The following is a 144179-nucleotide window of genomic DNA, read 5'->3' on the forward strand; positions in this document are numbered from 1 at the left end:
AAACCCAATAGGGGCTCCATATTAGCAGGCACTGAGTGAAACAGTCAACAGCAGTGTTTCAGGGAAGCAGTGGAGCTTTAACACCTACTGTAACGCCCTGTACTGCTTCCTGCTCTGGATTACATCTAGGCTTAGGACACGCACACATAGATGCTGAGACTGTCTCTGTGTTGGCCTCTCTTTACCCTGATTTTTTTCACCTTTCCCACCTACTCACATTCATGCAGGGGTTACCAAAACTGCGGGACTGCACCTACTCAAGCTCACATAAGCGCACGCACAAGCTATGACATCTAAGCTATTTCCCATCCCACTTAATACCTACTTGTTATAATCTGTTTGCAAGTGTTGTTAATGGACAACCAGCAAAACACCCAAAGTACTGAGCATTAGCAACATAAAACACACCATTCAGAACAGCCATGATAGGTTTTCACATACATGCATACACACACACTCACACGCATGGCACATGCACCCTGATGGAAAGCCCCTTCTGTAAGTGCTGGCCTCATTTTAGTAATTACCGTGTGGAAGGTGTAATGGAAGCCTAACCCCTTAAGCAACACACGAATGCAGACAAGCACACACATTCAAACACTTATCAGCATATAGAGCTACATATAAGTGTCTTCTCTACTTTTCCCCTGTTAATTCTCACTGTTACACACACTCACAGCATGAATTGTTCCTCTAGTCAGTCTGCCTATCAAAAATACACACATACACATACACACAAACATATGTGCCATCTGTCAAATGGCCAGTCGTATCTGTTATCAGCATGTCTTGGCCTGTCATACCTGCCTGTCGTCTGCAGCCTGTGTCCCAGAATGCTGACAAGATAAGCCTGTGCTTGTGTGTGCGTGCATGTGCGTGTGTGCTAGCGTCAGCGAACATTTCACGCATCCCACACTCACCCACTTTTAAGAGTTTCCCACGTTCTCAGGGTTAATCTTAGTCCCACTAGGCCCAACTGAAATGGCCAATTTACAGAGACAGCACATTTTTTTAACCCACATAGACATCCACACTACTCTAAGGACATGGATACAACAACACGCTTATGAATACAAGTGAAAGGACACACTGTATGATGTCACGCTGTAGAAACTGTTGTAGCAGAAATACACAGCGCTCACGAAACCATAACATCAGTTTAGCGCTGCGTTTAATGGCATAACTGAGCATAAAATAAAGCCTGGCAATTTAAACTGATACTTGTTATAAGGGTGAAGTTAGAGAAAACAAGTCATACACTGATACTGACTTGGAACATGGCCTTTCTCAAACACACAAGCTCTTAGGAGCTCAAGAGGCCACAACTCCAGAGCTTCACTCATTGAAAAAAGAAGATAAAAAGTGGAAGAGCTGTCTCTAGAGTTTTTTTTTTAAGTGTGACTTAAAACCGCGTAAGAGCAGATAACGTTCTGTTTTAGTTATGTGTCTTCTTCTCTATGTTGGCCACTCTTTTTCATCTTACTCTTGTTTGGCTAGTTAGGGTGGCTGTAGCTCAGGAGGTAGAGCTGGTCACCTACTGATCGGAAGGTTGGTGGTTCAATCCCTGGCTCCTCCAGTCTGCATGTTAAGTATCCTTGGGCAAGATACTAACCCCAACTTGCTCTCCAATGCATCCATCGGAGTATGAATGTGTGTGAATGTACTTAGAAAGCACTACGTAGAGATAAAGTGCTTGTGAGAATGGGTGTGATTGGGTGAATGAGGCATGTTGTATAGAGCGCTTTGAGTACTCCGGGAGAGTAGAAAAGCGCTATATAAGAATCAGTCCATTTACCATACAGTGGCCCTGAGAGGCCAAACGGACTGCAACTTAAGAAAACACCAGCAATAAGAAAAACGCTGCAAAAGCACAAAAAACACAACGGAAATAGGAAAAAAACAAAACAGAAAGAGGAAAAACAGAAATAGGAAAAAACTAATTTCCAAAAGCACAGGGGAAGTGTTTCTGGAGAGACAATAACCTGACAGACCAGTTGCAGGAACCAAAATATGCTGAAAATTGCACCGGGAGACATTTAAAAGAAGTGGAGGATCTATCGGTTTTGTAAGGAAAGAAAAGATGAAAGGTAAGTGTGTTATTAGCCTAAAAACTAAACTATTAGCCTAAAAATCCGTCATCAGTATTATATGAATCATGATAAAACACGCCTACCATGTTTTGGGTTCCTGCAACTGGTCCGTCGGGTTATTGTCTCCCCAGAAACATTTCTGTTGTGGTTTTTCCTATTTCTGTTTTCTTTTTTTCCTATTTCCATTGTGTTTTGTGTGCTTTTGCAGCGTTTTTCTTATTGCTGGTGTTTTCTTAAGTTGCAGTCCGTTTGGCCTCTCAGGGCCACCGTAAGTCCATATTAAGTGGTTACAGTTTGAAAAAAAATTGCAGCCGTTTGACTAGTGATGTCTTCAGATTGCTTACATTACCTCTGTAAGAGTTTCATTTGAGCTAATTCAATTGAATTAATTTTTATTTAAATAGAGCTAAATCATAACAAGGGTCGCCTCAAGGCACTTTATATTGTAAGGTAAAGACCCTACAATAATACAGAGAAAATCACAACAATCAAACGATCCCTATGAGCAAGCACTTGGAGACAGTGGGAAGGAAAAACTCCCTGTGAACAGGAAAAGCAGAAGAAGGCTCAGGGAGGGCCATCTGCTGTGACTGGTTTGAGAAACAGAACAAAGACACTGCAAAAGAGATCCAGAGATCAATAATAACTAATAAATTAATGCAGAGTGATGTATAAACACACACAGAGTGAAAAAGGTGAGTGAAGAAGAAACACTGTATTATGGGAAGCCCACAGCGGCCTGTTGCAGCATAACTAAGGGAGGATTCAGGGTTACCTGATCCGGCCCTAACTATAAGCTTTATCAAAGACGAAAGTTTTAAGCCTAATCTTAAAAGCAGAGAGGGTGTCTGTCTCCTGGGCCTGAAAGCTGAAGACTCCGCTTCCCATTCTACTTTTAAATATCCTGGGAACCACAAGTAAACCAGCAGACTGAGAGTAAAGTGCTCTATTAGGGTGATACGGTATTAGAGGGTCTTTACAGATAAGATGGGGCCTGATTATTCAAGGTCTTGTATGTGAGGAGAAGGATTTTTAATTTGATTCTAGATTTAACAGGGAGCCAATGATCCTAACAAGGCAAATTTTCAAAAACTAGGAATTACTATTGAGTTATGTCTCATACAATTTGGCATTAGTTTTCAGCTTCTACATTTGAATCTTTAACCTTTGAAAAGACGGTTGACATTAACCAGTCTGAAACTCTACCCTTAACCTAAACCCTAAATCTAGCTCTAGATGGGTCATCAGTGACCTGGTGAATGTTAGAAGATCAATACTGAACAAGATGCAGCATTGTGCATATTTTATCCTTTAATAACAACTGCAAACTTGATGTGGTCCTTATATGTAACAAGCCTGTCTTTTTCACTCCCCAATAACCTGTTCTTGCACAACAGCGGTTTTCGCAAATGCACTCTGCAACCCTGATTTGTTTTTCTGTATAACTTTGTGATGCTAGAGATGAGAAAGTAAATATCAGATCCGACATTAAGTGGCATTTGACCTGTCAGCACCTTAAGTACAAAGTCCATGTGAATGGTCCAGAGCATTCACAGCAAGCCAGTGGCTATCCTATGTCCCACCTCCTACACATTATACCCAGGCAGAAATAAGAGTATTTCCATTGATGCTGACTATCTCATGCTGTTTCCTACATGCAAGGGCAGACTTTCCTCACACTGTCTGGAGGTGACATTTGAAAAACCCTTAGTTACATAACATGCTTTCAGCAAGCACAATCTCCCAAGAGCAGTTTGAGACACTCTACATCAACATCAACAACATCACAAACCACTAACCATGAATTTTTGGCTAGCAATAAGAACAAATAACTGAACAAGATCTTGGTTTCTCTAAATCTGGAACCTGCTTTAATTAGTTGGAGCGAGAGCTTCATTAAATAACATGTAATAACACTGCTGCACTTTCAAAGCTGACTACTTGCTTGCTTCTGATTATAAACTAAATCATCCTTTTCATCTCTTGAGACGATGTTAGCAGCCTGACAATATCACACCCTTGGACACTGTTACTGGTAGTAAAATATCATCCCTGCCTCTTCCAAATCCTTGACAGTGCCAGCAAATGCATGTAAACAGCTGTCCATTTGGATGATGGGTGTGGTGGTCAAAGCACGGTTTGTATTTACAACAGTGGTGTAAACATGAATTGCACATATGGGGCGGTCAGCTGCAAAAAGATGACTTGCACATTCCTGCAATACATAGCCTCGATTTACTATTGTGCATCCCAATCATACGAGTGGTTAGCATCACTATGTTTTAAACAAACTATCTTTTATACAGAAACATTTAGACAAATAGTTGTTGCAATCAACGGCATGAAACACGCTGTCTTTTTATACACTTCAAGTAATGCCAATGAAAAAAAGACAAACCCAGGATTATTACATTGTATTACATTGGAGACACACACACATACGCAGGGAGACCAAACAGTGGACTGGAAGACACAGTGGTGCTTGGAGGTGGGTGGCACTCCTCAGCGACTCTCAGTAATAAAAGTCGAGCGTGATTTGAAAAGGCCCTATTGTGGCTTCATTCTGTTTTTCCACGAGGGTAGCATTCCTCCCAAATTGGACAAAAGAATTTTAATGGGGCGGCTAATGGACTGTGATTAGATAGGAGTAGAGGGAGAGAGAGAGAGAAGGACAGAGAAAGAGAGAAATAGGTGGGCCTTACTGGGAGCTGGCAGGGTGGGGGTCTAAATGCTGTGATGGGGGGGGGGCTTGAGTTTCATCAATCCAGAGAGAGGGGGTGATGGGGCAGCAGATTATCCCATTTACCTGCAACCTGTGAGGGGGAACTGGAGAGGAGGACAGAGAGTTTTTTTGCGGAGGTTAGGTTGCTACGGGACACAGGGGACTCCACTCCAAAGGTATATCTGTACATATAGTGGTGGGATGGATGGAAGCCTACCTGCTTTTAGTTGTAAGTGGATTCAGTGCTGTTGAAGTGGTTTAATGCAGGGCTTACTTACTGCTGCACCTTGTAGGGCTGTGCAGCAGTATATATACGAGCACAAAGATGCTACAAACAGTTTCATGTTTGGATAAACACCATGGTCACCTTTACGTGAAAGTTACCAGTAACATTTCCACTATCAACAGAGAACATGTCTGAACAGAGGCAACGGGACTGATGGATAGAAATGCACAAAATTACAACTTACAGAGGCAGGATATTTCATGTTTAATCACAGTGGCTTAAGAGGTGAGGAAATGGCAGGTTTGACTACAAAGAGTTGTTGCGGTTTTTATTTGGAGAATAACAACATAAGCAAGAACGGTTGGTGATCTGGTCTGATTCTCCTTTACGCTGGGAGCAAGAAAAACAGTCATACATGTACAGAATGAAATACACGGTGTAGTCTCATGAGTCAAGTGCCAAATACTGTGTGCCTACCTGGACACCTGGACTGGTCAGAACATACTGTATGAGTAGACATTACGGAGTAGAAGTTGCCAATTATTATTACACCCCCCCTTTTTTTTTTTTTAGGAATAAATCTTTAAAGCTGAGGAAACACTTCATCTTTATAATAGGAGCCATGATGAGCTCTTCTAGAGTCCTACCATGAGAATTTGAATAGTGCGCCAATGTTCTTTACACTTTATTAACAGCTGTAGAAATAATGTACTACTACCACCACTGTTCTCTGTGTGCTGCTGCTAAATCTCATGGCCTTCTCTGTGTGTTTTCTTTTTCCACTATTCTGTTATAGATTTGCTGCAGTGCTTGGGATTATTATTATTATTATAGTCCTGTTGCATGACCCAGTTTGGACCAAGCTTTAGCTGTTGGACAGATGGCCTCTAGAATACTTTGATATACAGGGGAGTTTGTGGTCGACTCAGTGACCGGAAAGTCCCCGGGTCCTAAAGCTGTGAAACAAGCTCATATCATTACCCCTCTATCATCGCGCTTGCCAGCTCACGTGAGGTGTTTGTGCTGATATGCTGCATTTGTTTTTCTCCAACCCTCCCTAGATAGATGGGCAGCAGCAGTTGCTTCTCTAAGATCATTGTTGATATCTTTCCTACTTGGCACACCTGAATGCTCCAAACCAAAGTGCCAAAACCTCTGCTTTTACTTCTGGGCCTTAGTTAATCAAGTGCATTTAATTAGCAGCACCTGGCTGCTACTTAACGTCTTAACTCCTAAGGTAGCAGTAAGTACTCCCAGACTGATTCCATAACAGTTAAGATTTATTTATTTTTTTTACCAGACTGCATAGATTCAACTGAAATCTTTTCTAATAACAGAAAATTATCCGTATTGAAAAAGGATGTAGTTTCCACTTAAAGCCAGGACTCCATGAAAATAGATTTAATTTGCTGAACTTTTGTTTTTGTCATGTGAGCTCATGTTATGTCAACTTAATATGTTGAGTTAAGTTAAAGTTGTTACAAATAAGTAACAATATCAGATTTAAAGATTTTCTGAGCAGAACTAGGGTCATTTTGATTTCTAGACTTATAGACTAGACTGATGAGGATAATGGAAGCATGTGCAGAGAGTATTGATTTTACAATAGATCAGTTAGTCTGCCAGCAGAGACTCATGATCTGAAGAATGGAACGCTCCCCTGACAGACTAGCCATCAGAAGTGGGGTGATCTCTTCTATTTTCATATTCAGATCTAAAGATTCTTCTGTGTTCAACAGAAGAAATGGATGGCAACATGTAAAAAAGTGTATAAAAGTGTAACTATGCCATAGGATGAAGGATAACAACCAAGAATGTACCTTTTTATTCATGTTATAAATTTCATTTATTTAACTTTATAATTTAGTATTTGATCAAGTGGACTATTTTATAAATCAAAGTAAATTTAATGATGGGTACATATTTGCTGTTACTGTGGACAAATTTCTTTCTTCAGACTTGTCACAAACATTTTAGAGCTGAGACATTTGTCCCCCCTGTAATATCCCACCAGTATCACTATTCCATATTGAATTTTTGTCTTTCATTTATGGTGTTTTCTGAATTAAATTTCAACTGAAAGTGTGGCATTAGTTATGATTTTCACATACAATAATCTCTGACTTACATAATATTATAGCTACTAATTATTGGGTTAGCTGTCACCACTGTACATGCAGCTTTTCGAAGAATTATGACAATAAAATAAGCTTTAATTATACCAATCACAGCCACTATTCAGATCTCAAGAGAACTGCCTTTGTTTTAACCACAGTGAATAAACATTACATTTCCTGTAGAAATAGAGCAGCTGGTTGATGCATAAAATGTGTGTTTAGCTTTGTGGTTGTAAGAAAGGTGAGAGAGGTTGCTGGGTCAAGGCTGGTCAAAGAGGAGGTGGGTCATAACACTTTATCATCTCCCTGTCTAAGCTAAGACAAACAGGATGTCAGTGATTAACCAGCTACTGGTTACTTGTTATCATTTGACAGTAACTATGAAGATTGCTGAAAGTAAAGTGCTGTGATTGATAAAAAGGTGAAGCTGAACTCTGACAACAGGATTACACAGGCCTGAAAAACATACGCTACACTGCTAGCTTTTAAGTAAATCTAATTATTTCATGTAATTAAGGCACTTTGACCATTCAACTAGTCACACTCACGCCTTGCAAATTCATCAGATTTTATTGCCACACTTTCACAGTAAGTAATGTAATTGGCGTTAATAATAAATAATTAGAAATGTAACAAAATCATTTTACATCTTTGTACTTGTATACTAGTGTGATTGGTTCTAACATAATTTCTATACAGGCTTTACTTATATTGTACAAGTCTTCATACGAAATCCACATGAGATTCACAACATCTTGTGAGTGGTTATTTCTGGACAAATGAATAGGCAGTTATCTGAATGGAGATTGAACCACAACTGACATTGTTGGAAACAAAACCCGTCTTCTATGACTGAACAGGGTTTCAGGAAAGTACAGCTTCATCTATGGCTCAATCTACAACTGCACCCGAGAAAATGTCATGCTGATTCATGTTGGGGATAAAAATCATAAGTAAAATTACCAGCATCTTTAGCACAGTAAACACATGCCTGTCACCTCACAATTGAAAATGTCATGAAGCTTAATTGTATACAACAATGTGATTAGCTTACATGTTTGGCAGTTATAAACAGAGGTGCCAAAAGTACACACATGTTGTACTTAAGTAAAAGTGCAGTAAAAGCTGAGTAAAAGTAAAAGTACTGACTCAACGTCTTTACTCATATAAGTGTAAAAGTACAGAAATTAAAAAGTAGCTCCTTGAAGGAAAATTCTACCATCTAATTCTATGCAATGCTAACTGAAACCTGTCCTATATTAATATCATAATAATAAAATAATAGTAGTATGTGAGAATACAAATCTAAATTCTAATTCTAATAAATGTACTCAGTTTGAATCTGCTGTGTAGGACACAAGCAGTGAAAGATCATTTAAAAAGTAAGACTTTTTGTTGCCTACATTATAGGTGGTGACTTTAGCTTCACACATAAACAGGATATGAATACAGTCAGGGATTACAGTGAGATATGCCATATAACCCCAAGATTGTAGTGTAGTGGTTCAGCATGGGAAAAAGAATCACAACTCACAATAATTTCTGTTGAGAGCTCCAGTAGGCTCTGATCAGCAGACCTGCAGTTTTTGTGGAGTTACAACACTGAATTTGAGCATTTTCATGAGCCATCTTGGCTGATTTCCATTTCCTACACTAAAAGTATAGTGTCATTATACTATACAGTATAAAACTGGTATAGAGATGGAATGAATGAATCTAAACATTGTCACCTTAAATACAAATTAGTCTGCAACACTTGATGTAACCTTACACTGACCATAAGGACCACAACCATCGACAAAATAAATAAATTGACAATAAATTTAACATAGTATGGCAAGCTAAGCTCTTTATCCCATACAAGCCCAGTATTTTCATGCCACTTTTGAATAACACAAAGTTACCATACTTAGTTTACGTTTCACAATATGATACTTACATAATACATAATTATACATAATAATCTCAGAACCACATCCTAATAATAAAAAATAATACACAAATAAAGAATTTATCAAAACAGATCCTTACAGGTGATGGCTCTTACCTTTAAATCTAACCTCGCTTCTTCCTCTCCTGGCCTGTCTTTCTTATCTTTCTCCAGTTATCTCTCACTCTTCTCTCCCTGTGAAGAACAAGTATACCTATAGCTAGTAACACACTGTGCTACAGACTGCACACAACCAGTTTGTGTGTTTGCTGTTGGTGAGTTGATAGAAACATTGAATTTGTAATTCCCTGACAGTTAAAAAAAGTTTAGACATTTAAAGTTTCAAAAGTTTAAAACTTATTTCATGATCACTGCTGTTCTGTAGCTAGCTAGTAAATGCTACAAAGTAGCAAGGCCACAGCTTCCAGACACCTGCAGTCGCTGCTGCCCACTTTAATGCCCGCTTATGAGCCTGTTTTGAAAATGTAAGCAGTAAAAAGTACAGGTATTTGTGTAAGCATGTAGGGAGTCAAAATGAAAAGTTTTCAGAAAAAAAAATATTCAAGTAAAGTGCAGATACCTAAAAACTTTACTTAAGAACAGTAACGAAGTATTTGTACTTCATTATTTCCCACCTCTCTTCGTTTTAACCTCCTAGGACCTGGCGTCCACATATGTGGACATCACATTTTGGCTTATGTACACCAAAATATTCAATTTTGCTCTACAAGGGCCTGATATCCACTTACGAGGACATTATATTGCTACTGTTCTATCAAAATTTTAAAGAAATATCCTCATATTTCCTCATTTTACTTAGAAACAAAAATCAGGTTAAAAAAAATCTGGTAATTCGTTGTTTTTACATTCATCAGGTCCCAATCAGCCCAAATATCAAAGAGAAATTAAAAATGCATGCCGTGGAAGAGTTCGGGTCTTAGGAGGTTAAGTAAAAACCTGCCCAAGGTCTAAATTTTTTTGTCTGGTTTTTGATTTCATTGGCATTAAATCATAGTTTTAGTTTATGTGATTTTGAATCTTAGTTCTCAAAGTGATTTCCGAATTTTGGTTTTTCTTTGTTATTCTAGCCTCCCCAGCGTTTGCTTGTGTTTCTTCTGTCTCTTTTGCATTACACGTATGTTATCATGCTTAGGGTAGGCTCCAGATACAGTTATCTGTTGTTTATTCTCTGCTTTAAATCTCTGTGCCCTGCATTCTACTTAGTCCACAGCTCTACCCTCTACACACCCACTGTGGCAAAAAGCCATGTCGATAAGATACCCAAGTACTTTTTGACCAAAGTGCAGAATAAACAAGTTGATGCAAACATTTGATAAATTCAAAAATTTCTACAAAATGATTTGGGATTTTGAAACTGATTGTGAAACCTTTTAGGCTTAAAGTATGGAATTCCTGCTTTATCTTCCTAAAATGTTGCAATCAATGGGCACAGTATTGCAAAGTATTTTTTATTATGTATCTATCTAGGCTAACGGGCCTCCAGTAAGAAAATAAAAAAGATTTTCACCTGTCTTAAAACTTACATACATTTCAATTAATAATATATTAATTAATTAAGTTATTTATAATATAGTATGTGGAACCAGCCACTTCAGTTGACTAGTCAGAACTGTTCAGACGCTTGTTAATACAAATATCTAAGCAGTAAATCACATGGCATCAACTTTTACATAACTAAATACATTTAGGTATGTAGACGTGGCCTAGATGACCTGCTGACAACACTGCTGATCTGATAGGATTTTCCCACACAAGCATCTTTAGGGCTTACCAAAAATGGTCATAAAAAACAGGCAGTTCTCTGGATGAAAATGCCTTGTTGATGTCAGAGGTCAGAGGAGAAAAGCCAGACTGCTTTCAACTGATATGAAGGCAACAGTAAAACAAATAACTACCCATGACAACCAAGGTTTGTAGAAGAGCATCTCTGAATGTGCAGAACAATGGCCTACAGAAGCAGAAGATCACACTGGGTGCTGAGAACAGGAAACTGAGGCTATGATTCACACAGACTTTCCAAAATTGAACAACAGAAAATAGAAAAATGTTGCGTGGTCTGATGAGTTTTGATTTTTGCTACAAAATTGTAGGGTCCACGTGAAAACATGGATTCATACTGCCTCGTGTCAGTGGTTCAGGCTGCTTGTAATGGTGTAATGGTGTGGGGGATATTTGGTACACTTTAGGCCCCTTAGTAGCCCTTAGTGAAATACCACAGCCTACCTGAGTGTTGTTGATGGCCATGTTCATCCTTTTATGACCTCAGTGTGCACATCTTCAGACGGATAATACATCATGTCAAATTCATCTCAAACTGGTTTCTTGAACATGACAGAGTTTGCTGTAGTCATGGCCTCCACAGTCACCAGATCTCAACCCAGTAAAGCACCTTTGGGATGTAGTGGAACGGGAGATTCATTCATAGAGGGTAGCTGACAAATCTTCAGCTACTACGTGACGCCGTCATGTCAATATGGATCAGAATATCGGAGGATTGTTTCCAGCAATGGCGAGTTTGATTCTTGTGAAGGAGTTGCTCACCTCACTCATCCAGTGACATCCCTCCCTAGCCAATCAGTGACGTGCAGTCTGTTGATGTCACGTTTTCATTTTGACTCAGCTCACTTGGAACCCTGGGCAAGTAGGTACCAAAAAGAGTACCTGGTACCAGGCACTATCACCTAATGGAAAACCCTAAAAAGTCGAGTTGAATTGAGCCAACCAGAATAGGTACTTGTGGAAAAGAGGCTATAATGACTTGGCCAGTGAGTGAGTATATATAGTTGTTGCTGTTGCTAAAGAACCTCTGACTTGATGTCTCTTGTTTTTATCTACAAAAAGGTTTTATTTGTGGTGTTTCTTCAGTGTACCCACTGAAAGTCTGAGGATTGAAAAAAAAACATAAAGTAATGATCAGTTTGAGATTGTTTTGGTTCTTTTATGTATCTTCAAAAGAATTCTCCTTTCATTTTCTCTTTTTTAAGCTATATATTGTGATGTGATTGTGAGGATTTTTTTTGTTTCAGACTCTGTTATTTACTCAATAACAAAGCTATCACTATTCTAAATATATGGATCTCTTTTTCCAATCCCACCAGACTGCAACGACTTGAAATCTCTGTTTTCTCAACTGCGTGCAGTGAACACCCAAACACACACTTCGCTCCTACCCTCATCCCTATGCAGATAAACCATTCTGACACACACAAACACACACACATTCACACACTGTCATTCTTTTTCAAATTGGATAGAGACACAGCCATGCGATATTTACATAAGTAATAACAGCGGCTGCTCCGGGGGCCAGAGGCTCCTATCTCACAGCACAGGATGGGTAATTGCTATTTTGGCATGGAGGTGCTACCTGTGTGTGCGCTTAAGCATGACTCTGTGTGTGTGTGTGTGTGTGTGTGTGTGTGTGTGTGTGTGTGGGTGTAAGGAAGCAGCATCTGAATAAGAATCAAAGTAAGAGTAGTGAATTTGTAAGGGATTTGTGTGTGTGTCTGTATTTGCATGCTCGGCTTCTGACAGAATAAAGCTCTTCCTCTTCCTCTTCTTCTCTCTTTTTTTCATTTGCAGCACATGTCTAGATGACTGTTTGTGTTAGTTTGGGTCCAGTGGGAAACAGCAGGCTGCCTCTGTAGCCCACAGCTACACAGCTTCTCCGCTTGATATTTAGTGTTGGGCTGGTGCATGTGTTATCAGCACATATTGTCCCATTCTGCAAGTGTGCTGCTGTGTGTTTTAGATGGTTGGTGTGCGTGGATCTCGCTGCTGCCCTCCCTCGCTTTACTTTGTGTGTGTGTGTGTCTGAATATGCTTTTTTCAAGCAAATATGTGGGCAGCTGTCAGTTGCTCTGGACGACTGCGCTTCTGTGTGTTTTGAATGAGTTTGTTTTTGTGTTAGGATGTGGTTGCGAGATGGGACTCTGAGCCGCATGTGTCTGTTTTGCCAAGTGTGTGTGTGTCTGTGCGTGCATATGTGTGCTCCATCCTTACGAGAACCTTTTACATTTGCACACTAGCAGGTTTATTTTGCAGGAAAACATGCACCCTTTTTTTCTCAGAGGAAATAATTCAGTGGTAGTGCAAGATTAGTTTTAGGCTCTATTTAGAGTCTAAAGTTGTGTCGGAGGATAAATGATACCAATAGAGGGTCTTCACTGGTATGGCAAGCCAAACTGTGTTGTGTGTGTAATCCTCAGTGCTCTCGACACTTCTCCCCTCCTCTGTGCAACTCAGTATGCTGCTGTCACTGTGCAGTGGCGGGACGCCATAGCAACCAGCCCACCTTTAGGTGATTACCATGCTCAGCCCAACCTCATCCACCTCCATCAACACCCATGGTGCAAATACATCCCACCCCCGGGAGGAGAAGGAAGAGAGGAGGAGGAGGTGGTTGGGCAGGAAAGGGAAAGAATTGCTGGTCTAAACAAAATATTTCACCTCTGCATTTGTACAAAATTAGCTTTTCAAGATATTTGTTTTTTGTCATTCTCACCAGCTGTGATGATAAGATCAAAAACGGACAATAATTAGGCTACTAACAATCCTTTGCAGCGAAAGCCTAATGCAAAGATCTGTGTATTATGTAAAATAATATATATGGTTGCTCAGCAGCACACCAGATTTATCCATTTTCTTCCACTGAGTTTGGGTGGGAGGTTAAACCAGTCATCATAGGGGGTATTTTTGGATTTTATAGTTAGTCCTTTGTTTTTACTTCATGTTTTTAATTGAGTTTGGTTTCCAGAGTGGGCTTGTGCATTTTAGTTGAGTTTTTATTTGCTTCAGTGTGGGTTTTAGTTTTCTTTACTATTATTGGATGGAGGGTGTATGCCAGTGAAACTTAGTCCAACTAATACAATAAAAAAGCCTAATTGGGCAAGTTGTGGTAAGAAATTTTACTAAATGAACAGGGACTAAGACTAAGGGTATTTGCTCTATAATTTGCATATTTTAGTTATTTTTCCAACTTCACAAACTCATTTCAGTGAGTTTTGTTGTTTTTAGGAAGTCTAGATTTAATTTTTATTTTAGTTAGTTGAGTGAGTTTATTTTAGTTTAGTTATAACATTGAGAGAGACAACCATTCACACTTACATTTATAATCATGCCTAACCTGTCTTTGGACTGTGGACTTTGGACTACCTGCACATGGGGAAAATATACACAGTTCTGCAAACTTTATCAGCAAAAAAAGCACAAAATGCTTAATGGTAATGCACAAATGACTTGTTGTGTTATTCATACACTGTTCTGTGATGCCAGGCTGAAATGGTTCAAGGCATAGAACCCTTGAACTAAAGTGATAAAAACAATAAGAAGTCAGTCATTAGTTAAAGTAGACACTGTACCTTTTAGTTAAAGATTAAAGTCGGCTTATTTTAAAGGCATTACCTGAAATGCAAAATTCTTCCAAGAATTACCCCACCTAGTACGATGTGATATGACTTGACTTAAGCTTTAATTTGCTGTGCTGCAATACAGACATGGCATGAAATTCAATATCTGTAAAATGCGCCAGCCCTTTTCTTTACTGTCAAACAAGACAGGATGATGTACTTATCTTACTGCAAAACCCAAGGAGGTTTGTGTTCTCTAGTGAAACACCTCACCTATTTTTCATACTGTTACTGGTTTGCTGTAACACAAAACACTGCCGGGTACACAAGCAGCTGCAATTAAAACATTCTGAAGAAGAAGACAGAAACTTTAAGAGTTCCTCAACACAGTAGCTAATGTCGTCTCACAACACACTGTGAGATAGACATAACCTTTAAAAAAAAGCAAAAAATACCCCACTAGGGTTACAGCACATATTTTTACAGAGCATTTGTATAGTTTTTTTTAATACATAATTGATTGTAAATATGATATTTGGTCAGATGTATTGTATTAGCTTGGTTAAGGTTTGGCATTACAAACTACTGAGTTGAGTTTAGAAAATGACATGGATTGGTTTAAAATACTCTAAAGGCCTTACATTACTGGTTTCCATGGTGATGCTTTGTCTGGATAAAATATGTTCCTCTGACACAAAATATGCTTCCTATTAAAATAATTTTAATAGATTTATGTTACTCATGTGACCATTTCTGTTCATGGAAATAAATAGATCAACAGATTGGCTTATTTGTGTCAGCAAATCACAAATATACATGTTAAAAGAAGTAAAAATAAAGGTTTCAATACAGAAACAATACAGTTGGCTTACAATGTACCTCCAGTTCTGACTGATCTGGAGAAAACATCTCCATTAAAATACACACATACCTTGTGTTTTTGAATGCTTTTCTCTCTTTTTTCTCTCCATCCCCAGCTGCCCCTCCCTGAGCCTGGTTCAGCCCAGGTTTCTTCCTGTTGAACACGAGTTCTTCCTTCCCACTGTCGCTAATTGCTTGCATATAGGGGACTGTCTGATTGTTGGGGTTTTCCCTTTAATGTTGCATTGCTTTGAATTTATAAGTGTTGAAGTCGGCATGTATTTGGTTTTCATGAGAGACCATTGTTGTTTTTGTTGTGGACATTGTGTCCCATGTTGTATATGCTGCTCTTAATGTTGCATTTTAACATTTTGTTAGTCGGTACTTCTGCAATCTTGGCTCTTCTAGAGATTTTGATTTCAGCTGGACTTCCTGTTAAAATCATGTTTATAGATAGCATTTACTGTAACTGACGAGGCCAGACTACTGCTCACATGTCCGTCATCGTAAATACGTGATTTATTTTTTATGCCATCAGCGATGCCAATCCATGTAATGAATATGCAGATTTATGAATTCAGTCAATTAAATGCAGTGAAGTATGTGTCACCATTTAACATTAGTAAATCACTTATTCATTTGCTGCCTTGTTCTGCTGGTTTTGCAGCTTGCTCGTCTTGAGGCTGAGGTGGATTTGGCAGTAAAATGTGATTGTTTTATGGCTGGAAGCAGGAAGAAGGGGCTGTCCTTACGCCACATGATGATCTGAGGCTTTGCTTGGTTAGCAAAAATCACTGTGGCTGGGGAACCACTGGAAAATACAGTGTCAATTTTTTAAACCCCTTCTTTTGTAACATCAGTAACGCCAAGAGCACACCATAAAGGCTGTCAACTCACTTGTTATGAAGGCACCACAATTCTTCACATAGCACCTTCCATTTGTCCCAATTTGTCTGAGAGTAACAGCTGAAGGGCCAAATGTTCATTGTGTGCTCGTAAACTCCCACCGCCTTCTGTGCCGCCTCTTGATTCTCACTAAGTTGGGAGACGACGCGAGATGGAACGTGAACTCCATCACCAAATCACGCCACCAGCTCCGACGGTCAGCCAAGTGTCAGTTCATTTGTTACCGCGACGATGGTGTCTGCACATGTGCATCTGCGAATTGTTAACTATGCAATTAAAACAATGCATCAGACTGAGGGAGAGAAAGTCTGTACATGGCTTTTATGGATGCAATGTGACTGACACATGTGCGCCTGAAAAGAAATCCATGTGAAGAGCTATACGTGTGCATTTGTACAGCTTATCTTCCACATGCATAAACTCACCAATCCACCTCCTTGTCTTTGAGGCTCCAAAGCAGCTGACACCATGCCATAAAATAACTTAGAGACACCTTAAATCATCTCCCCTTCAGTGCTTATTCCCTTTTGCGGCTGCCAAATGTATTTCGCGTGTAATCTTTCACATACAAATTCGAAAGCTGCTTAGAATCGGAGGTGATTTGTAGCTTGTGTTGACGCTTTAAGCACTGAGCGATTGCACTGCCACAGACATCTAAATGTATCTAACGGCAGCGGTTTAATCTGGCAGCCAGTTGAGTATGCGCTGGATCGTTACCCAGCCCCCTAACAACCAAAAATGATGCCTCTACAACAAAAAAGTAGCATAAGTAGGTTTTCATGGGGTTACAAAGAATAATTTGTGACTTTGATATGACTTCGCAGGCTTAACGCCTCATAAAACAAGACACAGCAACTTGTAAATCACACATTTTAGTCACAGCTTCAGAATAAAGGTATCCATAAAAGATTCTGTTATACTTTGTATGTATTTATATCAGACTTTCCAGAAAATGCCATGCGACTTCGATATGTCTTGATCAGAGAGGTTATATCAGAGCGTGGAGAAACGCTCTGTGTGAGCACATACCACCTGCTGTTCACTCTCAAACCAGTGGCATTTCCCACAACAACAACTCAGGACTGCAACATGAAGGGTGGTAAACAACAGTAGACACAATAACGGCCCAGCTCTGAAAACCCCCAGGTAAATCTGAAATGACACAAAGGATCTCTAACTGGTCGCTTGCTTTTCCACAACAGCAGAGAGAGCTCGCGCCTGCTGGGCTCGACTGCCAAACCTGCCGTGATGCTTATTGATTGACACACTGCCGTCGGGGGGTAGAGAGCTGGGTGGCAGGGGCGTGAATAGGTCAGAGAACAGCCGGTCAACATTTCGTGGAGCACACGGATGGATGCTGCACGGTGAAGTGCTTGTGGAGGGAGTTAACATGGCAAGGCAGAAGTGTGGCTTTCTCTGTGAACTGTTTACCCAGTTGTGACACTAGCAGGACTTTACCAGTATGGACTACACATGTAAAACCTTAACCCTTTAACACCTAGTGTATCATAAACATACAGGTTTTTATGTAATATAGAAGGTTTTGAGTCTTCTACATTTACAATACATTTTTAAGCAATAAGTAAACAACAAATTGTTTGGTGCAATTGTGATACTAACTAATACGACTATATTCAAATTAATAGATATATTTTTTGCAAATTTGTCAGAAGGTTGAATTGACACACATGCTAATGCTACAACTGTTAGCATATCCTGCTGCCTACAGTAGTAAAGCAGTATTTTTCAAAGGCGAGGGTCTGCTGTTAACTGAGAGACTGTTTGCAGGTCGAGATTACAGGTGTCATTAGAAACATAAAATTTCATCAGTCTATTAATATTTATAGCCATATTGGGATCACGTATAATGAAAGGTTTTTTTACATGCAGAGTTACCTGGTGTAACTTTGCACAGCAAAAAGTAACTTTAATTTCTTGTAATGAGGGAGACAAATTTGAAGCTAATTCTAGCTAAACTTGACCACCGTGTCAGGGTTGTGTTTACTTTACATGTTCTCTTGTAAAAGTAAGGCAGAATGCAAAATTTTTTAAATATTATATAAAAGTAAAACACTTATAAACCAGTACAAAAATGTGAGAAAAGCTTGGCAGACAGCTAGTATCCCACTTGGTGCAGGTTACTTTTTAAGCCCCTCCTTTAAAATTTATATGAGCTGTTAAAATCATCAAAAATATTTTGCCATTTAGAACAGGTCTGCAAGTTGCTTCAGGTAACAGCATCTTCAAATGTAAGTAAAACAACTAGGAAGATGACTGTTTGAGCATCTGTTTGGAAGATAAACATGGGCATGAAGTGGGGCATACAATATGTTTTAAGAGCTTTGCTTGATGGGGATAACGAGTGTCCATTGAAAAGAAATACTGGATGATAAAAACGGTTAATGTAAGGAATGTCTTAATGTGGAGCCCAGTAAATCATAGTGACATGAGCTTAGAATTAATGGAGTTTTCAGAGTAATTGCCTTAGGACATGTGGATGATCACAGGCAAAGATGTGTTGAACTGAACCCAAAACAAATGTGCTTAGAGAGTATAGAGCTTGTAAGAGTGTATCCATGTGTTTGTGTGAGCAATGTTTCCAGTCCAGTGGATTTTATCTCATCTTTGACATTCTGGTTCAGAGCTTCTCTCCCGCTGCTTCTTTGATCTCCTCTCCCCTTTTTCTCTTCTTGTCTTCTCCGACTCCCACTCGCTCTGACCTCCGGGGACTGTCTTCCTGACTGTGGTCTCGAGGAACACGGCATGAAGCTGGGGATCCGAAGGCGGTGGGCTGCGCCTTTAGCCTGAGGGGGGGTCGCAGGCCAGCAGGAGGGACTTTAGATGGAACAATGAACCAAACTGTAGTGGGGAGAGTGGGAGAAGAGGACAAAAGGAAGGGGAAGGGGGGCCAATAAATATGTGGTAAACCTCCTGTAAAGGTGGAAGATTGGGCAAGTTTGTTGGCTCAGTGTGTGATGGGTTTGTTTGGAGACTTTCTGAAGGTTAGCTTTGGTAATTTTTATTTAACATTTTCCTGCTATAATGAACTCAAGACTAAAACATAATGTCTCTGCCATCATGCGCTGTGTTATGAAATATATGCTTCCCTAATCTGAAATTAAAGCTGAAGGTACAAGCTTCTGGACATAAAATGCTGAAGGAAGACGTTGACTTGGACTTCCAAAGTGGACTTGGTGAGAAACATCCAAACAGCAGGCAGGGAAATGAAGATTCAGTAATCTACAGCACAGTTCAGTTCACTTTTGTCTCTGGTTTTCAAGGCTTCAAAGCTGACTTCAGCATCCTCTGATATCATTTTACATTTCATAAAAACAGAAATGTCAAATGGACTGCAGTTATACAGTGATTTTACATTTTTTTTCTACCAGTCAAAACACTACAAGGCGCATTTATCCATTCACACACGCAAATACACATGTGATGCTTTGTGAGCAATACAGAGGTTTGATATCTTGCACTAAGGCAGGTAAAGCTTTAAGGCTGAAAATGAGGCTAAAAGCAAAGTGACAAAAGCTGCAGTTCCCGGAGTGGCCACTTGAGGCTGCTTCCAAACAGGAGTAAACAGTATATATGGTATAGTACAGGGGTCAGCAGCCTTTCACATCCCAAGAGCCATTTGGACCCGGTTTCCACGCAAACAACACACTGGGAGCCGCAAATACATTTTGACATGTAAAATGAAGATAACACTGTATATATTGTTTGTTTTTTTTTACCTTTATGCTTTGTGTGAACAACTAAAGTGTGTTGCTTATGAAATCCATGAAGTGCTACAGAGAAAATTACATTTTATTTATGTAATTAACACATTTTGAACTCTTAAAGAAATATAGCAAAAGGAAAGACGCTGAACTAAAATGATCCATGTAGCAAACAAAAACTGTTGTGAGCCGCCACCCTTATATCGCCTTTGGGCTTTTGGAGCCTTGACCTGACTTTTAAAAAATAATTGGGAAAAAAAAAAGCATTATGCTGCTGAAAAATGAAAAATAGATATTTGCAAAATTCTGCCTAAATATGTATTTTACCTGGTTAATGTGTGTGGCGGGGCGTGGTCTGCAGCGTCGCTGCAGGGGAGGGGACGCACCTGAGCGGCACCCGCAATCACGCCTCACCGCCTTAACGTCTGTGCCATCTATGCTGTTGTGTTGGTGTGCGTCGGGCTGTGAGCTGAAAAGCTACAGCCGGCTGTATACGTACAGCAACCGTGTGTGAAAAGTGGTCAATAAAGACATGCTGAAAAGCCTGCTCATGCAAACATCGTCAGGTCTGCCGTGATATGTTTACAATGGAACTTCTGCTCCTGAACCTCTGCGCACAGCGTCTGCAAATCGGGGCATCTTTACGCAGGACTGTAAGCTGTCGTCTGTGAGGCGTGAGCGGTGTTTGTTTTTAACATAGTTCACGGTGGAGAATCGCTGCTGACATAATGTGGATCCGAAGGTCCATAATTGGCCTACCTGGGGTTGAAAGTCTCGATAAATTCACGGCGTTTCAGCGGGTACACCGGCTTCCGCGAGTGGGACGCTTATTTTGAGCGATGAAAAAATAAAAGAATATAATTGTATTTTTATATTTCAATATCACAATCATCTTCCAATTTAAACTACAAGTTAAAAAAGAACTAACATAAATAAAACACACTTCAGCGGAATACTTCCCGAGCCACACTGTAACGACTAAAAAACCGCATGCGGCTCCGGAGCCACATGCGGTTGCCGACCCCTGGTATAGTATATACCACAGGCTCAGCTTGTGGAATTAAACAGCATTAAAAAGCAGGTTTACAACCTACTACAAAGACCTGGTTTGGATTAAAAACAAACAAACAAAAAAACAACAACAACAAATTCCTCCATCTGGATGCTGTTGAGACTTAAAGGTAGGAGTGTGGCTGCTTGGACTTTTTGCTTCTTAATTCAGATAAAACTGAGGTTATTGTACTCGGCCCTGAAAAGCTTAGAAATATGGTATCTAACCAGATTCTTACCCTGGATGGCATTACCTTGGCCTCCAGTAACGCTGTGAGGAACCTTGGAGTCATTTTTGACCAGGACATGTCCTTCAACGCACATATTAAACAAATATGTAAGACTGCGTTCTTCCATTTGCGCAACATCTCTAAAATTAGAAATATCCTGTCTCAGAGTGACGCTGAAAAACTAGTTCATGCTTTTATTACTTCCAGGCTGGACGACTGTAATTCATTATTATCAGGGTGGTAAATGGTAAATGGCCTGCATTTGTATAGCGCTTTTCTAGTCCCTAAGGACCCCAAAGCGCTTCACACTACATTCAGTCATTCACCCATTCACACACTGGTGATGGCAAGCTACATTGTAGCCACAGCCACCCTGGGGCGCACTGACAGAGGCGAGGCTGCCGGACACTGGCGCCACCGGGCCCTCTGACCACCACCAGGATGTCCAAAAAACTCACTGAAAAGCCTTCAGCTAATCCAAAATGCTGCAGCAAGAGTACTGACAAGGACTAGAAAGAGAGAGCATATTTCTCCTGTTTTGGCTTCCCTTCATTGGCTTCCTGTTAAATCCAGAATTGAATTCAAAATCCTGCTCCTCACATACAAGGTCTTAAATAATCAGGCCCCATCTTATCTTAATGACCTTGTAGTACCATATCACCCTATTAGAGGACTTCGCTCTCGCTCTGCAGGCCTACTTGTTGTTCCTAGAGTATTTAAAAGTAGAATGGGAGGCAGAGCCTTCAGTTTTCAGGCCCCTCTTCTGTGGAACCAGCTTCCAGTTTGGATTCAGGAGACAGACACTATCTCTACTTTTAAGATTAGGCTTAAAACTTTCCTTTTTGCTAAAGCATATAGTTAGGGCTGGACCAGGTGGCCCTGAATCGTCCCTTAGTTATGCTGCAATAGACGTAGGCTGCTGGGGGATTCCCATGATGCATTGAGTTTTTCCCTTTCCAGTCACCTTTCTCACTCACTATGTGTTAATAGACCTCTCTGCATTGAATCATATCTGTTATTAACCTCTGTCTCTCTTCCACAGCATGTATTTTATCCTGTCTTCCTTCTCTCACCCCAACCGGTTGCAGCAGATGGCCACCCCTCCCTGAGCCTGGTTCTGCCGGAGGTTTCTTCCTGTTAAAAGGGAGTTTTTCCTTCCCACTGTCACCAAAGTGCTTGCTCATAGGGGGTCATATGATTGTGGGGTTTTTCTCTGTATCTATGAAGCGCCTTGAGGCGACTTTTGTTGTGATTTGGCGCTATATAAATAAAATTGAATTGAATTGAATTGAATTGAATTGAATTGAATTGAATTGGACTGACAAGTGTTCTGACAGCTGTAGCTGATAGCGGTCTGCTAGGCCTCATCTCTGCTGGAATCACTGAATTGGACCTCTGAGCTGTATTTGTACTTCAGTTTTGTTCAGTGAGGTTCCAGTGTTTTATACGTCTGTTACACATCACTCATTAACACATATTTGCGTCTATTGCATTGTAGTGCAGTTTATGGATGGATGAATGTCGCTTGCTAACCAACGTTGCTAGCATTAGCTAACAGCTCAGCACTTTACCCATTAAACCAAATATGACCACTTCTGACTTCCTAAAAAGTCACACTAGTGGTGTCCATAACGCTGACTTTGAGGGTTCAAAACACAACTCATTTTACCTCCAGTCTTTCTAGTACTCACTACCCTTACACAGAGTTTGTAGGACTGTTAAAACTCTCTGTGGCCCATATGGTGGTCCTCGAGGTGACGATAGACATATCGTGTATAATGGAGAGACACACACACAGGGATCTGACAAAACTGCGGTATGTGTCACATCAGGATGAGGTATAGATAGAGATGAGATATGATATAGCCACTATTGGAAGATAGCTTCATTGTCCTCGAGCTGTATAAGTCCTGTGGACTAAATCATGAAATATTGTCTGTCAGGATGGTTTTTAGTTACTGCATGAGGTATGATGTTCACTTAATTTAATTACTGTTGTGTGCTATGAATTCTGTACACCTTAACTTAAAAATCAAAACTTACACAATGTTAAAGCTGGACTTTGTAGCATATCAGTGTGTTTGTGTGTGTGTGCAAACTCAAGCAAAAGATTTGGAGTCGGTGTGCATGATTGGCACACAATGCAGATGTGTGGGCAGCAGATGCCATCTGGAGAAAGCGGAGTTTGCTGGTGGAGGGAAGAAAGAGGGGTGGTGGTGGTAGTGTGTGTGTGGGGGGGGGGAGTTACCCCCCCCCCCCCCCCCTTCACCACCACCACCACCCACCCTCCCTCAACTCCAGAAAAGAAAACCACCAGTCTGACAGGAGCATAAAGGAAACGATGGGAGTGTAATCAATCAAAAACACAGCCGCTCAAATAAAGGGAGACAAGAGACACCACCCGCCCACTAGCAGCCTGTCCCGACCACCACTGCTGCCCCTCGTCATTGCTTCAAACCTTTGCCACCGTTGGTCTACGAAGATCAAAAGCACCACTCCAGTCACCGATCAGGCTCCACATCTGACTGACGAACAAGAGGTATAATGTATATTTTGGGTTGTTTGACCAATTTCAGTGGACACCAGATGCTTTGTCTGCATCATTACACTGGACAAACTAGGAAGACCATAAAGCCACAATGAGACAGAGTCTCCAGGGCCGACGAGAACAACATAAACCCACACACTCATCTCTCCATCTTTTTCTTAAATCAGCCTCATTTTTTGCAATCCAAGATCAGGACTCAAGAGCTGCCCTTTCAGAGCATGTGAGACACAAAAACACTCTATATGTCTTTCTTTTTTTTTATTGGCATCTATGAGGGGGGAAACAAAGCCACAGTATGTCTGTTGAATCACTCAAGACAAAGGCAAGTCTATTTGCCATGAGATCACCACTGTGAGGGAACTCCTGGATGTTTCCTTGTATGGGCACATATAAACATATCATAGCCACGGTTTGGAAGCTTCAGTTTGGTGTGACAGCTACAAAAGCAGATAAGAGCTGGTGCGCTTGGCAATATATCCACACAGACACATTCATATATGTATGAAACGAGAAAAAACTAACAACCAGAAAAAAAGGCATTCACACACCTGCTGAGAGTGAGGAAAGTTTCTAATGGCTCTCGCCCTTGCTGGCTCGCCTTTGCAACCTGGGCTGTGAATGAAGCAGTCTAAATCCAAAATGCATGCAGGTGCATTTTGGATTTTTAAAACAGCAGTTTGCACACAGCGCTGGAATACTTTTCTGATCTTCGTGAAAAATTCTGTTTTGACTTTCCAACCCCCAGAAAGAACAGGCAGCCATACAGCTGATAGGGATACAATGACAAGCCCAAGGACAATGAAGGCAGAGGGCATGCTGAATCACTGCCTTCGTAATCTGTGAAAAGGCCACATTTCACTCCAAAGGAGACACAACATTCAAAGGGTGCCGGTCGTGGTTTGCGGAAGCCTGGCTGCAGTCACCGGCCGCAGTGTGTGGTGATGCAGAAAGCCCTAATCTGCCCACACAGTGACAGTCTTCTCTGCAGATCGTTGAGAGGCCGCCTGTCAGCCACAGCAATGGGCGCATCTCACGGGAGCAGTAGAAAGACCTGTGTAGGAGGACAAAGATGAGTGAGAGCACCCTGGGCAAAATCTTAAACGTGGACACAGCTGGCTTTTCTCAGATGTGAACAATGCCGCCTTTGTTTCAAGAAAAACTGCAGGGGTAACAACCATTTGCTTTTTGCTTTTTTGCAGCAGCAGCAGGAGCTCAACAGACAACCAGGTCTGCCTCTCTCACGCTGCACTGTGCCTATAGGTTTCATCGTAAATACCCATAAAGCCGTGATAATATCAGAATAACAGCAAGTGACAATAATCCAATACAAGCTCGCCACCCATCCTGAAACGTGCATTGTCAATTTTACAAAGTGCAATTCTGTGTAATGTTAGGGGAGGTCATGCTCACACTTGCTCTTTAATCCAATTTTTCCCCCTTTCATTCTTTTGGAGAACAGGCGTCGAGTTGTCCGCTAGGTGGCGACCTTGGTCCGGTGCGGCTCGCTCACCTCGGACTCACCTGGAGCCGAACTATCAGCACAGTGAGAGTGCTGCGAGCGCGAAGGACTGAGACTGACGCAGTGCATTTCACTCCCATACTGGAGAGTTCAGGAGCGCTTTCTACAGTTAGTTAAGGTGTTGCTTTTTCTAAACCCCAAACACACACACACACACACACCAGGCAGATTGTATCTTGTAGCTCACAGTCAGTGTGAGTTGGACAAATGTGCGCTATGATTCCCAGTCTCATGCGTCTGAACTGTAGTGACCACTGTTTGGTGTGTGCAGAGGTGTGTGCCTATTTGTGTGAGTGTGTGTGTGTTGGGGGGTAGTTAATGATTATTTCCCCCCGTCTCTTCTCTTCCCACCCCCAGTTCTTCTCGTTTCCTATATGGATTGACGGAGTCCGCGTCAGAGCGCACGGAGTGGACCCGCCTCCTGGCTGTGGAGCGCTCAGTGCGTTTCTCTTCCCCCTCTGTCCGCTTCAGACCCATATTCCACTGGGAGAGAGAGAGGAGAGAGCGAGGGAGTGAGTGAGAGTGTGTGTGTGAGAGAGTGAGAGAGAGAGACAGCAGGACCTGGGAGAAGAGCACCGAAAGAAAAAGAGGAGAGGGGAAAAAACGCAGCACCGACACAAATGGCACTCATGGCAGGGATTTTGTTCACGGCCACTTTTCTTATTTCTGGGATTTCTACATCTCTTTCTTCGTCACGGATATATCCCCCAAATGAAGGTAAGGTCGCTGGGAGGAAAATTAACTGCGGCGGGACTTCATCCCCGCTCCCCCGCGTCTGTGCGGCTTTTGCGCCGCGGAGGCTCACTTCGCCGAGCCCCAGTAGTTGCGAGTGCGTGGAGCCGCGACGAGTTGGGTCACCTTTACGCACTCAGCGGCTTCTGCGGAGCTTTTATGCGAGCGAAACTGGAGTGAGAAGTGCCTGACCGAGCGCGCATCCGTTGTTTTGGGTCGGACTTGGATCGTGCCAGCTGCGGAAAGCCTGGGAGTACTGATACTTTTGCCCCCTCTCCCCTCCAGCAGTACGTGCTGTTTTCTGTAGGACAGTGAAGGAGACATCTGCTCCCCCCCCCCCCAAAAAAAATAAAATAAAATAAATACAATTTAAAAAAGCACTTCGCACAAACATGTGTCGAAAAAGAGAAACCAAATGAATATACGAGTCAGTTTGGAGACTCGCAAACCACACATCCGACTGACAAAGCAGCTCTTAATCCATCATTTTCAGAAGCATCCGCAGCGATGTCTCCTGCTGTCACTTCGTCATTTAGGGGAAAAAATCCGAATAAATTCTAAAAGTTTAGCTTTCCTGCCTGGCGCATTACATTGACGCCGACACAACAAAATATTTGTCGTCGATTCATTCAAGATTTTTTGCCGATGATGTGTCAGATACACGTTTACTTAAAAAGGATCAAGTGTTAAAATGAGAACTATTTAAATGAAGTGTGGTGTATCTCATTCAAAACATGCGCTCGGAGGTCTTCGGGGCTGCAGTCGCCTGCTCGAGTCCCGGAGCGCCGCGTGTTAGGTCCGCTACAGATGAGGCTCAAACCCACTTTCTACTGTAAACACTAATAAAATCAATACTTTATTTTATTAAAGACGAGCCCATTAGTTGCACGTCTGTTCTCTGACGGACTCTTTGGTGTGCGTCTGTTCTGCTCGGCACAGCAAAGCTGTCCGACACAACAAGTCCACAGTTAGAAACCCCGAGCGCCGTTTAGTTGGGACTCAAAAGATTCAAATTTAAAATGAGTCTTCATTGTGCACGATGATGTATTTCATGTGCTTACGTGCTCGGTTTTTTATTTAATTATTTATTTATTTACAACACATGCAGCTGATTAAGCTTTTTTCCTTTCAGTGGGAATTTAAAAGAAAATTTAAAGGACCGCAAATATAAAATAAATTTGATCCCTTTTTAAATTATAAATATATGCGTGAATTTTTCTTGTGCGTGATGTTTTACTTTTTTGGAGAAAGTATTGTGTTCGGTTTTCTGTCTGTCACTGTGTTTTTTCCCCTTTTATAAAATGCTTTTTCTTTTTTTTAAATTTTTATTTTAAGTTTACGCACGAGGATTCAGTCAAACGCGTAAAGCCGACGGTGAGCAACCGATAAAATCACGATGTGAAAGGCTCCGGGGGAAAAGCGTTTGTCGTTGATAGAAGATCCCTTTGCTTAACGAAAATCAATCAAACCACATCTCTTAGGCACAGCAAGGAATTACGCAGAACAAAGCCTTCACATGTACATCTTTGTAACACTTGCTGGCCCACAGTTTTTACTCCTGAACCATCATCATGAGAAGATTTCCTCAACTACATAAATCGCTTTAAAGCTTTGTGTGTGTGTGTGTGTGTGTGTTTGCTTTAATCATTTTAAAAAAAGGAAGCCATTTCTCCTCCTCAGAGTGTAAGGCCTAATTGGATTATATGCCAGTGCTGATGTTGTGTGGACGGTCTGAGACTGCATGCTCACTTCTCTCATTCTTGTTTTCCAGTCACGTTATTGGACTCCAGAGCTGTACAGGGGGAGCTGGGATGGGTCTCCAACCCGACAGAAGGAGGGGTAAGTGCTGCAAAGAAGTGTCCCCTTGTTAGGACGCATGGTCCCCTATTGGGAAAAAATAGAGAGATGATATCCATTGTTGGCAGGAGCTGTAGAGTGATCCGCCAAATAGATACACAGCCCCCTTTGATAAGATTCTGTCCTGGAGAGCATTTTATGGGAATATCTTTGTTGTTGTATTGCGTGTGTGTTGGTGTGTGTGTGTGTTTGTGTGCATCTGGGCTCAGGATTAGATCATTTCACAAAAAAATGAATAAATTCATTTTTTATCTTATATAGAGGCCACCTGTAACCCACCTCGAGACCCACATCGGGTTCAGGAAGCTGCTTTGAGAACCATGGGGTGTGTAAGCACCCCAGTAACCTCACAAGCCCTGTTCCTCTTTCTCTTCTGCTCCCCTCCTCTCCAACCACTCTGTAATGGTCAGATGCGGGGACCGATACTCCAGCGGGCGTCGGGTTTCCTGAATAGACCGTGGATTGAATCGGCCTTTGTGGAGAAACTTTATATCCCTTTCCACCATTGAGTCGAAGCGAAAGCGAGAGGGAGAGGGAGAGGAACTTGGCAGCTGAGAGAGGGTCCTCTGGAATGGATGAATGAGGGGGGGAAAGTGCAGTGGGGTTCAGCTCTTGCCTGCAGTATGACCAGCTACAAAGCAACGGGGAATAGGATCGACAGAATGTGTGATCTCTGGTGGTTCTAATTGGGCTACAGTGGATCTGGTACGAGAAAGAACAGGGGCCGCAGAGGGCCCCACGATGGCCACAAGTGTTAGATTTTAGTTAAACGTAAGGCACATGCAATGCCTTAACATAGCCTAAACGTGACTGTATAGAAACAGGTAAATATGTATTCAGATGCATGCTGGGAACTAACCCTCACCCTAACTAGCCTTTTATAAATAAAAAAGTAGGTTTTGATGTTTTAGATAAAATATTCATTTTTTGTCCTCTGATTGTCCAAACCTGGGGGGAAAAAACAAATTTCAAAGGCCAATAAATAAATAAATAAATTTTAAAATCACAAATCGTCAAAGCTTAGAGGTCAGGGTCACTCAAACGACAGAAGGTTAGTGATCGTCAGTCAGAAGTCACTTCTTCCAGTTGTCCTGCTTGCACAAATGTGATGAAAACCACAATTAAGCCTTTTAATGTTTTATGAAAATGAATACAAATTAGCAACCGCCATGTCAGCTAATGAATATGAACCCAGGGGAGCAGGATCTCATCTTGTGCATCTGTTGCGAGCTCTGTTGTCGGCCTCTCTAAATGAACTTGATCGGTGCTGCGCTCCGGTCCTCCCCTCAGCCATTTTATCACAAGCAAGTGATTGACAGGGTCCCGGCAGCCGCGCAAAGCCTGCATTCACCCTCTCATTATGACCAATTGGCCTTATTCTCCCTCTTTCTTGCTATCGGCGGGGGGAAAGGTGCAGCGTTATCTCAGCGGTGCTTGATTTCCACAACAAAAGCGGGGCTGAAGCCAGAGAGCAGGAGGGAAATGATAGACATTTTTCTAAATCCTACAGCCACAGCTATGTTTAGCATTATCGTACCACTCTGCTTTGGGGAAATAAGGCTTAAATCCAGATTGTTTATGATAAGGCGTCAAGTAAAATCTGGCAGCCTGACTCACATGTTTCAATTTTTTTTTCTTTTTTGTGCAGTTTTCTAAATGGCTGAAACGACAACGGCCAAAAGCTTGTCTGCTCTTGTTTACAGCCCAGCTCAGTCAAAGGCTCTATTTAAAACACACGGTAAAAAAAAAAATCAGAGGCAGCGGGCTGCTCCGAGGCTCTCGAGAAATACTTGCGTTTCCTCAATGGTGCCGTGTAGAGAGAGAAACTTTATTACGAGTTGAACAAACATTCTCCCTGGGTAAAAAATAAGTCAGACCACACCGGGTAATCTGTGCACCCCCCGCGCAAGCTCATACTGACATCAGTGCCAATCATGTATGCAGATGTAGAGCAGGCGCACATTAGATCATTAGCAATCTTCTAATGCCTAGGTGTGTGTTTGTGTGTGTGAGACGAAGATTTTGTGTACAGCTCACCAAGTAATTGAACTGTAGGCATTGCTGAGCCAGAGACCTAATCACATATTTCCTTCATAGTGGAGGAGAAGCAATAAATATTAATATCTTTGCACAACTCTATTAGGTGTCATTCATAAAATATGCATTAATTTAAGCCATCGATGAACTGCTCTGCTTGGCTAAACCAACAAAATGCTCTTTTGCGCTGTATTGCTTGGCGCAAACTGGCACCGTGTAATATGTACTTGGTGCTTAATTGGTTACATATTACACATTGGCAGTTAGGAGAGCTTTTATGTCTGGCATTTTCTAGATGTTCTTAATGTTGAACAAATTTTCTTTACAGGTTCCTTTTAGCTGCTGTTTGGAAAATACCATTTTCACAAGCAGATTTAAAGTTTAAACTCTCGTCATCCACCCAGTCATTAGGGAACCACTTAGGGTTAGGTTGCTGAACAAGCACAGTTTAAACTGGAAGATCTAACTTTTCCAATTAGCTCTTCTATGCATTTGGCCCTCTGTTGAACACTTTTAATTTGGGAAAGCTACATACAGGAAAATTCCATATAAAGGGGTAGATTTGAAACTAACTCTAAACCAGTCACTGGTGACCTGGTGGAGATGAATAAAGTTTAAGAATTTCCCTCTGGGATTAATAAAGTCTCTCTGATTCTGATTTTAACATTTTATTATTTGTTTCCTTTCCCCAGTGGGAGGAAGTGAGTATTATGGATGAAAAGAACATCCCCATTCGGACGTACCAGGTGTGCAATGTCATGGAACCCAATCAAAACAACTGGCTCCGCACTGACTGGATCCCCAGAGGAGGTGCCCAGCGAGTCTACATTGAGATTAAGTTCACTCTCCGAGACTGCAATAGTCTCCCGGGTGTCATGGGAACCTGCAAGGAAACCTTCAACCTTTACTACTACGAGTCCAACAACGACAAAGAGCGCTACATCCGAGAGAACCAGTTCGGCAAGATCGATACCATCGCTGCAGATGAGAGCTTCACTCAGGTGGACATTGGCGATCGTATCATGAAGTTGAACACAGAAGTCCGGGATGTGGGAGCCCTGAACCGCAAGGGTTTCTATTTGGCTTTCCAGGATGTTGGGGCGTGCATTGCACTTGTTTCTGTCAGGGTCTTCTATAAGAAATGTCCTTTAGCCGTGCGTAATTTGGCCCAGTTTCCAGATACTATCACTGGAGCTGATACTTCTTCACTTGTGGAAGTTCGTGGTTCATGCGTGGATAACTCAGAGGAGAAGGAGGTGCCCAAGATGTACTGCGGGGCAGACGGCGAGTGGTTGGTGCCCATTGGGAACTGTCTGTGCAACCCTGGATACGAGGAGCGCAATTCAGAATGTCAAGGTAAGGAACTGATATTTGTCTATGGCATTTTTTTGGCTCCTTTCTCGATTTATAGACCACCGTCCCCCCTCTCCTCCAGTCCATCCCACCCTTACAATATCCTGTCTCTGTCTTTTTGTCTTTATCTCGTGTGTTTTGTTCTCTTTGTTCTTCCCTCTCCGTTGGATGTTTTTATCTCCTTGCTCCCTAGCTCTCTACAGCCTTCTCTCCAGTGTTTAGTTGGGTGATAGAAGCGGAGATGACTGTAAATGGAGTAATTAGTGGGCCCACTGGGAGGTGTTGTGCAGTGGGATGCATCCCAGGAGAATTGGTGACACGGAGAGAGGAGACTAGTGCTCCAACTGGTTTGCACTAACGCTGTGTCTTTCACCCCCCCTAACTGTTCTTTCTCTTATTCCCAATAGAGCCCCAAGCTGTGGAAAAGAGATAGACAGCTTTAGAGGAAGAGAAGGAGAGAGAGAAAAGGGTTTATAATTCCAAGCAGGTATGAGAGGAGTAAAAATACACAGCTGGGAGATGGGGCTGAAATAGTTCTATTTGGTAGGAGAGGAATAGCCCTTTGTGGACAATTATTCTACTCTTGGCTTGCCGTGATCCTATACCAGGCAGTTTGATGAGGTTTTAAGGTCAGCACAGAGTGCTTCCCCCTTCAGACTTTTTAAAATCACAATCATGATAGAGCTTGAAGCCTGTTGGTGAATTTAAAATGATCCTAGGAATGCCAATCAAAAACCCACCAATGGATCATTTCAAATTTCTGTCAGTTTCCAAGCTCTTCATAAATGGCATTTTTGATTGCCTCTGACCCACTTTAACTCCCTTGTTTCATTGCACCCAGTGGTCTGTGGCTTATGGTATACAGTACTGTGATGTTAATAACATCTAGTAGGATTCAGCAGCTGTTTTGTTGATCAGTCTTTTGCCAAGCTGGGGGCACAGTTGTAAGCTGGCCAGATGAGCGGATGCCAGTTCTGCCAGGAAAGTTTATTGGTAAACCCCGGTCGTCACCACCCACCAACATCACACAGAAAGCAGTGGGCCGCAGCAGTGAGGGGTCAGAGGCTGGGCACGGGTGATTAACAGGGGGGCGGACTACTACACCTCTCCTAATTTACGAGGCAGCCTTTATCTCGGAGGACTAATTGCATGACAAACAGGTCTGGTGATTTAGGGCTACCACTGGCTGCTCGGGGGTGGGGGAAAGGCAAAGGGGTTCAAGTAGTCACAGATGGAGGTTTGTGTGTATAGTTCAGAGTTTATTTGTTGAGCGCACTGTACGATCAGTAAGAATTCTCCTGGAGTGTTGCCACCTCCTCGGGGTTCAGATGGCTCCAGCCAGGTTTCTATATCCAGAGTCAGTTTTAGAGAAGCAGAGAGAGAGAAATCTGCAATCAGTTTACCACAACAACCTCTTATGACTCAGTATGAGAACCCTGATCTCATATTGTATACCATAACTTCCATTTTGTTGCATCATTGGAAATGACTTCTTATCTCTTCCCTTTAATTCTCGTTGAGGTAAATAGCTGTTATAGTCATCATAGAAGGCAATAAAGGACTTGGAAGCTTTGATTTTATGTGACTAATGCAGTATTGTAGTGTTTGCCAGCTTGGCACCAGCACTGTTGCTCAAGCCAATATATCCATTTAGTCCCCATATCACTGCATCTGCTTGAGTTTGTTTAAGTTTACAGTGCCAGTACGCCCACTCTATTCACTTTTACCTACAGTTCTACTCTCTTTCTAAATTTCACTTTCAGCTGGATAACATGTGTTGGCTTTATTTTGATTGTGGGTCAGGGACTTGTGGGTTAAAAGGTGCTGGTCCTCAAGTGCACAGATGAGCTGGTTAATATTTCCCCATGTGACAGGCTCTGGGGGGGAGGGCCTCCGCTTTTCTATGCCCGTGTTGACAAACAGACTTACGCAGAGGTTTGGGGTTTCTTTGTGGTGAGGGTGAAATTAAAGGAAACATGAGTTAAGGTGTGATTTTTTTTTTCAGTATTGTTTTGCTGTTTTGAAAATGTGTATGAGAGTGTCAGCCTATGAGGTGGTTTGATAAAGTTCAAACTGTTTTTGTTTAAAAGGTTTTCTTTGGTGCAGTTGTGTGAGTGGTGTGTGTGTGTGCTTGTCCTGTGTACGTGCAGGGTTACAAGGGCACCCTGGCCCCTGGTTCCCAGCCCAGGATGAATGGGCTCCCCTCCATCATTGTTTGGGGCAGCAGCGGAGCCGTCTGAGACTGGTGATGTTTGAGGGGGAGAAGGATTTAGAGGGGGAGCTGACAGGGGATGTAGGACTTGTATTCTCTACCCCTGGCAGAGGTCAGGGGTCATCCCCTTCCGCATCCATCTTACTGCAGTGTATGACAGGGTTGGGGATCCAGGATTGATTAAGATGTCAGGGTTTTGACAGCTGTGGTAGGGGGAGTGTGTATGGGTGTCTGTGCCTTAGGTGGACCTAGGGTGACTAGGGTGTATAGCCAGGGCCAAGGCAAGAGGGACAACCGGGGCACTGTGGGCCAAGGGGCCCCCTGATCTAAGGAGAGGGGACTGTCTGTTTGTGTTTGGGATCTCGTTCCCTGTTAACCACCTCGCCCACTCTGTGGGGAGGGCGCGGGGGTCAGCTTGTTGTCTCACTCCTCATCTGGTGAGGGAGTCCCTGCTGTTGGAAGTGCGGGAGTGTCTCTGAGGTAATGCAAAGAAGAGATTGGTGGGCACTTTGGCCCATCATGTGTATCATCATGGAGAAATGATAATTGCCCGCTTTTTTCTTGATTAGAAGATTGATCGAAATAACGTTTTTGGCAGTTGTTTTTTCATGAATCAGATTTTAAGTTGTTTCCCTCGAAGCTGCTTCTGTTGTCATGTGTGTTTGTTGGGGATGAGTAGCTTGTTTAAGGTGTGAAGTTGACAGATGCTTCTGACACTGCAGAATGCTTGCACATAGTTGAGCTGTGAAGCTTTCACTCATAACTGCCTCTCATCACAACACAAACAAGTTTCTACTTCTTTGTGAGCTTTCTCTAGAGCCTTATCCTAATCCTAACTATCAAAACTAAATGTTCAACCTTTAGTCTAATTCTGTTGTAAACCCAGTTTTAACGTGATTCCGATTCATCAGCTGTGTGGTCTGTCCCACAGATCAGACAGAAGGCCCTGCCTTGCATGTTTTAAACTGTCAAAGTGTATGAGAGGACATTATATGAACTGAGGCTTACTCTGACCATAATCACTACTTTCCAAAGACCCTAACCCCTTATTTTTTTGTATTTAGGTTTAAATACAAACATGTAATATCAATTGGATCAAATTGAATAATCAAAACTTGTACCATGTTTAATATGAGCATCCACTAATGTAACAGCATATAAAAGACAGAAAATAAGCAAATGCATGGTAAAATCCACTTTAAATTCCATCTGTGCATTTGTGTCCTCTTTAAATCCTGCTTGTGCACGTGTGTGTGTTCAGGACCCGATTGTGATGTCGGTGTGCGATCGGAGCATTTTTGCTTCAGCAGTCTTTGCTGAGCTGGAAACTCTCATTGGTATTGGATTAAGAGGTTTTACGGATGAAGTTTCTCTCCTGTGCTCCGTTCATTATATGTGTGTGTGTGTGTGTGTGTGTGTGTGTGTGTGTGTGTGTGTGTGTGTGTGTGTGCGTGTGCGTGTGTGTGCGTGTGTATGTGTGTGTGTGTGTGTGTGTGTGTGTGTGTATCTAGGTCTCCCATTCTATCCCTCCCTCTGTTGACAGTGTTAAATATGCGCTTGGGAGCATCATTCTAAATTCACCACGTAATTCTATTTAGCCCGCCGGTCCCGGGTGACTTTAAATCCACAAACTCAGTCCCTTGTTCTCTCCCCCCACCACCACTCCTCCAACCCCTGTTTTGCTCCCTTTCTTCCTTCTCTTCTACATATACACAAATTAAGCATTTGCATCTTCCTTTTGGTTGTCTTTTTTTTTTCTTTCTGTTCCATGTCTTCTGTCTCTTCAGATTTCCTGTTGCTTCAGCGGCTATTCACAGGCGTTCCTCCTCTTTTCATATGTCTCTTTCTCCTTTCATAGCCCTCCATTTTTACTGCCGAGTTTCTGTAAGCAATTTTCACCCATTCACGCTGTCTTTTTTTTCCTCCTTTTCTCTTCTTCTTTTAACCCCCCTTTTCTTCTCTCTGCTCCGGCCGTCGAGGTGGTTAGTGTTTGTCAGCCTGTCTCTGGTGGCAGCAGCAGGAAGTGGGCTGAATAATGAGATTACCTTCGCTGTGGGGAGGGAGGCGGCACACCAAACATCATCACCCGTCACTCTCCCAGCGAACACACATGCGCGAGTGACACCCGAGAGCGTGCGCACAAACCCCAGTCATCTACATCTTGGGATAAACATTTGCCACACGTATGCTCGTGCAAACAAACTCTATATATCCAGGCAAATGCATGGAAATAGACGAAGCAGTGAGACGCATGCACGCGCGCACTCACAATCTTTAGTTTTAATTTCGTGCGCACACAGACCCGCACTCCGAGCAGAGTGCAGCAGAATGGAGGTGAATGTACTCATCACTCTCGCTGCCACCAGAGAGGCTCATTTTGTGCCGCTGAATAGAGACGAGGAACGGAGGCTATTACCAACGGAGAGCAGCAAAGAACAACAGATGCAGAAAGAGAGGACAAAATGTCTCACGAGGAATCCTTCAACTCCTCCTCCCTTCTTCCTCGTTCCTGCTAAAATAATTGCTTAAGGGATTTTTAAATATTCTGCTGTTGTTTTCTTCTGATTAAAAAAAAAGAAGCAGTCCTCTCAGCTCACACAAATCTTCCCTCTACTTGAATGGTAAAGAAGGGGAGGAGGGAGGTGGGGCGGGGATGCTGGTGGTAATACAGCCATCATTAGTCGAGGTGCTGAAATGCTTTTCCTGCTCAGGCGGCCGTCCTGCCTCTGTGTTTGTTCCCTTCATGGCTCGACACTCATCACCCTTCTCTGTTTCTTCTCGTCGTGCCCTGTTTAAGGCGGGAAGCCACCGGTGATCAAGCATGACCCGGGTTGATAGCTGCAGTACTCCCACAGTGCCAGCTACACCTCAGGGTGTATGACTATGCTGCTACAAGTATCCATGTTTATCCATGTTTTTCCTTCTTTCTTTTTTTTCTTTTTCTATGCAACTTAAGCTCCTCTGTCACAATTTACAGTTGGGCCTCATTTCTGTTTCTAACACCAGCTGGAAGAGAGATCTAGTAACTATATTTAAAATGAGCTAAAGGATTCAATAAATCACCAGGACTGTTTTCTGAAAAAATTATTTAAAGGCGCACTAAATGTTGTTGTCATTGGAATCAGATTGATATAAGTGTTTTGAATAGATTTAAATCGAGCGCAGCACTAGGTCAAGCAATTCAAACTCCATTCAGTTTTTATTTATACAGTACCAAATCAAAACAACACTTACCTCAAGGGCTTTATACTGTAAGTAAAGACCCTACAATTATACAGAGAAAACCCCAACAATCAGTTGAGTCCCTTAGGGCAAGCACTTGGTGACAGTGGGAAGGAAAAACTCCCTTCCCACTGTCACCAAGAAATCTCCCGGAAAGTGGTGGACTTCTGCTGCGACAGGACAAAGACACACTGTGGAAGAGAGCCAGAGATTAATAATAATTAATGATCAAATGCAGAGTGGTGTATATTACACTAAGGTGAAAAAAGTTGAGAGAAGAAGAAACACTCAGTGCATTATGGGAAGCCCTCAGAAGTCTATTACTAAGGGAGGATTCAGGGTCACCTGATCCAGCCCCAACTATAAGCTTTATGAAAAGGAAAGTAGCTACCAGGGGGGCAGATCAGCTGATCTCAGTGCTAACCCACATCAGCTGACTGCTCAATACATTCTACACATATCTTCGGCCAGACTCTCTATGAGCCCACTCTTTATCCTGCTTTAGCCTCCTGCTGCACATCTGCAAGCAGATTCACAATCCACTTCCTCCTGTCATGCTGCTTCAATCTGTGTCATATCTGTTATCGTCAGGGCTTGCTCTGTTCTGTGCTTTTTGTCTTGCTGCCGCTCTCCCATGACAGAGCACTCCTGCCAAAGACAAGTTACTGCAGACGGAAATCTTTCTTTGATTACAGTGGGTCTGACTGAAAAAGCAACAAGTGTCAAATCGGCTCCATTCGATGCTTTGTTTAGGTTTTTCATTAGGTAGTTTAGCCACACTGGAAAAAATGACAGGTGTTGTTTTAGCTAAATTAATTAGGGAAATTTGGGGACTTCTGTTTTTGGTTGGACACTGTGGTACACAGTGGGAACGAATGATCCACAGAGTACAGAATATACCGTTGCTTCCCTATTAAGGCCACAAATCTCTAACACTGTACAGCAACTGTTGATGAACTTGGACCTGCTTTAAACTTTTGAATAATCCGTTTTTTGTAATGATCTGCTTTTTCAACCTATAATGGAGCATTTAAGCCTTCAGCTCATTTTAATTTCATTGAAATACACTCGATATTGTGAAGACACACTACTTTTCTTAAGTACACTATGTTTGTAACAGTGCAGCTTACATGGTTGTCAGCTGGCATTAACAACATATGGGCCATGAGGATGATAACATTTCTCCTCTCCTCTCCTCTCCTCTCCTCTCCTCTCCTCTCCTCTCCTCTCCTCTCCTCTCCTCTTTGAAAAGCATCCTCTCTTTGAAGCCCGCGATGGGAAGAGGGAGCGATTAAAGCAGTCAGCAAGCAAATTAGCATGTCAAAAGGCCCTGAATCAATACCCCAGCTCTCTACCAACACAACCCTGCAGTCCTTTCACCCCCACCCCTCCACCCCCCATGCATCTCTGCCATTCCCCCATTCCTCAGGCTGTTCCCCTTCTTCTCCCTCCTTTTTTCCTGCACACTCTCCCTCTTGCTCCTTTGCCCTTTTCTTTCTCCTTCGCTCACTTTTCAGATTTTCCTTACCCCCCCCCCCTAAAAAAAGCCCTGTTTTCTCCCCGAGCTGGCAGGCAGACGGAGAGAAGAGGTGGCGTTTGTGGAGGGAGATGGATGGATGTATAGGCAGAGAAAGGCCGACGGAGAGGGAGAAGTGGACAGCCATCAAGTGGGCATGGGTGAACTGTTTTGGAGATGGAGAGAGAGAGAGTGGTTATGAAAGAGAACGAGGGCCTCTGCCACCTTCTTTGTGCTGAAAGAGAGGCAGAGCGGACCTCACTCGCCAAGAACAGCAGAGGAGATCCGAGATGAGGAGACAGGGAGGGAGAAAAGGAGGCAAAAAACACGGGAGGGAGTGAAGTGGAAAGAGATTTAGTTCCAGTCTGGCAACCTTGCCTTTCTTTTTTTTTTTGCACTTCATCTGTCGGTTCACCATCGCACGGAAATCCCTTCGATCTGGGGCAGTGTGTTAGTGATCACCAGCGCAGACGGACGCGGAGTAAATGTGTGTGTGTCTGAACCGTTATCTGGCCCGTGTTTATTCAGTGCATCTGTCTCAGCAGGCGTATCACATGCTGTATCAGAAACTTCTATTAACATCCCGAATCGCAGTGCGCGATCTCTGCCTGCAGACAAAGCAGCTCAGCAGCCCCTCAGATGAACGGCCGGCTCTCCTTCAGTATCTGACAATGGGAGGCTGATTGCAAACACCTTGAAATGTTTTATCTCTCCCTCTCTCTTTCTCCTGCTGATTTCCAACTTAAGATCCCCCCCACCCCCCCTTCCCACCACACACACAATCCAGCACCATCCAATAGTATCTAGGTGGTCTTTTTCTTCTCTTTCGTCATCATCCTTTTTTTTCCTCAGAGGGCAAAGAGTTCAGTGGCCAAATCAAAGGCAGCTCCGTAGCAATCAGTTAGGGGTTATGACAAAAAGCCTTGCAATAAAGGGCGGCTGTGTAATCTGATGGGCCCTGAGACTGGATGCAGTGCCCATTCTAATGAGCCGAGATCCCCCTTTTCTAATCACAGCATAGGAGGAAGTGGCACAGTGCTTCATTCTCCCTGGAAAAACACACACACACACACACACACTTAGAATGTGTGATTAGAATAAAAGACTACATGCAGATTGTTGCAAGGAAAACAGATTAAAGATGTGAAGTGGGAGGAAGTATTCTGGGCATCCAAAGCCTCCTTCATCTTAGACAATGGAAGATGAGTTTGGAGAGCCTAAACTGACATTACGCTCGCCTGCGTGTGAATCGGTGCTTCAGCGGAGGAGTCGGTGCATTAGGTTATGGCTTGTTTTTTGGTAATGAGAAAGCTTAAACAGAGAAGCTGGTTACAACTTACAGGTTGCCTTTACAACACAGGCTTAAGTGCAGAAATTAAGACATGTAGGGCCAACAATAAATAGTAAAGTTTATTTTTTTTAAACTTAAAACATATGTTTGACTGCTTAAATTGACACTTCTAACAGAATTCAGCTCTAGCATGTTGATTTCCTGCCTGTTGGAACCATGAAGTAAATGTAAAACTGCTCTGACGAGTACCGCCTCTGTTCTAATAATGGTTGAAGCTCATATGTAGTGCCATATTTAGAGCTATCCACATTGCCACACCAATGGACCGTAGCTACATCTGTACTGTAGATGATGAACAAGGAGAGTATTCTCTTTGCCTTTACACTGCAGTCAGTCCCTGCAAGGTCTGCGGCTGAAAAATGAAGAAATACACAAGTGTCAAATGCTTGTAATGACACTCAAGGCTGGCTAAAAATGCAAGTCATTGTTGGAAGCTTCCCATGTTAGAATTCCCATCTTTACACTGCAAATGAACGTGTTTTCAACTCAGTACAAAAAACAAGAAGTCTTAAAGTTATGCCAGATTAATGGTGACGTAAGTAGCTGTGGCTGTGAGCTCTCTGCTAGACCTCACGTTCACTAGCTTGAATAACTGAACAGAATTGTTTTGCTGTTGGTGCTTTTTGGTGCATGTGTTGTAATAGTTATTATATGGGATATGGGATGATAACCAAAAACCATGTGGTTATTTGTGTAAACAGGCTGTCAGTGAAGTCAGATTTTTTTTTTTTTTGTTAATGTGAGAAAATTTGGAATTTATATGTTTCAGTTAGCCGGTATCTGTGTCTGTCTGCCATCTTGTTGGGGTTTTCTCTGCATTTCTCTGTAGGTCTTTACCTTACAATATAGACCAAATATAGACCATTGACCAAATACAAAACTTTCAGATTGTTAGTCCACAAACCAGTCGGTCATGTCTACGTCTGTTATTTTTGTACAGTTGATGATTCCGGTGAAAAAACAGCCTACAACTACATTAGCCCATGTGCTGTATCCTCAAGGTCTGCAAAGCTCACTGTCTGTTAGCTGTAGCTTTATATGTCTATTCAATGTGTGACACCAGTTTCTCCAAGAAAAGCAAAGCTTTCTTTCTTACCTTTGTTAACACGTTTTTTGCCGTCTACAGTTTTGATTTCACCCCAGAATTTTGAGAACAGGTGGCTGACACATTGCTGAGATGGGTATGCACACAAATATGGCAACGTACATGTGTATCAAACACACCGTGGGCTTGCCTCTGAGGTGTAACCTCTGTGCAGGAGAGCTGAAATGTAATTTGGGGATGTGGAGCTCTTGCTGCGCCGGTCAGCAACCCAAAGTTGCTGATCTCCAGCCAGAGGCTGAGGTATGTCCGTGGCAGGGCACATCTCTGGGATTAGAAACCTTGATCCTTCCTGATATCTAGTGAGTTTTCAAATACTGCTAGAAGGGGAAAGAAAAAAAAAGTAACGTGTTCCCTTGAAGACTTGTATCGCTGGAAGAAAAAAAGAGGAGGGGAGAGAAAGCGAGGCAGACAGATAGGATCAAGCTTAAGAGAAAAGACAGCGATTGAAATCAAACAAGGGCACCAAAAAGTGACTTTGTTTGACAGAAGGAATGTGTGTGTGTGTGTGTGTGTGTGTGTGTGTGTGTGTGTGTGTGTGTGTGTGTGTGTGTGTGTGTGTGTGTGTGTGTGTGTGTGAGACAATAAAAGAAAAAGCAAGATGAATTGATTCCTAGTGGCCTGATAAATGGCTGGAGATGTGAAAGGTGAAGTGGGGAGGGGGTATGGGTGGTGATCCCTCTTTGAACAAGCGTAGTGTAGTCATGTCATGACCTCTGGCAGCTGCGGTAGATATTACAGTCAATATCAGCTGTGTGTATTGTAGACTTGATTCACCTGATCTTGAACCGTTTTCATTGGGCCTACAGGGAGCATGAGTGAACTGACCCTTTAAAGAGTGCATTGAGTTGGAAAGACACCAGAGCTAACCTCCTCAATAAAAGCAGCTTCTGCTGTGTTTTTTTTTTTAAAAAGGAAAAAAATTTCAAACCAAAGCTATATGTCCTGATATGTTGTGTTTACATTAGTATTGGGTTTTAGTGTGCTGAAATCATAGACTGTATATAGTAACAGACAGACCAAGCCACCAGGGCATTTCTTCATTTTTGGATTCTGCTTTTTGAAACCTCAGCTTAAGCATTTCGGCTGCCACCATGTTGGGATTTTCTTTTAGAGCATTCTTCCATTGGCATCTATGGGCATTGGTTCAGCCTCAAGTGGCCACATTAGGAATTGCAGGTTTTGGCTTTACTCTTCTTGGCTTTACTTTTCAGGCCTGGAGGTTGGAGCTTGATTATTGACGGCATTAAGCGGGAGAATAAAGGAAGTTATGAGCGCTTTTCTTTGCTTTCACAATCAGCAAAGCTGATAAGTGCAGAACGTCAACTTAAGAGGTGATAAATCGCAACGATAAGAAGAGATAAGGAAAGGCAGAGAGAGCTGTAGATATGCTTGTGTTGGAAGAATGTAAAGAGTTAGAGGAATGTGAAAAACACGACACAGAAACTCGACCGCGGTGGTGCCCACACACTTACTTCAAAGCACGCTGTGCATTTTACCTCATATCCCTTTGTTTGCCCCCTCCAATATCATCCTTGTGCATGTGTGTCTGCTGTCACATCAAAGCTAAAGGCTAAAACACATTAGCAGAGTAACCTTGTCAGAGCAGCAGCCATTAACCCGAGGCTCCTGTTACAAACCCTGCACGCCCTTCACCCCACACACACCCTCTCCACTCTGCCCACAAGGCTAGGTTTAACTATTCTGGGGGTTAGGCAAGGTAGCGTATGCATCCAGCTGTTGGACACACATATACGCTGCCAGCTTAGGAGTGTACACACATCATGTCAAGGCATGCAGCATGAGCAGGAGTCAACACAGTTTCAAACTGGGGGGAGGCTCAGGATGGGAGGTGTCATTTCTATGATGGCAGTGACCTCGTTTCTGTTTCAAGAGGAGAGAGAGACAGAGAGAGGGGGAAAGTGGTCTGATGAGGCCTGAGTGACACCAGGTGAGGTCAAAGGGCAGGGCAGGGACAGTCGCGGTGGAGACCAGCAGGCCGTCACTGGGCTGACATGAGCTGTTGAAGAGCCAGTGACCCGGGACAGTTTTTATGTAACCTGTGTGTGTGTGTGTGTGTGTATGTGTGCACTCACACACACACACATCCAGAGCATCAAAAACGTGTCCCCCAGTGCAGAGACACAATGGCAGCGCAGCATTCCCAGGGCTACACACACACCTCATGTGCACACACATGCACAATAGAAGGTGTTTTGAGGCCCCAGACAGCCTGTCGTCTGGGAGCTACAAGTAGATTACCTAAACAAACAACCTAAAAATACCTCCCTTTTTCACCCATAAGTCGACCCTTTGCAACCTCTGCACCGAGCTGCTTCTGAGAAACCGTCAAGGTTGATGTTAAACTCGCCCCCGAGACCGCAGACAACGAAGCAATTTAAGTTTTTGCATGTGCGAGCTTAAGCGCTGACAGATGTGCGCGCACTTTCATTTGACAAACTGTACGTCCCGTGTGCGTGTGGTGGAGCGTGTTTGATTTACGACGGGGTCGTGGTGGAGTCATCTAAACTTACATGTAAGCTCGGTGTAAATATTTTACGTGGTGAATTTGTCACTGTGGAGTCGTTTTTAATGATCCAAGTGTAAGTCGGAGCCCTTTTTCTTCCGCTGTAACTAAAGATTAAATAAACCATGTGTTCCGTTTGAAAAGACAACTGAAATTAATGTTGAAAATCCACAGCTACAGGCAGTGGTTTAGCCATTCTGCTTTCATGTTTATCTGGATATCAGAATACATGTGATGGAGGTTAAGGTTTATTTTTGCTTTGAGCTATCTGCAGAAATGTAGCAATTACATTATATTTGAACAATTTTCCAGCTGCAATGTTTCCACCTGAGGTCACACACCTGTGGCAACCAGGCCAGAGAGGGCGGATTTATGGGCTTTTTTGGAAAAAAAACTTTAATTAATTTAATTTACGCTTTGTTTAATCTGGACATAAGATGTTTGAGTTTCCCAGCAAAAATGGACATGAGAGTGAACAGTGGTTCCAGAACAACACCCACAAGAAGACATATTAGTCTTACACACATACATAAAACAAACAGTGCTCATCCAAATCCACATCACCTTAAATTTATTTATTGAGACCAGCTGCTTAGAGTTAGTTTCTTTTGCAGCTGGTTCCACGCCGAGTTTGCAGATAGAAGGAACATTTAGAGATTATTATGTTAGTTAAAAACTACTCATATCTAGATCTTGAAGCACCTTTTAATAATTATTGAGGCTCTTCTTTCTGCAACAGAACAACAGAAATAGAAAAAAACACACGAAAGTTGACCCAACACAACAAAAGTGTTTTTAGGGTGACAAACCAACCAGAATGTAAGAAGCTAACAGGAAAAGGTTAATAGCAAACATGTAACTACAGTATTAGATGAATGATGCAATTAAAAAACACATTACCTTACATCTCCCTCACAGCGCCGGTGAATCCTCCAGCAGTTCGTCACATGTTTTGGTCTCTGTCGCTTCTGTCACAGCTGGTCTGTCACATTAATGTGTCCCCAGAAACACTTCTGTTTTTTTCTTTTTCTTTTGTTTATTATTTATTTTGTGCTTTTGCAACCTTTTTTCTATATGTTGGTGTTTTCTTATGTGTCATGGGCCACACTACTACCAAGAAGTTGTCATAGTTTTGTATTTTGTAATTAGTTTTTGGTTGTTTCATTTTGACTTTTTGCTTTTAATTTAGGCTAGTTTCAGTGAGTTACCAGAGTATTTTGGGGTTGTTGTTTTTTTTGGTTTATTGTTTGAAAATGTTTAGTTTTAGTTTAGTTTTTATTAGTTTCAGTCTTAGCTTTAGTCTTTATTAATTAATAATGTATGGGAGGGCATGTGTCAGAGGCAAGATTTAGGAAAATGATTCCAGGTATTAGAATAAAAACACTGAACCTTTTGAAAATAGCAGATTCACAGTCTTATAGTAATCCAAAGTCTCAATAAACACCACCATAAAGGCCTCAGCAGGCGGCTTTTAATATTGACTTATTTTTTTGGCAAAGTAGCAAACACTAGAAATCAGGATATTTTGTCTATGCTTTCATTTTATTTTAATAATTTTTTTTTAATTCACAAAATTGTTTCAGTTAGTTTTCCTGTTTTGGTGAAAGTCAAATTTTTCTTATTATTTTAAATAACCAGCTAACTAACAAAAATGATTTTTTCACATCTAGTTTTAGTTTTTAGTTTAGCTTTTGTTAATCGTGCTTCCCAGCCTCAGTGGTAATCAGCAGCAAGCAGTCAGTGCTACCCTGCAAGAGAAATAGCAACATCATCATACACATGCATTAATCACAAAGGCACATTTTTTGTTTGTTACTTGCATTAATCTTACCAAGTTCGCTTTGTAGTGTGTGATGTATATATTCAGCTGACGCATAGCTAGATTGTCCTTTGTTTAGCTGTCGTGATATTTTCTCCCATTTTGCGCAGAAAGCTCATGATGTTGATGTATTTCCCAGTTTCAGAACGTATGTGTGACGTATTATGCACTGTGCAAGAAAAAATGGATATGCGAGTGAACAAGCTGTGCATTGAGCATGTGTCACCTTGAGTCTGTGCAGTGATTTGTTGTGTATTTGTACTGCAATGTCACAAGTGGTTTACACTTGTTTACAGAATTGGCTACGAGGCCCCATTGAGACCGCTTCCCTATCACTTCCTCTTCACCTATTCTTAGTGTGTGTTCTCCTCACACATACTCCCCTTTCCTGCCTCATTGTCCTTGACTCACCGCGAGCAGAATAGTTAAACTCCCCCAATTGTTTAGCAGCGTGTGCGCCCCTGCGAGTGTCCCCTCACACAACAACATTAGCATACCACCCCACCTCCCACACCTATCTACCTATTATTTATTTTTTTTGTCATAACTGAATTGAAATGTGGCTCTTTTCATTGTAAACAATGTCAGGAAAGTATGCTAAACACACACACATGCAGACACACACATATCCAACATGAGACACTAACCCCCCCCCAGAGAACCTGAGGAAATTGGACCAAGACAATGCCATGATTGTGTTTGTTTACCTCCCCTGGTCCCTGCTGTGCTGCCTGTGCTTAACCTCCTTACACAAAGCCTGTTCAGCTGATATGTGCATCTTTGTGTGTATTTGCATGCATGCATGGCTCTGCAAAGTGAATCTGCATAGTCCAGAGGACGTTTGAAGGGCTTTTGTGTTCATACCTGAGGGTCTGCAGGTGCACAGAAGTTTGCATGCCTCTGTTTGTGTATGTTTCACTTGTCTTGTTTGCCTTGAATTATAGCCCATTACCCACCTGCTGTGTGAATCTCAGGTCACAAAAGGTCCTTAGTCAGTTGGCACGATGCCCGGCTTTGGGTGGTGCCACCCTTGCCGACCTGGCATGGGCGCAAATGTGGAATCTGAGTGGCTCCCACCTAACGCAGCCAAGTCAAATAGTGTTTCACCAGACAAAGATGGATCTGTTTGCCTGCACCTCTTCCTCATCTTTCCATCCTGTTGCTGTAGCTCTTCTCCATTCGTTTCAAAGTCCTAACAATTTCTGCTCTCTACCCTCCTCTCTTGAAGTCTTTTTTTTTTTTTTTGAAGTGCCTCATTCTTTTCCTTACATTTACTTTCAGGACTCTCATTCTTTAAGCAATTGTATTGTATGTTGTGAAGTTGGCTGGGTGGAATACTTTAGATTTCTGCGATATGACCATTGTACTAATATTCCTTCTTAAGGTGAACTTAGAGGAATTAGGGAGGAAGTTGGGGCCTACGTGTCAATAAGAACGCCGAGACCTTGGTCTACAGGAAGTCCTCAGAACAATATTGCAATTTCTTTTTACAATATGGCACCACACTGTGCTCTTAGCAAAAACGGCTTCATAATGAAGCAGGAAACTGTTCGTTAGTCTCTTGTATTATTTGAGCAGCAACCCCTTGGGATGAAAAATGAAGACAACATGTCACCACTTGAGCTTGGCTTCAAAAGTACCTCTGTTCACAACTGGTTTAGTTTCTTCGTTCATATCCACTATACATCGGGTTAACTGATGGATACCTCATTCAGTTAAATGCTACGAAAACCCTTCCTGTCTGACATATGCACACAGTGAGCTGCTGTTGGTTGCTAGGCCTAACCTGTGTGGTACAGTGTGGTACACGACCATCCAAGTGGTTTGTGCTTCAGTTCTAATAAACTTAATCGTATTTTATTAGTCTGTTATTTAGCAGACAAAAGCTAGCAGGAATTGGTAACTGAGCACTCCATGTGCTCCAAATTTCATCGCTTTTGGCTCCAAAAAAACCAAACTCACCAAGGCTTCACTGGTTTTGCGGAGTCCAAAACCAATAGGTGGCGTCACTGTGGCTGCGTCCATATTTCATATCCAGTCTGCGGTATAGTCTATATTTGGGTGAACAGTGCTGTCAAAGGTCTTTTACAGTGTCTGCAAAAATTCAGTACTGACTTGTGGAAACGCTGCAGGTTAGAACATTTCAGATCTGATGTTGAATTTGGATGAAAGGCCAAGGCATCAGCACGAGGGAACAGTTTGTTTTACGGGCGTAACCTCGGTTCTCGGAGCCTTCTTTTGTTATAATTCTCCTTTTTTACAACACGCTTTGCTCATCTGGTTCATTGGCCGGTGCTCCTATATGTCAGGTACAGACATTTTAATTAGGGCAGCGTCTTGGGTGGTTCTCGGGTGATGGATTGGTGTGGCTGAAAATACAGTTATAAATCATCTGGCCTTCGACAGACAAACTGCTGGCAACCCTCGCGCTTGCTGGCACCGGCCGCCGGTAGCGAAGCATCGGTGATTGTCAGCAAGGTTGGCTTGGGTCTTATTAACGTTGTTAGCCTTGATGGCTTTTGTTTGAAGCCTTCATTAACACCAGTGAGGATGTCGGCCCAGATGTCGCTCCCAGACTTTTTCACTTTTGCATCTTAAAGGATGCTACAGCTAATATAGGACCTTTTCCCCTGCCAGGTCAAGGTCAAGATGTGTGTCGAGTGTATGTCATCAATCATGGTGATCAGTTTCGGTGGCCGTGTGTCCCTCATCCATCACGCTGATGTGTTTCGCTGGCCGTGTGGCTCTGCGTCGCTGTCAGGGCTGGAGGTAATTAATAACCAGAGTGACAGAATTAATGAGTTAACCTGCTCCACTCTCCTGCTGTCCCAGTGACAGACGCTAACGGTCAGCAGCTAGTTAGCCCCGATAATATGCCACTGGCTCAGGTGTGTCGATATGGAGGCTATTTTGTTTTATACATTCATGTTCGTGTGGGGAATATACGTTCAGCTTGTGAGTGTATATTCCATAGCTAGGGGATAAAGAGAAACATTATTGGAATCGTAATCTTTTTTAGCAGGAGTCTCACCTGAGCAACTTGCCTTCCACAGAGAGGGTAAAAAAAGAGATTGAAAACACACAAAGGCAGGGGGATAAGGCAGAAAGGCAGTTTGAATAGAGATCGTTGGCTCCTCAAGGTGCAGGAGAAGGCGAGACTCTCCTTGCCCTCAGGTCCTGAAAGCCGATCGCTTGGTTTTTTGAAAGAGCGGCTTTGTGAGGATGCCTCCGACCGCTCCTCTGAAGAGCGCTCACTGTCTGTTATGACTAAAAAAGAGTGACCGAGTTTTCATCACCTATAGAAGATAAAGCACGGCTTTGAAAGCGGGGGGAAAGGCAGCAGTTTGAACTTAATTCTCCCTTTTTTTGATTACAAGAGAGGCAATTGTTCTGCCTGGGCAGGCCTGGTTATTGTGCGCCGTGCGCTGGGTGTTACATTCCCGGGGTTTTCGGATGCTTATTGTAGTGCAAGTTCGCTCTCATGCTTTCATTCCCTAGTGTATTGGTTACTTTGTTGTGTAGGCTGCAGAATAGCTTGCCTATCAGGCTTAGCATGCGGGTCACTCAAGGTGGGCTGCAGTAGGTGGGTGTGTGGGTAGATGTGGATTTATTTGGCGGCATCTATCGCTGTTCAAAGCCTGGTGTGTGGGTTGCTGCCACTCGGAGGAAAACTTAGCTGTGTTTTTTTGTAGTTGGCTCGCCTGTGGGTAGCTATCATTGTATCGTTAGCTTTTTCTGTGCTCCTATTTTTTACAGATGGACGCATCGATGGTCCCATTTCCCCCCCTCTCCATTAAACTAAATCAGCCAGCAGAGTCCCCGACTGCACAGACAAAACTACTCATTAACTCTTGCAACTCACTCCAGTCTCCTTTTCTCCAAACGGGCTTTAGCTCAGAGACAACAGGGATGGGGCAGGGGAAGGAGTGACAAAGAGGGAAAAAGACTAAAGCTAGAGAGGAGGATTGAATGAGTGAAAGAGCTGCTGGGGTAGAAAAGGGGAAGAATGTGATGTCCCCGGTCTATGAGGGATTCCATTTTTGCCTTTCTAGAATAGAACAGTAAGTCACCAGTCTCTTTGTCTGTCTTTGATCTCTCAGCTCAGGGATTTGGCACCTGACAAACCCCTCTCTGTCTCTGAAAGGAGGCTTGCTGAGAGAAAGCCTCTGAGAGCGGGAGACAGAAAGAGTAAAACAAATTAAGGAAAAAAAGAGTTAGAGAGCATCGGGAGCGAAAAAAGAGACGTATAAAAAAGATGGTGTGGGGGGAAAAATTGGGTTAGACTTTTGAGGGCTGCATGAGAGGATATGACGAGGGCGTCTCAGCTCAGATCCCATTAAAACTCAATACACATGTGTTCCTGTGCGCCTCTATTTGCGTCTGTATAGGTTTGCCACGGCTGGTCCGGACAGTGATAAATCCAGCAAGTCTTAAGGGAGATTCCTCTCTGAAGCCACGGTCTCTTGGACCACCCACTATTGTGGTCTCTTTCCTCTCACACACACACACGAAGGCTCCTAATAGGAAGCAAATTCCCCCAGCTTTACTTGGATATCAACCTCTCTTTTCTTCCAGTTATTCCCTTTGCAGGGCAGTCGCTGCTATAAACAAGCCCTGATATGTTGACATCACATTTTCAAACACAAGTTCTGAAATCCTGAGTTTCAAACCACAGATGAAGATGCCAGAGCCTGTCTATGGCAAAACGGGGGGATTTGGAGTTCTGCAAAGAATTCTGGGACAGCCTGTGAGGGTCAGCTTGGGACAGCTTAATAATTGACGGGCAAAAAAAAAAAAAAAAACCTCATCAACCGTGCACAGTTTGAGGTAGGCTGCTCTTAGACTGTCTTTAGACTTTTAAGAGGCTCAGACCCAAAGGCTGTGAAGCATGGGACTCAATTAACTCTCCCACCAGCTTTTAGGATTCGGGGGTTGGGTGGGGGGCACCTTCTCAAACAGCTGCTTGACCCCGCTCTCAGCTCCGGACACTTTCCTGGTCAGCGCACATGTACAAACCCTGACTTTGTGTTTTGTCGACTGAAGCGGTCACAACCTCTCGAACAAAACCCACAAACCCTAGTGTCCTCCTGTTTCTAATGATGACACCGGGCGCTGAAAGATTCCTTTAGAGACAGGGAGATAAGACAAAGTACCCCCTTACTAATCTCCTCACTTTTTTTTTTTTGCTACTGTGAAGAAAAAGAAATGGAGGCTTCACGCACCCCTGCGGGCTACAGTCAATGAGGCCCTTAGCTTAGTGCTAGCGAGCAAAGCGACAGGGATTTAGAGCTGATTGAGGGAATGGGACTGGGCAAAGAATGGCTCAGCAGGTAGCAGCTAGCTTTGGCTCTGTTAACGCCACGCTATGCTAATCCAGCAGCTAGGGAGGAGAGTCTGCAGGCTAAATAGCCTGACTTTATTGCGCCTCCAAGACAGGGATTTCCCAGTATTTTAGAGGGTTTGTGGATTTCCTCTGCTGTTTGTGTGTGCAAGTGTGTCAGCCGGGTGGCGGAATATGTGTTTTTGTTGGAAGACCCGGCTTCCCTCTTGGTGCGGTGAACGTGGACAGGCTCTGATTTGATTTCTGGTGTGGGTAACTCATGCAAAAGTTTGTTTATTCGACTATATGCAGGTTTCCTTGATGTATTTATGACTGTGGTGTTGAAATCCATATGCCTTTCAAAACGTACTTTGAGATCCGGGTTGTGCGTGAGCTTTTGAAGAAAAGGGGAGATTGCTTTACCCCTGCAGACTGTGAGTGTGTAATTATCTGACTTATATTGGGTATGAGTTTACCCATCTGTCTTCATTGGAGTTCTTTTTTTTAACACCATAACAATATAGACAGACACTCAAGTATTTCATTCTAACAAAACCCAAACCACAGCCCTCTGGCCTCCATACCATTTGTTGACCCACTGCCAAGCACACGGCTGCCTCACTGACTGACAGGTTATTCGGTCCAATCGGTGTTGCGACTGTCTGCGCCGCACCTTTCGGAGAATTGTTCTATTGTCCTCGTCTTTCTGGTTCAGCGCTCAGGGGCTGAAACGTAACCCTGCTAGGTTTCTCCGACCATTACAGAAATGGATAGAGGAAGGAGAAACTCCTTGAAAGACGAGCCCTCCAATCAAACTGTCACTCAAAGGAAAGGCGAGCAATGTCGCCAAAAGTAGGAAAAGTGTCACTTAGGTTACCATTTCAGGCTGTGAGGTGTGTGTGTGTGTGTGTGTTAGGCCCGGGCTCACAGCCTTGTGAGAGTGACAGAGCTCCCGGTGTGCCAAGTGTGGTGGCATTTGTTTGTTAAATGGTCTGAAATGCCATCGGCTCTGGTTTCATTGCAGCTCCACATCTTGCCAACAGAGCATAGCCTAAATTTGTGAGAGAGACAAGAGGTAGTTATTTGATCTTCTCCTTTTTTTTGGTCAGAGGAAATAGCACCCTTTCCTCCAGTTCTGTTGTTTCTGGTAATGGAACGCAGGCTGGTGAGAAAGGTGAAAAGAGAGAAAGCGCTGAAGTAGAAAAACGAAGACAAAGAGAGAGAGGAAGGGGGGGGGGGGGGGGGACTGGTGAAAGGAACAGGGGCCTCTCTGCAACATGTTGTTCTCTGTTGCTAATTGGGGGGAATTGGTCAAGCCCACACTGCTCTCTTCTTCTCTTCAGGGATAAAATACAGGTAAATTTCAAGTTCAGTCAGTAGGTAATAATCCTTATTACTGAAACTAGTGTTGAGGGACACGCTGGCGAGTCTACTGATTTAGCCTTTGGGAACAAGAGGCGATTTCTATGGGCTTTAAATGTATCCAAGTGATATCTAATAGTCCATTCGTCGTTTATGAATATATATTTAAATCTGACATAATTTTTAAAAAGCTACACAGAGAGATGTTGCTGATGCTTTTAAGATTGCATTTCAGCAAATTCAATTCCTTTTTGGCACACACACTAAAAAAAAAGATTCTTCATCCTCAATAAATGTGATGCAATAATTTTGAGTAAATTCCAACTAATATCTAAAATCAAATAATTAATCACTAAGGAAGATGTGCTTGGTGTAGACAAATCAAGGCCATTTCATTTGACTAGATTCCATTAGATGTTAGTTAAAATTTTACACTGTACTTATGTAACAAAATTACATGGAAAAGTGGCACGTAATTAAATTAGTTAAAGTCAGCATTTCATTATTCATCCAAAGCCTTTTCAAGTGTGATCAAAAACTACAAAGTAGCTACACAACCAGAAACCTTCCAGTTCTAAAAATCGTGACCACTGCCTTCAGATTCTCCACATTTGTTTCCAGTTTGCAGAGAGTACAAACCCCAGGCGACTGCATATATTAACTGTGGGTGTTTCTGCTGTGTTCACCCTCTTTGGTTTGGACTAAAATATCTCAGTAACTATTGGATGTCTTGCCATAGCATTTGCTGCAGTGTAATTGGTCCATTGCAGTCCATACAGTGGGTAAAGATTTTGTGGACTGTTGTAATAACTTTGGTGTTTCGCTGACTTTTAATCTTAATCTATATAATCAGATCTAAATTTTTGTTCCATACTTTGATTTGTGAGCAAAAACCCTTCAATGACATTCCAATGAATTTTAGCTGCAAATGCTGTGTCGAAGGACAGAAGCATACAGCTAAAACCACCACTAATTTATTAGTGGGCTGCTTGGGAACTACAGCCTCCCAGCTTCTTCCAGAACTTTCCCCTCTAGTACAAAAGCATTTGAGTCATAAACATGTATTTCATATTGTCCAGATTTGCAACCCTAACCCGACTTCCTCTCTGTGTTTTTGCTATCTTTCAGCTTGTAAGATTGGTTACTACCGTGCTCTGGCCACCGATGGCGCCTGTTCCAAGTGTCCTCTTCACAGTTACTCTGTCAGAGAAGGCTCCACCTCCTGTGCCTGCGACAAGGGATACTTCCGCTCCGAAACGGACCCGGCATCCATGCCCTGCACCCGTAAGTACACCCACATGTAGCATAACGATACACAGCACGCAGTTATGTTACCAGTAGGCCGTGACAGGCTGTGGCAGTGATTTTCTAAACAGCCAAAGATAGCTGTAACCAAACACTGTTTTGGAAAGGAACCCCGACACACACACTGAGATAGACCGCCTCCACCGAAACACGGGCATTGATTCTAAAACATGCATTGCCAGGCCCTCACACCCACACACACATGTACACGTACACGTATACACACACTGACAGATAATCATGCAAATTGTGCAAACATAAAAAAGGCGCATGTTGGTTTAATAGGCGTCTTTTGATCTCAGGTGGTACTTAGTCATCGGTCACAGTGACATAGAACTAATGAGGGTAAAAACCGCTGCATCCCAGATTCAGTCTTCCAGATGGTGAACAGGAATGAAACTGTTTGGGGGAGGTGATGAAAAAGGAAAACAAGGGCAAGACATATGTAAAATAAAGCAATGGGGACCAGGGGGATAAAGGGAAGAAAGCTAGAAGACAGCAATGAATCAAGCTAGAGGAAGGTGTTCAGTGGTAAATTCATCTGTGTGTGTCTTCACTTTCCTCCTTCCGGTTGTATGAGTGAACTGCTAGTGAATCTGGTCCTTCCAAGCCTACCCCACTAACTCACCACGTCTGTGATAACAAATATTGCCAACAATCCTGCTGCCTAATTATGGAACGCCAGGACTGCCATAATGAATTAATTAAATACACCATTAAATAATTAATTAAATGTGGCAATAATTAATTAAAATTGGAATTAATTAATTAAATAAATAGTTATGACACATGTAATTAATTAATTATTGACACATTTAATTAATTATTTATGTATTTCACATTTTAATTAATTATTGACACATGTAATTAATTAATTATTGACACATTTAATTAATTATTTATGTATTTCACATTTTAATTAATTATTGACACATTTAATTAATTATTGACACATTTAATTAATTATTTAATGATATATTTATTTATTTCATTTTGGCAGTCCTGACGCCTGGCTCTCGTCATGAAATAATTTTATCTGTCAGCCTCACCCATCAAACTCAGGGGGCGGGGTTAACGCTGCCCATGCAGCTTCTCTAACATTTGATTGGTTGCCGTGCAAAGTAAGTCAAAACAGGTCGATCCTAGAAAATCGATTGCTTGTGTAGACTTGGGGCAGCCAGTTATCCCAGAATGCAGATCAAATCACAAGCAGCAATGGTGGTGGTGTAGTTTTAAAATACCCCGTTTTTCTGTCACCAGCTACACTTTTAACAGTGTTTTAGCCGCGAATGTCGCGACGTATGTCTGGTCAGGTTGTCAACATAGAACATGTTTGCAAAAGTGCTCAGATGTTTTCAGAGATTTCACTAGCTCTGCTAACAGTTAGCATGCAGAGTGCACCGAGGGGGTTACGTTAACCGGTTTGTTTACATATTCCACTCTCCGTGTTCCACATGTTGCATTCGCAGATTCTCATTTTCACCGAACGATCGTCTCTTTCCGCCTGGTCTTGTGTCTCTGTGCTTCTGTAACATAAAGAACGAGCTGACATTTTTCTCACGAAACCAGCGATCAGCTCAACAGACCCTCAGTTTACCTGCATGCATCCTCCTCCTCATCTGTCAGCTGTTTAACACCTGCTGCTAATTCAAGAAACACGCCTAGTTACCTGGTGATAGTCACAGTTTAACTGGGCAGCCGGTGCTCGATATAACGCAATGTCAGCGCATTTTTCTGCACAAGATAAGTAAATATAGTGTTTTCCCCGAGCGCAGAGCTGCTGGAGCTCGTTTCCTTACAGAGCACTTTATAGGCGAACAGCTTTATCAGCGGCTGATGTCCAATCACCGGCACACAGCTTTCAAACCTCAGCTGAGTTTTAGCTCTCAGTGGTTAAACGCTGGACTTCATTCACTCAGGTTCTGTCTGTCGGGTCACGTTTACTTCGCTGTTTTATTTACAACTGAGCAAATCGGTTTGGCTGAGGTTAAAGTTACGTTTCATAACTGCATAGTTTCACAGACGTTTAATGGTTCACTGGCACATGTGTTAGACTGAACTATCATCTAAATATCATCTGTTTTTTAATAGTTATTCAACTGTATTCTAAGCACCAGCTGTCTGTTAGAATGTGATTTTTTTTCTCTCTCTGTTGGCAGAGGTATAAAAATGCGCAGGAAAATCTGACATGCATGGCGAACTTCACCGACGATATTTAGGGAGGAATAAACACACATCAAACATAAATGAACCATTTGTCTGTCTCCATAATTGAGAGAATTTTCTCTTCTTATGTCAACACTCTCTCTCTTTTTTTTTTCTTTTTTTTTGCTTTTTCGGTCATGTTATGTTTACCTGTCAAAGGCTTGTTACAAACTATGAAACACATTGTGCAGACTTCTGGATGTTAGAAGAAAACTAATACTGCTCATGAATGAGACTAAAGGCAGGAAGGTGTCCTTTAAAACTAAACATGTTAATAGGACCTCCCTGTTTATATCATAGTTTATGATATAGCACGTGTATTTCAGTAATAGCCTGCTGAGGCCACTATACGTGCTGGCCTCATATCAAATGTGAAGGCAGACTGAGTCTATGTTTGACGTTTTTTATATCTAATCTTCCTTTTCAAACATTTAAACAGCAGCGAGTCTGCAGCTGAGGGAATACAAATTCAAATTGTCGGAACAGGTTTGCTCGTTTCTTGGATTCATTTGGTGATTTATTAAATGTATAACTGTTATTCTAATCTGCTGCTGAGTCTCTTACACTTTTCTTTATGCTGTATATTTTCACGTCTCTGGAATAGTTGGCAGTTAGATAGTCAGCTGGGAAACTTTGTGTTAACTCATGGAGCTGAGGATATCGTGGACATGCTGACCTCGCTGCGTGGTGTACAGAGCGAGGTCAGCATGATTAATATTCACAATAAAAATATTAGCCGAACATCATGAAGTCTGTATGTGTTTCATAGTGTCGAACAACCTTTGTACAGTTAAAGCCAGCAGTTACTACATGACGGAAACACCAACGTTATCTCTTTTATGTGTTTATACACAGGTCACGCTGATTACTGAACAAAAACCCAAAGATCAGATGTTAAACAGATTTATTTGCTCTCTCTCCTCCTTAAACATGTTTTTAATGTTAGTTATAATTCAGAATTGGCGACTGAAACACGTAGGACACATAAGAACATCAGGAAATAAAACATCGATAAATATAACCTCAGTAAAAGAAGTCAGCGGGGGTTACTACAGCTGTGTACCGGGGCCTGCGCTTTGTCGGTGGGATTGCTTGCGAGGCGAGCGGGTCTATCCCACGCTTTGCCGTGAGACTGGGCAGACATCTCCGAAATCATCGAAACACTTTTGCAAAGAGGCTGTATCTTGACAAACCGACCAGACACATGAAGATTAAACCACTACATTCTCGGCTAAAAAAATATTAAAACGGTATTTGGTAACACACAAACAGGGTTTTTCAAAGCTCAGTTCTGTTAGCTTCCACATGCCGGTTGTTGTGTGCTAGAAACAATGGCCACCAGGCCAAAGCAATGGTTTTGACTCGATCAGCGTTAACCCCGCCCCCTGAGTTTGATGGGTGAGGCTGACAGATAAAATTATTTCATGATGAGAGCCAGGCGTCAGGACTGCCAAAATGAAATAAATAAATATATCATTAAATAATTAATTAAATGTGTCAATAATTAATGAAATGTGTCAATAATTAATTAAAATGTGAAATACATAAATAATTAATTAAATGTGTCAATAATTAATTAATTAAATGTGTCAATAATTAATTAAAATGTGAAATACATAAATAATTAATTAAATGTGTCAATAATTAATTAATTACATGTGTCATAACTATTTATTTAATTAATTAATTCCAATTTTAATTAATTATTGACACATTTAATTAATTATTTAATGGTGTATTTAATTAATTCATTATGGCAGTCCTGGCGTTCCATACCTAATGATACCTCTTGCCTTTTTTTAGACCTCGTTCCCACTCTGAGTCACAGAACTGGGAGTTCATAGTGGCAGAAATGCACACAAACACGAAGAGAACAGGAAAAGCCACATAACACCCGAATCCCTGCACTCCCATCTTACGGGAAAATAATAAGATTGATACATTCGTTTGAGAGCCGTTTGTGTTATGAATGAGTAATTTTAGTGTCATGAAGTAATTTTAACAACGAAAACATCTGTTAAGGTGCTTAGCTCATAGTTGGCTCGCCTTTCTGTCAAGTTCCTGAGGAGTCATCACTCAGCAAATCAGCTCACTGAATCAGAGTGGATGAAGTACCCCCCCCCAGCCCTAATTATTTCCCTCTAGCATAGTATCTATACAGGATCCAAAGCAATACACCACTGTGAGCAATTTGTAAAATTGGAAATGTTCGACTTTGCTACAAAGTACTACAGAGTTTACACGTATTTTCCAACTGTCATTAAACATGAAAGTAGGAAAGTATTTACTCAGAGCAGCGAGTACAAAAGCTTTTATGCAGTGGCTGGATGTGTCACATAAAGTGGCAATAGAAAGGAGTGAAATGGGTATTTTATTTGAAGGACAGACAACAATGTAGAGCTTTAACAAAAAACTCCATTAAAGGGGACCTATTATGCATTTCCTCTTTTTCTGAAGTACACGTACTGTTATAATGGTGGATGCTCATTAAACATGACCGAGGTTTCAAATAATCGGCTCGCCGTGTAAACACATAAATCCCTTGAGCCAAACCTCAGGCTTCAGACTGCTCCAAAAGGGTCAGTTTCTACTCTGGGCTCTGTATGACGTCACATGAGCAGATATCCCTAATATGGCTGTCAGCACAGAAGCTCCGCCCACCTGCCATGCTAATTTTTGATTCTGAGAAGCAGCCAATCAGAAGAAAGACATCTTAATACACACATTAAGGATAGGTGTCCAAATTCTGACTTGTAGTACAAACATATGGAGTTACAAGCATTTGCAAGTGCACCAAAGCCCCCAGTATAAGAGAAATGACGGTTATTTTGAACTGTGAATGATAGAAGGCTGTTCTAGTAAAGTCTAAATATCTACTGGACATGTAAAATCTGTGCAAATATTTCATGTGGTAAAAATATTTTTCAGACTCATCTACTGTTAGTGACGTCATACCCCCCCCCCCCCCCCTTCTTTTTCTTGGGCAAAAACATCAGTACCAGCTCGTTGTCGCATGTCGACTTAATTTTTTTTCGTAGTGAGGATAAATTACTTGCAAAAAACATAACACCTACAGTGTGTATATACGTTACATGAGAAATTGGCATTAAAAAAAATCGGAATTTTGTTTCATTTTTTTTTGGCAATGAGCTTGATGCATAAAGGCCTGAGGCAAAATAAATAAATGTTTTAAATCTTGTGCTGTAGGCTGTTTGAGAGCTTGATATTCTAGCAGGAATTCTGCTTGGATGCTTTTCATGCTGCATAAGGACATGTAATGTTTTCAGCAAACAATCTCCACCTGGGCGTTCAGCTTCCTGTAATAGAAATTAAAGTTGAAAACAAGAAGAAGAAAAATAAGTGCAGTGCTGCTGATTATGAATCACTGAAAAAAACAAGATAGTTCAAAAACAAAGGATCTGTGCTGCAAAACATATTTTTGAAAAAAAAACCAAAAAACAGGATTCCCTGCTGTTTATTCTTTAATACACTTACACCTGATTTGAATTGTTTTTCAATTGCAGTGCAAATATTGCTAAATCCCCAAGTATTCATAAATGAAAGTAACAGACTGCTAATCCACCCTCCTGCCTCACTGTTCAGCAACATCTCATATAAACTGGATTACTAGCCGTCTTTTAATGGACGAGCAGGGAGGTCATCCCCATTGTCTCGTTAGTCAGTACGGCATTTCACAACGGCGGCTGCAAGTAACAGCTGTCGAAGCTCATTACTCGACTGATTTTATAGGACCCTGCTTTGTCATTCCAGCTACATTCCTAACTTGGCGGTTAGGAACTGAACATTAGCCCGACTCTCTCAGCGACCTTTGCCCTGCCTCGTCAGCCGGTCAACATTTGATCTTTGAACTCTCACCCTGTCTGTCGACTGCTGTTTTCCTTCCCCGTACATTTCTTTTTTTGTTTTTTGCACATCTCATCCACATGTTAGAGCTCTGTAATTACAGCTGTCACTCTTACATCCCTACTCATCCACATTTTGTTTTCACTCTCTCCCTCTCTCTGTTTCTCTAAAAACCCACTCAGAGTCACGAACAGAGCAGATGAAGAAAAAAAGCCTCTTAAATTCATTTCCCAGTTTGCTTTGCTGAAGGTCAGGCTGGGAACGAGCCAGCATCTCTGATAATTGGGGAGCATGTCTTTGTGTGTGTGTGCGCGTGTATGGGTTATTGAAAACACTTTTCCTCTCTCTTAGTTTGCAGTCTAGCAAAGTAACATTATGATTAAAACTGGATGTTGTAGTTTCATCATTTGCACGACTCCAGCTGTATTCTAGCTCTCAGTGCCCGCACCTTTTTCATTGGGATGTTCTTTTGGCCAGCCATTAATGCACGCTGCATGTGAATGGAAACGTTGGTTACTAGTCAGATAGTCATCTTAGGAGATTTTATGTACTATAACAATTTTTTTTGAGAATTCTGGGGTTTCATTTTTCTTTCTTTTTTTTGTTCCATCAACCTTGAGCTCTAGTCTTTTTCACAGTTGGGATACAGGTTTTAGCTGTGGTTACTTTTGTTTTCATTTTTAGGAAAGATTTTTATGTTCTCAGCAGGGGTGCAACCAAGGTTTTGCCAGAGGGGGGGCACTGGCCACTACTATGGCCACCCTAATTGCCAGAATTTTCTGGCAATTATTTCATGCTTCAGGCTTTACAGCCGTAAACAAGAATAATTATTTAAGGACTTTATATTACATAATAATATATAGAGATATGTAGCACTCATGCCTTCATAAGTAAATGACAAAAGAGATCAAAGTGACCAAAAAATTGGTTATTTGGACCTCAGTTTCTGTACCACCCCAGTCTATGTAATAGTGTCTAATAGTCTCAGCCTGGCCACCTCTATAGAAATGATCTTGCTCTGCAGCTGGAGCACTGAGATCCATACACGCATACACTTCATTTTTTTTTTTAATAAAGTAATCAGGTAGAAGATATCACCGAACACAATTTAGTGTACAATATTAAAACTAGGTAAAATACCCATGTGAGTGGGTATAAATACACCCACACACAAAGCAGTAATGAGGACCAGCGACAGACACCCGTGGGAGCTGCTTGCTCTGCTTGTGTTCAGGTTATAAGGAGGGGTTGTTCTCCATTTTGGGGTTTCTGTTGGCCCTTGATGTGTTTTTCAGATTTTTCCCCAGTTTTCTTAGCGGTGGTTTTGTGGAGGAAGGAGGTACGGAGTAAGGAATGAACGCAGACTGTGGAGGACTCAAGGGGGGCATTGAATGAATCCCAGCCGGATGGTAATAGCAGGGTCGTAGCTCTGGCCAATTTAGCCCGGCTCTTTAACTTGGTCCTGCGCTGCACTAGGCTAACAATTACTGATAGAAAGAGACAGACAGACAGAGATAGGGGTGGAGAGGGTGGGAGCTTGCTGTGGGGAAAGATGGAGAATGGGAGTGGAGTAAAAATGAGAAACACAGATTAAGGTGGGGAGGGGGGGGAGTATGGAAGTGAAAGAGCAGCAGGAAATAAAGAAGTAATGCTCTGAGCAAATTGCTAGGCCATAAACGAACAGAAAGGGAGGGAAAAGAAATCACCAACTTTCTTTAGGAGAAACTTTCCAAGTGTCCCCCTGGATACCTCCCATAAGGAGCGTGAATTTTGAGGCCATGTTGAGCTAACGTTGTATGAAGGTTGTGCGAGCATGAGCTCCCGTCTCCCCCTGCCATTCTTTCTCCCAGGATTAATTACCGGGTGTCAGTCACAGCCGACGGCTCTCCCACGCTCCCTTGTTCCCAATGGTGCCTTCTGGGAGAGCGACAGGTACAGGCAAATGTAGTTTGCGTGTGTGTGTGTGTGTGTTTGCAAGGAAGAATACTGATATGGTATTTAAGATTTAGATTTTATTTTTATTTGTTTATAAAAGCAAAGCTACATAGTGCAGTTGTTAGGTTTGTATTAGCAGAACAAAAAATTCTTTATGGGATGATTATACACATTCTCCTGTCAATGGACATCCTGCCCCCTAAAGACCTTTACACACCAAAAAATTGCTACTTTTCAAAAAATTGAAATTCCAAACTTTTTGGATGCAAGCTTGTTTTATAACGTACACACCAAGAACTGAATTTTTTCGAAACATTTGTCCTACGAAAATGCACTACGAAAAAAATTGAATTGACGTCAAGCAATGATGAGCTGGTACTGATGTTTCTACAAAAGAAAAGGAAAAAAACGATTCTCGCAAGCAGCAGCAGGGAGAATTTTATTGTTTGATCCAGGAGTTGAAACTGTATCCCGACTGCTTTTGTACACATATTGGGAAGTCAGTGGGACAGTTTGAGCTCTTGCTGGCAGAGTTGGGACCACATCTGAGGAGACCGAGTAATCATTTCAGAGAGTCGATTGAACCGGAACAGCGTCTAATTGTGTTTCTGAGGTAAACCGGATTATTTTAATATTTGGATATTCAATGCTGCGAGTGCGCTTGTTCCTAAATGCAGTGGTCTGATTGGTCAGATCTGTTTGTTTCTTTCAAAAATCTGAAAAATCCAGCTTGGATAGAAAAAGATGAATGCCACAAATTTGTTTAAAAAAGCAAAGCAAATACAAATGAGTTTGGATAATAATATGATCTATATTTCTCAGTTTGTACATTTTTACCAGGGAGCTGATTTTGGGGTTTGAATCATGTTTGATGGATTAGTTCTGTCTAACACCCTTTCATCAGCACAGTATATGTAATTGTTCAATACATACACAAGGGAAAATTTTTCCTTGTGAGTTGTTTTTTTTTAGCTGTCTCTTATATGAAAAGCTAAAGAAAACTCAGCTAACATAAGGATGTCTAGTTTTATAGATTTGAGGTAATGGAACTGCGTCTGTGTTTCCATAACATTTCAATTATTAATTTAACAGCGTAGCACTGCTGTGCAAATGATCAGCCACCTTTGTCCTGTTACGTTTATGACACCTGAAGTCCAGATAAGAGCCCAGTATCTCAGATAGTGTGTCAAGAATTGGTGTAAAGGTAGTAGGTGTGAGTTAAACCTAGCTCACTGACAAAGCCGCTATTGTGATAACGCTTTGAGTGGGCACCTTAAATTAGAAATCCCATCTGTAACTTGTTCCCATTGTCTGGGCAGCAGATGTGGGGAATAAGGTGAAAGAGCAAATGAGGAAAAGTGGGCGAGGAGATGAAAAGGCAGGGGCAAAGGATGGTGGATGAGTCCTTTATCATGATTTTTAATGGGAATGTATTAATAGATTTTCATGGAGGGCTACACTTGGTAAGGGGAGGCTGAGCGGTGGTGCTATTAGCGCAGTCCATTCTGCATCCTTTCATCTCAACGCTCATGTACTGGGCAGTTAAACCGATACCTCTCCTTACCAGCCACGCTCATTATTTGCTCTCCCTCCTTGTATCCAACCCTCCAGACCTGCTCCTTACATACTAATCAGGTTTTTTTTCTTTTGCTTTCTGGGTGAACAGACGGTGTTTGTCTTCTCCATCTCCTTCCTCTCAGCCTCTGCCTCCCCTCAGCATTTGCGAATTTACCGCTATCTGCCAGAATAACGCTGGAGTCGTGTCCATACACGCACAGCCAAGCGCCTTCCTAGCGCACAGTTACTCGTCTCCATTAATACGCTGACACTCAGAGCGCGCTTCTTCCTCCTCGGGCGACCGTGCGTGCACAGCCCCACACGCGGTCCTCCCTCTGCTGCTCTTGGTGTCTCTGTGAAATCATTCATTGCCATTCTCCTTCTCCAAAAATAACACTGATAATTAATTTCCGTTGTGAAATGATTCGTCTGCGGACTGACTAGCTTTCATATTTCACCCTGCATCGATCCCCCCAGCCAGCTCGCGTGCGCTTCATTAGTCAGAGGGAGAGAGAGAGTGGAGAGCAGTGAGACAGGGAAAACAGAGACATGGGGAGAGAGAAAGTGAGAGTTAAGTCAATTACCGCCGCTTATGTTTGAAAACAACGCAAAAAAACACACTAATTACAACGGAGCTGACATGTAAATTGGGATTGATGTGCCAGGAAGTTTGTCACATAGCTGCAGAGCTGCTTCCATATAAAACTACAGCATGTGGCTTTTTATATCAAAGCAGGGACTAAATAACAGGCTCCAAAGCAAACTTTGTTTAAAGTTATTCACTGACTGCCATAAAGTCCCACTGTTAGCAGTGGGCTCAGGCATCCCACCACTTTCCAGCTGATTCGACAGGAATCTGAAAGAAAGTCTGTTGGCCTATTGGATTTCTGTTAGCATTCTGAATTAACTGAGGTGAAACTGGATCCTCCCATTCTGTAATGGACAGGACATTAAAAGGTAACTCAAGAAGCCTCAGCTCCCAATAAACGGAGAACCCAGTCAATTACAAATTCACAACTTATGCATAGAGAGGATTAATTGCCACAGGTATTCATGAGGATTATGACAACTGTCCAGATCAGCAGTTAATTTCAGACCTTGATGTTTTTTTGCGGTTTGGTGAATATGATGACAGCCTGTTCCTTTAACGTGTTATTTTTACTGAAGTAAAACCTTGCAAGTTAAGGTTCACCTATTGTGCATTGTGTGTATCTTAAATCTGTAGGCTTAGTCTGCCTTATTAACTCAAGTTAATTCATCATGTTTTACCAGTTGACATAATTATTACATAACATAATTAAGTTGTTCCAAGAATTCTTTTTTTGTGTGTCGTGAACATTAGTAGATGGATACTGAACACAGTATTGCCAACTTAGCGACTTTGTCGCTATATTTAGCAAGTTTTCAGACCCCCTTAACAACTTTTTTCTAAAAAGTGACTAGCAACAAATCTGGCTACTTTTTTCTGGTGTTATTGGAGACTTATGACGACTTTTTGACGTGAAAGCACATAGGAGATATTCACCCCTACTAACTACTACCCTACTAGCTAACTCTGCCAGAGGGCCTATTTCATGTCACTTTTGCCGGTCCCAAGTCCAGATAAAGAAGGAGGGTTGGAATTGTGACATAAAAAAAACCCAATAATTGCTAAAAGAAATTTAATTTCTAGTTCTAAATATATTCTAAATGCTTTTAGGATGATTTTTTTTTACTCACTATGTCTCTTTCACAATGTTATTTCTCTCTCCTACAGGGTCTGTTACAATTACACAGGCATGACCAATTATGCAAACTGGGCGATGACGTCATTTAGTGACTTCTAGCAACTTTTAGGACAGCCAATAGCGATTTTACTTACTGAGGAGTTGGCAACACTGGCTGAACAGGCCTGTTAATATGTGTAAAAACAAAAAATGGTTAACGGGAACACTAGCTGAATGTGCTACGTTTAGCTCATTTAACAGTCTTTGAAAAGAGTCAGTAGTGGGGGTGGGGGTTGGGTTTGAAATTGTGTCCATCTTGCAATAAATTGGCAGAAACCCCGCTGCTTTAAACCATACGCTAACCACTGCCGCTTTAGATAGCTTATTAGCATAAGCAACATGAGCACACAGCTAATTAGCTTATAATTACTTAACACATTACTGAAGCTGCTTCTTAAACCTACAGATTGCTGTTTAAATCATTACAAAAATATGTTCTAAACAAAAGCTGGCTAAACTCAAGCTCAATTAAACTGCATATTCCACCACAAAGCACCGCTAACACATGAGTAGCTAACAGCTTAGCAGTTACTGTAAAAGTAACTGACAGAATAAAGGACAGTAAAAGACAGAATCGTGAAAGTGTGGCTGCTTGTATTATGGATTTCTTCTCAATTTCAGTAACCACAAGTCAATGTTATTGCATCTGTGTGCTTTTTTAGCATTTGGCATGCTGCTTTTTACAACGCCAGCTCTCCTCCCTCCCTCTGCAGGCCCTCCGTCGGCACCTGTGCATCTCATCTCCAATGTGAACGAAACCTCCGTAAACCTGGAGTGGAGCCCACCCCGGAGCTCTGGGGGTCGCCAGGACTTGACATACAACGTAGTGTGTAAGCGCTGCGGTTCTGACGGCCGGCGCTGTCAACCCTGCGGAAATGGAATCCACTTCAGCCCACAGCAGCTGAGCCTGAAGGGAACCAGGGTGTCCATCAACGAGCTACAGGCCCACACCAACTACACCTTTGAGGTGTGGGCGGTGAATGGAGTCTCACCTCAGAGCCCAGGGCCTGAGCAGGCCACATCAGTGACCGTCACCACCAACCAGGCCGGTAAGGCGATGGGAGCTGATTCAGCCGATCCTAACATGGTTTCCTGTGACCCCATAATCATCAAACATCTGTTTAATCACTTATTAACATATATTCCAAACCCTCCTTACGCTTGCTTACTTTAGTGAGTTCAGGGGGGTCTTCTGGTTTTGCAGGAGATCACAAAACATAAACTCTCACACTGTGTGAGAGTTTATGTTACCAGAGTGTGCTGGCTCATGTATGATACAGAGCACGGGTTCATTTGACTGAATGCTTGAAAGTACTTTTTGGGGGGCATGTCAAAAACATGTTTATTAAAGTTGTGAATAATTGGGGGGTAGGTTGGGTGATTACTGAGGAGGATGATGATGGATTTTCAGCAGAGGGAAATGATTTTATGCAATATTTCACTGGAGTTTTGCATAATTAGGCATAAGAAGCCAGGGCTGACGATGGGGGCACCGTGCTATATTTAGCACCTAGGGTTGCCAACCGTCCCTTAAAAAACGGAATCGTCCCGTATTTAGAAACAAAAGTACACGTCCCGTATTGAGCTAATAAGGGACGCACTTTGTCCCGTAATACAGTGAGAATCAAAAGTAGTCTATAACTTTTAATGGAATTAACACTTTGTTTGAAAACATAATTCCCAGCCCCTCTCCTGCTTTGTGACCAATGAGCTGACAGCACACTTATGACAATTCGAGTATGACAAGTCAGATTACCGCTCATCTCATTGGTTGAGGAAAGGTCGCTTACGGAGAAAATACCGGAAGACAATCGATGACCACAACAACAAGCATGGCCAACAGGGAAACAAACGCCGACACTGCGGTGCAAGTCTCGGACGGCACACTGTGCGTCCATAAAATGAAGGTTATAACAGAAAATCTGTCGCTCGCTCTCTCTGTCTTTCACTCACACAGACACACCACCACCATCAACTTTGCTAAATTGCTAATGAAAAACATTGATCAGGCAGCTGTGATTGAGCAGCAGTGTAAATCCAACTATTTGTTGTGGTCGTGATAATTTTGTGATGCCACATGGAAAAGGCTCGGATGAGCTTTCCAAAGTTCTACAAGTTGTGCCTCCATCGCTTGTGTCCAGATCACACGCTGCACAGCTGTGCTGCAACGTCTTTTTCACCGACGTTTACGTGTTTGCGCGTGAGCAGCTGCGGTGACACCCTCACGAGCGATTGATGATCGGGAGCTGGTCGTGAGGTGTTAATCGCTTCTCGTTACCCCACGTATACTACACGACGCACGATGAAGGCCAAAATCGGGCTGATCACCAAATCGGTCGCACGACTCAAAAATCGGCTCAAAATGGGCCAAAAATCGCACAGTGTGAGCCCAGCATTAGAGCAGCAATGTTTGTTCGCTCAGAGAAAGAAAAAAAAAAGGCTGCAAAAGTACAGGGAGGACTGGGAAAAGGAAAACACCTGGCTGGAAAAGTGCACTATAAAGCGCACTGCACTGTGTGCTGGCGCACTTTTTCCATAGGCATGCTTCTATTGGTGGGCACATGAAGAACATGAGGGGCATGAAAGCTCGGGGAACCCTTTACCAATTTTTTGTCCGCCAGGCCATGGCAGAAGCAGATATGGTATGTAAACACTGGTTTGTTTTTTTTAAACCCTCTGGTTAAGGTTAATATGGGCATGTGCAGTGAATATCAGCGCTATGTGGCCAGAAGTGTAATAATATAATTTATTTTGTGTAATAAACAACTGCAAGGATAGATGATTACAACAAATAGATCACTAATACATAAAAGTAATACATAGATGAATAATGATGATGAGTTATGATGCGTAATCATGGGAACAAGTGGGTTTACAAACAGGAGCAGCTGATTAGCTTTAGAAAAGCTGAAATAATACCTCAACTGAAGCCAACTGTACTAAATGCACTAAATGTGCACTGTTACAAGAATATTTTTCGTTCTATTGCTTTCTATTAATTTATATAATTTTAAGTTAAGCAGGACAGAGTTCTTTTAAAGAAAGATTTACTTATATTCTCAAAAGTTAAGCATGACAGGCTTCTGTTTAAGAAAGAGACCTGTTTTACTGTGTTAATGTTGTCATTGTGAGCTAAAAATAAATGGCTAAATGATCATTTGTTTCCCATATGGTCATATCACAAAGAATATGCATCTGCTTAAATCAAGTTCAAGTCAAATGGTTAAAAAATAATTTCACACACAAAAAAAGAGCTACCACACTGGGAAGGGTGAAGACAACTGGGTTGCCCGGCCCTGGCCACGAGGTGTCCCTTATTTATTTTTCAGGGAGTTGGCAACCCTATTAGCACCCAAACTAATGAATTAGATGAGTGGTATTGATCTGGGGAGGATTCATTACAAATTCTGCTGGATTACATGTGCCTGGGTGCCTGTGTGTGTAATTATTGTCATAGAATACAACCACAGGCTCCCCTTCTGAGCAGGAGAAGAGCCCTCCAGCTTCCATGCTGTATTCAAAGCCTCCCGTTATTTAGTCATTTAGCCATTTTGTGACCAGTTGTTGTGTAAATGGATTTTATGACCCGGGTCTTTTCTCTTCATCCCTCCCGTCTATCCTCCGCTTATAGACGATCATTACCTTGGTCTGCTTTACTGCTCTGCTCTTGGGTGGCAAGCTAAGTGCCTTTTTGTGTCTTCTTTTATCGCTAATTTCCATCCCTGGGAAAAGCGAATATCTTCAATAGGGCTTGGACTGGCAATTTAAGGACACAGTGGCTTGATTTATCAGCCGGGGTCAGGAAGATAGAGATGAATGGATGTACTGCCTGTGGGAGAGCTGCGAGTACTGCCAGAAAGGCCTATGTGGGAGCTGTAATGCAGCACACCCTGGAGTCCGGGCTGAAGGCTCATAATAGCATGTCAGCGTGACCATGCTGATGCACAGTTGCACAAAAAAATGCAGATTTTTTTTTTCTTACAGAGATTCAGTCCCAAACACACACACACACACACACACACACACACACACACACACACACACACACACACACACACACACACACACACACAGAGCCCCCTAAGGTTGCTGGAGGCTAATGTGCTGACTTGAAGTTGTAAGATACAGATGATGCTGCCTTTGGCTCGTCACTGGTGCATGTTTCACAAATGTTCGCCAGGATTAGTTATATGAAGCTGCAGCTGGAAGCTCTATTATAGTGTGTGTGTGTGTGTGTGTGTGTGTGTGTGTGTGTGTGTGTGTGTGTGTGTGCGTGTACTTGCACATGTGCAGCACTGACTGCATGCATGGTGAGAAGTAAAAAAATGTTTTGCAGAGATGCTTGCATGAATGCAGATGATCTACATTTGCTTCTTAAACAATGTCCTCTGTGTGTATCCGTGTGTGTGTGTGTCTCTTATAATTTGTGTGTGTGTGTGTGTTAAAAGAGAATAGCTCCAGACTGATTGGATTTCTTCCTGCTAATGCTCGGTAGGGGCTTTAGTTAGAAGCTCTGGTTTCAGCCGCTGGTAATCCAGCCAGTCATCTGTGGCTGTCCCTCTCTCTGTATCGCCTCCCCTCATCCAGACACCGAGGATTACACATTTATTATGATAGATTTATTAGGATTTATAAGTGCTGTGGAAAAGACACCCCCGCCACCTCCCCGCCCCATTAAAGTTCAAATTTCGGCTAGGGAGGAAGAAGTGAGTTAGGCAGGTTGGAAAGGATCTGGATTTTTTTTTTTTTCGGCACGAGAGGAAAGTGTAGGAAGGTGCAGTGGAGAAAAATGAATGCCGTCAGATAAAAATGAGCAGTGCCGCTTAATGTGCGTGTGTGTGTCTGTGGCCAGGCATGTATTTATGCGCGTACAAGAAGGTCAGATTCCATGTGTCGCCACGAACAATTCCACTGTCGTAAATCAGGCGGGGTGTAACCCTTTCACCCGGGCTACAGGAGGAAAGCGAGGGGAAACGGGGATGGGGAGGGTGAGATGTCCAAGCTTTGAACTGACCCCTGGCTGTAAATGGATGTTTTCTTCCCCTTTTATAAGATCGAGCGCTCTATATGTCGATGTGTGTTTGTGTGTGAGAGAGGGAGGGGGCCATTTATGTCCTGATACAAAATACTTCAGGTGGCTAAAAGTGAATTCATGCATAAGGATTGTGTGTGTGCGTGTGTGTGGGCACTTCCATCAGTGCGTGTGTGTGTTTCCATCGTTCTGGCAACAAATGGGCCGGCATACATGTGGAAATGTGTTCTCGGGAGGTGGAGGCTGACTCTAGATAGGTGGAGGGGGCGAGGAGGGAATCTTGTAAGCAGGAGCCATTTTCTCCCAACACCCTGAAAAATGGCTCCCTCCTCGACTCTTTCTCCTTGGCGGCGAAGGCAAAGAAAAAAAAAGAAAAGAAAAAAAGAGTGACTCAAATCTGGCAACCAGGCTCCAATCTGGCAACCACATGTGCAGCCCCTGTCTGTTTTAATGTCAAACTGTAATCGGCTGCGTATTCGCGCAAATCCTCCACCGCAGATGCTCCTCGCTGCACAAATACTCCGTGATGAGCACGCCCGCTCAACGAGCTGGAAAAGGAGAAAGAAGAAAATAAAAAATAAAAATCTTTTCTGCCGGGAAGGTTATTTTTCAAACCAAACCCTGAACTCTGTGTGCCTCTGCCAGGTTTTTACCGATTATAATTTATGCATGTGCGCAGTGATTGAGTTTTTTTTTTTTTTTTGCTGTCTGAGCTGTGTGAGATAATGGGGCTAGGTGTGTGTTTTTCTATGTGAATTTCTATCTTTCTGTTTGTATAATGAGTTCCTTTGTGTTGCCGGGATGTGTATGTCTGTGTGTGTGTGTCTGTGTGTGTTGCAAAGCATTTTTTTTGAGAGAGCACAATTCTGAAATAAGATCTGAATATTCATTGCGTCTAACACTTATTATTCCACCGGCGTGTTTAGCCCACGCGTTCAGAGGGGGGCGGTAAGAAATTACAGATCTGTCCCACATATTTAAATTCATCTACAGAGGTGCCAGCAAGTCTAGCACGCTGTGCCTCAGGTGAATGTTTCAATTTTAGGATCTCAAGTTTAGCTGTGCACAATTTGTCTGTATGCATTTGTGCACAGTTTTGTTTTGTTTTTTATTTTTACCACGTTTTTTGTTTTTGTAGTTTTTTTAAAGAGACCTTAATGGATCTCTTCTTCTGTGTGTGAGCCGAGCTGCCTGGTCGTGTCCATTAGAAGGGATCACTCAGAAAATCTGTCATCTTTATCCTCACATTAGTCGAGAGGAAAATAAAAACGCAACAGGAGCAGCAGAACACGATTAAATCGCCATATCTGTCATCTTCGGAGGGGAAGATGGATGTGTGGATTACCTCCAGGGAATGAAGGCCCGTGACCTCCTCGGGGGTTTTCCTTTCGGAGTTGGAGCATCCTCAGTCGGCCCCAGGAGGGCCTTCAAATTGGCTCTTGCTGCCGGCTAAGATTGATCGGAGGGCTACAAATGGCCGCCGTGTAATTGTTTAAGGGAGACGCAACACATTAGGCCAACAGGATGACACAACCTTGGGTTAATCTATTTACTAAGAGATGTCTGCAATCCCATCCCTCTCCATCACAGTCGACCCCCACCAGTCGCAAGCCCTCTGCCTCCCCCTCCCCTCTCCCATCTCCCCCTGTCGCTTCTTCACCCCAATGAAACTCAATCCCTTGGTTGGTGCTTGAATTCCAGGCCTGTTTGAACTCAATCCCCCAGCTAAAAGCAGGGTTTTGTTAGCATTAGCTTGTGGGCTAGGCTCCCTGGAGCCCCCGCTCAAAGTGATGAGAATGTATATAATGTCATAGATAATCCAATCATAATCGGTGGACTGTGAACCCCTCATTAATCATCCCCACTGTAATTTTTTAAAAGGCAGATGGTCTGGAACGAGTAAGGTTACAGTAATCAGCGAGGGGCAGAGGTCAAAGATCTGCTCCGTTTGGAGTCGTAAGAGCAGATGCCATAAAAAAACTGTGTTACCTGGGCGTTAGTGGGAATGTTTGTCTATGTGGTGCTTTGTTCTGACTCTGTGGGCGAGGTTGTTGGGAGTATTATTTAACCCTCTGTGGTCTCGGTGCCCTGAGTCCTAACCCTAACGCTGTGTTATTAGAATATGTGACGTTTGGTTTTTGCAATCAGGGGCCAAAACCAAAAGCAAGCATTTTAACTGACACAAGTATCACAAGTATTTGCATTTTTCCCTCTACTTTACAGGAACTTTGCTGATGATAAATCTATCATGGTTTTATTTTGGTCTTTTTGTCTGTGTTTATCTGTGGAGCTTTATTCTATCATCTCGTGACTGCACTGCTATATCTCCCAAAACTCAGTCCTTACACGAGTTGTTCCTCTGTTTACAACTCTATCTCTCCTACACCTATGGATTTTCTCTTCGTAAAGTCGTGAGCGTGTATGACCCAATTTACGTGTTGTCACACTCCCCGGAGATAGAGGTTTGATTTGTGCAGCGGCGACGCACTTGGAGGGAGGGGCGAGCATAAGCCATTATCTGTGCTTTAACCTTCACGTGTTAAAGGCGTCTGAACACAGATAGCACGGCTGCTTGAAATATGGCCTCATTATCAGCTGCTGCAGAAAAGGCTCGAGATAAGATCGCTCTCTGGAGCTTTAATGAAAACCAATTGATTTGCTCTCTTAAAGACAAAAAAATGCAAAGGTGTCGAGCCCATTTGATTTTATTCATATACTTTGCGGTTGAGAAAAGTGCCTGAGACGCTCGTGTCACGGGAGAGCTTGTATCGGTTTTATAGACGGCAACGTTTAGTTCACGCTCCTTCTGTCAAATCAACTGTGTGGCCGCACGGTTTCGCAAGACCCCTGATTCTGAATGAGAGCCAAGCTAAAGAGAAGTGGAAGCGATTGCCTCGTGGCTTGTTTGACTTTCTCAGCATGAGCAGGAGAACGCGTGGGACAGAACAGACTCAATGTCTCCAAGGGTGAAAACAACAGCTAAACATATTTTTTCTCTTCTGTTTCCTCTTTCTTTGATCGTCTCACCAGCTCCCTCTCCAGTGACTTCCATCCAGGCCAAGGATATCACAAGACACACCATTTCCCTGGCCTGGCAGCCACCGGAAAAAGCCAACGGGGTCATTCTGGAGTATGAGGTCAAGTACTACGAGAAGGTGAGGGACGGTGCGAGAGATTTTGTTTCTGCTGAACCGTCAAAGCAAAAGCAGCCTCTGAATAAGTTGTATTGTGTTCTTTCTTTTTTTTTCCTGTCCCGCTGTAGGACCAGAATGAAAGAAGCTACCGCATCATAAAAACCTCATCAAGGAGCACCGACATCAAGGGCCTCACCCCCCTCACCTCCTATGTTTTCCATGTGCGGGCTCGCACAGCGGCCGGCTACGGAGAATTCAGCGGCCCGTTTGAGTTCATGACCAACTCGGGTGAGTTAAGTCACACTGCCTGTTCATCTTCGTCTTCTTCTCCCTGCAGAGCCAAGAGAGGCCTGATTCCAGCTCCACCACGGCAGTGTCTGAAAAATTCCTACAATGATAGCATCTCTTACAAGTTTGTCTCTTTCATTGGAGAGTCATTAATCAAAATTGCTGTTGTCTATAAAAGATAAATGATATTGTCCTCCGGCACCTGACTGGCAACTTGAATATCTTCCATTATTCACGTCTGAGTATCAGCCTCAGTAGACGTGCCAGCTGATGTTTAAACTGTATGAAGCTTTGAAGAATGGCACCATTTGTGGCGTTTTCAGTCAGAAGCTGCTGCTAGATAATTCTCACTGCTCGCCAGAACTCTTTAATTGAATCAGTTTCAAGCCAAAATAAATGTATTCATTTCTCTACCAGAGTCTAAGGCACACAAACCCTGTGATAACCGGAGCAACAGCGCCTGTGTAGGTAGACTCTGATCACAATTTCAGATTAGCCTCTCAAACCTCACTAACCCACTAGTGGGTTACTTACTACAGTGATATAGAGTGCAGCCAAAACTTGTTCAGACCCTGAGAAGTTTATTTGAAATTCTAGTGGAGATCCCACAGTTTCCAAAGATTTCCATTTGATACTGAGTAGCAAAAAAAAAAAAACTTGGGAAAATCTGTTACAAAATAAATCAAATGCTATAAGACAGAGTGGAATAACATGACCTTATAAAACTCCTTTGAGGGGAAATGAATGAGGAAAACTGTGCAAGATGTAAATGAAAGTCTGTTTTTTCAGGAAGAATTTTACTACTGACTAATGCCCGACTTGTGCTTCAACTTGAAATCTGCATAACCGGGAACCCCTCTTAACCCTGAGGCCACAACCTTCTACGTAACCTGACGTGCACCTCCAGAGAAATGTAACTACACGCAACCCGCCTGCAACGACTCTCATTGGCGTGGAAGGTTTTGGTGCAGGGTTAAGAGGGGTCTCTGATTAAAGTTACGACACAGATTTCTCTCTGAAGCAAAGATTTGGCATCAGACTGCATTTGTGGTGGTGAAAGGGGCACGAGTTGGGCACGTCTATAACAATACATATCGTACATACTTTGTGACGATAAATAACTGAGTAGTAATCTCTCCAGTCTGACAGCACGGTACATACACCAGCCGTCCACCTGCTAGAGCTTCTGTTTATGGTGGACTTGGCCTCTAAGATGATGGTCTGTGTGCCAACGGGTGACACACAAAACAGTTGTTATGCACCCGAGTAGCTTGTAAGTAGTGGTAAACAGCACCATCACTCCAATAATAATATGTGGCCTATTAAATCTAATCTCAGCTTTCTGTGTTTTCTTAGCATTCAGCTTTTGGTCCAGTGAATATATTTCCACATAATGTTTCCCGTTACTGATGACACAGAGGGCTAGAGAGATCCACTAGAAGCCCAGGTGTCCCTTTTGTAATGGAGATAGAGACAGCAGCGCATGATAATGACACGGTCAAGCTCACATCCTAATGGGCTGTCATTGTCTCCCAATGAAGCATGCGAAACAGTGGACTTTATGATCAGAATAGTAAAATGGAGGGAGAGCGAGCAAACACTGCGTGGGGACAGGAGGAGGCGGAGGGATGAGGGGTATCAAGTTACTTTGCTCTTTTTTTGTTGTTTCTCGTCAACCTTTTTTCTCTCCTCTCTCCGATAGTCCCAGCTCCCATTATCGGCGACGGGGCCAACTCCACAGTGTTGCTGGTGTCAGTGGTGGGCAGCGTGGTTCTGCTCATCATCCTCATCAGTGCTTTCGTCATCAGCCGACGGTGAGCTTCGCTACCCACCCCCGCCCTTCCATCGAACTCTGTCCCTTCTGCTTTCTGTCTATCTCTCTTTCTCGGCACACAGATGAGGGATGTCTTACTTAGTGCCGTCAGGAAATGGAAGTCACTCAAAAGAGCACACACATACACACACTAACACTCCCAGACAGCTAGTGCAACTCGCTCACGTCGGATGAGTGATGACTCGCCACACCGGAGATGTGATTGACAGCTCCGACAGCTGAAGGGATGCAATCAGCGACCCTTCGCTCCCTGTCCTCTGCATCCAGCCCGCTCCCTTCGCATAGTCCCACCCGCCTCCACTCCACCCCGTCCCTCTCCCACTATCTCTCAGCTAGTGGCTGTAATCCTGCCGCTAGTTATTTTCTCCTGCTGCACCTTGCTGACCGCCGCGACGAGAATGAGAGAGCGACGGGAGGGTGGACAATGAGATAAGCGGGAAAAAGTAGGAGATAGAATAGAGCGAGGACGAGGCTGAGAGGCATCAGGTGGATTTGCAGTGACCCAATCTCAGGGTGTTAACCAGCGAGCAGGACAAAGCACCATCACACAGATGGGATTACATGCAGATGGGGCTGCCTCACCTCAGGGTGTAAAACCACACACACTCTCTGCATGTGTTTGTGTTTGTGTGCGCTTCCATATGTGTTAGGGGTGCGAGTGCGTACATCCTGTGGAAAAAAAATAAAGTTTTGTGTGCGTGTGGTGTGGCAGTGGGGGGAGGGGGGTGTCAATGGCTTGTGTGTTGATTCTTGAATTGACCAAATCACTGTTTGCATGTGTGTATTGGTGCCGTGAATGATAGGGAGTGAAGGGGGCTGTTGATTGTGTGTGTGTGTGTGTGTGTGTGTGTGTGTGTGTGTGTGTGTGTGCTCTCTTTTCCATGTGATTGCCTCTCTCTGCAGCCAAGCAGGTGGTTGTCTCAGGCTTTTTTATATGCATGTGACGGCCACTGTCATTGTGCTGCCGCGTTCATCCTGTGATTGTGGGGAGGGACTGTAATCACGTAGCCGTTTACCATCATTACACAGCCGTAGAAGAGGACAATGTCTCGCACATCTGGTCATTTCCACCACTGACCTTAACACGTCAATAATAAGCACAGGTGTCAGGCAGCCTGAGGGATTCGCAGGGATTTAAGTGCATCTTCTCTAGAATTGATTTATAGCTTTTATATTCGTTCAGCTTCTCTGCTCCATGTTGTTGTTATACGCTCAGTGCCCTTCAGGAAGCTTCAATGTTGGAAGATTTCTCACTTGACTTTGATGCAAAAAATATATCGAAGTAAAACTGTTATCAACAAACATCTAAACTAAAGGCACTTATAGTATTTATTTGGATTATTACTATTATTGTTGCACTGATATGTATTTTATGAAGTAATCATTTAGTTTTTGCATAATACTAATAAGACTGTATTATTACTACACAGTCTTAAAGGGTATCGGTACATATTTGTGCTATATTTACGTCTACAATTGTGGATTATCATCTTTAAGCATGGTCAAAATCTCAGGTAACAGGGTCAGAAAATGGAAAAAGTAGTCCACGTGTGCAATATGAACATAAAGATTAGGGTTTGGTTTCCAGCATTGTTTTTGTCACCTCACGAGGATTTCTTTAGTAACTAGTCACCTGAAACCCTTCCTTTAATGGGGACACAGGTTCATGTTGGCCCCATAGATTTATTCTGAGAGCTATAGATGAATTTCCCTGAAATATGGAGGAAGAGCTAAGAAGTAACGTCTTTTGTTTGAGGAAGTCTGGTAGCCAATCAAAAACACACACATGCCCCTTTTTCCAGCCAACTGGGGGCAAAATATCAAATCAAATCAAATCAAATCACTTTTATTGTCACATCACATGTGCAGGCACACTGGCACAGCACATGCGAGTGAAATTCTTGTGTGCGAGCCCCACAAGCAACAGAGATGTGCAAACACAACAACACAAACGAGCAAAATACAAGAATGGCCAACCTGAAACTAATAAATATATGTACAATATATAATAGTGTATGCATTTCTGGATGTGTATACTAAATATTTTCCTACGTGTGTGTGTGTGTGTGTGTGTGTGTGTGTGTGTGTGTGTGTGTGTGTGTATACACATTTTTACAAATTAAATAGTAAAAAAAAAAAAAAATAATAATAATAATAATAATAATAATAATAAAATATATAAAATATACAGAGCTGAATATGTGCAAAACAAGTGGCATTTATATACAGTGTGGAGTGCATAATGTTGAAGTTCCAGTAGTGAAGCTGAGGTGTCTATGACGTGTTCAGCAGTCTGATGGCCTGATGGAAAAAGCTGTCTCTCAGTCTGCTGGTACGGGACCGGATGCTGCAGAACCTCCTTCCTGATGGAAGCAGTCTGAACAGTTTATGGCTGGGGTGACTGGAGTCCTTGATGATCCTCCCCGCTTTCCTCAGGCAGCGCTTCCTGTAGATGTCTTGGAGGGAGGGAAGCTCACCTCCAATTATCCGTTCAGAGCACCGCACTACTCGCTGGAGAGCTTTGCAGTTGTAGGCGGTGCTGTTGCCATACCAGGTGGTGATGCATCCAGTGAGGATGCTCTCAATGGCACAGTGATAGGAGGTCCTGAGGATGCGGGGGCTCATGCCGAATCTTTTCAGTCTCCTGAGAAAGAAGAGGCGCTGCTGCGCCTTCTTCACTGTTTTGTTTGTGTGTACTGACCACGTAAGATCCTCAGCCAGATGTACACCAAGGAACCGGAAGCTGCTCACTCTCTCCACAGCAGCGCCGCTGATGGTGATGGGGGTGTGTACTTCTCTGCACCTCCGGAAGTCCACTATCAACTCCTTTGTCTTTGCGACGTTGAGGGTGAGATGGTTGTCTTGACACCAGTGGGTCAGGGCGCTGACCTCCTCCCTGTAAGCTGTCTCATCACTGTTGGTGATAAGACCCACCACTGTAGTGTCGTCCGCAAACTTCACAATGATGTTGGAGTTGTTAGTGGCTGTGCAGTCGTAGGTGTAGAGTGAGTACAGGAGAGGGCTCAGTACACACCCCTGTGGAGCACCAGTGTTCAGTGTGATGGGGGATGAGGTGATGCTGCCCAGTCTGACCACCTGGCGTCTGTCAGACAGGAAGCTAAGGATCCAGCTGCAGAGGGAGCTGCTCAGTCCTAGATCCTGCAGTTTCCTGTCCAGCTTCGAGGGAACGATGGTATTGAATGCTGAGCTGTAATCTACAAACAGCATCCTCACATACGTGTCTCTCTTCTCCAGGTGTGACAGGGCAGTGTGTAGTGTCAGGGCTATGGCATCATCAGTGGACCTGTTGTGGCGGTATGCAAACTGTAGAGGGTCCAGTGAGTCGGGTAGTGCAGAGCAGATGAAGTCCCTGACCAGCTTCTCGAAGCATTTGCTTACGATGGGGGTCAGGGCTACAGGTCGCCAGTCGTTCAATGAGGAGATGGTGGAGGATTTGGGTACAGGGACGACGGTGGCCATTTTGAAGCAGGCTGGGACTACAGACAGAGAGAGGGAAAGGTTGAAGATGTGTGTGAACACTCCAGCCAGCTGAGCCGCGCATGACTTGAGGACGCGGCCGGGAATCCCGTCTGGACCAGTAGCTTTGCGTGCGTTCACCTTCCTGAAGCACTTCCGCACATCCTCCTCAGACACAGTGTGCGCACTGACGTCATCCGCGGTGCGCACACTGTCCGGTCTCATGGTGTTCGCTGCGTCGAATCTAGCGTAGAATACGTTTAGATCCTCACACAGAGAGGCCGTGGTCTGCGGTGTGCTGGTTTTCCCTCTAAAGTCTGTGATCGTGTTTAGTCCCTGCCACATACTCCGAGGGTTGTCAAACTGTTGCTCCACCCTGTCCCTGTACTCACGTTTGGCTGCTTTGATCGTCTTCCGGAGTTGGTAATGTGCGTGTTTGTAGTCCGATGTGTTCGATGTATTTACTTTACAGACATAAATGTGCCACACATAAGCAAGAAAATGAGCTTGCAAAAGGTTTTAACTATTTTTAAAGGTTTTATCATAACATGATATTTTAAATCATCTTTCCTGAGAGCTTGAAAAAAGAAGGCAAGTGGACTTGGGGCAAAAGACACATGAACTGGATGATTGAGAACCCACAGACAATTAAAATCCTTGTGATGAGCATTGTTTAATTATATTAAAAAAGGAATATCCATATCTCATCTTATATGTATAAGATATAATTGTGTTCTAACTTCCTGAGATTTGAAGCTTGATTCCCTGCCATGAGTGATCATTCTGCTTTTCTTTGCCCCCTAGAAGGAGTAAATACAGCAAAGCCAAGCAGGACTCTGATGAAGAGAAGCACTTACATCAAGGTAACTCATAGTTAACACTCCGCCTACAGACCTTATAATTGTAAAACATTATTGCTGTCAGGTATGCTCGTGTGCACAAATGAAGCCCATAAAATGGGAGGAAAAACAAACTGTTTTGAAGTTAATGTACTTGCAACCCAACATGCTCCAAACACCTCATTATCAAGTCATCAGCATTGTTATTTGTGTGCCACAAAAATTTCAAGTTAATGAGCTCCATCTTCATCGAAGTCAGCCATAGTGACATGAAAAGCGCTGGAGTCAGTGTGTGAAGCGAGGTATGGAGAGAAGAAAGGAGGAGGAGGAGGAGAGGATCCATAGAGGAAGGCAGCGTAGCCTGCAGCACGATGGAAATAAAGAACAGATGGAGAGTAGTAGTCGGAATAAATTAACCTTCACTTTTTTTTTTAACTTCCTTCTCTCTTTGCTTCCTTTTTTTTCAAACTTCGTTCCCCAGGAGTGAGAATATATGTTGACCCCTTTACCTATGAGGACCCCAACCAGGCCGTCCGTGAGTTTGCCAAAGAGATCGATGCCTCCTGTATCAAGATTGAGAAAGTGATTGGCATTGGTGAGGAGATTTTTTTTTCCTACATTACATGCATGAATACCTATTGGAAAAAGATCACATTTTGTATTTGTTTCATACAAACACACCTTTCTCTGTGATATGTGGACTTTTTGTGGCCTCTTTGAGATTAAAATCCATTGTTTTCCCAGACTTTAACATGTGGCTTCTGGCTCTAGAGAGGTCAACAAGTTAAAAAAAAAAATCAACAGTGGCTAAATACGTTGTCCATGCTATTCCTTGGGCCAGAGAAAAGTCATCCAATGACAAAATAATAAAGAGAAAGAATCAATATCCATTTCCCCCTCTCTCTGCTCCAGTGGGTGGAGGGAGGAGGGGGAGTAAAGGATTAGAGACCCTGATCAATGTTTAAAGTGGAACCTTTCTAACCTACAGACACACACACACACAAACAGACGTGTAGGGGCACACTCTTTTTGATTTGATTTATAGTCTGTGGATCAGAGTGCTCGTGTATCAGCGCTTCACATTTTCATCTGTTTTTTTTTTTTTTTGCTGTTCTTGCTGTTGATTCAGGGGAATTTGGAGAGGTCTGCAGTGGACGCCTGAAGATGCCCGGCAAGAGGGAGATCTGCGTGGCCATAAAGACTCTGAAGGCTGGCTATACAGACAAGCAGAGGAGGGACTTCCTGTCCGAGGCCAGCATCATGGGCCAGTTCGACCACCCCAACATCATTCACCTGGAGGGCGTGGTCACCAAATGTATGTCAAGGATTCATTTTTACAGAATGTGTTTCAAATGAGGGGAGGAAAGTGTTTTGCGCAGGTGAAATTGCTTCTGGAAATTGCAATAATGCTTAGCTCACACACATACAATTACTATTATATTCTAAAAGGGCAGTCATTTCTGCTGTCTCCCTCGAAAAATGTAGCAATAAATCATCACAAAGTGCAGTTCTGGGTGACTTTGGAGAAAGGTAGGGACAAGCCTGTTTTTACTCACACGCCTGCGCACTAGTGTATATCTTAATGCGTCTGTGCGGACATTTTACAAAGATTTCACAATATTCTCAGATAAATGCGTATTTTTGAGCATCGTCCGCACGTCCCATCCTGGCTTATCCCCAGGTGGGTTTCTGTCCAGATGGAAGGGGTCCAGCATTGCCGTGGAGGGGGAGGTGGTTGTAGAGGTAGCTGGGCAGTTGGGAGAGGGGTGGGTGTGGGAGTCTAATGGGCCCAGGAACAGGCCCTGTAGCACGGCACCAGACTCATTAATCATGGTGTCAGCTGTAAATGTGTTTGGGGTTAGGGAGTGATACCCTATCCCTTCTCTATCTGCTGCTGCATGGCCACAAAACACTGGCCAAATCTCCCTCCTCCTGCCCTCAGTGCTCTCTCCGTTTCTCCCCCTCTTTTACACCTTCCCCTGATGTTATTTGTTCGGCTATAGGTATGTGTGTGTGGGTGTGTGCTGTGTGTGTGGGTGTCTTGTCAGCACATGCCAACATCCGGTACCTTTGATTGCATGCATGTGTGCCTGAGTGTTACCATGTAGCCTCGGCTACATGTGCCTTAATGTGTCGTGATACTGCTCATCTCTATCTGTGCTAGATAAAACTGCCATTCTCACTGTAGAACACACACACACACACACACACACACACACACACACACACACACACACACACATATATATGTATAGATATACCCACACACAAACATGCAGCCCAGCCGGAGCTGAAAGTGAACAGCAGCACAGGCAGAATTGCTTATCACCTATCACACCTCACATGGCGGGGAATGACCTCTCAGACCTCGCAGCGGCGGCGTGAGAATGACAGAGAAAAAAGGCGGACAGATGGAGAAAGGAAGAGAAACCAGAGACGAGCTGCTGCCAGGGAAGGTGCAAATAGAGATGCCGGACAGTTAGGAGCTGATGGATGAGAGGAAAGACAGGGCGACGCAGAGAGAGGGAAAGCAGAGGGTGCTCGAGCTACTCAACCGGAGGCTGAAAACAAAAAGATGGGGGGGAGGAAGGAGCGACGCAGCGGTGACAAGAGAGCTGGAGTGAAAGGACGGCGAACCAAACGCAAGAAGGGCGTCCGAAAACTCCCACTCCACCTCCTTCCACTCTTACTTTTGAGAGCTTGACACGAGGTTTGGGCAAATTAGTCCTTCACACTTGAGTGTGTCAGTGGAATCTATTAAAAATCCATTATTTGAATTGCGCCCCACTCTCCATTACAATCAAGTTAAAAGGAATTCTCAATCTGGCCTCAGTTTGCTGGCATGTCCAACAGAGCCAATTAAGGCTTATTAATTATGGAGGAACTCCAAATAGGGACTAAAATACATAAATGTGCAAAAATCTCTCGCTGAAGACTTGCTGGCTGTGGTCCACCATCTTGAAGGCTATATTTAATGTTTCTATCACGTTGGTGTGTAATTAAAAATCGAGCATCCATTAAAGCTTGAAATCAGACGTGATGTGCTTAATGGGTGATTTACATGAAGTAAGAGCGTGCTGGTTTTTTTTTTTAAAAAGGTCCGCTTTTAAAACCCAGATCTTTGTTTGCTGCTAACGCCAGGGCCTCCGGAGGACATTTGCCCAACGTTCCCCCAATATTGTCCCCCTGACGCGTTTTTTTTCCCCCCTCTGCCATCTCCCTGTTTTGTTGGCAGGTGATAATCGGCCCACTGGTGGGTTCCTCGCCCAGAGTTCATTGCCAAAGGCGGCAGGGCGTATTCAGTAAACAAGGAATTAGCATGCAAATGGACTGGAAGGAAGAGGGCGGGGCTGGGAAGGCGAGAGTTTAAGGTCGCAGGTCAGACTCTCCTCAGACTTGATTGCGGAGCTGTCAATCACCGGCGGCCCTGAGGCAGAGGCACGCAACAAAGGGAACAAAGATGGCTGACAAAGACGGCCCCCTCTGCTCTCATACAACTTTCGCCGAACTTCCTCTTTTTAGGGCATCGCCGGAGTGCCCCGTAATTAATGGAGTGCCAATCACGCAGCGGGTAAGGCAGTGACTGACGGCCTCTTGGCACGGCCAGAGACCCGCAGCAGAGCAGAGGAACTTCACCTTCTCAGCGGGCTTCTGCAGCTCTCGACATTCTGCTGGAGCACTCGAGAGGCTTCATACAAGCTCCCCTTAAGGCGGAGGCTTTAAGTCAGCAGTTTTCTATAAGGCTGTAAGCTTTTAAGTCCACCTTAACTGTGCCACTCGAAATGGAGCACAAAGAGCGACGCTGTTCTAGGAGGCGAATGTGTGGCAGCACTTTTCAGCATGTGTTGTTGCCGTGGCTGGTTAGGCACCAGCTTGCTGCAGTTTTGGGACAAAAACAAGCAGGTCGCCCTTCCTTTCCCTTTTTTATCTCTCTTCTCCTCTGATATGCCCCTCCCTCCCTCCGTCCTAAGAGACAAAGACAGACAGACAGAGACCCACCAGGGAATGTCCACCCTCCCCGCCGCCTGCCCCGGCTCAGATAAAGACGCAGACGCTCCCCCAAGAGAGACAGAGAGGGATGGGGTGAAAAAAGGCCAGAGAGGATTGGCAGGGTTCACGGAGGATAAAAACGAGGAGAGGGAATGAGCGAGGGAGGAGTGGGGGAAAAAAGAGAGCAACAGAGATGAGCTAGCAGGAGAGTGACAGATGCGTCGAAAGTTGGCAGAGGAGAAAGAGGGCAAAGGGACAGTGAGTGACAGAAATAGCGAGTTAGGGGGATTCTGGGTGGGTGACTGTGATGAGACGCCCAGAGTCAGATCATATTTGCATAAACACAAGATGGGGTGTGTGTGTGTGTGTGTGTGTGTGTGTGTGTGTGTGTGTGTGTGTGTGTGTGTGTGTGTGTGTGGTGTTTTGTTTCAGTGGAGATGCCTTTGCATGTTAAGGGAAAAACGGGGGACGTCAGGGCAACGGTAACACACAGCTAATTAAATCACTATGGGACAGAGATGGATGGCCTCACACACACAGACACATGCATTTTCCCTGGAGAGCCCCCTCCTGCTGCGTTGAGCTGTGATGTGCGTCGTTTACCTCTATAATCATCTGCCTTTCCTTCTCTCACTCTTATTCCCACTCTCTCTCTCTCTTTCTAGGTAAACCGGTGATGATTATCACAGAGTACATGGAAAATGGATCCCTGGATGCATTCCTGAGGGTAAGTCATGCGTTTCTGTCTCCACACACACGTGTTCATGCGTGTTTGTGCATCAACGCTGATCCCATGTTATCCACCAAATTTACAAGTGTCGGTTCACAAACATTCGCACTTTGTCCTTCCCATTTATCGTCTCGCTTTTCTCCTGACAATGAGGTTGAAACAGGTGAAACTTTGTGTTTCTCAGGTTCACAGCACTACAGGTCCACTATACATCTTAACCAGTTGCACAGTGCTAGTTAAAGGGAGATGTGGAATGGAGTGGACTTTTTATAGGTCTTTTCTAATCTTACGGATCTTTACGCTATAAAGTTAAACCTTAAGACTATTACTTATTACTATACCCAATGAGCTATTAGGAGTGACCCTTCACAAGTGTCCCTGTATTTACTTAGCAGACATTTTTGTCACAGTGTGGACATTTAACAGTAATAAGGATGAGCGTTTCTCTTTTTTCCCCCGCAGAAGAACGACGGTCGGTTCACTGTCATCCAGCTGGTCGGCATTCTGCGTGGCATCGCTTCCGGCATGAAGTACCTGTCAGACATGAGCTACGTCCACCGTGACCTGGCCGCTCGCAACATCCTGGTTAACAGCAACCTGGTGTGCAAGGTGTCCGACTTCGGCATGTCCCGAGTCCTGGAGGACGACCCCGAGGCCGCATACACTACCAGGGTGAGTGCAAGCATGTTTGTGTGTTGGCGAGCATCTGTCTGACTGAGTCAGCGGGCTGTCTGTACCCTCACTTGTCGGCTTTCATTAATCAGCCCAGCTTTCAATTACAGGGAGGAAAGATCCCCATCCGCTGGACGGCCCCGGAGGCCATCGCTTATAGGAAGTTCACCTCGGCCAGTGACGTGTGGAGCTACGGCATCGTCATGTGGGAGGTGATGTCATACGGCGAGCGGCCATACTGGGACATGAGCAACCAAGATGTAAGTCAGAAGCAACGTAATCATATGCAGATAGTCATGAATAATGCACAGGGTGAATTACTGTGAGATATTAAGGCTGGGTAATGTCAAACAACTTTATAAGAATGCTTCATCATTTTAACGTAGTTATACAATTACCTGCAGCTGTGATGAAACACCAGCAGAGCGTTCCTCTTCCTTATTGCAGTGAGCTCACATGTGTGGTTCCACTAATTATGAAAAAGGGAAAAAAAAAGATAATGTATTGTGTAGGTGTGTAAAGTACAGTAATTAAGAAAAAAGTTATAAAAATGACAAAGTAATCAAACTGCCTGAAGTTTTTATAACACTTCTGCTCAGTCATAAAGTCTTACAGCCACATTTATCTGCTATCCAGGTGATCAAGGCCATTGATGAGGGCTATCGACTGCCCCCGCCCATGGACTGCCCCGTGGCACTCCACCAACTCATGCTAGACTGCTGGCAGAGAGAGAGGGCCGACCGGCCAAAGTTTGGGCAAATAGTCAACATGTTGGACAAACTGATCCGCAACCCCAACACCCTGAAGAGGACCGGGGGAGAGACCACCGTCAGGTGAGAGGAAGGAGAATGACGCAAGGGGCTGAAAAGAGGAAGAGTTTTCAGTTCCGTTTGTGCTTTGGAAAATGAACGATGACAGGAAATATCATAAGGTGATGGTTGAGTTAGTGTTGAGTGTGTTTTCAGAGGATATTTTAATCTTAGCAATGAGCAGTCCCAATATTGGTCACACAGTCTCGGGCTTAAACAGTATCAGTCCATATGCATAAAAGCAGGAGAGTGAAAATAAAATAAAAAGCAACATCTTAAAACAGTTTTCTCTGTCAGACTTCTAAGATTGCTCTGATTGCGTAATAGGAATTAATTATTAATAATCAGCTTGCTGCCTTGTGGCTGTTAAGGGAAGATCGCTCTGGAATCCACTGAATGAGCTAATTAACATTATCAGGAAATTTGACAATTATATAGGTTTATTACACTTAATTTAAAATAAATTGGCAATTGTGTTACAGGAATTTCCCATTTAGTTTAATTAAACAGCCTGGAAATGTGCTAGTCACACATTCACTGCCACATTTGCAAAGTACAGCAAATTGTATAAAAGTAATACAAATACTGTTTGGATACTTCAATGGGTTATTTTCTGTTTGGGCTCTATGATGGTTCTCGAGGACCGGCCAGCTGCAGGAAAATGAGAGCCGTATGTTGAGAGTGGGCCTGAGACAAGTTAAGATGCTCTGTGTGAGAGCAGAGTCTGAGAGTGAGGTGACTGCCTGCTGTAACACGTGCGTTCACCTGTCAACCTCGATATCACGTTGACATTCATAATTAATGCATCTGTATTTTATACTCTTCATCATCTGCTTCTCGTCTACATACAGTTCTGTATGAGAGCATCAAAATTTCCATAACACATAATATTTGAGAAGCCACACCAACGTACTGACACGCGCACACACACAGCGTCCCACTCTGTCACCGCTATTTACATTCACCATTAAACATTATCTGCCAGCACCGTGTGGCTCGTTACAACGCAAACAACCTCCATAATGGCTTTCTCTGCAAACTAGCTTTAATGGTGCTTTACACACAGGAATCTAGGCACTCTAACAGGGGGAGGAATTACAACGTTACACCGAGTTAAAAACAAACACGACCCTACGTCTCCAACACCATTACTCTTGAGCAGCCAAACGTGTTAAGGATGACCTTTGTGTGTTTACAGACTCGACGCAGGCCGACGGGAGTCTGTTTGAGTTTAACGAGTGTGCGAGCGCACACGAGCGGGTTGCGCGATCGCACACAGATGCGCACTCCTAATAGGATACAGCGAGAGCAAGCGTGGAGTCTGTGTAGAGTAATTAGCAGAGCTGAATCCTATAACTGCAGCTCTACGGTTACAAAAAGGAAAGAAGAGTATGTGTGTGTGTGGGAAGGTATCCCTGCGCATAATCTTTTCCACCTACTTAGAAGTGACGACTTAATAAAGAGCCTGACATCCAGTTCTCACAGCTCTACTCGACATCCTTTTTAAAAAGGAGAGAACGATAAAGAGGCCGAGAGCGCAAGACTTACCCAAGCGGGACAAGTGTGACTCAGACTCACCGGCCTCGTGTAAATGTTTCACAGCTGCTGCCACAGAAAGGGAGAAAGGCAGGGAAAAAAGAGGGAGGACAAATATGCTGATGAATATCTGAATGTGAAGAGGGACTCCAAGCACACTGTAAAATTCACCGAAGTGTGCCCAGGTTGTGTGTTTTCCGTGAAATAAGGATTAACTAACTGTATCGGTGACACCAGAGGAGGAGCTGTGTTTGACTTGGCTCAGTTTTTGGGTGCAGCCTGCAAAATACAGACACAAAAAAAATACAAAATTGCTAAGCTGACACATTTGGTGTTTCAATCAGGGAGGACAAGCTAGGGAGAAGTGTAGCTCGGTGCTTTTTACAGCTTGTAATTGTCACACATTTTTGACACTACAGCACAGAAGCATAGTTAAGAATTATGGAATAATTCCCGCAATGTGGCCGTTGCTGCAGTTGAGGTGAATCGGAGGTAATCAAAGATGGAGATGATTATGCTTCAAGTAAAAAGCACTTGAACAACTGGCTTTCATCATCTACATGCAAACAGCTGCATACAGTGCAGTAGCTTTAAACACAACGAGGAGTTTGATTTCGTGAAATAACCTCGTCACTTTTCTCCACCTATTACAGGCCCACTACCACCCTGCTTGAGCCAGGGAGTCCCGAGGTGTCCGCGGCTGTGGGCACAGTGGAGGACTGGCTGCAGGCCATCGGCATGGAGAGATACTGCGATAACTTCACGGCCGCCGGCTACACAACTCCAGAGGCCGTGGTCCACATGACGCAAGAGTAAGCACTTTGCCCACAATCATACTTTTACCATGCTGCAAGTGATTTTGAAGGATGAGGAGAATGAAACAGAAAACTAAAGGAAATGCCAAGCATCACAGTGAAATAGGAAAGTTTTTGTAAAAGTAGGCAATTTTATGATTTTTCTTTAACTTGTTACGCTATTATTGAGTTTGTAATAGCTCACACAAACCATTACAAACAGTTTACAAAGAGGGTGCTGCACCACCTCCTTGTGATTGTTTTGGTTACTAGTGGGTCGACAGGTCGCTCTTAGTTTCCATGGCAGACGGTGACTTGTTTGCAAACACCCACTTATCTACCACAGAGCAGAAGAAAAACCTGCAAAAGTGTGGCACAAACCGGAAACAGAGTAAGTGAAAGTTGTTTCAAAAGATGAAACATCTACTTTTAAGATGAATGGTCTCCCCTTTCAGTTTGCCATCCAGTTTGCAAGTAGTTGGTGAGAGTTTGCAGGCAAGTCAGTGATTTCCACGCAAACTACCCGTGCCTGCAGGAATATCCTCACAACCAAAACAACTGTGAAGAGGTTTTAGGGCAGCATTACAAAGCTGTTTGGGAACACAGTTGCCAACTGGCTGGGGCAAGTGGTGTCACTGGGATCCTATTTAGACATTACTAGAGATCTTAGGAGACATGATTAGCAACAACTGTGTTTATCTATTATTTTATGACAAAACGGTGAAATCACATTTTCTCATTAAACCTTTTCAAAGAGAGACAGATTAAAACACCTTCATAAATATAAAGCTAAGCTGAGCATAAGACATGAAAACAGCCAACCTGCTGTTTCCAAATGTAACAGCTTAGAAACATGTTGTGTTCATACGCAAACACTCGGTTTTACGTCAGGCAAAAATAAGCTAATTTCCTGAAATAATCCTGGCAAACTGTGCTTTTAGAATTTACACTAAAATAAGCTAAGCTAGTTTTCAAAAATAATTCAAGGAATTAAGCTACTATGTTACCTCTGCTTCAGTTATATATGAACTAAAATAAACTAAATGAATCTAATCCAGTCACCTCAAATAATTTGAGCACACTGCTAGCGACTTAACTTTGCTTCAGATGTTAAGGATAAGCTAAGCTATGCTAGTTAGCTCAAGTAATTGGAGCATGTTTTTGGCTGTTTCCCTCTGCTTAAGTTTTTAGTCAAGTTAAGCGGTTCCCCCGGTGTCTCTGCTTCATTTTTAGCACACAGTTTCTGTTATCCCCTTATTAAGGTATTCTGTGACACATTTAGAAAGGAAAACATGAGTTAAATTTGTCACTTCTTTATTATATCCACATTTTTCTTCTGCTAAGATTACACGATTAGAGTTGCCGTGTTGGCAAGTGAAATTCCTTATACAGCAGTTAAACTGTCAGACCAGTTTCCACTGGTAGGCTGTAAAATTCATCATGTGGATCAGACCTCCGTGTGCATGTTATTGTTGTCCTCGGTCCTAAAAGGCCTCTTCTCCCAATCCTTTTCAGGGACATGGCACGCATAGGCATCTCCTCCGCAGCGCACCAGAACAAGATCCTGACCAGTGTCCAGGGAATGCTATCCCAAATGCAACAGATGCAAGGCAGAATGGTTCCCGTCTGAGAAGATTAAAACAAAGAAAAAAGGAAGCAAAACGACTTTGTTTCTTATGAAAAAAAAACAAATAACAAAAAAAGATTAAATGTTAAAAAAAGAGACAAATCAACTATGAAGAAATAGTTTACCTCATCCATGCACTTTAAATTGGATCTAAAAGAAAAGAAGACATTGATGAAGAAGGGAAAAAGTGTTGCAAATGGCACCTTTTTTTCAAAAATCATACCTTTACCTTGCCCTTTTAGTTGTTTTTGGAGAATGGGACACTTCTATCTGCAGCATTTATGGATAGATGGAGGGGACGGCTGGAAAAGTGCTTCCGAGAGGCCAATCTGGAGTGCCTTTAATGGTCTGGAATGAAAAGCGGGGGAGGGGGATCGTACCTTTTCTTCCTCCTTTTGCAGAGAGTGTTATTTCTGGAACTTTCTCTCTGGAATAATCCACAGAGCATTTTTTTTTTTTTTGATTTTCTGTGTTTATTGTACATGAATTGTTTCTGTGGGACTCAGAGGCTGCCCCGGCCACCATTGTTCTCTCTCTCAGCTGGAACTGTTTGATATCTTCCAGAAAAAATGGACAATCCTAGCCGTCAGATATAAACAGTGAATCTCTGACAGGCTGGGGGTTGGATTCTTCGGGGGGGAGGGGGGGGGGGGGGGGTCAAGATGGCTGTGCAGGGAGGGCTTATTTTAAGGAGCTATTTGTGTTGCGTTTTTTTGTTTTTTGCTCTGTTCTGGCCTGTTTTTTTTCTCCCAGATCGCTGTATTATGTTGCCCTCAGGACATTTCTGAGAATGTCTTTGATCTTCCAGAGGAGCCTTTCCACTCCCCTGTCTTCCCAAAAAAACAAAAACAAAAACAAAAAAAACACAGTCAAAAAAAATAAATAAAATCCCACCCTGCTACACCTTCAATAAACACGCAGTTTGGATTCTCCCATCCATCTCCCCACGTGGATCGAAGTCCCATCCCCATCACTACTGCAGGACCAACCAACTCTTCCACACCACTTTTGACGGACGCCCGTTTGGACCACATGAGTTGGTTTTATAAGCGGAATGTGAGATGAAGAAATTTGCCAAGACGTTATCGGACACGGGGGGCAACAGGGATGCAGAAAGAGTCATCAGCGTCAGGAAATATTCAAAGAAAGAAAAAGAAAACGATGGAGGATCAAGGTGAGAGTTGACAGTCTTTTGTTTTCATTTTGTTACCAAAACTTAGCAAAGAAACAACTCTATTAAAGAAAAGAAAATACAGACATTGGATTAAAGCTCCCTTTATTATCGAAGTGTGCTTCTAATATAACCACAGAGTGTCATTAGATCCCCCTATCACTGGCCCCTCAGCTCTAGAAGCCGTGTTAATTAACAAGCAGGTTGCTCCACCTCAGGCAGCAAGAGCGGATCAATAGCCACTGGTCTGTGATCAGTCTGCGGGCCTGATGCCTCTGGCATATTAATGAGAAAAATTTATCAGCGGCTGACTCCCATTGAGCCTGACAGAGCCCAGCAGAGCTCCAAGGCACTTTCCAAGAACGAAGAGAGGCGCTCTGGGGTGTTAACTTTCTTCTGAGCCAACACACCAGCACGTTGTCACGGTACCAGAGGGTCCTAACGCAGGGTCTTAATTAATTTTGGCATATCAGATGCTACGTACTGCTCTCTTGTTGGTTAACCCGTGGCCAGATTTATTTGACTTTTTTTTTTTTTAAATAATTTGAGCATCATAATTTATGTGCATAAATTAGCACTTGCCCACAAGGTAATAAAGTGAAGGTTAAGCTTACACAGTTCAAGGCTTAGTTTCATTTATTCAACACTGATTTATTGGACACAGCTACCACTTTGATACTGGTAAAGCAGTATGGATGTGAAACAGCTGACTGTCCTCATTGACAAGAGAGAAACTAGATACCAAAAGTAATTGTTCATATTTTACGTGAGTACAGTGCCAGTTAAACCCCCAGATGCAAACCCCCGTCTGGTTCTGTGATGGAAGGTTGTTAACACAGTGGAAAGTAAGATGAACCAGATCTAGAAAATGAATGTTTACATGTAGGCGAGTGGAGTAAAAAGTCCCTACTTTCTGAAAAAAGCCAAACTATCTAACACTGTGTGCAGTATTATGGAAATCCTAAACTTCTCAGTGGCATTTAAGTATACATTCAACTCAATTCAGTTCTATTTATGTATCACCTCAAGACACTTTGTATTGAGGCAAAGACCCTACAATAATTCCAATAAAGAGACATGTAATAAATATCTTTAAAGAGAATGTTTCAGTTGTCAGATTGGCTCAATTAGGAGTGTTTTCATACTTGAGGCAAATCGATCAGTTGTAACATGCAAAAGATCCTCGGTTTGAGATTGTGAGGAGACACGGATCCCTGGGAGGGTTGAGTCAGGAAGGGAATCTGGTGTAAACATTTGATTTATCTGCTGTGGTGACTCCTTGCAAACAAGTGAGCAGCAGAACCCTCACCAGCATTCTCTCAAAAACTCTGTTATTAAAAGTCGAGTGTTGGAACGTTTGGTTACTTCTCGCTGCGTTTTAATTAATAAATTTTTGTCTATGCAGGATTAGCCAAAGCTCAAGCCGGTGTAGTCGCATTGCTTGTTTTGTCTTAGCAACACACCAGAAGAGTGTTTCTGGTTTTGTTACTGTATATGTGTGACTATATACATGTTTTGTTACACAGGCAGTTGTTTCTAATTATTAGTGTTTCTTATTATATCAGTGTCTATCATTTATTAAAGATCTTCTTGAACGTGTGGTCAATCACTTCTTGCCTGTGAAATGTTGACAACTTTACAAAGGAATTAAATCGTTGAGTTTTTGACGTGCGCCAATAAGTCGAGGGCATGTTTCATATATTGTGCGCACAGAGCAACATGTGGCACGCAGAAGTTAGTACACTTCTTGCCTGGAAATCCATATTTCGCCCCCTCAGGCCGGCAGTTCGCAGACTCTGGACGCTCTGGCTTTGGCGCTCGGTTTTTGTTTAGCAGATGAGTCGAATGTTCCATGGAGCTGGAGCCGGCGAGCAGGGTTGTTGGTCAGAACTGGATGCCAAGCAGAAATTGTTTATGTTCTAAACCACCGTGACTGATGCAGCCTCTCATTCCTCCTCCTCTTTTTTTTTTCCTCTTTTCTTCCCAGCTGCTGCCGTCCATCACAAACAGGATCCCATCCTCGCTCGCTCCCTCACCACAACTGGATTTCTTCCCTGCTATTCCTTCTTTGTCTTCCTCCTCCTGGCTACCCTTCCACTCCTCACCGACACAGAGATGACAAATGTATACCCCCTCGAGCGTCTGAGACGTCCGCTGTCCCTCAAAACACGTCAACTTGACAAACTCGTCGCCGTCCATCAATCCGGCCCCGCGCTGGAATTACTCTGAATGAATTTAACAGCATCAAAAAGAGAACAAAGGAAGAATGTAAAATAACGGAGGAGCCCCTCTCCAGCTGATGATGATGATGATGATTATTTTTTTCCTGAAAGTTTGGTTTTATTTTGTGTGTTGTTTTTTGCTTTTTTTAATTATTGTTTCATTCTGTTTGCATGTAAAGTAACAAGAGTTTTATTTGAGCGAATGCGATGACGAGTGTGCACGTGGGTGTGTGCGTCTCTGTGAGTGGCAACGTCTTTGAAGTACTATCAGTAAATGTGTCTGTTTTCATGCCACTGTGCAGGAGGAGGAGATAACAGAGTTGTATAGTTTTTGATATTAAAAAAAAAACACAAAAAAGACTTTTTTCTTTCTTTTCTTTTTTTTTTTTTGCTTTTTTGTGTCGTCTAAAAAGAAAAAAAAAGGAAAAACATTGTAAGGTGTGTCGGTCATGTTGTGCAAACTTTACTCAGCAACAGCATTTGTTAAAACAACTTTCATGGAATCCGACCCATTCCTGCTCCGGCAGCGACGACGGCTTGTGAATGGACACATGGAGACTACAGAGCTGCACGTGACTAACGGTCTCCCCGTGCGTACAATCGCATCAATCTGGACCTCAGACTACTGCGAGCCCGTGACAAGTCGAGGAGGAAACGTTGGCGCCGTCTTCTCCACGTGGATGTGGGGTGGGAGGGGAGAACAGATTCTAAATGACACACCTTTAAAGAAGCAAGTGGCGTGAGGAATATGGTGTCTAAGGAGGGAGAACTGTTTATGCTTTTTTTTGTTTTTTTGTTTTTTAATTTTGTTGTTGCTTTTTTTTTTTTTTTAATATTCAGACCACAACATACAGTTACAGGTTTAACGATGGATATTTTGCTCATTTATCTCTTTAAACTATACTTATGTGAATGTTTTGAACTCGTAAGTGATGCTTCATGTAATATGAAAGAAACACCTCCATCCTTAATACAGCGCTACTGTTTCCTTTTTTTTTCTTTTTTCTTTTTTTTAGCAGTGTGTTTTCGGATGTTGGGGTTATCTGTGGACAAAAGGACCTGTTTGGAAATATGCAAGACATGCTGGGAAAGAGAATGAAACTAGAATGTACTGTAAAATACTTTTTTCCTTTACTTAAATGTCAGATGATTTAAAAAGAAAAAAACCAACAAAAAAAATCAACAACAAAAAGCAAGAGTTAATGTTTGTCATTGTATGCCTTCCGATGCCATATGATCTAGCCATGTAGATCTAACATTCTCTCAATCTTTTTTTGTACTTGTTTTTTTTGGGCCGGGGGGGGCATGGTCATGATTTTTTCAGTTTTTTTTCTTTTGCTTTGTTTTTGTTTTGGTCAATGAACTCTAGGTACATGTAACTTATGTCATTTATTTATGTCCTTTTATATCTAGTTTGTAAAATAATAGCCTAAAGTGAAGAAAAATAATGGGGTGCCAAAGTGCATTCTTATTAAAGTAGAAAGTACATGATGATCGTTGTGCCTCTCATTTATGCGTGCACGTACGTGGCGTTCCCTTCATCTGTTGTTGGAGCTATTATGCCCGTAAAGGAGAGCTGATAACCTAGCTATCACACATGGAGCACCGTGTTACATGATTGGGTGTAATTGATGGCTTATGTAACTAAAGGAACGGGCCAAGGTAGCACATCAGGCAGATTCGTAGCTGTGCTCACTTGGCATACAGTATGTCTATTAATGTGTGTGTGTATGTGTGTTTAATCAGAACAACATCTGCTTCCTGCACTCATTTCCAGCAGCGATAAACCACTGATTGTCCTCAGTCTTTGATAAGGGCCGAGGGGTTGAGAGTGGTGGTGGGTACAGTTTCAGAAACAGCTTGTGTGAACGTTGAGCCAAGTGGCATTTTACACGTTCCTTGAGCCATCACCAGCGCAAGGCAAGCGTACATTAAAGCCTGAAGTCTGCAGTGGGAGATGGTTATCGGCCTCAAAGGGGGAAAGTATGCCTCCTTTGGAGATTATTGGCAAGCTTAAAGGGGGAACACGAAAGACGATTAGTCAGAAGACTTGGGTTGATAAATTTTCCCTGAAGCTCAGAATTCTTTTTTTCCTTTTTGATTTTGCATGTGTAAAGCATGCATTTAAACACTGGGAATATTTTGTGCATGTCAAGAGAAAGTCAGGTTTATCTATGTCGTGGGAATTGACAGTAGATTCTTTTCTGGGAAACGGAGACCTGTACAAAATTCTAGGCCAGTGGATCCATGGAGATGTCAAACTATTTCACTGAAAGTCATTTTAAGATATCCACAAGGGAACCTGAATGTAGCAAATTTCATGGCAAGTTGTAAAACAGTTGTCAGGCTTCTGTGCTTGAAGTCAGAAGTATATGCCTGAGATGACCATATTAGGATATTCCTTCATGTGACGTCAATGAGTAGAGAAGACAAAAACAAGCTTTCAGAGCAGTTAGAAACCTGAGATTTTACCCCAAAAAGATTCCTTTTATGTATCTTCCATTTTAACCGTATATGTCAGAAAACAAGGAAAGGCATAAAAGGTTTACTTTAAGATTCGCCATCAGGGGAGCGTGAATGTGTACTACATCTAACATTGTTGGCATATTTCAGTCAAAGTGGTAAATCAGCATAACTAAAATCAAGAAGGTGTGAAGCTTAAAAAAAAACAAAAACCCAAAAGGCAGGAAATAAATCAAAGAAAAGTTCTTGATGCAGCCCTAATTGAAAGAAAAAAGGAGAACAGAGCAGAAGAAACCGAGACACTGGGAGTGCAGAAATACTTGGCCGACTGCTGGACTTGGCTAACCAAAGTCAGTTAAAAGTTCAGGTAATGGCCATTATTCAGCTGGACTGCTGCCTTCCTCTTAACAAAATCAGTGCAATCCAACACCTCTGTCAGTAAAGATTCTCTTTTAGGGCCAGTTTCTCAGGGAGATACTGAAAAAGAGGTCTCTCAGGTACTTCAGCATGTGGCCCTTTTTATGGGTAGAAATAAAACACAGATGTTGGGGGAAAGAGACAATCCGATATTTGGGTCACTGTTGACTTTATCTACCAAATAATGAGAAGCTTTCCATCTCTAACAAATCTCTAAAGATTACTTGTAATGTGGGATACACAGGCCTAGTTGGTTGGAATTTTCATGTTTTACTCCCAGTGTCAGTGCTGAAAACAATGTTTCTTTTAGTGAATAAGAACATGAATTAACAATCTTTCACCAGGGACACCTATGCAACTATTATTCCCATGAAACATTGTTTCAGGGGTAACATCCAGGGGCGTGGCATCAGAAGGCTCCCTGGTTAACAGACTTGGTACGGTGGTGCAGTGGTGGTGTAAGGTTCTGTATGGATTGCAACCTTTCTGTGACTGTTACCATGGGTTTCCTCTGGGTAGTCCAGTTTCCTCCCACAGTTCGAAACAAGCATGCAAGTGGTGATTCTAAGTTGGCCGTGGGTAGTTGAAGTGTGCAAAGCACTGGGTATGGCTTGCAGTCTAAATCTCTTCGTGCGGTAAGACTAAAAAAGCCAATTCATTTCCATTGCAATATGTAAACTGTTATATCCAGACCTTCCAATTCCACCTGTTGCTGGGTGCGTTGGTATAATATTTAATAATATATAATTGGGATGGCTGTGGATCATGTGGTAAAGCTGGTCATCTGCCAATAGATCAATCCCTGACTCCTCCAGCCTGCACACTCAAGTATCCTTGGAGCAAGTTGCCCCTGAGGCTTGCATCAGATGCTTTATGATCGTGTGTGTGACTGAGTAAATGAGAATTGACGTACAAAGCAAGAATTACAGTACAAAGTGCCTTGAGTGCTCAGTTGAACAGAGTAGTACCAATCCATTTACCATTTAATAAAATTAATTTATCGCTATTGTGCTAATTATAAATACAGAACATAAACTTCTAATTCACATGCCTACTATTCTCTAACCTACAGACAAATTACCAAGTATTAACCTCCTTAGCTGAAATATAAGGCCAGTGCCGAGGTGCCTATGACAGCAGTTCCTCTAATGACCACTTGAGGCTGGCTTCAAAAACAAATCCCTATAAGGCTCCCATGTTGGGCGATCGTGGCTCAAGAGTTGGGCGTTCGTCTTGTAATCGGAAGGTTGCCGGTTCGAGCCCCGGCTCCGACAGTCTCGGCTGTTGTGTCCTTGGGCAAGACACTTCACCCGTTGCCTACTGGTGGTGGTCAGAGGGCCCGGTGGCGCCAGTGTCCGGCAGCCTCGCCTCTGTCAGTGCGCCCCAGGGCGGCTGTGGCTACAATGTAGCTTGCCATTACCAGTGCGTGAATGTGTGTGTGAATGGGTGGATGATTGTGTATAGTGTAAAGCGCTTTGGGGTCCTTAGGACCAAGTAAAGCGCTATACAAATACAGACCATTTACCATGTTAAAATTGCCAAACAGACAGCATTAGAAAGCATGTTAACAGGCTGCTGCATAAAATGGTTTTGGTTTTTGTGGATAGATTCTTCCTCATAATAACACAGAGGAGGGTGATTTAAAAATACTGGTGTCTGCGTTTATTGACAGGCAGCTATAAGGTCTCTCCTCCATTATTTTGATTCACAAAACTAGATCTTTTCACTTTGCACTATTGGTGCCTTGAACATTTCTAATAGATTATCTAGTACAGCTTGATGTTTGGTGCAGACCATGGTGAAATTCTTCTATTTGATTTGCCCATTAGCGCTAATTATTTAATATATGAGTTGAATGAATGCTGCTTACTAACTAAGATACTTTGTGTTAGCTGATAACTTAGCATAAGGTAACTTCTAGCTCTAACTAACATGGCAAGACCTAAAACTTTAAGTCTAATAATGTGACTTTCAAGGTTAGGGTAGGCCCTAGTCAGCCTGTGCAAGCAGGTTACCCTGGTCTCCAGTAATTTGCACAGAAGACGTAGACTTGCGTGGAAACATTTGCCAACACTTTGCCAAAGGGGTATGAAACTGTGAAAAAAAAGTAACACAAACCAGAACACGGGATGAATTGCCTTTAAATTTGAAGTTATCCCTTTCCAAATGTGTTGGTTGCAGCGGTAATGCAACCAGCTCTTAGTATGAAGACAAACAGTCTCTGTTTCCAGTTTGCACTGTGAGTAAATGGTGAGTGTTTATAGAGAAGTTGACTTTTTCATGCTAACTACAGGCAACCACAGTAATCTGTTAACACCCAAAACAAGCACAAAGAGGTTTCTGATGCAACAAGATAGTATGTCACGCTGGAAACAAATGTTGCCTATCCCTGCTGTAACCCCTTTATTTTATTTATCCCGAACACGACAGGAAGGTTAAGGTGAACCTAAATTAAAGTTTATGGGAGATATTGTTTTTTTTTTTTTAATCTCTTCCTTCTTTCAACCTCTAGCTGAATCTGGTGCCTGAGATGAGAAGTTGTCATTACATCTCCTAATGTTTATGTAGCTACTGTGGCTCTCTAGAACTCGCTAAATTTGTAACCAATTTTTAGGTAAATGTTTTGGGGTTTTTTTTACCCAACCATGCCCATTCCTTCCCCGGCAAAGGGCCTCTGGCTACATCTCAATCAAGCCTCTCTTCAGTAACCCCTCTCACATGCAGACCTGACAAAGGAGTCTAAAATGATGACCAAGTCAAGACACAACAAGCCTACCACTTCAGCCCTTCTTCTAGATACACCCACACAATGCTACAAGCCTGAGTGCTTTTGTCATCCAATCTAATTAAGAAAGCCTTAGGTGAAGTGGCAGCCCTCAAACAGGCTTAACCCCCACTGTCACTGCAACCCCTTTTCATCGGTCACTTTGCTTCATAATTCAATTTTCTGATCTAAAAGATGAAACCCCTCCAGGCTCGTCCTCTAAGCCGCTCACAACGGGGCACAACACACTGACAATATTACTCTGTCTTTTGTGTTGTCATTCTAAAGTGCATCCTTAGGTCTGAACAATATTATAATCCTTAATCCAAACACTTCAGTGTTAATCCCCAGTTGCGTATGACTCAAGAGTTTTCTTTTTCGTTTTCGATCGTTTTTGTTTTTGTGAAGGGCGAATGAAGAGGCAAACAGAGTGGTTTTTTTTATGGAGAAAGAAAAAACCCCAAAATGAAACAGAAAAGCTGGGTGAAGAAAACAACAAGAACTGAAAGCTTCAGTTGGGAAAATAGCCAGGCAGAGCCCCTCAAACGTCTGAGCATATTGATTGAGAGGCTTCCGGCACAGAGTTGACCTTGTGTCTGGTCCGCGAGATATTACGTCTCCGGGCTTTCGATGGACAACACACATGTAGCATTAGATGTGAAGGGCCAAAAAATGTCTATGCTGGAACAGAACATGAGAAAATTCTGGCAGCAGGACAGAGTGTGTCTTAATTTAGCTACATTTGAAATCACTCTGTTCACAGTCAAATGTTGTGTGTGTGTGTGTGTGTATCCATCAAGTGCGGCTTTGGTTCGGAGAGACAGAAACTATCGCAGACAAACACCCGAGAACATGAAAAAGCACTTACGGGAGAAGCACCGTCTTTTCGTTGCAACCGCGCCTAAAGGCAGCTTTTTTTCCTTTTCCTCCTGCAGAGCCTCCTGTGAGTAATGGAAATGAATGAGAGACGACTAAGAATCACAGAACAAAAACAAACACAAGAAAACAGAGCTTTGAGTTGGTATAACAAAAGAAACAGAGAGAAAAAGAAGATAAAGGGAAAAGTGAGCGAAGATTGATCGGTGACAACTTCGGCACAAAGCTAAGAAGACTGAGTCGAGAACTTTACAAGTAATTGGCAGCAGATCTCAGAACACTGATTCAAGGATGCTTGAAAACAATAAAAATAAATATCTAACAGATGTTAAATGTTCATTGAAGCTTTTTCAAGGCAAATACAAGAGAAACTTCTGGTTTCTGTTGTGAGAGCAACTTAAAGAAACAAAAGGGCGGAACAAAAATGCATCGCTGAACTTATATGTCCAGAATTTTACATATTTAGCTGTACTGATATCTATTTGGGTTCTTCTGGTGGCTTTGTCAGAGTGATGGATCGATGGTGGACCAGTCCTCCACTGCAGTTCAAAGTGAAATATCACACAGAGGTTCAACACTTACCTTTAGTGCCAACTGAAGACACACAATTGTACATCTACGAGATGTATCTATGAGATGTATTGGCGAAAAATGTGATGCCGGTGTTAACTGTTTCCATATGATGTCCAGTGACTTTAGTGATCCCCTGACAATTCCAGTGAAATCAAAAGCTTGAACTTTTGAGCTCAGAGTGAAATGTTTTCCCAATTATGGGAATGGATTTCCATGAACTGATCCACAGACTTTCCTTCTGGCATCAATAATCTTTTTCTTTTCTTTTCTTTAACTGAAATATTATCACGACTGTTGAATGGATTGCGGAAAATTGTAGCACAGAAATCAAAAATCCCTGGAAATGATTTTTTAAAATAAGCTTTGAAGACTTCCTGACCTTTCGTCTAGATCTAGTTCCAGCATCAAGTCTAAATTTACCTAGTATTTTGGTCTATGACCAAAAAGCTCAAAATAGAGCTGCGTTTGGGCACAGACACTCTAGAATTGAAATCTTTTACCTCCTAACATCCACCAGATTGCCTTTGGTGTTGGAGTGTAGCTGTTGGGGTAAGATTTATAAAGTTTTCTCCTATTTGGAACACACAAAGGGGAAAGCATTTAGTAGAGGAACTACACTGCCAAAATAAATGTATTTATGAGAAAAAGATGTACTCTAATAGTTTCTAAAAGTTTGGTTATTTAGTATGATGCTAAAACAAAACTGCTAATCACAGAATCACAGAGCAAGATGAACTTGTCTTGATCTTGGTACCGTCGCTCTTTGCACTGCCAGTGACTAAACTAGCAGTTTATCCCTGCAGGACACAGAGGGATGGAAAGGAGATTTTGGGAAAAGGTGAATGAAGACTTTCGGAGGCTTCCACAGTTTATGAACTCACTATTTATCACCTCATAAAGCATGGCTGTTTTCAGAAATGTCATGGCCATGAACATCTGTCTGAGAGTGAAGACGTCAACACTGGAAGACACATTTGTATCAAAGCCAAACTATTTGCAAGTTGAAAAGGTGACCAGTCAACGACTGCACCTTCTTTTCTGGGGAAAAAAAAGCTACAAGGCTACAGACGGTGAAGCAATAACATGAAGAGCCATTAAGTATGGAGTCTTTTCATCTCTCCCCACCTGCTTATTGTGGAACCCGTTTCTCTCCAGGAGCATAATCCTCACTGATTGTTGGTCCTCTGGGAGAACGAGAAGCTTTATCAGCCCCACCAGACTAATCTCACCTCCAGGCCAAAGGGTGCTGGAGGGTGGCTTGTTCCCAAATGAAGCCAAAGGGAGGTCACCTACTTGACCACTGAGTGGCTTCTTATCCATGGCTGCTGGCCACACGGATAGACTGACCCCACCTGATAGGCTAACCTTTGACCTCCCTGAATGCACACATGCACAACACAACCAAATATACAAACATGCTAATCTTAAAAGCAAAATACTTTCTCTTAGCACCAAGTCTCTTGTGTGAGGCCTTCTCAACATGCAAGCTGGATGACAGATAATCAAGTTAGCCCTTGCACTCTTCTTCATCCTCCCCCTCTGGGTCTGAATGGAAGCCTGATGAAGGTCCAGCAGGCTATCAGCTCAAGCAGAAACCTGATTATCACGGTGAAAGCAATGTTCAAAATCCCCTTGATAACTGTCTGATAGACTGAGATGGACAGACAGCTATGTATATACAGAAAGACAGAGGGGGAAAATTGGAAAGGAGGAGTGAAAAGAGAACTGTTGATGAAAGGAGAACTTGGGAGACAGCCGAGTGATTCAATTCAAACTCCCAACAATTGCCCCTCAAACTAGTTTTTTAACCTCATTTTATTTAAAAAGTTGGGGAGAAAAAAGGTAAGAAGAGCGAGAAAGCGATAGAGTGAAGGGGAAAAGGTAACATGTGACACAGCAGCCATCCATCATCTGCTGTTTTGATCCTCGTGCTGAGAAAAGGGAGTCTAGATTAAAAGAGACAGAGAGCTCAGTAATGCTGCTGAGAGTCGGGCTGTGGGATTTTCTCTGTTCAGCACAGCTTTGGCCTTTGGTCTGTTGACAGCAATAAGATTCCTATCACTGCTCACATGTGGGCTACAACACATGCAACCCAACACACACACACACACACACACACACACACACACACACACACACACACACACACACACACACACACACACACACACACACACACACACACACACACACACACACAAACATATGGACACATGATCTGTACAATTTTAATCCTTAGTTTTCAGCAGGTTGGGGAATGGAATTAAAATAGCGCTCGTGCCAGGGAATAGTGATACAACATTCTATGATAAGATCATGAGAAATATAGTATGCAACAGCTTAGCTCATTTGTGTGTAAGCATTTCTTTCATGTCTGGCTGCTTTTTGTTAAATTGGGATATGCACGGTTGTGATATAAAAGATAAAGTGGTTTAATATTTCACATTAAAAATGTACTACAACTTCTACAGCCATGCTAAATACAAACATGGGAATGGTTTGGCTTATAATATACACAACGTTCCTGCTGAAGCATTTTCAAAACAAAGAAAAAATACTTATGGGACATGGAAAAATATACAAAAGAGCATTGCCCAGTAATGTCATGTACATTGGTAGTCTCTATCAGTAGATAGCATTGATAGCTAAAATATAATCAATAAAATCTCACTCTCAGCATCACCTTTGGGTAGTATGTGTGTCATCTATCTATCCTCAGTATTATGAAAGCAGTGTTGGATCACATTAATAGAGAACAAAACAAAAGGCAGCCAACATCCAAAAAAGAGGTTTTAATGTCCTTGAAGAAACCTGGAGAACTATCTCTCCAGGTTTATTGGAGACTTTATTAAGGACTATGGTCACGAGCTGTGGGTAGTGACCAAAAGAACAAGATTGTGGATACAAGCGGGCTTCTTCTGAAGGGTGGCTGGCCTCTCCCTTAGAGATAGGGTGAGAAGTTCGGTCATCCAGGAGGGGCTCAGAGTAGAACAACTGCTCCTCCACTTCAAAAGGAGGCAGTTGAGGTGATTCGGGCATCTGACGAAGATGCCTCCTGGGCGAGGTTTTCCGGGCATGTCCTACCGGGAGGAGGCCCCGGGGCAGACCCAGGACATGCTGGAGAGAGATTATATCTCTCGGCTGGCCAGGGAACGCCTTGGTGTTCCCCCGGATAAGCTGGAGGAGGTGGCTGGGGAGAGGGAGGTCTGGGCTTCTCAGCTTAGGCTGCTGCCCCTGCGACCCAGCCCTGGATAAGCAGAAGAAGATGGATGGATGGCTGGATGGATGGATGGATGGATGGATAATGGAAGACAACAATGGTACTTAGCAATGGGCTGTTTGTCGTATCTCTCCTATGACAACCTGAATCCTCACAACAAAAAAGCACTGCCTGTCCACACACTGAACAAACGTGCTACAAACTGTGAAAAAATGCACAGCTAAAATGAAAATGCGGCGGTGTAACTAACAATTTTCTCACTGATGATTAGGAGCAACAGTTTATTACGGATTCTCCTTCATTATATAACCCCCTTATCCTCTGCAGCCTGCTAACAGCCCACTTGGGGAGTTCTAATAACAGATGCGATGTTTGATCCTTAGCAGGGAGCACAACTCAGGCTTTCACTCTGTGTACAAACTGCTATATCCAAAGAAAAGCTTACCTTTCTACATTAGGTTAAGCCTTCCCACATATTAATTAGGGGCAATGACAAATCAATTAAATTGATGTTTTTTGGCTCCCTGTTTGAAATAAGACTTAGGTGCAGCTATTGTGCCTCAAGCAAAAAGTTTTACCTGAGGGATTGCGATGTCTTGATTGAATCATTACCAACAAATCTCTTAATAGAACACTCACAGTGTGGGTACTTATGTTTCTGCTGTTTGGATTCTTGATGGATTCCTCAATCACAGAACAAGAAGGTCAGCTCAACAACAGGCTCTCAGTAGGCTGTGGGTACAGTATGTTTTTGTATGAAAAATATCCTGATGTATGCTGGAATGGGCTCCAGTCCCTCTGTGATCCCGAATGAGAAATTATTGAAAACTAATGACTCACAGAAGTTTTTTTCCTTAAGATCAGGCATCACCAAAAGCAGCTGAGCTAAGCTCTGACAGAGTGATATAATCTGATTTGAGGCAGGAGGAGTGTGCTCAGCTGGGCAGTGAAAATGGAGTGCTTAATAAAGTCGTATAATAAGCATCGCCGGTAGTGTGCCGACATATTTATTTACAATTCTTTCACCCACCCTCACTCAGCTTGTGTCCTTACATCCCGTTGAAGACATCATTCAATCTGTGATCTCCAACCCCTGCTGTCCTGGCTCCTGCACCCCCCTCAGAGTGAGGGATTCTGGGACCGGTCTGGGTTCTTCACCCATGCGCGACCCCATCGACTGAGCTGCTCTACACCGCCTAAATGATTGATTCTAGGCTTTGCTAACTAGACTCCTGAGTCCAAAAACAACCAAGGCTGACTGGCCAGTCGGTTGCAGCATGTGTGTGTGTGCATGTATAATAAGCCCAGGAGACCCAGTAAAAATAAATGTGCAGCAATGAGCCAGAGTGTGTTTCTATATGTTTGTGAGAAAATGTGCTTATGGGGATAAAAGTTTAAGATAGCAACCCTTGTTAGGTAATTACGGTGTGTACATTGGAGGAGTGTGTGTTTGTATAATTTTTAGTGAGCGTGCGCTTGTATAAAATGTATCAAAACAGCTATATTTCACAAAAGTATCTGCAGATTTCTTTATTATTTGTCTCTTTGTTGTGGGAGCTTTTTTTTTGCCTGTAAATCTGATGAGTTGACTTTAGTTCAGGGGGACCACACAGCATGTACTGATGGAGACAGGGCTGTGTCATAATAAGATTACAGCCAGGCTAATTAAATGAAGTGGCTCATGCTTTGGTTCACCGGTTAGCCTGCTAGCGCTTTTTGAACCCATGACACTGATCGTACAGTCCATTAAGTACTAATAAAAGGCCAACAGTAAACGTGCCCAAAGAAGAGGGGCTTTGCATGGAAGTTTAAGGGCAGAAATCATTACAAGTGACAGCAATATGAAGCACAAAGCCACTGCTCCATGAAAGGTTCAGTTTTGGTTATCAGGATGTAACCTTTATTTTCAGCTCAGCTCTGTTACTGTATCTATTAATAACTATAATTGCTGTATCTATACCATCATTACTGCAGGTCAGCGGAGCTATCAAGGGAACTTGTGGCTAGACTATTACCATGGAAACCAAACCCTTATTAATTGGCAATTAAACTAGGTCAAGAAACTTGTCTTAACAAATCACAGAGGTTCACTTTAAATGTCCTCCTCGTCCACGAGCATGTGTAATATTACTAAAAGAACAGTGAACAGCTAACCAGTGAAGCATGAAGGCGAGGTTTGCATATTAGCGGGTACACGGGCAAGAGCAGGAAGTAGATACATGATTAATGTGGACTTGTTAATCTTTTCTTACTTGTGTCATATTAAACGTGGCCAAAGATTCAAATAATGAGGTCAGCATATGTGGACCGCTAATCCCTGTGAGACAAAACCTCAGGCAGCAGGCTTTAAACACTTACATATTTTTCTACTTGTGGATTTACAGTGATGTCAGTGAGAGGGGACATCCCTTATAGTATAGCTGTCTCAGGCACACAGCTCTGACTGTGAGCAAAGAAACCCCCACCTACTATTCAAATATTTTCCCTGACAGGGGCAGAGTCCGGAGAAAGCTGGCTTAAAGGGAGAAGTGAGCAGAAACGGCTTGTTTCAGCTCGAGGATTAACTGGGGAGCATGCACTAAAGCTCAGAGAAAAACAAATAAGGACTGCTTTGATTTGTGAATCATGCTAAGCAACTCTAGTGGAGCCCAGCACTAAATATATAGAGCATGAAATGAACATAATAGAACCTCTTTTACGTTTTTCAGGAGTTTTCTTTTCTCCAGTCAGAATTCATAGTTAATTATAAGTGTAGAGTGGATTTCATTTTTCTTCTTTGAGATGTTTTTAAAACTTAAATACTGGGAACTTAATAGGATGAAACTTAAAAATAGTCAAGATTAGAGGAACTGTTGTCTCTCACATAAACATCACACACACTGCAGTGTTGAGGTCATTACTCAGAAAACAGCGTCACACATTACTTAGTAGTGCAGTATGTTACTTAATTATGCACCAGAGTAAGTAATTTGTTACTCTACTCCATAAAATCCATCTATTCTCTTGTGCTTATAGAATGAGAGGTGGGGTACAACCTGGACATGTCAGCAGACAGAGAACATGCAAACTCCACACAGAAAGGCCCCAGCCAAACGGTGGATTTGAACTCAGGAGCATCTTGCTGTGAGGGAACAGTGCTGACCACCATGTTGCCCTGGCCTGAAACCCACTGTCACAAAATTATAGGTTAGCAATATAAATCTGAGTCTACTTGATGTAATGTAACAGAAAACCAACAACACAAGCCGAAACCAGCCCAAAGACGCTTCAAAGCAAAGTGATTCTCTACCAGAAATATGAACAGGTAAAAAGTGACGCTGCAACCTGATGATTGTTCAGGCTCTGGCTGCTGGCCTGGGGTCTGCATGCACTCTGCTTTAACATCACTCTGGGTTCTTAGTGTTATCATGCTGTCTGTGCACATGTTTGCTAACACAAGTTGTGTTAGCAGCATAAAGTAATTGTAATTTTTATGTCATGGGTCACCCTCCCCTGACCCTCATTCTGACCGTGACATTTTAGGGTGAAGATCCACAAGGGAGCAATCATAAGGAGGTTTTCGGTACAGCACTCACTTTGTGACCAATTTCATTTAGCAACAGCTGGCAACCTCCAGCAACTACTTGCTGACTGTAACAGGTGCTGCTAATTTTCAGGTTCTTAGGTGTTTCTGCTGCAGGCCACAAAGAGTCCTGAATATTTTCATAATTTATGCTGGCTACATGATTGTGAGATTGTTAATTCTATCAACAGACTCCTATAATCATCACCCCTCAACTTTCTCTCTCTTTCTCATCTAAATGAAGTTTCTGCTGGACTAATTCAAGCCTTGAAACAGAGGAGATTAAATATCCATTGCAGACAATTGTGAACAGTGCAGGTAAAAGAAGCAGAAAGTGTGATCACTGTGTGAATTCAGTTTGCTTAAAAACAGATTTATGTTTTTTTCTTGATGCAGTTTATGTTTGAGGGGTACAAAAGATGCACTTCTGCATCGTAACCACAGACTGTATGTAAAAGATCAATGCAGCCACCCTGACATCACCCATAGGTTTGTGGATTACAGCATTGGAACCTTAAGTTTAGCACCCACAATTACATGTGATATTAAATGGAATTATCATGTTTGACTAGTAAAAAGCCAGGTTTTAAGACATTGCTGAAAAATCTGAAGGGTTTCTTTTGAGTTTTGAGTCAGTGCTGCAACATAACTGAGCACGGCACATTAAAAATGCATACTTTATACATATATTTATGTATACGTATATATATATATATATATATATATATATATATATATTAGGGGTGCAACGATATTCGTATCGATATTGAACCGTTCGATACAGTGCTTTCGGTTCGGTACGCATATGTATCGAACAATACAACATTTGTAATTTATTTTATCAATTTTCCTTCTGACGATGCTGTCTGTGTTGAGCGCTCAGTGAATCTGCGTTCGACTGCTCCGCCTAGGCTGCACTGTCGAGCGCAGATCCACTGAGCGCTCAACACAGACAGCATAGTCAGAAGGAAGAGCGCAGGGCAAGCTAGCGAGACAGAAGTTAAGCTCTCCTTGCAACAGGCAAATTGAACCTCATTCAGATCTGGCGTTTGGAATTATTTTGGTTTTCATGTGACGTATGACCCTGAAGGTAAGCGAGTCATGGACTAAAGTAAAACAGTATGTTGGATGTGCCATGCAATGCTCAATTACATTGGTGTGAACTAGTGTGTTAGCGCAGTTAGCTCGTTAACGTGTTGGCCGTCTAGCCCCATGCACGGAGCGATCGGCGGTAGCTCGTTAACGGAGATTTGCCGTGTTGTGGGGTTGAGGTCATTTCAACGAGATTAGCCTGAAAGCACTAGTGGGAACACAACGAATATGACTGCACATTTACGCCGACATCATCCTAGTGCAAAGACAAGTGGAAGCAGACAAAAAAAGCAAGCATGCTACTAACTTTAGCCGAGTCATTTAGACAGCTGTTAGCACATGATTCTCCTTATGCTGCTGAGAATATAGCCCAGAAGAAGCGGATAGTATAGCTTTTATTTTGGAAAGAGCCATTTCTCTGTAATAAACTCTCTTTTCCAAAGATGAGTGATTCCTCAATCAGATACAGGGCTCGCAATATCGCTAGCCCGACGTCCCGGAGCTAGCGATTTTTTCAGTCGGGCTACCAAAATCTATCTCTTCCCTGCCCGTCGGGCTATTGTAGGAAAAATATATGTCAATGCTTTTGGATTCTTTCAGAAATGTAGCTGGGTAATTATGTCATTGGCATCGGTGAGCCACTGTCAATATGTGACATATTGAAATCGCGTTTGAATTTGCGCTTGTTTTTTTGCTTTCACTTTGCAATCGAGCGAACTGTGTATAGAGAGCGACAGCACTGATCTGTGAGTGATGATAATTTGTGCACCAATTCCTCTGACATCGTCTTATCAATCGTTAGCTTACTATGCAAACATGACAAGTGAAATCTCCCGCAGCAAGCTTAAACATGTGAGAGGTTGATCGCGCAGAGAATCGCTGAGCTTATGTGAGTGCGTGTGTAAAAGCATTTCAGTTCTGCTGAGCCAAATAAGACAGGTCAGGGTGAAGAAGTGACAGCCAAAGAAAAGCTTACCACAAAACGGAGAAGTTATGACAAATCAGACTATAAGGCAAAAAGAAAGTGCAGCTTCATGGTTTCATGGACAAAAGAATTTCTGTGGCTGCAATATGATGAGCTAAATAACCAGGGCTGCACATAAGTGGTCCGCAGGTGCGCATTCGCTGTCAAAATAAAAAACACGCACAAGGGTTAGGGTTAAATTTAAAAACTGTACTTTTGAGTTAAAATATATATTTATAATTTTAATAAATGACAAATTAAAAATGCATGAACATTTTTTTGTATCGAAAAAATATCGAACCGTGACACCAAAGTATCGAACCGAACCGAACCGTGAATTTTGTGTATCGTTGCACCCCTAATATATATATATATATATATATATTTCAGGCTAATCTCTCACTCACATAAGCTCAGCGATTCTCTGCGCGATCAACCTCTCACATGTTTAAGCTTGCTGCAGGAGATTTCACTTGTCATGTTTGCATAGTAAGCTAACGATTAATAAGACGATGTCAGAGGAATTGGTGCGCAAATTATCATCACTCACAGATCAGTGCTGTCGCTCTCTATACACAGTTCGCACGATTGCAAAGTGAAAGCAAAAAAACAAGCGCAAATTCAAACGCGATTTCAATATGTCACATATTGACAGTGGCTCACCGATGCCAATGACATAATTACCCAGCTACATTTCTGAAAGAATGCAAAAGCATTGACATATATTTTTCCTTCCTACAATAGCCCGACGGGCAGGGTAGCCCCAGGACGTCAGGCTAGCGATATTGCAAGCCCTGTATCTGATTGAGGAATCACTCATCTTTGGAAAAGAGAGTTTATTACAGAGAAATGTCTCTTTCCAAAATAAAAGCTATACTATCCGCTTCTTCTGGGCTATATTCTCAGCAGCATAAGGAGAATCATGTGCTAACAGCTGTCTAAATGACTCGGCTAAAGTTAGTAGCATGCTTGTTGTTTTTGTCTTTGCACTAGGATGATGTCGGCGTAAATGTGCAGTCATATTCGTTGTGTTCCCACTAGTGCTTTCAGGTTAATCTCGTTGAAATGACCTTAACACCACAACACGGCAAATCTCCGTTAACGAGCTACCGCCGATCGCCCCTTGCATGGGGCTAGACGGCCAACACGTTAACGAGCTAACTGCGCTAACACACTAGTTCACACCAATGTAATTGAGCATTGCATGGCACATCCAACATACTGTTTTACTTTAGTCCATGACTCGCTTACCTTCAGGGTCATACGTCACATGAAAACCAAAATAATTCCAAACGCCAGATCTGAATGAGGGTGGGGGAGGTCCATGTTGCAAGGAGAGCTTAACTTCTGTCTCGCTAGCTTGCCCTGCGCTCTTCCTTCTGACTATGCTGTCTGTGTGGATCACTCAGTGGATCTGCGCTCGACAGTGCAGCCTAGGCGGAGTAGTCGAACGCAGATTCACTGAGCGCTCAACACAGACAGCATCGTCAGAAGGAAAGTTGATAAAATAAATTACAAATGTTGTATTGTTCGATACATATGCGTACTGAACCGAAAGCACTGTATCGAACGGTTCAATATCGATACGAATATCGTTGCACCCCTAATATATATATATATATATATATATATATATATATATATATATATATATATATATATATATATATATATATATATATATATATATTTATTTATTTATTTATCTGTACAGTGAACTTGAGATGACCACCAACACTGACATACACATTCACAGTGTGTATCAGTGTCAATATTTACCAATAAACTTAAACAATGAGTTTTAATCAAAGAATCATGTTGTCATAAAACCTTGAGGCAGAGATATTTGTAAGGAGAAAGGATTTCTGCATGTTTTGAGGAAGTGCTGAAGACTGAAGTGACACAACTTCAACTTTATGAATGACACTGATTGATTTTATTATTTTGATATGATGTTGCATTTATTAATGATGGCTGCTGCTCCTGTCTCTTCCATCAGGTGAAGAATGCTACTCATGCTCGTCTGGCAGGTCCTGCTACTCCTGTTGCATCTCCAGCCGATCCTGCTCCTCCTTCAGTTCCTGTTGCTCCTGCAGGGACAGGAAAAACGCGTGGGAGCAGCGCCCTTTCGCACATTAGCGAGAGGGCGCTGCTCCCACATAAAATCTGGGCGCACAAGATTACCTACTCTGAGCCCTTCCTGCACGCGCGCAAGAGTGCGCAACGCCCACGCCACCACGCAATCCAGTCCACCTCTCAAACACGCACCAGATTACACCACTCCGAGCTCCTCCTGCACGTGCGCGAGAGAGGGCCACACCCAGCCACCACTCAATCCGGGCCACCTCTCACACGTGCACTTAGGAAAGGTCCATAACCTGGTCCGGGAGGAGGGATTCAGGAGGTTCAACGTTCTACAGATGAACCTCACACTCTGAGCTACTCCTGCACACCTCTTGCACATGCACAAGATTATGCCACTCGGAGCTCGTCCTGCAAGATGGCACCACAACCAGCCACCACTCAATCTGGGCCACCTCTCACAAACCCACTGAGGAACGATCCATAACCTGGAAGTGGGGGGGAGGAGGTTCAACGTTCCAGCGTTGAACCTCACACTCCTGCACGTGCACAAGAGAGTGTCACACTGGACAACCTCTTGCACTCGCAACAAGATTACACCCCAACCAAGCCCCTCCTACACGCGCACGAGAGAGGGCCACACCCAGCCCACCATTCAATCCGGGCCACCTCTCGCACGCGCACCAGATTATGTCACTCCGAGCTGCTCCTGCACGCGCACAGGATCACACCACACCCATGCCACAAAAACACTCCTGTCCTCTCCACACTGAGTTTAGAAAAGTTTAACATAAACGTGGACACTGCATGTCCCCTTAATAATTCCACTTTAGCAAATGTCACTTGTCGAGCGGTCCTTACCTTAAAAAATAATCTTTTTTTCTTTCCTCTCCTCTCTTTTTCTCCTCTGTAATCCAAAGTGCATGTACCAGCTCTGCCAGCATTCTTCAAAATGTGTTTTTTCAATAAATGCAACGACAACATTCATTTGAACAAAACGCATTCTAAATGCATCTGACGCATTTGCTAAGCTCCACCCTCGGCTACTGTTGAGCAGCAATAATTACCTGGTATATTTCTCGATGTAGCACAGTGTCTTGTTAATTTATTAGGTTGAGTCGTTTAAAAGAACATGTCACAAACTTGTATTGATTCACAAATACACTACCTAATCATATGTGATAAGTTGGGACTAAATTTAAGTTGTGTAATTGACTGTGTGCACGTTAGCATATGCTACTTCCGGTGCGGAAACTCCTGTGGGGAGCTTTGTTTCCGGTGTCCTATTCGCGCCTGGTTTATGGTCCAAAACAAGTTAAGCAAATGAATGAATCAAGCGGCGATTTACATTTCTATAGATGTCTTGGGCATTTACCCAATATATCTGTAAATGATGTTCATCGACTTGTTGATATTTTTTCCCCGCACCTCAGGGCAAAAGAGAAAAGGGATTCAAATGTTATATTTCTCAGCTGTCCCTCGTTTATTGTGGGTGTTATGTTCTAAAAATAACCAGCGATAGGTGAAATCAAGTTGCCAATTTTATTTTTTGACGGTGCAAAACGTTTCGTGGACATCGTGGACATACAGTACTGCACTTCAGAGTCACACTGCTAGCGATCGATGCAGCGATTCTGTACTGTACAGGAGAGACGTCACGGAGGAGATCGTCTGCAGCGATCAGGACGCAGGACACAATGTGATGTAAAAAAAATAAGCATGCAAACTTGCACTAAAAATCTGCGAAACAGCAGGTGAAAGGTGAACCGCGTTATTAGCGAGGGACCGCTGTAATTTTTAAGGTAAGTCACAACATACTCTTCGTAAATACTAATCTATAGAAACCTTTACCAGCAATTAAATTTTTTGAGTCATTTCACCCTTGGATGCACAACCTACTAGTACCTACTCTCTTCCACGAATGGGGTCAAAAATGACCCCAAATAGAAACAATGCATTTTGCTATAAACTCGGTTGTTATTCTTCAAAATCTTTAAAACAAAGAGTTGTAATATTTTCATATTTGAGGTATTCCTCATAAAACATGATTGTGACATGAGGCCCTTTGCATTTTTATTTATTTTTTTTCATTAATTTTAAGAAATTGCAGTTTTTGTATCACTTGTATCACTTTTGTATGCTTGCTCTGCATATACTGCAGAAGCTGGGTCTTCCCTCTGAAAGGCACAAGTTGTTCATCCACTGTAACACAATCACTGAGGATGAATTTCTGCCTGCAGTTGACCAGGAACAGGTCCCATATGTAGCGGAAAGCTGCCATGTGGTTTGTTTTCAGTCCATAGGCTCTGGTCCTCTTGTCATCAAAGTGCAAGAAACTGCAAAAATCTTTAAATCTTTGAATTGACATAGTGGCCTTGAACAATGGGTTATGCAGAGGACTCCCAAAAAACACACTGACTGGTACATCCCAGTTCTTCTCACTTTCTGCAAGAATGGTCAATCAAATGAAGGCCAGGAGCTTTTGTTTGATTACATTTTTCCACTCTTTTCCCCTGTCTGTGGCTACTCTTCGTGCCTCCATGTTTGTGCATGTCAGCACCTCTCCTATTATATTATCAGACATGAACATCTTCCATGCATCTATTGGAGAGACAGTACTAGACCCAGGTGCAAGCCCTGGCCGACTAATTCAGAATATTGTGGCTAGAGCAGTAAGATGGGCTCATTCTGTTAGACTAAATATTTATTTCCTCCGCAGAGGACTCATCAGAGGACTCCTCTGTGTCTGACTGGCCTTGTTCAGTGGGGGGGGGAGATGTCAGATTCTGAGTCAGTGCCTCCGATGGGCTCTTCATCCCATCCGTCCTGGATCATTTGTAGGGCAAGGTCCACAGCTGGCCTCATAGCAGCCATGTTACTTTAAATATTAAAAAAAAAAAAAAATCAGAAAGGACAATGTTTGAAATGCACAGGAAACTTTAAACAGGGCTGCACATAAATGGTCCGCAGGTGCACATTTGCTGCCAAAATAAAAAACATACCAGATAAGAAGTTGGGACGCTCGTTTGTGTAAATTAGATGTTCTGGAGGAGGACAGACATTTGTTCAGAACTCTTAAAGATGTCGAAAAAGCAAGCTCCGTAAGCAATTACTTTGGTGTTCCTCCACCGCAAAAGAAGTGTGTATTCTCTGAATTTCCGGGAATACTTTTATTTTGACAGCGAATGTGCACCTGCGGACCACTTATGTGCAGCCCTGACTATAAATCATATATGTTACAGTGTAAAAATTAATTCCTGATCCATCAGAAGTGTAAGTGGGACAGTCAGAGTTGCTAAGAATGAAAGTTCCATAGAAGATTCCATAGGAACTGCTTGGGGTAATTTTTGACCCCACTTGTGGAAGAGTGGGGTAGTGATACAAAAACTGCAAAAAATAAATAAAAATGCAAATGGCCTCATGTTACAAACATATTTTATGAGGAATACCTGGAATATGAATATATTACAACTTTGCATTTTAAAGATTTTGAAGAAAAACAACCCATGGGGTCATTTTTGACCCCATGTGTGCATCTAAGGGTTAAAAAAAATAAAATAGGGTGTTTAAGTAACTGGACTATATGAAATATATGGGGTCATTTTAGGAGAGAGAAAAAAAAATATTACCATATGATTTATTTTTTCACAATCGATTTATTAATGAGCCAACTTTTTATATATACTAGCTACTTTCCTTTTTTTCCTCAAAAAAATCTTACATTTACATGATAACTTGTCACTAAAACTGCCAAATAAATGTAAAGTACAATCATTTTCCTTCTGTAATGTGGTGGAGTATAAAGTTGCATGAACTAGGAGGGAGGATAGGGTGAAGGAGAGATGGTTTCCTTCAAGCCAAACCATCCCAGCCATCCAAAAAAAATCAAATAGGCGGCCTGACAGACAATCCTCCAATTTCTTTAGCTCACAGCATGCTACCGGAGGAAGGCAAGGCTAAAATGGAAACTCAGTAACTGACCTTTAATGTAATACGGCGCCGATGGCTCACCAAAGAAAGGCTCTGGAGTAACGGCCATTGTGCGACTGTGTATGCGTGTGTAAGAAAGTGTGTATGTGTGTGATGAGTTATGACCGGCTCTCATGGCGGCATTTGGAAAGTTGAGAGGCAAAGCCAGGTGGATTAAGAGAACTTGCCCCTGTGAGCACGCTGAAAGCGGGTGTGTGTGGGTGTGCGTGTAAGAGAACTGAAATGTATAACAGAGGCATAAAAATGCCGCCTTTAACAAAAGAAAACAAAATAAAGAAGGCAAACCACGGGCACTACATTAAATGAAACAAAATAAAATGTGACTCAAATAAAATGTGCACTGAAAACCTAACCAGACAACATAAACAGTGGTTGTGTCAGCTCTGAGTTGGTTGGAAACTCTAAAGTCAAGGATATGTACTTCCCCTGCCTCTTCACCTGTAGGCCATGACCTTTCTGACCTCTAAAACAGGTGTGTCAGTGGGTCCTCACAGAGGCAATTTCTTAGAAACACAGCTTCAGGCTCAAAAACAACAACAAGTGACGGATGGCACTGAAGTGGAAAAAAGTCAGAAGAGGAGCGATTGACCTGAGAACGTTAAAAAAAAACACACAGAGGAGGATTACATTCTGATTAAATATATATTTGAAATACATTTATTTGATTTAAATCAGTGACATTTATTTCCTGTTGGCTGAAACATTAACATCATGGTTTTTAAGCCAGATGTCACAAACTATGAGTGATTCTGACTGAGGACGGGCGTACAAGCTACGAACATGTCAAAAACAACACAGTCTAAAACAGATGTAGGATACATAAAACCTTAGATAGGCTTTTTGATTTTATTCAAATCATAAACTTAATGTATTATTGAAGAAAACTAAGATATTTAGTCTATATTAGTGTTATTTTTTTGTAAACATCTGTACAATCATATTACTTTTAGGCAACCAGATATGTAGCCCATCTTGGCATTCTCTATTTGCTTTAATTTTTAGAAGCCAGACCCATATTTTTCTTTATTCTTTTATTTTTGCTGCTATTTAACAGCCTACTAGCCAATTTGCTATATGCAAGAAAGCTAGCCAATTTGGTCGCTAACAGGAATATAGCTCAAAACATTATTGTTCAGAATATGTATTTGTGTCTGCCTGCTATAGGGAATTCTTCAGCAAAAAAACAGTATTGGAAATGTCTAATAAATCATAAATCGAGTGTGTTTATGTTTTCATGTACGTCTAGAAAATAGCAACTACTGGCACTGAGCAACTATAATGCTATTGCTCTAGTTGCTAAGTGCCAGGAGACTACTGAAACAAGTCACGGTTAAAAAAAGATGTACATGCTCTTTAAATTCTAAAGGTGTTATATATTATAACATAAAAACAATTGGGTCCATCTCAGGTATTAAAATTTGATAAATGCAGCCTCAAATAAAGTACAAAACGTGACATATTAAACTGTTTAATTGTTAAATAAGTGTTATATAGTTACATAAATAATGGCACAATGTTATTTTTCATGTGTTTTCAGGTTTCATCTCTGTTTGTACTTAAATAGTATTTAGCCCTAACAAGGACTAGAAGACTGACTCTGAGGTAAGGACTGATTTTCATTATGTCCTGATATATAATATCTTAAAAAATTATTTTTTAATGTACTTATATCTGTCTGCTAAACTAAACATCACAGTGAACATTTCTTCACTAAATAACAATATTCAAACTGTCAAAGCTGATAAGATGGCCTTTAATTTTGATTTTGTAGCTCTCTGTTCCTTAAAAGAGAAAAAGAGTAGCTGTTTTATGCAGTTACTGGGCCCTAAATCATAACGTTGATTCTGAAAGATTTGCAACCTGTCCTGACCACTGAGCTGGATAGCAGTAGCAGTAACAGTAGTAAAACCCTAGGAAAAATATCAAATGGGAGAAGCAACTGTAAAAATCACATAAACGATGACAGAGTAACATACAAAACACTGATGCCATAGGAATAAATACTGAATGAAAACAGGCCCGGTAGCAGAATTAGACATGTAATCTATAGTCAAAATCTAATGTAATACAAATGCTCAGTAGAACATTTAATGCCGGCAAACACTATGGAGAAACTGAACTCAGCCCTCTCACTGATGGATGAGAAAAAAGGTAGAGGCAGATGCTTCCTTCACCTTGACTGCAACAACTTTCATGGAGAATGCATAATTTCTATCTATCTGGACAGGATGAAGGATGAGACTCCAGGGCCCATCAAAAATAACAGAGTTTGACAAGTATGAAAAAAATTAATATTTCTAGAAATGATATCATGTGAATGATAACAGTAATTAGCACCTAAATTACACCTTTTTATCCTGTGCTGTAATCCAGAGATCATACTGTTATTGCATTCCATTACATCAGTTTCTCCCCTTTCAGACGAGACGCATTCTCTGAAAGAAAGAAAGAGAAGCTCCAATCACTGCTTGTCGTCCCCGTCTCCTTTCAGGCAATGAATAGCATTTACTTATTCATCTGTTTATCCGTTTCGAGCGACGCATCAATGCATTCATCAAAGCTACCCTAATCCCGTGTTTTGCTCACATGTGTTTTTGTAAGCGCGAGTGATGTCGGATTGGTAAACATTATTATCCCGGGACGAGGTGTAAAATGACAGAAAAAGAGAGAGGCAGATGAGGGAGCTGCTTAGGGGAGATATAATTTGTGTCAGTGGAAGTGAACACCTATCGATTTACATCCAGAGCTCCTCCGCGCCACAATGAGAACTCATGTATAATTCATGCGGGACCTGTGAGAGAGCCATAAATACAGTCGCTCCGCTCGTCAGCATGGCACCCTCTCAGCACTTATGGTCACCCAAACCCCGGCTAGTTAGCAGAGCAAGTCAGGGAGAGTTAGGGATGAAGACGAGAATATGATGATATAATGTCTTTGCTGCTGAGCTGGTTGCACAGTCACACGCTTCCATTGTAACAAACCCATGGATTGGAGGGTGGTGGGGGGGGGGTGTAGTCCTTCATGATTTTTGAGAAAGGCCGACATCTTTTGTTTGGAGTTGTACCCCAGAGTCATAGGGGCCTTCTTCAGCCCCTCCGCTTTGACGACCTGCACGATTTACATCCCTCACTCTGTCGTAAAAACAGTTGCTCGCCTTTCATTCCCTCCACCCTGCCTTTACAATCTGGAGGGGAAAGGGTGGTTGAGTTATGGGTTTTGTTTGGGACAGAAGAAAAATAAAAATGCTATACGGCCCTGCTGTGTCAGAGATGTCAAGGAAGATTGTCTGCTTCACATGTGTGGAGAATTTAAAAGGGGGAGGGGGACGTGTCGTGCACGTAACTCTTTGCGCATGCTTGGTGCGGGTGCTGTTGCGTCAAATTGTCATTACATCCCATTAGATAGACGAATAAATCAACTGAATGCAACACATGCAACAGAGTTGTGATAATATTTGATCACCAGGTTTGCATGAGATGCAAATGCAAAATACAAAGCTGGAAAAAGGGCACTAGCACTCTCCTTTTCAATACAGTACACACTTTGTTTGCCTGTGCCGCAGTGGAACCAGTGCTGGCTAATCACCTGATCTCCATTTCTCAAAACAGTGCGTTGCCCTACACTAAATCTCCACACCACCGAGGTCACCACCTCACAATGTCTCGCCATCCATCTCCTCAGGCTTTGCGAGACCCTCATAACCTCCCAGTTTCCTCCCCTGGAGTGCATTTTTTCCCCTCGCAAACACAGAGTAGAACAAACCTTTGTTTCATCTCCTCTCCACCGTAAAGCATCGAACGACTGCTCCGTCCTTGAACGTAAAAGTATTAGGGAGACAGACAAGGTGGGTGGAGGTTGCAGAGGAGGAGGAGAGAAAGTCAGAGAAGGAAAACAAGGAAAAAGAAAGGGCTTTTTCATAATGACAGTCAGCTTAATGAAATAGCAGTTAGGGCTCATATATCTGCCGGCCCCAAGGTTCAGCCATCCCATCCTCCCCTCGGTAAGAGCTGCTCGGCTGAGGCGAGTCCGATTTGAATGAGCAGAGCAGAACAGAGCCGAGCCAGGCTGGTGAGGGTCAAAAGAGGCTGGGGAGGGTCAGGTTGAGCTAATGGGAGCCGAGCCAGGGCTAAGGGAGGGTCAGGGAGGGGCAGAGCCGGCCTTGAGAGCAGAGCAGTCGAGCACATCAATCCACACAGGCAAGACAGGAAGGACGGGACATCAGTCACCGGAGCTGCAAACCGCAGAATGCAGCACACCACATCCAAAGTTACACACACTGAGAAGCTCGAACACGTACACACGGCTGTGCACACTGACACAAATACTCCATTTGTCTTTCTTGCTTTGTAGCTTCAGATCTCTGCCAGTTTTACTCCCCCTAACACTCAGCTCTTCCAGTAACTGATGCAGTACGGGGTAAAACACACACGGCTTAATTAGCAGCAACCGAAAGCATCAAAGAAGTCACCTGCGGTGCACACTGCACACGTACAAGCCTGTGTTTTGAGCACCGCTGCAGTGTGACTTCGCAGGGTGATTTGTGGGGCTTTTTGCACGCCACCAGGTGAACGATGCAGCCATTAATGCTCAACAGCACGTGAAACGGGCCTACACGGCTGCCATATTGACGTGCATGTGATGAGCTGCAGATGAACTGGGCCAAGGGTATCTGCTACAGTCAGATGAAAAGCCATCCTGCACACAAGGGAGCCTCTATCCACAGAAGAGCACCCTCATTTCTAGGCCAAGAAAGTTGTATGCAAGGAAAACTGAGACGGGAGGAAGCCTTAGCGTGCAAGCGCGAAGCCATTCGGTAATGAGGAGTTAGACAGGATTTTAAATCAATAAAGTATGTGTTTGTGCAGGACTGGAAGGGCTTAATGTGTGGTTTTGGGTGTAATTAGCTCATGCAACAGCCAGTCAAAACAAATAATGCAGTATATCAGAATGTGCGTTTCTTCTCTTTGGCCTTCAAACCCCTTGGATATAATATATCAAGGTAGAAAACCTCAACTGAGAAAAGACAAGGCTATGCTAGAGCTAACAGTCAACGAGCTCTGAATCATGGTGTGATCATTAATGTAAATTATACAATGGTATAGCTTGAAACAAGCGAAGCGAAGTTTTTTTTCCGTGGCCTTGAATAGAGCTATTTATCAAAAGCATACAATTTGAAGACAGCAAAAAATAAAAAATAAAACAACAGGAGAAAAGTGAAAGGTCCCTGTCAGGGACGCCAGGAATGCCTGAATCTAAATCAACTCTCTTTAAAACAACTATTTGTCCTTCATTCTCAACAGCTCACATTCAGAGTCATTCTTTTAGGTTCTCTGAGGGGTCACTAAACAAAAAAGAAACAATTCCTCACTTATAACTTTATGCAGTCCATGTGTAAAGATTATCTTGGTGTTACTTGGGGTTAAACATACCTTTAACAAAATGCACTTTTAGTCAATACACTGAATTGCATATGTGAAAGCACTGAAAATGTTTTACTGCAAAAGGCTTTTCAGATTTACCAGGTCCTCACCAACTATTGAGTCCTGCTTTGGGTTTGTGCCATTTTGTTGCGTAAAGCTTCTAGGTTCCAGCTGGGTATGGTTCTGGTTATTTTCACTTATATGTCATTTATTAAGATATTTCTCCTTTCTGCCTTTATGTTTGTCATGTGTTGTAAGTCGATCTACAATGCCCAGTGGGGAGTAAGAGATCAGGACACAGCATGGCAAATGTGTTGCATGAGCCTGGCATGGTAACAGTCAGTCATGATGAAGTAAACGAAAAATATAGCCTCCAGTCTCAGTCTGGGTTTCTTTTTTTTTCCAGATTTGGCAGGAACAGGGAGATTGTTGTAGCAAGTCATTCTGACAAAAGCCCTGCAACAACATGTGTTTACTTTCAAGATACGGGCGGCCATGACTAATGAGTCATGTAAGCGATGAGCAAGAGTGGAAACAGTGTAAAATTGTTATCGAGTCAGGAAGTCAGGAGACGTAGGAGGCTGGGGTTGTAGGAAGGGTCAACAAAACATCAAACTTCCATTGGGAAACCATTGTTTGCTTCCTTTTTTCTGCAGTTAATGTTGGTTTCCTTTGACCGTGGCACCGCCAATAAAGAATTGTCTTGCTCAAGTCTTGATGACCATAATTTTAAGTCAAAATTTAATTTCAGCCACTTTGTTTACATAAGTATACTGGTTATGGCCAGGGTTTATGAGCATGGACATGGATATCCTTCTTGGACTACAAACCAGTATATTATGGCCTTTTAAACAAAGAGCCCTTATCAAGTTTTCTCAACATTCAAGAAGGCTGAGACGTGAGAGGTGAAGGCCTGCTAAATGTAATCAATATCAGGATTAAAAATAGGGATAGCAGTTGACATGCAAACACACTTTGACACCAGTGAGTGATCATGAAAGGCAGGTATTTCTAGGTGCTTTGAACGTCAGCAATTGTTTTACATGAGACAAGCAGGCATTTTCACCCAAACAATGATCGTTACTCCATATTTTTTTTTCTTCCCTTTTGCTTAAACAAAACTTGAACCTCAGTGGTTCATTTTTTATACTTAATGAAACACACAGGCAAATGATGTCTGCACATTTCTTTGTTTAATTTGGAGGAGAACCACTCAAATTTGCAGGGGCGGTCATTACTCTAAACGAGCCACACAATAATCTGTCAGCATTTTTTATAGGATTTTTTCTGTAGTGTTGTAGTACTGTAGTTCAGAAAGACTTTGAAGAAACCTCTAAATATCTGAGACCAATAAATAAATAAATAAACCTAACACACATGACTTGGCGAGCTACCGCTTACTGAAAGACAAAATGCACTTTGATTATTTGGTTTAAAGGGATCCTTTGGGTTTATGCCGCTGCTTTTCTCTCTTTTCTCCGTCTGCCGTGTTTCTTTGCTTCTGTTTATGTGCAGGGGAACGCCAGCAATGAGTTTTCCATTCATTCTCCTGCATAGCAGCCCATTTAATAAACACTGAATTTCAGGCCGGCCTTTTTGCCCCATATGTGAGTTATGAAAATGTAGGAGTCTAATAATATGTAAGTGCGCAATAATAAACACTGAGTACATGTGTGGGTTTACGCTCTGCCGCTGACCCCGAAACCTGAATGTGTGATAAGACGTAATGAATTTCTCTGGCTTGACATAAAACATAGCATTGACTTTGTGTTTACCCTGCAGTGGAATGCCAGATACACAGACCTGCTTCTCTCCCTGAGGCTTTACATATCGGATGACCGCCATCTCACACTGACGCACACACCTATAAGAGTTTTAAATTCATCACATTTTTATTTGTAATTTTTACAACGCTGTTAAAATGAGGACAAGGTGTCTGGGCGTCTGTGTGTGTGAATGCGTGTGCGTACGATGGTGCTTTTGCCTCTGACTTTGGTTCCGACTGTGGAAATATTTCTTTCAACCTCTATCTTTATTGTCTCAAAATCTATTTGTCTGTGAGCCGACCTTCAGAGCTAACTGTATGTACTTTTCCCCCCAGTGCCAGGATTGATAACTGGATTATAGGCTCAATATTAAGTACACAATGGCCGTCTTTGATAAAGGAAACACAGTCAGAGCAGGAGGCTGGGAGGGGAAACTGCGCTTCGCCGAAACCACTGTGGATTACTAAATAAAAGAGCCATAAAACACAGCCCTTTGGCTCTACCGGAGGAAAGCTTATGCTAACACACAGCGGTAGTAATTTTAATATCTGCATTTAGAGCAAGAGACCACACGCTGTAAATTTCCAATGCACCTAGTGCTGTGAAATACACCTCTCCACTGCTCTCACTCCCTTTTTTAGTCTCGGCCTTGCGCTGCATTTTTTCCTCCCAGCGCTCTCCTGGTGGGCCTTTCCCTTCCTTTTTCTTTAGACATATGAGAAATATGCAGAATCAGCTACACAGAAACAGATGGTCTTTTTAAAAAAAAATTATTATTAATTATTCTTTTTCTAGTCCTCAGAGCAAAATATGGATTTCTTTAACTCAAAAACATCTAACCCTTTTTTTTGTTTTTTAAAGCCTTAAAATTGAATTTTATGTGTTTATATTAATAATATCTGCATGAAAACGGTTTTGTCTTTCTTCTCTTATCAGGAGCAGGTTGAGGAGTGTTTGAGGAGGTTTTTTTCTTCAGAAGATTCTGACAATCCCCCCATATGCCAACTCCAAAGAGCGAAAACAAAAGAAGTGAGAAGGTAAGATGCAAATTTAAAAATTGCCTCAAATATCTTTATTATTTGAACAGCAGTTGTACATGAAGCATGTTTAACTTAAAAAAAAGTAATGTAAAGTTTTTTGCTTTGTTTTAATGAACCAACCACTTAAAAACTAGATGCCAAGCTGTCCACTTTCAGCAAAATTAATTATTATCTCAGCCCAGGAGGTTGAGTTTTGGTTGGTAGCATTTGTGCATGTCTCATCATTCTGTCTAAAACCCCGACAGCTCAAAAGGTTTTGAATTAATTCTGTTAAATCCTTGTTGGGGTGTACAGTGGGGTCATGTCAACAGTCCATTCAAATTTGGCTCACATTCACCAAGGTTTTTAAGATCAGCTTAATGATTTATTGGCCCCAAATTGACAAAATGCCTTATAACTATGATTCTCATATGTCAACATATATTAAAGAACTGTATAAAGATTTAAAATATCATGTAATGTCATTGTTTAAAAATTATAGTTTTGATTGTTTGGCTCATGTGTTAGCTTGAAATGAATATCCACTATTGCCCATTGACGAGGCATTCACAGGAAATGTAAATCCAAGCGCCATGAGCTGTCCTTTGGACCGTACCAATATCAGACTGCTAAACAAACAAAATGTGTGATTTTAATGGACACCTGATGGTGAATGCTGTATTGCCTTGTTTTATTTATAATAACTGTCCTTTTTATGGCCATAACATCTTTTCAAACTTTTCAAACTTTTTCTTGCTTATTTCTTTCAATTATATCTGCAACTCTGGACAAAACAAAATTTGTGTATAATCTACAAGCTAATGGTAAAAAAATGTAAGAAAATCCATCGATTTCTGTCAAATTTCAGGCAATACAAACTCATTTCCTTTACTGTATTTACTGGTCATGCTTACTATGTCAGCTAAGAAACACGATGGAGTGAATCTATTTATTTTTGAACACACAAGCAGAAGAGATTTTATCAAACCTTTGAAATTTTGAGCTTACTTTGAACCCATTCAGGCATCTGGAAAGTCATATCAAACCAACTTCACAAAGTCCAAATATTTTGTTCAAAGTAGTTTTCCATTAGCCTACAATTTTGCAAGAATATGATAAGAAGTGCAATTACAAATGTTAAGAACCGTGCATTTACTTTCTGTCCTTTCTACTCTATCTCTGCATCTGTTCAGTGTTAGCGAGATAAAGATATCAGCATGTAGCTGCTTTATCCTGAAATTCTTAGCTAATGTTGCTTATGCCCATAGAAGCATCAGTCAGTAAGCGCTGCAAAAATATTATTCTTTCTTTGTCAGGAGATGTTGGGAGTTAATGACTTCTACATATCTGCACACACACTCCTATGCAAACCTAGCTTTCACCCAAATCACACATATAATTAGTAATCTTAGTGTAACTACCTTCTTCTTGTTTTTCTATTTTTCCAAAAATCAAACTCCATCTCTTAACGAAGACCATGGAGTAATACTTGAAGTAATTCCGAAAATAATAACTGTATAATAACAATTTTTTTTTTAAACATGTTAAAACGCTGGAAGGAAACACTATAAAAGAAAATGTTAACCCTAAACTACACTGCAGATTCCAAGCCTAGTCTTTAGTGGTCTGCATTGTGAAATTGTATTTATTTGTTCTTTGACTCCAGGAAATGAGTCCAAAATGACATTGCTAGATAAATCTGCATAATCATCATAAAGTATTTTGGTTTTCCAACATCTGAGCTAGATTATGTGACATTTAACTAAAGATTTTATGTATTTACTGTATGAAAATGCTCAAAATTTCATCCATTGTTATAATTTTTTTCCAGTTAGTCTTTTGTAAAGCAGTATAATCAGTTAAAACTGACTAAAATGTTATAAAACGGTCTGGAAAAAGGAGTCTGTCCTGTAGATATTGGTCCCTAGGTCATAAGTGCAAGCTGTTAAATATTTTAAAGACCTCTGTTAACCTCTTCTGTCATGTGTTGAACATGTGCTGGTGTAGTCACAGTTATATGGGGTGGAGCTCAGCACACTGGTGCCCAGAAAATGGAGCTTATCATGATATTTCTATAGTCTAGCCAAATGTGACTAAACCTATCCAAACAGCAGGTGAAAACGAATGTAATCAGTAACTGAAAGTACCCCAGGAGTCAGCCTCTGATGGTTGAAAGAGGGTGTGTTTGTGCCATACATGAGTTTGTGGCTCAGTGCCTCCTTGCAGAGGTCATTTCAGAACAGAAATCATCTCTATGTTCACTTTTTCAGAGGACTTGATGGGAAAAAGTTGGTAAGAATACACTGTGTACTATTTCCAAGGTCAGAAAATGAATTTTCACATACAGCATAGATCCTAATTTGGGCAAACACTCATGACAGCTTTTATGTGCCTTTAAGTCATGAGACTTGACCATATTATTTATGTTCCATATTTTCTCGCTGCCCATCACATCGCATTCATACACTGAAACACACAAGTCCCCCCCGCACCTCATACACGCAAATACAATGCAATACACCACACACACACACACACACACACACACACACACACACACACACACACACACACACACACACACACACACACACACACACACACACACACACACACACACACACAGTGTGGCAGTCCTCTGGCTATATCTGTCGGTATTGGTTTATAGAGGGAGCCAGGCACCTCATTAGTGGACAGCTGCTGCTGCGTCTCCTTCCATACTTCACATCCTCCATCTCTCCATCCTGTCCCTCTTTACGCTGCCCTCACCCTGAACCTGTCCTGAGGGGAAGATAGGGAATGAGGGAGGAGGAATGGGATACGGAAGAAAGAGGAGAGGAGTGATATAGCCAGAACTCTTCCTTCATGGTCAGTTCATTTTGTCTGGATCAAAAGAATGAATGTTTGTGTGTGTGTGTGTGTGTGTGTGTGTGTGTGTGTGTGTGTGTGTGTGTGTGTGTGTGTGTGTGTGTGTGTTGGTAGGGGAGGATACTCCTTTTTTACTGGTCCATGTGGGTCAAGGTCTGCTGATGATAAAGTGTGCATTCACACTATGCCGATCACATAGTGAATTAGATGAGTCAAAGTGAGACTTATGACAAAGCTGCGATTCCTTCAGACCTGTTAACCCCTTTTTGAGTCGCCTGCTTTTACACACATGCACAAGAGAACCAAAGGAAAAATATATGAAACGTGTAAGATGGCCACAGAGAAAGAAATAAACATGAACTTTCTGATCTGAAACATTATATCAGTCGAGTATCGTGTTTTCAGCAACATCCATCTGACAAAACACTTATCTGTCCCATCTTGCGTATCTTTTTCACCACTGGAATAAATCCAAGCTGTTCTGCTCTGAGAACCTTTCACCAAAATCCTCCCCTGAAGGGGAGCTCCTCTTTCATGTCTAATCGACTTTTACAAGCCTCGTCCCTCATAGGCCGACTTTTACAGTTTCTGCTCCTGATTGGCGGGATGACTGACTGTGCCGAGTGGCACAGGTGCAAAACATTACTCCCTTAATAAGAGCCAATTACAAACAGGTGTGTCTGCGGCGCAGGCAGGGAAGGTGACTCTCTTTCGGAAAGGGGAGGGCGCAGCTTCTGAGGCAGGGGAATCGTGAAGCGAAGCGACTCGTTTTAATAAGGGGTGGACTTCTGCCTTCATGAGACTGTGGTCAGGGGCACGTTTGAGGCGGCCGAGCCCCGGTGAGTCAGTGGTTCTGCTGCACATCAACGCCGTGAATGACGAGTCGGTCCCGATCATTTAAAGAACGATTAGGATTCTTTATCTTTAGCCTTTAGCGTGTTTCAATTCCTGTTTAAAGCTTTAGGGATTCTAAAACCTTTTAATTCATGCATTTTTTTTTTTTTGGCACTCACCACTTATAAAAGTGTCCAGACCATCTGAACTGAGCCTGGCTCCTTTAATTGTCTGGGTCTGAGTGCTACAACTGATATATTAATCAGAGTCTAATCAGAGTCTGTGTCCATAAGAGTAACGGCATGGATTTCCATCTACATCATCTTTGACTATCAGTTGCCTCATAATGATTCCTGCACTGGTTGGCAACATGCTGGCAGCTTCCAGTTGCTAGGGAAAAATGTGCATTACCTGAAAGGTTGGCCAGTGGTTGCTGGACGTTGTTTGCTGTTGCCAGGTGAAATTGTTTGCAAAAATGAGCATTGAATCAAAATCTGTGTCTGATTGGTTTAGTCACTAGCAGACTTGCCACGATTGCCCATAGTTTGCATAAAAGATGCTGGTTTGTCTGAAAACAGACCAGAATCAGAAAACATTGAGAGCAAAAGCTTTGCCTTATTATTGCAACCAACGCATCTCAAAATCTTGCAACTTTTACTTTGAAGGCAAAGGTTTCCGAGGCCTTCACAGTTTCGCAACATCTTACCAAGCAAAGCTGGAAGTGTTTGCAGACAAGCATCTTCTGATGTCCTACACCCTACGATGTCCTATGTCTACTAATTAGCCTATAGGAATGCAGCATCATTTAGAGATTTGGGTTTAACGATCAATGTGCTCATCATGTTTGAACGTTACCGATTAATTATCCAGTCTGTAAAATGGATTGAGAATGACTATATTAGTCAGCGTAAATCTCACAGAATCTAAAACAACAGCATCAGCTTCACTCATAACTTTATTTTGTTATAAAGTTCAACAGTGCTGAATCTGTCAGTGTGTTAAACTGGGACTGCTCCAGGTGATTATAAAGTCTTTTGCAGGATATTCTTGGAGAAATCCTTGCAGCTGGCACAAATGAGCACAGAAAATATAGGCTGCAACTGTTGGTCAGACTGCGGTAAACAAATCTCCTCAACATCTTCAAACTGACTGCTTCATGGTGTTTCATTGTAAATAAAACCGATTTTCTGTGTATATATCAGATGAAGGCTGACATTATAAAATTATTACAGCAATCTTCTACCACTGCTCCCTTATATTAGTCTGACAGCATACAATTAAGACTTGTACAGAACTCGAAATGACAACACATCACATTGATGTCATGACCACATGCCTGAAAGGAGGTTAATGCAATAAGCCTTTGTCCCTGCAGTTCGTTTGACTACTTATACTGTAGCAGAAAAAGCACTAATACCATTAACAATAGCTCAGTTAAGCAACTAATCCAAAGCAATGAAGCTGTAATGGTATTAGTTAGACATAGATTTGAAAGACAATAATACAAAAAAAGTCTTGAATTGAAATATTCATACATTCATTTCCTATTTATCCAGGTCACATGGGCAGCAGTCTAAGCAGGCCTCCCTCTCCCAGGTGCCTCCTGCAGCTCTTTTGGGGGATATTGAGGTTTTCATAATTGCACAATGTCCAGTATCTTCCCTGGGCAGATACAGCACACTGTGCAATACTGAAAACCAGTAGGAAGAAACTATTTAGGCTCTGACCACCATCCCAGGTGATACAGGAGCCTCCTCTTGAAACAAGGCCTGGGCAGGCTCACATGGTACCTGAGCTGGCTCAGTCAATGGTTTTGGAGAGCTGAAATTCAAAATGTCCCTGTTTTCAAATGTACGTATAAGTTATCCAGCTCAGACTTCAAGCTTCCCTAAATGCTCCACTTTTTCTGCTCTTGAATCTCTTTGATGTTAAAGAGAAAGGAATGCGCTTAAACAGACTATGAGCTTGGCAGCTCTATCTACCTGCCTTTTCCACCACTCTGTGTAGGAGTACTCTGTAAGTGATTCAAGGATGATAAGAATCACTGCTGTAAAAAAAGAGATTTTTCACTTGTAAAGGAAAGTTATATTTTGGGGGCTTTTCTAAAGAAATATATATTTAGCTAATGTTAAAATCCTGGGCTGTTTTATCTCTAAAGTATATTGTTGAGGAGTCAGAAGAGTAAGCTGTAACATAACAACCCTGAAATATTTGTCCTTTATTGATATTTATGATTTATTGATTGGTAACAGCCACATTTACAAAGTATCTATGCTGCTCTTTATTGTTCTGCTAACTCCTGCAAGATGTTTTTACATGTATAAAAGGGTAAGGAGAGACAAGAGAATCACTTACTAATAGCAGAACAACAGTTTTCCTGCTATGATACCATTAAGGTTTTACTTCAGTCAGCATTTTAGCACATTTCATTTCCCTCAAGTACACCTATTATATATGCGGTGTGTTTTCGTGTGTATGTATACACATATATTTAGAACGGCCCCAATTCTTTGTGGCAACATCATGTAGGCTGTCATGCTTAAATGAAGCCCGGTTGTTACTATTCTCCTCTGTCCTCTCACATGTTTCTGCAATACATCTTGTTGCTGCAAAAGTTCATAATGTCTACTCTATGTTGGATTTTTGGGATCAGATACAATCTGGATAAGATAAGATAGGATTTAAATAAAGAAAATACAAATTATATTCAACCAATCAGAGGACGGTTTGTTTGAATGAGGGTGGCATTGAGGAATGGGAACTAAAGCAGCTTCTTTCAGAAAATGGATCAACAGCGGATGCATCAAGATCAAATAGAAGACAATTGCTTTTGAACAGTTAAAACTCCAAGAATAAGAATATCGAGCTGTAAACGTTCATAAAGCTTTTTCTAAGCCTCCAATAAGATTTATAATGGCCTTCGCCACAGAGTTCTTCTTTTTTTGTAACATTTAAAAATACTGCATCTAATAGACAAAACAGGTAAAGGCCACTGGGTTCACTCTAAATATTTCAATCCAATATGCTGTTTATACACTTGGTTCCAAATATTCAGTTGCATTGTCTTTGTGTCACGGCCAACTCATTACCAAAAATGATGTTCATGTTACTTTGAGCACTTTCAGCTAGGAACAGGAGATTTACTGCCGAGCAGCGGGGGAACTGTTTATTTCAAACTAAAAGACAAACATGACATAAAATCCAGCCGTAAATTTATTCAACATCATCTGAACAAAAGCAAACACTGAAGTGACCTTTGTTACATTTGGTGTTAAATGGAAATAATCTTTGTTTTGTGAATCAACCAAGTGACGGGAAGTTTAGTAAGTAAAACATCATGGTCTCTAATGGATCGCCAGGATAAGGCGGCAATCGAGACAAGGTGTTTACTGGCACTTTTACAACTTGTAAATATTAAGAGAAGGAAAGACAGACATAATCTGCGTTTTGGCAAAGGAAAGAAAAATCCAATTTGGGTATGTTGCTGGCCGATTTGAATGTCAGGTGAAAATGTAATTCAGCTTATTGAGACATTATCCAGATGTAGCACAAAAGCTGCGTTCTTGCCAGATTTCTCAGGAAGAAACCTCAAGTGTTCCCAGTCAGGAGCAAAAGTTCAGTCAGTAGAGACAGATGAAGGCAATGGTTTCATAGCCACCAAACAGACCAACCACAATGTGGAAGTTCTTTAAGAAAGGGGTAAGTCTCATAAGTCTCATCTATCAGGCTAAGTAATTAGCAGCGCTTTTTGGAGCCAAAGACAACCTTCTCTGTGGAATACAAGCCATATGTTATGTTCTCTTTATATAGAGAAAAGCAACATCATTAACCAAAACTATGGCAATAAACAATAAACAACAATTGATTTTTTCTACATTAAGTACATCATTTAAAGGGAGCCATGCTCTCAGGTTTCTGGAGCCACAGTTGATTCCATTCATCTCAACTGTACACGTTCGCTGTTGGCAACTGATGGTTGCTTGACCAGCCTCATGGATGGGCTGATTTTCCCACCAGACATAAGATTTTATCATAAACAAACATGTGAACAAGGGGATGCTCTGGCTAGCCAAGCAACACATTACCCTACATTTATTTTTGATCATAGTATATGTTTCTCTGTTCCCTAATGCCTCCTAGATGCGTTAATCAACAGTGACATTATGTGTACGTTACGTGTACGTTGTTTTTTGTAAATGCATTATGCTAAACAATCTGTAGTGCACTGGCACTTTAGGGTCACTGCAATGTGTTGTTGTATTTCTAAATAAGTTTTCATCGAACAGTGACGCTGTTACTGCTTACCCCGTCTTACAAAATGAATATGTAAGACGCTAGTGCCAGCTAAGGCAAAATAAAGCAATGGGAAAAACAAATCTCATTATTTCTATTCAATATAAAACATAAATATTAATTGTCATGACACTAAGGTTTTACAATTACATCAGTTGGAGTTACTGAAGACTCAAATGTATTAATCATATCAGGATATCCTAGAAACAAAACTGTATGTATGTGAAAAACAAAACTAATTTTTCAGTAGCTGTTGTAGTGCGTTGTTGTGTTACTCTGCTGTTTTCAGGACATAAATACTTTTACATGACTACTACTCACTAAAATGGAGACAAGGACATGTTATGGTCTTAAAGGTCAAAAGAAACAACAGTAGTAGGTCTGGACTTCTCTAAACCAAAGTGAGATGGCAGTGTCAGTGAGAGGAAGAATCAATCCCACAGCCAAGTTTGATTGGCAGGTTTGTATGTAGAGCCAGCCTCAAGGCAAGACACAGAAACCACACGGTCGCCGTCTTTGTCGAAATCAATATGTTTTGTTTTTCTTGAAGAACAGAGTGGAATGCAACAGGGTAAAGAACAAGAGAGAAAATAATTTAGCCACGCAAATAATCTTAAGGAGCACTTCATTGGAAATGCTGTGCTGATCCTGGGTAGGGCCTCTATTTGCTCCCAAACATCCTCAGTTCTTGGATTCCACATGATGTTGGACACTCATCAGCTACACGCCCATGCTGCAAATCTACGGTATCCCATAAGGTCTACTCTTGGCATGACATGTGGTGATGGAAAACAAATAATAAGATGGTATATCATAGCAACGAACGAGATGCATGCGGTCAACAACAATACTCTGCACTGGATGCGCGTGCTGTTCTTTTTTACACATTTCTGAGTAACTGGTGAGTTAGTGTTGTGGTGAAAATCCCAGGAGGCTCAAACCGACCCATCTGACACCAGCAAAAATTATGACTGTCGTCGTCCCTCCTCCTGCCGCTGCTGCCACATGTGGCTGGCTGATGGAATGACTGTATGAATAACCAATGTAGGCATGACTGATGAACTGCTTGGTCAGTGTAAGCTAGACCTGACTTAAGAGGCTGTTTTCTCTCTTTCGCTCTTTTTTTGAGAGGGCATTCATGATTCGATTAATATAAATGTTTTTCAACTTAATATAGAGCACTATTTACCAACCTTTTCCATTGAAAGAACTCTGATAATGTGACCATTACTTAATTAGTTTGAGAATTTATTGTGTAGCTGATGCTAATTTGTTTTCAGTCTCTCGGTTGAAGCTCGCTTGGATTCAAACAAACGGCAGCGTGATTCATTTGCTGACTGAGGCCTGCGGCTGAGTGAAGCATAAGCAGTTTTACAAGACTGATTAATTTTAATTCCCTCACCCTGATCCGACTGGCTTTTAACTCGGGTTTTACAGCAGATCCTTACAATAGTGAATGATGTGAAAATAAAAGCTGCCGAGGAGTGTGCAAGCCTGTGTGTGTGTGTATGCTGCTGTTTGAAAGGCCAGTGGAGGACTAAAGGCTTTACACAGAGTCCAAGCCTGAAACTTGTGTAAACAGAGCAGCGGCCACAATGACTCCCCTGCCAAACGCTGGATTTCTCATCAACCTCAACTAAAGCACGCACAAACACACAAATACACAGCGACAGCGAGACAAAGTGAGAAAGCAATGCAAACATGGCTGTAAACGTATGAAAAAAGAATACAGGCACACTAAAAGATAAACACAAAAAAGAAGTGCACACGATGTGAAACAGACAAACACATACACATGAGCTAGCAAACTGACCTTGAGGTTCACATCCCATTGCATTACAACAGTGTGAGATGTAGCAGGAGCCAAGCAAATCACAGTCAGCCTGGATCCAAACTAAACATGAAACCACATTTGCCTCTGACCTTCTGGAGAGCCGTTCGACAAAAACAACAACAGCACATAAATATATACAGATCCAAAATGTCAAAAGGATCCAATCCATCCTCCATTTTCCACATATTGATTCAGACAAAATATACCGCGAACGTCGCAACCTTAACAGGGGAGAGCAGGTTGGATCGAGAGGTGGAGGGATTTCCCACGTGTGAAGAAGAGAAATACGAGGTTGGAGTGAGGGAGGCAGAGAAAAGGAGGATGAGGAAAAGGGAGCTGTTTGTGGGATATCCATCCAGAAAAGTTCCTGGGACAGGATTGTGGAGTTGGAGGGTGGCCGTTTTCCATCTTGACTTCCATCCAACTGCATGGTGTAAAAGATCAGAGAGAAATGCAAGGTTGAAGGCCCGCAGGCAAAGACTTGGGAGTTTCCGGAGTACGTGTGGCCAATGTTTGGCTTTTCACTCCGGGCCTGACATTTGGGAACAGTGAAGCTGTTTCGAGGTGGGGGTGACAGTATTTTATTATCTGAGGTTCACAAGGCATGTGAACGTGGCATGGGAATAGTAAAACAATAGCTGTTGAACTTGCTCCTAAATGATAAAAATGATGAATGATAACTTGGGTAATTTCACAGTCATAATGACACATCACTCCATGTTGCTATCACAGATGTATGTGCTTTCTAGACTCAGTCTTCTAGAGCTTTAGTGTTCCCTTTGTTGGTGATTGGGAATTAGATGTCTCAATATTTCGATGCAAGAGTAAGTGCTAAGTTATCTTAGCTTAGTCAGCAAACGCAGACACACGTGCTATGTAGCAGACCAATACAATACAAGATCTTTGCACACCAACACAAATGTCTTGGACCAGCTGGACCACACAGCACGTCATGCTAGTTGTAAGATAGTTCCATTAAAAAATGCTCCAAAAGGTACCAACAGCACCAACACAGATGAGAGGCCCAGTTCAGTGAACTGTGCCTTGAGGCGACTTTTGTTGTGATTTGGCGCTATATAAATAAAATTGAATTGAATTGAACTGGAATAAGCACCGGTCTAGCTGGTCACAGCACCCAGAGTGGGATGAGTTATTTTTTTAAAAAAAAGGTCCACTCTGACATTGTTATGAAGGGGAAAAACCAACCATAAACTTTCAATACTGTTCTATCAGGCTGTTAACATGGTTTTTAATCTTGTTTAACTGGGAATTTTAAAATGGGAGTATACTGGGACTGACTCATTTGTGGAGCGGGCCTCAAGTGGTAATTAGAGAAACTTCAGCTATGGTTTCATTTAAAGATACGACTGTGGGATTGCACCAGTGATAGAGAGCTTGCACCTCTCATCTACAGATTCAGAAGGTAATCAGTAAATCAGACTGGTATAAGAGTGAAGAAAGAGAGGGAAGATAAGGGGCTAGGTCTGGAGAGCTTGTAAGAGGGGTTGAGGCTGATGTAATGCTGAGATTCTTCCTGCTCTTCTTCTGATCTCCTGATGTTGGTGAGGTTATGCTACAAAGTCTCTGGCAAGATTATAACCAGGTGATCACAGGGTTCTGTGTTGGCCACCGGACAGTGTTGTGTTAATGTGTTAGCTTTGCTGCTTCAGGAAAGCAAAGTCATCAGGCACAATCCCGCCCCCCGTTTGGCAAATCTGATCATGCCGCCATCTTCCTCATGCCAAAATACAAACAAAGGCTGAAACAGGAAGTTCCGGTTCAGAGGAAGGTCGCGCGCTGGACGGATCAATCGGTGGTCGCGTTACAGGACGCACTCGATGACGCAGACTGGGGCATGTTCAGAAACAGCTCCGACGATGACGTCAACGTGTTTATGGAAGCGGTTGTGGGATTCATCGGGAAACTAGCGGATGATACCGTGGAGACAAAGACTATCACAACGTTTCCCAACCAGAAGCCGTGGGTGGATAAAACCATCCGCGACGCTCTGAGATCCCGCACCGCTGCCTACAACACGGGACTCATGACGGGGGACATGGACCCGTACAAAGCCGCGTCATATAACGTGCGGAGGGCAGTGAAAGAGGCGAAGCAGCGCTACGGGAGGAAACTAGAGTCACAACTCCAACAGAGTGACTCTAGGAGCCTGTGGCGGGGACTAAGGACAATAACGGACTATAAAGCAATAACAACCGGTATGACGAACGCGGCCGTGACTCTGGCAGACGAGCTGAACACTTTCTATGCTCGCTTCGAGGCTGCAGCTAAGGTCTCCAACAATGCTAGTGTTAGCGGCGCTAACGGCTGCAGACAGGAAGATACTGCCAGCACCGGAAACGTGCTCGTCATCTCCGAGCATGAAGTAAGGAGAGCCTTCAAGAGAGTGAACACCAGGAAAGCAGCAGGACCAGACGGCATCCCAGGTCGTATCCTAAGAGACTGCGCATACCAGCTAGCTCCTGTGTTCACTGAGATATTCAACATCTCTTTATCTCAGTCGGTGATCCCCACATGCTTCAAAGAGTCCATCATTGTTCCTGTCCCGAAGAAACCCCACCCTGCTTCTCTCAATGACTATCGCCCTGTAGCCCTCACCTCAGTAGTGATGAAGTGCTTTGAACGCCTGGTCAGAGACTTCATCATTTCTTCACTACCAGACACACTGGACCCACTACAGTTCGCTTACCGTCCAAATCGTTCCACAGACGATGCCATCTCTCATCTCCTCCACACATCACTCACTCACTTGGACACTAGAAGGGGGAATTATGTTAAAATGCTCTTCATAGACTACAGCTCTGCATTTAACACCATAATTCCCTCCACACTCACCACCAAGCTGGAGCATCTGGGACTCAGCTCATCTATGTGTCAGTGGATCTCCAACTTCCTAACTGGCAGACCACAGGCAGTAAGGATGGGCGGACATGTCTCAGCCTCCACCACTCTCAGCACTGGAGCCCCCCAGGGGTGTGTTCTGAGCCCCCTGCTGTACTCTTTGTACACATATGACTGTGTGGCCACTACCAGCTCCACCACCATCATCAAGTTTGCTGACGACACCGTCGTGGTGGGCCTGATCTCTGATAACAACGAGACGGCCTACCTGAAGGAGATTAGGAATCTGGAGAACTGGTGCCAGAGGAACAACCTCCTTCTAAACGTCAGTAAGACAAAGGAGCTGATAGTGGACTTCAGCACTAAGCAGGAGAGGAACTACCAGACCCCCGTCATCAACGAGTGCCCAGTGGAGAGAGTGGACAGCTTCAAATACCTCGGAGTTCACATCACGCAGGACCTGTCATGATCCTGTCACATCAACACCGTGGTGAAAAAGGCCCGACAGCGTCTCTACCACCTCAGACGCTTGAGAGACTTCCAACTGCCCTCCAAGGTGCTCAGGAACTTTTACTCGTGCACCATAGAGAGCATCCTGGCGGGAAACATCTTAACCTGGTTCGGGAACAGCACCATGCAGGACAGACGAGCTCTACAGAGGGTTGTGCGGTCAGCTGAGCGCACCATCCGCTCCGAGCTCCCTGACCTGCACTCAATCTACAGCAGGCGGTGCTGGACCAAGGCCAGGAAGATCGTGAAGGACCTCAGCCATCCCAACAACAGACTGTTCTCTCTGTTGAGGTCAGGAAAGCGATTCCGCTCCCTGAAGACCAACACAGAGAGACTGAGGAGGAGCTTCTTCCCGCAGGCGATACGGTCTCTCAATCACACCACCACACAGTACTGACCCACACATATGGTTCTTACACACACACTGGACTTTCTGGACTTTGGTTTTGCACAACACTGGTCACTATATTCTTCATTTCCGGTTAATACTTGTACAGCTGCTGTTATTGTGTATATATTTATTTATATTTAGATTTCTTCATACATTCTTATATAGTTCTATATTGTGTATTGTGTATTTTGTTGTACAGTTATTTTATTTTCAACTTTAATTTATATATTTATCTTTATCTTATTCTTCCCAGTTAAATTTACCCTTCATTCTAATTTGTGTTGTACAGTTATTTCATTTTTAACCTTAATTTATATTTTATTCCTTCCTAGTTAAATTTACCCTTTTTAATTTTTCATATTTATTTCCTATCTTATTCATAGCCTTTTCCTTTTTTGTTCTCTTTAGGTCACGAGCAGTTGTCCAAGCATTTCACTACATATCGTACTGTGTATGACTGTGTACGTGACAAATAAAATTTGAATTTGAATTTGATTTGATCATTTAACTACTTTCAGTAACAAGTAGTTTATTTAAGCCTCTGAGGTCTGACACTGACATTTTGGACAGGACTTTGGGGACTCAATAATTGCAGGCTTCTAAAAATCCTCTGACATTAACATCAGCACAGAAAGTGTGTGCTGGGAGCTTCATAGCATGGGCTTCCATCAGCAAGCAGCTCCTGCTGGTTTAACCAGTAGGTGGCCCAATACTACTTTCCATAATTTGTAGTTTTAAAGCAGGGGTGGGGAACTCCAAGTCTCAAGGGCCTTTGTCCTGAAGGTTTTAGGTATCACCCTGGGTCAACACACCTGAATCAAATGATTAGTTGATTACCAGGCCTCTGGAGAACATCTAAAACCTGCCGGACACTGGCCCTTGAGGCCCCGAGTTCACTGTTTTAAGGCATGGCCTCACTTAAAAATTGGAAAATGTGGAAATGCGTTCAAGATATTGAACCTCTGTTTTGTGGACATGGCATGTCACAATTATACATAAGTGACAATATGAAAGCACTCTCTCTTTTGTTTTATTTTTGTCTTTATTTATTTATTTTTTTCAAAGGTGGTTGTCCATTCAGTCCTTGTCATTGGTGACAACCCCAACCCTAGCTTTAACCCTAACTCTAACCCTAAGTTACCATTTTATTTATTATCTGTTTTAATTGTCCTCCAAATCTTTTCATCAAGAAGAAAAGGAATTCTCTGTGACACATATCAAAAACTATTTACATTTTTTGTTAGAAAAAAACCCTCTTTATACTTTCTAGGGTTAACCTTAAAGTTGTCAAAGATGATGACTTACATATCAGATAAATAAAAGCAGGTTGGCTCATATAACCTCGACCAGAATCCTCTAAACTGTGCATGTTAGGGGATTAATGCCACTACAGCTACATTAAAGCAGACACTGGCCAGGCAGTAGCAGTATTTTCTTTTTTGTATCTGTAGCCAAGCTGTTTCCATGTAACCTGAAGAGTCCACAGAGTGTTTAGCTCAAACTCGTGAGAGACACTGGCGCATTTGAAAATATGAGGACCAATGTGGATACTGTATAAAGCAAAAGCCTGAAAATGTCTGCAGTGTTTATGGCTTGCAATAGAGGCATGACATAGTTAGGACAAAGGGTACTAATTGAAGATATAAAGAATTTTTGGAGTGGGTGTAAGAGGAAACCGTTACTAGCTTAATGTTTTCTTTGCGTAGGACTAAAATGTTACAAAAATTAAGGTTATAATTAAGGTTATAATTGAGGTTATACACTCTGAAAAACAGCATTGTGGTATACTGCCTGTTTTCCACTCGCACCTTATTGGCTTGACTCACTCTACTTGGTTTGTGTCATTTTACATTACAGTTGAGTACCACCTCAGTGTGGGTGGGTTCGTTACTGCAAGGCGGCCCAAAAGTCCCATGACGTCTGAGAAAAATGTAACAATGGAGGACATCATGGTGATGGCATACCAGCTGCTAAACTCATGGTAAATGTAGGAACTTGTCGTTGGATTACGGTGTCAGTTTGTGTGTACAGTTTGTGTGTAGCTATGCCATGCTGGGTTTCAAAAATGTTGGGTTTAATTCTTGTGAAAGGAGTCGCTCTTATGACGTGGCATGCAGTCTGTCCTCACGTTTTTGGCTCATGTCAATTTGGTTGGACTCCCGGATGAGCAGGTACTAAAAGACACCTGGTACTGCCACCTAATGGAAAACCCTAAAAACCGAGTCGAGTAGGTAATAATTAAACCTTAACATCCAATTAATTACAACATTTAAATTACTTTATGGGTTTAGTTTAAATATATTACTTGTTGCTAGTTTGTACAGTTGGTCATTGATACGAATGGAGTGTACTTTTTTAGGGTGCTGTGAACGTGGTCGTCTCCTTCATGTTAGTGCTCGTCAAAATCTTGCAAGTTTGTGACGTGAAATAGAAATTTATCCAGTAATCTGTTCTTCCTTGTTCCCCTGGTGAGCGCTGCGCTCTCTCCCTGTCGTTCTGTCTCACTTTGAGCAGTCACAGGCCGCTCTCATTGGAAATGATGCAGTCCATCTGGGGTGGTCGTTAACATGCTCAGCGGAGAGCGAGCGATTGGCAGGGGACACATGAAAACATCTTATATACTGAATCCACAGCAGAACCCAGGGGTGCTTTATAATGGAGGAAAATCAGTTTGGTGGGGAAAATGTCTGGAAACACAACAAAGCTGTGGGAAATGTTACCGAGACAACCGCATAGCCCCTTTATTTTCTTCTGGTTATTTTCAGCAATCCGAGTTGGAATTGCTCATGGGGAAAATCAGATCATTCATAAAGAATCATTCCTTCATGTCTTTGCTTCTTCTGTGAAAATAAGCGGTTTAGATGTTTACTTGTGCCTTTTCCTCCGCCAGCTCCCTCAGTCCACTTAAACTCTGCGACAGATGCACTCAGCGTGACTTTTGGGTACGGTAGCGCTATGTCACCGGGCTGCAATAAAACGCCTACAGACTTCTAACACCATCCCACTCCGGCATTCAAGATCAAGTGACATAATGATGACCGGTTGTATTTAACTGACAATCACAGAGGCACACATAATGTCATTCAGCTGACTAAAACCCAGTCAGATGCTCCTGGAAAAGTGATGAGATCATGCAAGTTTAAGTTTCCTTTAATTCGTATGCAGATTTATGCTTATTAAATGGGGCTTCGCCTAAATAATGAGCTCAGCAGTGTGTCATGCTGTGTGTCAGTATCTGCCATCATAAATCTAGCGCTGGTCTTTAATGATAAAGCGCAATGTGACACTGCCTTCATGAGAGGTGATGTAATGCAAACTGCGCATCAGGATGCAGTTTCAGAGGTATTTTTAAAAAGTTTTCATCACTTTCTCGCAGACAGTACAGACTGTGTATAAAAGATAGATTAGACTTCTGGGTGTGAAAAGGGAAATCAGTGCAGGCATTTTCTTTCTAATGGTCAACAGTGGGGGACTCCTGTAGTTGCCAAAAGAAGTCAGCTTATAGAGAAATCAGTGAGAAAATGACCCCACTTCTCACTCAATTTCTTACCTCATAACTACTAATTAGGTTAGAGTCTCAACCATGACTTAACAAGTACTCTTTAATAAGGATCTCCAGTTTGTAATGTAATATGACCAAAATTAGAGTTTAAAATAAAGTATAAAGTAAGATAGAATTTAGTGCACCAACCACATTAGCATGCAATGTCCTTTGTAAAAATCTACTCTTCGTTTTTGAAGTCTCATTTCATACATGGCCAGAATGCTAAACTCAAGGTTCATTGTTTATTTGCCGTCTATTGAAAAGGGAAACAGGTGGAAAAATAGTGTTAGCATATTATTAAATCTGTGGACGGTACAGTGAATCCAAAAAGTCGCACAGGCTTTCTGTGTAACCGTAGAAAAACACATCTTTATAATTTGGAGTTAGAGCCAATTAAAGAACCGGACACAACACACAAATATTTGTCAGCCAATCACACAGCAGCAACTCAGTGCATTTAGGCATGTATACATCGTCATGGTGAATTTCAAACCAAAGTTCAAACCGAGCATCAGAACGGAAAAGAAAGATGAATTAATAGCTTTGAATGTATCACGGTTGTTGGTGCCAGATGGGCTGGACCGAGTATTTTAGAAACTGCTGATCTACTGGGATTTTCCAGTACAGCCATCTCTAGAGATTCACATCAAGCATGTGCAGCAACTGTGTGATATCAATATGGACCAAAATCTCTGAGGACTATTTCCAGCACCTTGGTTAATCTGTGCTGCAAAGAACTAAGAACTAAGGCAGCTCTGAAGGAAAAAGAGGGTCCAATGCTTCATACTCACTGATGTATTGTGTCCAGTGAGTGTATAATATGTTCATGAGCTTCTTGTTGTTATTTCTAGACAAATAACATGCTTGTTTCCACATGCTAAGCTAATCAGTTTATTCTGTCTTTCTGGTAACAGAGTAGGTGTGGTAGCCAAAAATATCTTGTCTCTGCAAATATGCACATTTACATTTATATGTAAATAGACTTTGGACCGTTTTCATGTTTTGTAGTTTTTATTCTTTCTTTTTCTGCTTTCTTTACTGGCAACTGGTTTTTTCCAAAAACATCCAGCACATGCTGAGCAATGGAGCTAAATGGTGCTTGATTGGTAACACTTCACATTTAATGCTGGAGGATAAGGGCCCTTATGTGCTTTCATATGGTAGGTAAAAAAAACGGGGTAAATGATGTGTATTAAAATGTAAAACAGGCTGGAATATCTATTTATATGGGCTAAAGCAGCTGTAACTGCTAGCTAAGTGATTCATTAGTAACAGCACTTTCTTAGCCCAGGGGAGAGCAGTAAAATAACATAAGCAAGTGTGTGTATGCACACTAAGCGGCATTAACACATACACACCCACATCCCCATTCCACAGGAGACACATTTGGAGGTGTACAAATTAACCTCAAACTATCATTAGTCACAAGCAGCACATTTGTGCGATGCTACAGAAAGCGCATGCTGATTAATTTGTTCCTTCCGTCAGAGTAAAATATATAGGTAAACACTAAAGAGCGAGAATGTGGGCGGCAGCGCTGGTAGAACAAGAAGAATCATCGCCTATACTGTGTATTCCTCGAGGAACGGTGGCTAACCTTAATGGGTCAAGTTATCAGTGTCTACTCGAGACTAACACTGCTACTGCCGAAACTGTTAAGAGACAATAGCCACACATGTGCACTGGGGTTAAAGTGGGATTTGGCAGGTCCTTAAGAGGCTGTAGCAAAAAGTCACTATAGATTTTTCTTTGTGTAAGGACTATGATGAGCTGACCTGTACGGCTACCATGATATTCACTGATCCTTGTGGATTTAGCCGCAGTCAGCTTTTAACGAGATACAAGCAGATGCTATATGGCTGATTTCTAGACACCACAAAGCGAGTTTGAGTTGTAGAATTCAGTGAATGATTCTGATCATCACTTCAAATAGAAATTTAGTTATGCTTCCTCCGATGTAACCAGTGTAACGTAGTGTGTTGCTGTAAACAACTTTTATCCCAATACATAGGCATGCATTGGGATAAATATATGCCTATGCCTATGTATTGGGCCCTAAGTGCCTGGTTTGTGTAGATCCACTATCTGATTGAAAAACTCTAAAGTGCTAAAGCACGGCAAGCACATCTATAGCATGAACACATAAAAGATGTAAGCGAGTAATAGGATGTCATTATTCTAATATTAAGCAAGTATCTCCACACTATAACCAAAGCCAGGCTGCATCATGAAAACTGTTAACTCATTCAATAGTAACCTGCATTGACCAGCCTATAAGATTTAATTACTCATTAATTGAAGGTACTGCTAAACCGGATCGTTCCAGCCCACTTTTACTTCTACCTATGTAGCAAGTCTTGGAATTTGATTTACAACTGGAACAAAACCAGGTGCAGGTGCTGGATTAATCCAGTGTTAGTACCTTAGGGCAACATTGTGAAGTGGGCTCCACCGACCTTCACCCCTGATCTTTTCTCCTACTATCTGACCGCACAACTAAAGTTAGAGGCATATCTTAGAGCTTAGTGCTAACCTGGTACCTAAGGCAAGCATCTGACATATGCCTCATAAAAAATGTAACTACATATCAAGGTTATAACACTGAAGAGGATTGCATGTGGGAACTGCAAGATCTGTGATCATTTAGCACGGGCTGTTTGTAGACTTCTGATTCTACAGGAGAATGGTGAAAATCAAGGAATGATTCGGGAAGGGAGGAAAAATTCTCCCTTGACTTCTTCTTTCTCCATTATTTAGCTGACCCTAAGCTGACACTGCAAACGTACTCACAATTGAATGTACATGTTTGGTGGTGAAATTAGACTTCAAACATATTCAGGGATGGATCATAATATGATGGTGAAATAAATTTTATTTTATTTGCTTTTTGAATCCCTGTATAAGACAGAATGTCAGGTTTGGGGAATAATGATGCAGGATTTGCCATAAAGGCTGAGAAAACCTGTTTTTCCAATCAGCCGCATACCCTGAGTAATTTGGTCCAGCATGAACACATGATTTTCTGCCACAGCTCAAACCATTTCAGTTGCTTCATTACCAAAACTGCCTACTGAAGCTCTTCTCGCTGGTTTGAAGTGGGTCGGGCTGGTTTCAACAAAGTTAACGACTTACATTCAGTAATCATAATTTGGAAACATCTGAATTGTGTAACAGTGGCATAGTTGCTTATTTTCCAGAGCCAATGTCAGATAATTACGTGAAGAAATGCTTACATTTTCCAGCGGTTCAGTTCAGGGTCATTTTTATAGAAAGAGAATGACATAAAATAGCATTTTATCCAATTTTCATATTGTTTCTGTTTATTGTGTATTACTGTATTACTTTTGCATGTTGTTATAGACTGTACATAAAAGACTGTTGTAGTCTCCAGATCTGAGATGTGACCCCAATGTGGAAGTAGAGCAGCACAGGGCGACTCTCTGACTTCCTTGATCTGTGATGAGATCTCAACATCATATGTGATGTCACTAGTTGTAGATCTAATTGAATGCAACATAATGTTTATTTTGTAAATAAGCTACTCTTCGGCTATTTAACATAGAGGTTAGGTCCCAAAGGTGTTTGGATCTCCTCCCAGGATCAAACCTGAGATCTGAGAATTCCACATGTGCCCAATGCTCTGATTTTTAGATGGGACTTCACTAACACTGGTTAACATGGCGGTAAGTTCCATCTGTTATATACTGTTAATGCATGTTAATAAACATCTATGCAGTTACTCTGATTACCATAAATTAATATAGACACAGTGAATCAGTGAAACTCAAAGCAAATTGTCTGCTTTTTTGTTGGTAATCATAAAAGACTTAAAAAGAAATTCATATTAAAGCTATTACATACTCTGTCAGACTAACAGCATAGCTCAAAAGTTTTAGTTAGTTAGTTTAAAGGTACCTTTATTTTCAGCCAGGAGTGACATACTGGAGGAGAAAATAATCTTCTGTTCCTTTGGTTTATACTGTCCTGTTCACTTTTCTTCTTTCTTTTTTCCCTCAACATCAAACGCCGCATCTGTTTCACACACTGGCTTTAAGGCAAGAAACTGAGGGGAAAAAACTTCAACCTTAATTTGCCACTTAGCCCATGTAACACACCCTCGGCCAAATCCTTGAGCCTCGGCCTTCTTTTTGCGTTGCACCAGAGTCCACTCCCTGCATTCCCCCCAAATGGCTCAGCATCAATTTATAAATTCATATTAAAGCTAGAATTAGTTTGTTTCCATTTCAAGCGGGAACATGACAATTTGAATTAAATCATCGCTGAGCCTCCTCCCATTCTGACTCCTTTTCCCCCAAAACATATTTTCTCTCTCTATTTAGGAGTTTCTGCA

The 144179-nt window shown here is 42.3% G+C and overlaps 1 protein-coding gene across 1 annotated transcript; it reads left to right on the forward strand.

Moving 5' to 3' along the window:
- Nucleotides 1–25787: 25787 nt before the first annotated feature.
- On the forward strand, nucleotides 25788–89463 carry epha4l (eph receptor A4, like). Its single transcript, XM_085370978.1, has 17 exons — nucleotides 25788–26007; nucleotides 27794–27861; nucleotides 30609–31272; nucleotides 52829–52984; nucleotides 65046–65381; nucleotides 72395–72519; nucleotides 72627–72786; nucleotides 74489–74600; nucleotides 78902–78960; nucleotides 79418–79531; nucleotides 80066–80251; nucleotides 83592–83653; nucleotides 84119–84328; nucleotides 84439–84588; nucleotides 84965–85161; nucleotides 87327–87485; nucleotides 88983–89463. The coding sequence occupies exons 1-17, from the start codon at nucleotides 25911–25913 to the stop codon at nucleotides 89095–89097; spliced, it is 2970 nt and encodes a 989-aa protein (XP_085227104.1). The 5' UTR covers nucleotides 25788–25910; the 3' UTR covers nucleotides 89098–89463.
- The last annotated feature ends 54716 nt before the right edge of the window (nucleotides 89464–144179 follow it).

Source organism: Diplotaxodon limnothrissa, linkage group LG14 (assembly GCF_057381915.1).
Source record: "Diplotaxodon limnothrissa isolate DT_005_m linkage group LG14, D_limnothrissa_male_GT1.1, whole genome shotgun sequence".
In the NCBI taxonomy this organism is placed as follows: domain Eukaryota; kingdom Metazoa; phylum Chordata; class Actinopteri; order Cichliformes; family Cichlidae; genus Diplotaxodon; species Diplotaxodon limnothrissa.

Excerpts from the sequence above, each read along its gene's own strand:
- epha4l (XM_085370978.1), top strand. The coding sequence starts at position 25,911 with ATGGCACTCATGGCAGGGATTTTGTTCACGGCCACTTTTCTTATTTCT. Across the intron at positions 72,520-72,626 it reads AGGTCAAGTACTACGAGAAG|GACCAGAATGAAAGAAGCTA; the intron begins GTGAGGGACGGT and ends GTCCCGCTGTAG. Across the intron at positions 74,601-78,901 it reads GCTTTCGTCATCAGCCGACG|AAGGAGTAAATACAGCAAAG; the intron begins GTGAGCTTCGCT and ends TTTGCCCCCTAG.